Here is a 104,083-nt window from a genome sequence, read left to right on the forward strand (position 1 = left end):
GGTGATTCATGTTAATTATTATCACGTGGTGAGCATACGAAAATCACGCAACCAACGCGTGATAATTATTGATGTATTAGTCGTCTAGCGTTGACACGCGCGACAACTCAAGTGTGTGTGATTTATTTGGTCCGTACATTTTGCTAATCAGGGTTGTAGTCGTCATTGCCTTTCGGGTAATATCTGCTTCGCCTTTTCGATTTTTTGCAGATGAATTTATAGAAATAAAATTGCGTCATTTAATAAATTCATTTATTTTTGTGTATTTTCGCTTAGATTTCCCCACAAACCGGAAAAAATGGAGAAATGGTTAGAAGCAATCCGGATTCAATTATGTGACAATATCTGGGTACCATCAGCAGGAAACCGTATTTGCTCTAATAATTTTCACGCCAAACATATTTATTTAACTGCAAGCGGCCTCCGACGTGTAGACTGCAAAGCTTTGCCTGTTATTCCGGTAATTATTTGGTTTGATTTTTGTGTGAAAACTTGAGCAAGTTTATTATGGATTGATCAGGTTTTAATTGATAATGTCGTTGTTTTCTGGCTCATATCGGACAGTCGCTGTCCACCATGGCCACAGGTCCTGTGAAAAGAGATACCGTCATTGTTTCTTCTCGAACAGGACTGGTTCTCGATCCTGCTGAAACTTCTTTTGTAATCGACAAGCCGGTTGTTCCTCTACCAGAATTGCAACAACCGATTTGCGTGAATGCCGTAAATAATACGTAAAATCCTATTTAACGGGCGTAAATAAATTTATTTATCTATCAATATAAAGTTTTTTACATGACGTAATCAGATACTTAAAGAATATTTACATGCATAACTAAATCAAAATACAAATTACAAAGTTGTATACACTTTAAACTATGGAGTCGATAGATATATAATAGAAAGAGTAGGTACAGGTACGACAATAATATAAATATATATGAAAAATAAATGCATTTAGTTGGAGGACGTAGTTACAAAGGGGTTTTTATAAAATTATTGATTCTAATATTTTATTTTGTATTTGAATTGTTGTTATTGATTACGTGTAATTTGGTTTACAGATGTTTGCGATAGTGGGGCGCCCAATACTTGTTATCCATTTCTTTATTTCATGTTTGAATTTGATTATTGACTCTGTTTGTCTAATCGTGGCTGGTAGTGTATTGTTTAGATTACAAGCTGTGTATTTAAAATGTCTTTGCCCAAAGGTGGTTCTAGCAAAAGGAGTTTGGATAAGTTCTTTATTTTTGGCTCGGGTATTGTGTATCGTTTGAGTTGGTTTGTAGATTGTTTTGCTGTTTTGGTGTGAAGGTGATGTAAATAAATAAGTATGTATTGTAATCATGTAACCTCCACCTCCCCCCCTACCCCTCTCCCATACGCTCCCTGAAGCTCTGTCCTCATCATTGCTGCTTATTCATTTGCGAACCGGAACGCGAGCCGAACTACGAATTATGGGAAAAGAACGAAGACACATAATATTTCTTAATAAGTCGTGGTTCAGCTCGCTTGTGAACACGCAACATTATATGATTTATCTCTCTCTTTATGTTAATCTTACATTATGTTTAGTGTAAAGTCGTTTAGTACTTAGGTTAGTTTTCAATAATGCTATCTTGAAGAAGGTTGATAAACTAGTTGACACAATGTCTTAATTCTAACAAAGTGGTTGAAAACAAAATAACTTTTAATTCAATGATAGTAGTATAAGTATTTAATTATACGTAGTGTTGTTCTAGTCTCTATAATTTTTATGTTACTGTTAAATTTTTTACTAATATTATTTTATATTCATCAGCTTTAATTATTTTGTTTAATTTTCGATAGCTTACTAGATATATTCTGTTTTAAAATGCATGCAAAAGCCCGTCTGGGCATAAAACCAAAGAAAATAAAATGATGTCAAGTCACAAAGTGATTGCTTTCTTCAATAATTATATACAATTCTATATAAATACTATGGTAAATTAAAAAAAAAACTATGCATTATAATAAAAATATAAACGTTTTTGGTTTTATAGGACCTGTATAGAATTCAAAAACACAAATAAAATAAATTAAAATCATTTTGTGTGTTTTATTCTTTTCCTGATTCAGCCCTTATTCAGCACATAAAATTTGATGTGAGTGTTAGTTTCTTTTTTGCTTTATGTCCATATTACAACACCTCTGACAACAAATTCTCCGTGGTTTCGCTTACGAGTTTGAACGCTTGTACAAGGAGTTTAAACAGAGTTGGGTTGTTAAGTTCATCTCCATATTTGTGACGTACGCTACGTGGCGTTATTTTTAAAATGGATTTAACTAGACAGGGCTAATCTAGTATAATTAGGGGTACGTAAATTTCGTTTTTACGAAATAGATGCGATAAAAGCGAAATCTGAATTTTGTTTGCGATAAAAGCGAAATTTGAAAATTAAATACTTTCGCACCTTTTTACGTTACGTGCTTTCAAATGTTGATCAGACGCGCTAACAATTATTACAACTCTGCTCAAAACAGACAGAGACGGCACGAGGTGTTGCGTAGATGAGGAGCGAGCGTATTGCGGGATCGTGTTTTGGTAGGCGCGAGTCGTTAGCGCCTTTAAACTCGAGTTCAGACCAGCTGCATTGCTTACAAGTAGTGTATGTTGGCGTACGTCCATCTCTTGTCTTTCAATCAGTCAATCGCTCATGCGCGTATGGTATAGTTGTGTTACTAACGTCAATATGGGCTGCCCGAAAATAGATTTATCTGAACGAGTAAAAAGGTCAAATAGGATGGCTTGTATTTAAGCGATACTAACATTGTACCGTGCAAATACTGCAACGTGCATTTGGAAGGAGAGAAATGTGCCCTCTTCTTCTGTCAATTCAAATTCCATAGTCGAAAGCTTCGCAAAAATTCCACAAGAATGAATACCACAAGAAGAACTAATTGACGGGTACTCTCATTTTCACAGAAAATTACTTCGATTGGTCGGCCAAGAAGCTCCTGTGGATGTAATACAAGTTTTAGTTAATCTTGCTTCCCTGGATTTGCAAAAGCAGCTATTCAATTGCCCTGTCAATAGTGTTGATGCCGAGAGGTACTTTAGTATCTACAACATTGTTGTAACTCGTAACTGATCGCAGGCAAACAATGAAAGATGAAAATGTAGAAATTACAACAATGGTAGCCTTTAATTGAGTTTTTAACACTGTATTTTTTTTTTGCGAAATAAATGCGAAATTTTCTATTTTGAGTTTTTTTAAATGCGAAATCACGATTTTTTATTTGCGAAATTTACGTACCCCTAAGTATAATACATCAATGCAATGAAGCCCTTGCATATTTTGTACACTTTGTTGTATATGAATAGTTACAGTCAAAACATGAAAAAGGTTTTCTGCACTGTGAGTAAACATATGTTTCGTTAAATATCTCTTTGTTATACATGAATAGTTGCAGTCGGGTCACGAAAAAGGTCTTTCTTCGCTGTAAGTCAGAATATTTGCTTTCAAATCTCCATTTTGGAAACATGAATAGTTACAGTCAAAACATGAGAAAGGTTTTTTTCCACTGTGAGCCAGCATGTATCTCGTCCAATGTCCTTTTGTAATACAGGAAAATATGCAGTCGGGACACGAAAAAAGTTTTTCTCTACTGTGAATCCGCAAGTGTATCTTTAAAGATCCCCTTTGAGAACATGAATATACTTCTTAAGATTTTTCAATTGTTGCTAATTATTTGATCTGTTTGATTGCTAACTACGAAAACTTCGTACTATCGTTTTTGTTTTATTTTTTATAATAATTTTAATATTGTAATTTTTATATTCAACGCTTTAAATCCCGTTTATATTAGTTATAAGGAGAATATTTGTGATGAATTTGAACTGAACGGGTTAATAACACACACAGTTTTTGTAAGCTATTTACTTCAGTTTGAGAACTTTATCTGGGAGAGGTATGTAGACACCACTTGTCGCAGTAATATTGCTCAATGGTACACCTTAATTGTCTAATTGAGAATAACTTGCGTATAGGAAGGGAATTCCGTCACGAGGTGAACTAAGCTTACCTTTTTAAGCCGTCATACCCTAAAATTAAATATACCACTCCTGAGAATAGCATTCTACCAGTGGCGGTTTTCTCTAAAGTGCGTTTGTGCGGCGAACCCCCATTAAAAAGATGAGAAAATAAAACAAACTTGTTTTATAATAATATAAGCACATTATAGATAGCACGCTATTAAAATTTCGCCTTCAAAACCCGCGCCACCGAAAAATACGATACATATTCCAAATTTTGTGCGAGTTGAAATCCGCGCCAAACTCTTCATACAAAAGAATTTTAGCCGGTACAGATCCCTATGACGGTGACATATACAAAATTTGGTCTTTCTTTGCAAAAGTAAGACAAATTGTGTGCGCCGAACACGCGTTATGTTATCACGTGACCTCCGAACATTGACGAATGTAACCGAAGAAACCCGAGAACTTCGCGGTCGACGTTTGACCTTTAGGGAAGCAAGTGTTATTTTTTATGTTATATTATGGTATTTAACTTTGTAGTCATTTTTGTACATATTTTTGTTTTCTTGTTTCTGCATTTCTCCAACCGTTTGCTTATGGCATTTGCAAATCTACTACCTATTGAAGTAGACTTAGTAAATTTATTTCGTGCCACCTTTATTTGTTTTTTTTTTTAATGTTTTAAATATCTATTATATGTATATTCTACGAAATTATTCTTCTCGAAAAAACAATAATAATTAGCAACATACATTGAGTGCTATAAAAACATTAAACAATTTAATTCCTATAAAACTTTTCTCATTATCTAATATTTGTGTCTAGTGAAGTGATTTAAAAACAATAATATGTAGGTACCCCTCCCACTAACTTTATTTAAGTTGTGTGACTGCTGCCGTATTCGACTATTTGACGAAGGACAACAGTAAGTAAATTTTAATTAGATATGTTTATCTTCTCTTGAATTTCTGAACCCCCTGTTAAAAAGACCACGAACCGCCACTGCATTCTACCTATACATTCTACCTTTAGCTGTGATACATCCTAATCACACTTTACTTATTAGATTTACAACATTCGAAATTTAATTTATACCGAGGGACGAATCACATTTGGGAAAGTGAATTTTGATCAAATCCTTGTACTGTAGTACCACCCAACAAAAAATTGCTTTTCCTTTCCTGAACACTCTCATTAAAGAACATAAATATATACTATTAAAATAAATACCGGAAAGTCCAATGATGTCCTGTTCGTGCGAACCGTATCTAAATTTTACTATAAAGAATTTCAAAAATTTTAACAGCAGTTCATTTATAACATTTGTACATAGTTGACATTATTTGTCACATGACAACGGGTCGTTTGAGTCTTTGAGTGATTGAGTTCAACAGCTCGGCGGTGGAATGATTTTCCGGTGTCTGTGTTTCCTCCTTTCAACTTCATAGGTCACAAACAAAATGATGGCATAAGACGAAATTAACAGAATTTTCCACCACTTCTTATGCTGACTTTACATTGAATGGGTTTTGTGATTTAGCGTGTCTTAAAATCTTCCTTTCCAGAAGATTAAATAAATGCAGTCGCAGCATGAAAAAGCTTTTTCACCAATGTGATTGGGTGAGTTTTTCGTTAAATGTCCTTTTGTGATGCACGAAAAGATGCACCCGAGACATGAAAAAGATTTTTTCCACTGTGAGTCCGCATGTGTATCTTTAAATCTCTCTTTTGGGAACATGAATAGTTGCAGTCGGGACATAAAAAAGGTTTATCTCGACTGTGAATCAGCATGTGTCTCTTCAAACAACTCTTTGTTGAACATGAATAGTTGCAATCGGGACATAAAAAAGGTTTTTCTCGACTGTGAGTCAGTAAGTGACTTTTTAGATTTCCCTTTAAAATACATGAATAGTTGCAGTCGGAACAAGAAAAAGGTTTTTCTCCACTGTGAGTCAATAAGTGACTTTTAAGACATCCTTTTGTATTACATGAATAGTTGCACTCCGGACATGAAAAAGGTTTTTCCCCACTGTGAATCCGCATGTGTATCTTCAAATTACCCTTCGTTGTGTATGAAAAGTTGCAGTCGAAATATGAAAACGGTTTTTCTCCATTATGGGTGCGCAAGTGGACTTTTAAAATGGACTTGCCTGAACAGGATAAGTTACAATGAGGACAAGAGAATGGTTTTCCTCCCAGAAGTGACTTCAGATCAGTAAATAAGGCTGAAAAAGATAAGACTTTAATAAGTAAAATTAGGTTATTTTAAGATAAACGTACTAATATTGTGTTTTTATTTGTATTCGTGTTATAAACTGTCATAAACTGAGCCTGCTCTGAACACAGGAGTTCCAAGTTAGACAGGCAAAACCCTCCACCCTTGTAAAAAATAAATAAAGATGAAAAAAACGGGTTCTTAAAAAAATGAGATAAATAATTTAATGACGACAATTTTTCGAAAACCTTTTTCAAAAAATTTTGTATAGTGTTCACAAACATGAGTTAATCGTGTATTGGTAGTATAATTTGTAATATTAAAAAAGTATTTGTAATAAAGAAAAACATTTTAAATCGGGTAAAAAAAAAAAATAATAATAAATAATTATATAACGGATAACGAAAGATTTTTTAAATATTTATGTTGAGGGATCAGTAGGATTTATAGGCCCTGTTAGGAGTTCTACCGAGCCGAACCGTCTGATATGAAAATATCTGGAGTCGGTGAATTATTTTCCCATTTGATCTCTGGTGAGTTGACGTGTTGTTCTTGTAATACAACATCGTGTCGGTAGTTATTAAAAATCAATCACAATGCACTGCCGCGTATGCCCCGAAGTTATTCTATCAGAGATATTTGTGTGTAAAGGCACATACCATCTAGCCTGTGGAGGAATAACGGAAAGCACCTACCGTCGACTCTCTCAAGAACGTCGAGAGCAACAGAAGTGGAAGCAGTACTGTCTTAAACTAGGCTGGGGCCCTTGGGCACACAAGAATTTGGGGCCCTTTTGGAAAGTAAAAAAGCAAATTATAATACCATTTTTTTACTAAGTATGACCATTTATTATAGATAATCAAATACAGTATGATATAATATGTCATTAATGAAATTAGAATGCTGCTGGTTTTTTGGTTACGATTACGATAACGGTTTCTTTCGGGATTTCTGCTGAGCAAAATCTTCTATTATATCCTCAAAGTCAATTTTTTGAAGGATATCACTTTCTATGCACATAATTGACAAATTACTCAGACGTTCTTGTAACATTGTTGTTCGCAATTCATTTTTTATTCTCTTAAGCTGCGAAAATGACCGCTCTCCACTACAATATTGGAAACCATTAGGCAAAGGAATATTCTTGTAGCAATTTCTACGTTTGGAAAAGTTTCTTCTAATTTATCTGATTTTATTAGGTTATGTAAGCCGCTGATTGCTTTGCTATGTTTTTTTAAATATTGGCTTAAATGAAAACATTCTGTTTTGAGCTCATCTCCATTAATGTCTTCATGATAAAATTCTGCAAATTCTTTGCATTTTTGCATGCTGCCGAACGTTTTTTTAAATGTATATTTAATGTGTCTATTATGGGAATGAAAGTATCTACACGAAACTTTTCCTTGCCTCTCAACTGTGCAGTCTCTGATGATCCTTCAAAAAAAGTGATGCGTGTGCTGCGAAATCTTGTTCTTTCAAATTTATCTTTGTAGTCAGCATATGGATTTTTTTCTTTAGCAGCCGTTTCGTACCGATCAAAATTATTGCCTGCGGTATTGACATAACTGATCAGAGATTCGTAAAGTTTCGTTACAACGTCCATGGTCATAGTGCTATTCTGTAAACTTAGACTTGTTTTATTCATAACTCCCAAAAGATCATTCCATATTTCCGTTAGAAGAGCAGCATCTCCTGGTTGATTGATGTCACTTGCGATTGAAGACAATGCTTCAGAAATATTTAAATGACCATTTTGCAAAGCATTAATAGCATTGGCGCGTGCAGACCATCTAGTTTCCGAAAGAGACTTCAAAACTCTATTTGCACCTAAATGCTCTGTCAAAATTTTCCATCGTTTTGTCGAAGCTGAGAAAAAATTTAACAATTTTTGTACAAATTGAAAGAATGTTACTGCTTCAGTAACACACTCAACAGCCTGAACACCCACTAAATTTAGCGAATTTGCCGCACATGGAACGTAAATCGCAAATTCGCAAACATCTTTTATTCTTGACTGAACACCAGAGTACTTTCCAGACATATTTGATGCATTGTCGTAGCTCTGCCCGCGACAATCTTTTATAGGAATATCAAGGCTTTCAAAAAAGTTTAAAATGGTATCTGCTATATATTGCGCATTATGTTCATCCATAGTCAAAAATTGCAAAAATCTCTCAATAGGCTGTCCGTCTTTTACGTATCTAACTATGAAAGTCAGTTAGTCAACATGGGACAGATCTGGCGTAGAATCTACGCTAATAGAGTAGTACTTATTTAAGTTCTTTGACAATGGTTTTCCAAACTTGCTGTCCCATTAAATTAATAAATTCATTACAAATATTTGCCGATAAATATGATGTACTTCCTTTTCCACGATTTCCGAAGATTTGTATGTGGTTAGCATGATCAAATTCACTAATCAGTTCTAAGCATCCCAAATAATTCCCATTATTTTAATGTCTCATTATCACCACGAAAAGCAAGACCTCTTGAAGCCAAACATTTCACTACTGCAACAATCCTCCTAAGCACATTCTTCCAATAGTTCATTTCTGTATTATATTGGGACAGCAACTCAGTATCAATTCGTCCAGTAGTTTTCATTCTTGCACAATAATTCATCATAAATTCCCTGTGCTGTAAACTGTTCTCATGCTCTATCAATAAGTTACTTATATGCTTCCAATCTTTATATCCATTGGGAGAACTTAAATTGTGTCCAGTACCAGTAGTGGTATTAAATAGACGGCAGCAATAACAGTATACAGATTTCTTTGCTGGTGAATAAAGGAGCCATTTTCTTTCTAAAGACTCACCATTCGTCAATTTACGAAAAAAATATTTTTAGTCAAGTATCTAGTTTTCGTTTTACCATTTGAATCTGGAAAACTTGTAGAAGTTTCGGAGAAGTCACTATTTTTATTTTGGAAAAACTCTTGCCCTTTTCGAATCCAAATATCACGGACTTGTTCCGGTAAAATGTCGTCACAGTAAGTACCAGGATCAGGAGACACAGATACATTCTCTAAGCTTGCAGTTATTAATTCACAGTAGCTCGAAGTCGATGGTTCAGCATCTAATGTGTGTTTGTCATTTTCGTCACACGTAACCTCTTTTTCCTGGTGACATTCAGAGGTAATTTTGTCTTGCGGTGATGAGAATGAATAATCCCTCTGCTTATTTGTTTCTTCAACCGTAAAAAACGAAGTGAGCTTTGGAAGTTTTTCCGTTATTTCTTTTTGAGCTATAACTTTTTTTCTTTTTTGTGAACCACTTAAATATGTTCTTTTCGACATAATTATAAACTGTTGATTTCCCTAATCTAAAATAAATAAATAATGAAATAATGTACGAACAAATCAAAACTTCTGTTTATCTTACTCAATTTTAAATAACAAACGAAACAAAATAACGCCACTCACTCCTATCAGACTGAAAGTTTAACCTGTCATGGGTCGGGCCTGATGGGGCCCCCCTCCCTTCCCTTTCCCTAACAAAGCACCACTTTGAATTTTAAATTGAATGTTTTGTGGATTAATTTTGAGCTATCATATATTTTATTGACCGAAATACATTCCTAAAACAATAAAATATGTACCAAAATAACAATAATTGCGTTAATTTGATAAATTGATAGGTTTTACGATGTTTTCGTCAAGTATCACGCATCAGATTTGCATCGCGGCAAATTTGACATTTCGATTCCAAAGATAAATTATTTAAAAATATTATGGTGTTGCCAGGTGAAAGAAACTACTGGCTATATCATCAATGATGTTGGCGCAAGCGATTCTGACCTTGTTCTTTACAAGTTTTGTACACAGAAGGGTCAAAATTGCATTCAAAATTTTTCCCGCCAGTATTATCGGGTTTCGCGAGAGAAATTGTCAGTCCTTCGGCGCCCCCTGAGAATGGGGGCCCTGGGCACGGGCCCCGTGTGCCCTTAAAGAGAGTACACACGCAAAGCTCACATCAAAAGTTAATGTACAGCGCATCATCTTTTCTACCGACACACGACGCTATCAAATATTTCTTCCTATGGTAGGAGAGGGGGTCAGTTGAATTCGAGAGCGGCCGAGAAACATAATTTCATCTGTCAAAGTGACAACTTTACTTACTGACAGCTTGAGCACGTTTTCGAAATGGATGATACTTGTCGCTTAGTGATCTTAACAAAAGAAAACATGTACTCGTATTATTTATTGATAATTTTAAGGCTTTTGATACGATTGATCATAGTAAATTACTTAAAACTCTAGAAACAATTGGAATTACAGGAAACCTACCTAAATTATTTGTTAAATACTTTCAAAATAGAAAGATTTGTGTAAAATTTTTTGATCATTTTAGCAAAAAATAAATTGTTTTCGCAGGCGTACCACAAGGGTCCATACTAGGCCCTACCTTGTATATAATATATGTTACTGCAATGAAATTTATTTTTTCTCATGTAAAACATTATGTTTATGCTGACGATACTGCATTAGTTATTTCACATGAGGATTTACTAATAGCGAGTACTTTACTGCAAATTGACTTTGTCACTCTTCAAAAATGGTCACATGATGTAGGTTTAATAATCAATGCTAAAAAAACCAAGCTTATGCACATCAGATCTCATCTTAATAACATCACCATAACTCCTAAAATTATTTCTCATGATTTTAATTGCATCCATAACTTTGTAATACAACCATGCTTATGTAAAAATATTGAACTAGTTTCAAAATACGTATATCTAGGCTTAACAATTTATTGTAATTTTAAATGGGATATACATATACAAAAAGTCTGCACACGGCTTAGAGCTATAGTGAGCAAACTTTATAGATTGAAGTTTTTTGTTCCACCAAATACCCTTAGAATAGTATACCTGTCATTGGCGGAATCCCTAATAAGATATGGAATAACTTCATGGGGACATTCAACAAAAACAAATCTTCTTTCAGTCCAAAATTTACAATATTCTTTGGTAAAATTATTATTAAACAAAACTAAATACGAACAAAGAAATGACGTACCAAAGTCATTACTATACAATTCTGTAAATTTATTATCTGTTCGTGCTTTATTGTGGCTTAAAATTGCGAGTCAGCATACATCTCAATCTGAACATAATAAAATAGTGACACATGTTCATAATACAAGACTAATTGCAAACGATGGACTTATAGTTCCCAGATACCTGAATAAATACGGTCAAAGAACTCTAGAATACCTCGTTCCAATAATTTACAACATGTTACCAAACTCATTAAAAAGCTGTGAATTGACTCACAGAAGGAAATGTATGTTAAAAAAATGGTTATGTGAAAGAATTTTTTTGTACTAATGTAATTATTTGTTTATTTTTGTACTTGTTAAAATTGTATATGTATTTAAAAAGTAATTGTTAAAAGAACCCGTTGACAAACTGATATCCATCAGTTTAACGGGACTTAATAGTAAAAAAATGTATTTTTGAAAGTTAATAAATGATAAAAATAAAAATAAAACTACACTTATTTTTCTATTTCATTTTTTTACTTCCATTTTTTCTTATTATTTTAATTTTACTATTTTTTACTAAACATTTGGTTTATATATAGTTGTTAACTACCAGCCTCAGAACAGACTATGTCTAGTGAGGAGGGTATTGAAAAAAAAAACATCTGTTCAGAACCAACCTTAAATAAACACCCGGGTTGCCGGCACTGAAACTGAAACTGAAAGATCGAACCCAAGTATCGATACAGTGTATTTTTATGATGATTTTTTTTTAAAACGACACTTTTTCCAGATTTCACAACTGTTATCGCTTGAAATCATTATCCTTATCACGATTCCAAAATTTCAGCACGATTGGCACCATATAGCCTAAAAAAATGACTCATAAATTTCGAACCCAATTCATAAAATAGTGTATTATTTTTTGATGATTTTTTCACAAATGCAACTTTTTCCAGATTTTATTACTTTCGTGATTTTCATCATGTTTCCAAAATTTCAGCACGATTGGCACCATACAGCCTGAAAAAATTGCTCTTAAGACCCGGCATTTTCAATTTCTACCGATTTATAAGCAGTTTCTCGCTAACTCCTTAAGTCTTGAAGTTCCAAAAAAAATAAATGTTATTTTTGAAGATTATATCTATACATTTGTTTTGCCGAAACGTTAACTATATGAAATTCCCTCGATAGAAAAAAATCTCAAAGTAAGCTCCGAAACTTATTAAAAACACGTTTTGTTCTGTTATTTAATATGTTAAAGGAATGAAAAAATTTTAGAGTGTATGTTTAAATGCAAATTAAACTACAACGAGAGATTTTTTATTTTTTAAATGTGTCGTGTTTTATTAAATATTTTCTCAGCAGTCGCTTACGTCTGTTCATTTCAATCGCGTTAAATATTAGCGCGCTCTCTCTAAAGCAGGGTACTCACCAAGAGTGTAGCACCGTGTAACGTGTAACGTAACTGATACTGTATCAATCTGCAAGTGGGTACGCCTTTAGTGCTCGCAGTGTGATCGCAGTGAATCCGCCGTCGGCGGCTCGCTGCGATCACACTGCGCTCCACCCGCGAGCGGCTCGCAGTAGGCTCGCGCCTACGTACTCACTATCAAGTGAGTACGTAGTAAATTGTATCAACAATATCAGTTACGTTACACGTTACACGGCTAGATGAGTACCCTGCTTAACATTCTGATTTACATAAGACCATTTCAAACATTCGTCAGTCCCGCGCAGTCGGCAGGCATAGTGGACGTGTGTCAGAATTTTTGGCATCTAAAATTACGTGATTTATTGTAAATAATATTTAATTTAAAATATTTTAATAGCTTATTTAACGTGAATATTGCATTTATCGGTTAAATAATATTGTTTTTCAAAAATGAAAAATAATTAACAAACATAAATGAAATGTCCCAAGGCCGCGGCTTGTGTACAAAAGTATACCGATTCGCCAAAAATTCGTTTGCCACAAGGCGGCGGAAGCTGATTGTTCTAAAACTGTGAGATTATTTCTTGAATGAATTCCGCAGTCGTTTTTTGCCACTCTGGAAATATTAGAGTAAAACACGTCAGGTGTTTAACAAATACTGGTTATTCAGACTTTGCCGAACATTTAATTAATACTAACCATACTTTTGATAAAAATACAAGAGTCAAAATTATACATAAAAATAAAATAGGAATACGCCTTAATAATTTAGAAGGATTAGAAATAGTAGTAGATCGAGATCTACCGAAACCGGTCGACGTACTGTATAGCAAAATGAAGTGGTTTAAAACAACAACAAAAAATATGTTGAATAACATATTTAATTCAAATGTATCTATCACGTATACTTTTATAAAATTTACAAATATCTTTATGAAATTCAATTTTTATTTAAAAAAGAAAAAAGTGAAGTAAAGCGAAAAATCGAGTATTAGAAATTATCCTCAAGGGACAACTCTGTATTACAAAACATATTCAACTATTTCAAGTTGTTTTTATAATTTTATACTTATTATATATTATTTTTTAGATTGCGTCCATTTAGACATATTTAATGCATTGATAACTGTAAAAACCGAGTAAGTTTGTTTTGTATTGGCCATTAAATGATGATGATGTTTTTGTTACGTAACTCCACACAGGATGCAGGTAATTCTGCGTGATTATACAAGTAAAAAATAAAATGTTAATTTTTCAAAATTCCAACACTTTAAGGTCGATTTCAGGTAAGTAAGTTAATAAACTAAAGGATAAATAAATATTTTTCTATGGAAAATATATTGTTCTATAGGAAAAAACACAATGGATTGGTAACCCTATACAAACTCTGTGACAAGTAAAAGTGGTGGGCGTCGCTCATCTACAATTCGAAATGCAGAATGCCGCGTCTTAAGAGGAAGCTACAAGCCAAAAATATGTATATTCTTTGTTTGCCTTATTTCGTGACGAATACACAGGTAATAGGCATTAAAATCGCTTGGAAAATGGAGTCAAGAAACACTCTATTTCATGCGCAAAAGTGGTTTTTATTTATTTTGTATAAAAATTTAGAAGTACGCAAAAAATTAATCAAAGGAAACTGTCACAGATAATCTTACCCATAATATTTTATTTTTTAAAAGTTGATTCATTTGTGCATTCATACATTTTTATTGAATAAATACATTTTTCGTAGCTTACATTTATATTTTATATGGAGTAAATAATTTTTTTCATTTGAATTCTCCTCAAGGGAAAAGATAAGAAAAGCATCAATTTATATGAAGCATTTTATTTGGTATTCATAATGTAAACAAATTCGTTATAAAGATTAATGGAAAATCACTATTTAGCATTAATTGAGCTTCGCCTTAAGTCCGAGTTCTGTTGATTTTATTTCCGAGTAGAGCCGATTTTCCGTCAGCACATATACGTCGTAATGGGGTAAAATATGGTAGATTGTAGTTCATAATGTTATAATGCAAACATATTAGATAACTATTTAAAATTATGTACTGTTTAAATGAATAAATAAATAATTACAAAAAGTCTTCTGTTTTACAAGTCCTTAGGAGGAACCTAGAGTTCAAACCCTGTTGGTATAAAAAAGCTTAAAACAATAAAAAATATTTTTAAAATATGTAATTATTTACTTATGTATATACTTTTATAAAAGTATATACATAAGTTAAATTTTAATTTAATATAAAAAAAAGATTAAATTAATTAAATCTGTAATATCCATAGTTTGAGAATTGTAGGCGTTTTAAGTCCCGCGCGCGTCCAGTTCAAGTAACTTCGCTAGTATTTGTCCACCGAAATAAAAGTTTATTTATCAAGTACCAAATACCTAACGATCGGCGGACTCCTGTCGACCCTTACTACGTGTTGCCGTTAAATGCACGGCAAATTTGGAGAGTATGTCCAACTTTTGGTAAAATTAATTTTAGTTCTCAATAATATCAACAGATGTAGCAAACGCAAGAAGTGAAATATCTAAAATTGCCATCTTAGCGACAATCAAAACCCTATGCGCAGTTGTGAAAACTAAAAAAGGTGGGCGTTACCAAATCGCAATGCCAAACAGCATATGCTGAGGCTTAAAGATCGAACCCAAGTATCGAAAGAGTATATTTTTGTGATGATTTTTTCAAAAGTGTAACTTTTTCCAGATTTAATAATTGATTTCGTTTGAAACCATTATTATTATAACGATTCCAAATTTTCAGCACGATTGGCACCATAGAGCCTGAAAAATGGGTTTTAAAGTTCGAACCCAAGTCACAAAATTGTATATTAGTGTTTGATGATTTTTTCACAAATGCAACTTTTTTTGCAACGAGGTTGAAGATGAATGAGATGGGGGAGAGGATGGATCCACCTTATCAGATGTAAGCAAACAAGGCTTATGTCATTTCAAGTAAGTTTCCAATTCAGAATGGTGGTATATCACCACAGTAATATTGAGAGTATCGTGACACTCTTGAAAGTGCCGCAAATGCTCTAGATATTAATTTTGTTAATGTTTTGTCGAATGACACAAATTTATAAACAAATACTATTTATTTTACAATGGTATTCGTTGACTTAACTACTGGTAACCTACTCGATCACGGGACCGTCTGATATTCATTTCAAAAGATAAATAAAAAACATATTTAATATCTCATTGTTAAGCGTATTGTTCAATTTCCTTATCAACTTCAATCCACGAACGGGGTACCCCAGGGGTCACGGCTAGGTCCAGTTTTATTTGTTTTTTTATACGAACGTCATTGACATTGATAAAACATGACCTCGGTTGATAAACGAACACATGGGCAGAAAAATAAGCACAGAAAATAAACTTCTCTGTTTCACTTGGTTCCAACAATATATATATAAATATATTTTTGTTACTTTACTCATATGATAAAATCTGAGTAATGGAACACAGGGAATTAGTGTAAATGTTAGTTGTTAGCGTGATGATTAAGATTAGGAAAGCACCGCTTAGATGCGAACAGGGAACATTTCGAAAAGGTAGTTTTCTTGGACGCACCGACACGCCCATGACCATGTTTTTTATCTTCACTGAAAAGTGTGGATACCCCACAATTGTCCTACCAATCTTGATAAGAAAAAATTACAAAATTTGACGACGTACAAATTAAATATTAATATTATAAAAACTCAGTGGTATTTTGTTTGCCGGACTCGTACTTTGTGATCGTGAGTTTTACAAGGATTAATTAAGTAATTAATAAGTTTTACAAAATTTATAAATACTTAATCATCACGCCGTTTCCCCGCATTTCTGTATTGAGACACATCCCTTGCTTACATCGTTACATATTTGTATAACTTTAATATTATCATTGAAAAAGAGGTTAATACTAATACATCAAAACGAAACATGAAACAGAACAAGACAGAGAAAATAAAATACGGTCTCAACCTGGAAGTCAGATTCAGGATCTCAGTATTAAAGGGACAACTTCTTTAACCCCTCGACCATTGGGAACTCATTATTGTAATTTATTTTTATCGATCTCATATTTAAGACAATTGAGACCGTTTACTTTTTATTTATCTGTGTCTTTTTCTGTTTCATGTTTATTTTTTATTAATTGTTGTTATATTAAAGGATAAAAAGTGAGATTACTATGTATAATGTTTGATAAAATGTGTGTGTTTTTTTTAAATATGTAAGGTCAGTCGTTTTTAAAACTTTTTTTATGTATTTTAAAATATAAACAGTTTATGTTTATTTCTAATAATTAAATTTGAAAGCGTATCTCCCCACTTTTTTCTCAACACAGTTTTTAGTTTTCGAATACGTTTGGACATATTTGATTTATTTGTGTGTTTAATCGCAAATCAAAAATAGAAACAATTTTTCCGACCGTCTGACAGCATCTTTAAGAATTACAACCGTCAATGAGCTAGAGGCCTGAGGGTTAAATTAATATTTCAATTATTCTAGAGGCAAACACGCGCCTGAGTAAAGCCGAATGTGATTCGTCTCATCATGAAAGCAGGTTTCGGCTAATTTTTGGCCAAATCCAAAGAAACCTCGATGAATTACTAGAGATAACATGTTATTTTAAATTGATCGCCTAATATTAATAATTATTGTGGTTGGTGATATAACATTGTTTAGTTACATAATAATAAATTTTATCTAATCTGTGATTCTGATCTGAGGATTAACTTTATCTTATGCCAAACGAAATGAACCTTAACTTATGGGAAAGGATCAAAGCAACTATCTTCGGCCTATATCAATATTATATGACTCAATTGACGCGTTATGTTAAGGCGAAGCTTAATGCTAAATCACCATTTTGATTAATCTTTATGACGAATTGGTGTACATTGTGAGTACCAAAAAAAATGCGTTAGATAAATTGAAGATTTTTCTATCGTTTCGCTTGTGTAGAATACAAATAAAATAATTAATTACTGAATAAAAAATATAAATGTAAACTACTAAAAAAAATTTTTTTTCAATAAAATTGTATGAACGCGTAAAGAAAACAACTTTAAAAAATACAATATTATAGCTAAGATTATCTGTGACAGTTTCACTTGATTAACTTTTTTTGCTTTCTTATAAAATTATTTACAAAATAAATAAAAACCAGTTTTGTGCTTGAAATCGAACGTTTCTAGACTCCGTTTGTCAATGCCTATTACCTACAATATAAGGTATATCAAGAATCTACACATTTTTGGCTTGTAGCTTCCTCTTAATACTAATTGAATATAAAATGTAGCCCTTTTTCTTGATTCAAAGCGAATAACGACGTGTGAATCGATAAAATAGCTAGATATAACAACTTGCCTAGAATGGAACGGAACGCATTAGAAAGGGATAGCCATGCAAAGAATATGTGTATAAGGGTGAAACAGCTATATTATTATGAACGCCTGACGTTTCTGTATGCGTGCATTTCAAAACGAAACAATACCCTAAAATTAAGCCAGAATCTTAACGACTTAAGTGAAGCAGCCGTGCACAAAATAATTCGACGCGCGGCTCTAGTGTATTGGACAGACCTACGGTTGAATTTGCCCTAGCTAATTAATCTATTAAAAAAGTAGTAATCTTAACGATACAAGTGAGGTAGTCATGTAAAAGCAATGGACGGAAATATGGTCGAAATTGATCTTTCCATGGGGTTTATTTAAATTATTCTGATGAACTTATTAATAAATTCTCAAATGTTTCTAGAGGGATCCCTCGGGAAGTAACTAATTCATCGTCTAGAAAAATAATATCTGGTACTTACCGTTAATTTTATAGTTGGAAAACGTTTTATAAAATTTCCAAACCGTTTTACATGAAATATTTTAATGATATGGTCCTGTGCGACTAAGGTGACATTATTTTAAACTATTTTGTGCTTCAGGCCAATAATTATTGCATTTAATAATTTGTTATCCTTTGTGCATAAAAACCTTGGTTGATCTTTAAAATAACAATAATTCAATGTTTCAGATATAGTTGAGTCATGCCATTCTCCAAAGCAGTGCTGGTGGCAGCCTTGCTGGCGGCCTGTTGGGGCTGCACCCTCTCATACAAGATCCTGGTGCTGGTGCCTGTATTCGCCAGGAGTCACCACAACCTCGGTAGGGGGGTGGCAGACACCCTGCACGAAAGGGGACACGAGGTACTATCTATATATATAACCTAACCCTAACACTAAAGCAGTGCTGGTGGCAGTCTTGCTGGCGGCCTGTTGGGGCTGCACCCTCTCATACAAGATCCTGGTGCTGGTGCCTGTATTCGCCAGGAGTCACCACAACCTCGGTAGGGGGGTGGCAGACACCCTGCACGAAAGGGGACACGAGGTACTATCTATATATATAACCTAACCCTAACACTAAAGCAGTGCTGGTGGCAGTCTTGCTGGCGGCCTGTTGGGGCTGCACCCTCTCATACAAGATCCTGGTGCTGGTGCCTGTATTCGCCAGGAGTCACCACAACCTCGGTAGGGGGGTGGCAGACACCCTGCACGAAAGGGGACACGAGGTACTATCTATATATATAACCTAACCCTAACACTAAAGCAGTGCTGGTGGCAGCCTTGCTGGCGGCCTGTTGGGGCTGCACCCTCTCATACAAGATCCTGGTGATGGTGCCTGTATTCGCCAGGAGTCACCACAACCTCGGTAGGGGGGTTGCAGACACCCTGCACGAAAGGGGACACGAGGTACTATCTATATATATAACCTAACACCTAACCCTAACACTAAAGCAGTGCTGGTGGCAGCCTTGCTGGCGGCCTGTTGGGGCTGCACCCTCTCATACAAGATCCTGGTGCTGGTGCCTGTATTCGCCAGGAGTCACCACAACCTCGGTAGGGGGGTAGCAGACACCCTGCACGAAAGGGGACACGAGGTACTATCTATATATATAGTTCTAACCCAAATCACCTTACCTATTCCAACATATCTTGTGTATGTTTTCACGAAGCTGTAAGTCAGACTACAGTTGTGGCTCGGTGTTTTCCTGACCTCATTAGCCAGCTGGCTATGAATCGTAAAACTATACAGTATTCAGTATACTACATGTTATCCCAATTTGGGAGGCGGGTATGGGTACCGCCGCCCCGGGGAACTAAGATCTCCAGTCCTTATTATTTCTATCCTGTTCCACGTAATCTAATCTACCTTTTCATAGGATTTCCTCTGGGTATATCCACTGGGTAACTCAGATTAGCATAATTTTTAATTTCATGACCAGAACATAGCAGTCTTTAACCCAAAAATCATACTTCTAACATTTATTTTCTTATTCCAGATCACGTTCGTGAGTTGTTTTCCCTCTGCCAAGTCCCCCCACAGAGAAATTGGACTTCCAGAACTCTTGGCCGTTAAAGGTTAAACATTGATTACATAAATAAACGATACCCACAACCAAACAACATTTCAAGTTGTTCACAATATATAGAAAGCTGCTTGACCGACAATGACGTTTGACGACGTTGCATCGACGATAAGCTAATTTTTTTATATTTTGCATTTAGAGGTTAGCTTCACATTTAAATTTAAGGCATTTCTACCTTATTTTATTTTAATTTTTTATTAACTTCCTATTGGGCTTATTACAAAATAAAAATATTTTTTTAAATTTCCTGAGTGGACAGGCTGTCCAAATTTTATTTGATTATTTTGTGTTATTTCACAAATTACTAATTTAAAACAATAAATGTGGAATTCCGTAGTACATTATTTTGATGTATCTCATAAGGTGCCAGCGTTAGCAATGTAAGCGCCCGTAAATATTTTTTTAACGACTTGATTACAAAACATCAACCTTTCTCTACTTTATTTAAATATAATATGAATGAATTATATATGTAGACTTTTCGTAATAAATTCTCTAAATGATAGTGAAAATCCTATCAAAATCCGTTGCGTAGTTTAGAAGAACTAAGCGCACAAACAGATAGACTCAGATAACGACATTGTTTTAAACTATTTAGAGATAACTAGTTATTTTATGCATATAAACAAGTGTTTGCAATATTTACATATATTTTTTTTATTTTACGAATATAAATTTCAAGGGTTCTTTAAAACTAGTAATTTAATATACTATAATTCAACAACAATTATTTTACAAGCAATAATTATTAGCCTGAAACACTCATCCACATTGAAAAATCTCCTGATAAAAGATACATGACGCCAACGAGACGTGATAATGTTTGCAGATGACAGCACGATTAACTTCGAGATGGACAGTGCATCCTTGTTCTCCAGGATCATGACGCTAAACAAGATGATCCCGAGCATGGTGGAGGCAGGACTAAAGAATAAGGACTTGCAGAAGCTGCTGAACGACCCAACAGAGAAGTTCGACTTGGTCATATGCGATCACTTCATGAACGAGGTGTTCCATGCGTAAGAATCAAATTGCGCTTATATGTATCATTTACAGTGGAATTATAATACTGAGCTAATTCGATCAGACCAACTTACTTCATGTTTTACTGTTTCGTTCTTCCTAGTTTTCCGTTCTTCCTTTCGTTCTTCCTAGTCTTCCTAGTTCTTCCTAGTCTTCCTAGTTCTTCCGTTCTTCCTAAATTATCTTCATTTTTCATTGGCTGCTATCTCTATGCATGATTGCAATATTCTACCCGAACTAAATGCAAGACACTTTCTAGATATATGGTCGTATTAGCTCGGTGGTTAGAGCACTCCCCCTGCGAGGAAGAGATCCCGGGTTCCATTGCTAGATGCGAATTAGTAATTTTATATACGATCATTTTGCTTACTATGTAATTAGAGTTACGTTCATTTGAGAGTTACGATCATTTGATTACGATTATTTGATTACGATCATTTGTTTACGATCTTTCGATGATGATCATTTGATTACAATCATTTGATTACAATCATTTGATAATGATCATATGATTACGATCATTGTATTACGATTATTTGATTACGATCATTTGATTACGATCATTTGATTATGATCATTTTATGACGATCATTTTATTACGATCATTTGCTTACGATCTTTCGATGAGGATCATTTGATAATGAACATTTGATTACGATCACTGGATTACGATCATTTGATTACGATTATTTGATTATGATCATTTGATTACGATCATTCGATTATGATAATTTGATTAAGATCATTTGATTACGATCATTTGATAACGATAATTTGATAAAGATCATTTGATTACAATCATTTGTTTACGATTATTTGATTACGATCATTTGTTTACGATCATTTTATAACGATCATTTGTAACGATAATTTGATTAAGATCATTTGATTACGCTCATTTGATTACGATCATTTGATTATGATCATTTGATTTAGATAATTTGATTATGATAATTTGATTACGATCATTCGATTATGATCATTTAATTACGATCATTCGATTATGATAATTTGATTAAGATCATTTGATTACGATCATTTGATTATGATCATTTGATGATCATTTGATTGCGATCATTTTGATTACAATCATTTGTTAGTTACGATTATTTAATTGCGATCTTTTTGCTTACGACCATTTTGCTTATGATCATTTGAGAGTTACTACCATTTTGGTGACAATCATTTAAGAGTTACGATCATTTGATAACGAATATTTAGATTACGATCATTTGAGAGTTAGGATCATTTGAGAGTTACGATCATTCGAAAATTACCAATTACGAGCATTTTGTTAACGATCATTTTACCTACATCACTTTCGACACGTTCCTTTGCAGTATCGCGGTGAGGTACAACTGCCCCTTGGTGCTGCTATCTCCCACCACGCTGATGCACGTCTTGGCACGGGACACGGGCAACCCAATTTGGCCCGCCACAATCCCCAATGTGCGTCTCAGCGCCACGGGCAAGATGACCCTCAAGGAGCGCGTGGTCAACACGGGCATGGCCGTGGTCACGGAACTCATTAACATGTAAGATCATCTATCAAACGATTTAAGGGTTACTTTCTTAACCTCATTCCTTGGGCTGACTGATGGGAGCCATCAAACTGTTGATACATAGGCGTATCCTCAAAATGCCCAGAACAGAAGAGTTAACCAATTTCACAGTTAAACCAATTAAACAAAATATATTATTCTAATTATTATTGAATGTCATGAATATCTGAAACAATTCCTTTGTGGTTTAAAACTTATACGTCCAAGAAAAGAAAAAAACATGCCGTTTTTAAATTTTAACGGTGTTCCACAGGGCTCGAATATGGGACCAGCGTTGTTTCTTGTTTAGTTAAACGATATTTGCATGGTTTTTATGGAGCCATGGTTTTATGGCAGATGGTCTTAAAAATAGAGTTACGCAGTTGCACCAACGATTTACAGCTAAAATACATGAATTACCTAATTGTACGGTTTAAAACCAGCTCAAAACAATTTATTATGAACTTTGTCAATCATGGGGAGGAGTAAATTCTTATAATAAAGATTATCCTCAAACTACCGATCACAGGCAGCTCGGATGAAATCTTTAGGAATATCTGTTTTATGGACATTAGGCAAATTTATGCCAAAAACATACTAGCATACCACTTCAAACACAAAACTGCTTTTGACAATGCCCAAACTTCTCGTGATACTAGAACCAAAGGACATAATCTCTTACTAATCACTTTCGCTAAGACAACTTTTGACCAGAGAAATTTTAGATATTTTGCAATAAGACTACACAATGCTCTCCCACTAGCCATTAGACTGGACACACTTTTTTTTAAAATATGAAACAGACACCCAGTCTTGGATCATCAGCCAAGACAGATCTAAGATCAAAAATTTTATAAAAACCCCTTTATAAGTATGTATTCCAACTATGCTGATTGACCTCTGTCATTTAATTTTATGAAATATTGTTATATATGTTTTCTTAAGTTTTACTGCTTATACATATTAACTTCCATTTATTATTTCATTATCTATTTTATCTTAACTTTTTCATATACATTTATAATATTGTTATCCCTGTAGGATAACCTACACTTTCTATATGTCTTCACAGTTTAAAATTATACGACTTTATAATTTATATTTTATTTATTTATTTATTTATTCATTTTCGGGAAATCGACAGTTTACATTTAATCAGTTTGTACATAAGTCTTATATAGTAAAATAAAACCAATTATGGATTTCCTCCTTGTGCCTTTAACTGAGACAGCATAATTTGGAATAAGTTATTTAAATTTGTGAGAAAGGAATATGAATTAAAAAAATTATACAAAACAAAGATTATATAAAACGAAAAATTTACAAAACAACACATTTATAGCCATGGAGAGAGGTTGTAGATATAAATCAAATCATAATAGAGATATAAACAATAGAAACATAAACATTATTCACAAACCATCAGAGAAATATTTTTTTATGGACCTCTTGTATTTGGTAAGTTCGCAACTGAAAATATCAACCTTGGATAATACGCTTTTGTAATTATTGCATAGTCTGTTCAGGCAAGAATTCTGCTTAGAGTTCGTTTTGCTTTGATCAACCCTGAACAGGACACAAGAGCGTGTTGAACGCGCAGGTACATTAAATGGAATCTTGTTTAGCAACTCTGGGCATTGAATATTATTGTTAACTACTTTATACAGGAAAAGTGCATCCTTATGATGCCTCCGTACACTCAGTGAATCAATTTTAAAGTATGAAGCTGCCTCTGCATAATTATTAAATATATATGATATAGTTATGCATGTATCAAATAATATGTAAATACTCATTAATGTATCCAATACGTCTGTCTCGCCACGCGAATATCCTGGTGAGACAGATATCGAAAAACACCTGTAAAACAACTTTATATTGATAATAAAAAATAAATAAAAACTATGTGGAGAAAGTTTCGAACTTTAAATCAGATTCACTATGTGTAGTAAGGCATCACATAGATGCAATATAATTGTCGTTATCTGGAATAAGTAAGATTAATTTATTTGGTTTATAGTTTCTTGTTCGCACCCACGCAAGGAGCTCTGTATAAGAAGTATTTCCCTGCTGAAGCCGCCAGGATACCGTTCTCTGAGTTGAGGACTCGTGTGTCCGCTGTCCTCATCAACACACACTCCTCCTTCGGGACACCTCGTCCCCTGCTGCCGAATGCCATCGAGGTCGGAGGCTATCATCTCGGACCCATCAAGCCACTACCTAAAGTGAGTTTATAAACTTAAGCCTTCAGGTTTTAAAATAATTTTACCAACAAGTCCCAAAGACATGGTGAAATTTAACTGAATTTCGGAATGTTCCCGAGGTATCTAAAATATGCTATATATATTGCTTATTTTTGAAGTTGTCGTTAAAAGAAATACCATTTTAGAAACTGGATAAAATTATCTTTTCAATGTTTGTATTTGATATAAACATTGAAAGTTTTACAGTTTTAAATCATATTTTTTTAATATCAAACATGAAAATGTTAAAAAAACCTACCGAGAATTTTGTCTTGGAACGTCCATAAATTTGTAAGAATTCAATATGTATAGAACACATTCCTTTTGTGTTTTTTGGGTTTTCCAATAAGAGGTGTTATTTTGATATTCAATCGTAAAAGATCAATGGTTTCGTTGCTTGTGTGGCACGTAGCGCCGTCTTGTTGAAAGTAAACGTTGTCCAGATCAATACCATCCAATTTCGGCCATAAATAATCATTAATCATCTCTCGATAGCGCAATCCATTCACTGTAACTGTTGCTCCCCTCATTTTCGAAAAAGTAAGATCCAATGACTCCGCCGGACCATAAACCTCACCAAACAGTCACACGTTGAAGAAAAAGAGGCTTTACAACAATAAGTCTTGAGTTTTCCGAGCCCCAGATGCGACAATTTTGCTTTTTGACGAAGCCACCAAGGTGGAAATGGGCCTCATCACTCAAGGTGATTTGCATTTGATTCACTCGAGTGAATTTTAATAATTTCAATACGTTGTTGAAGCGTGTATCGTTCCATTTTTATTAATGACGTAGTTTTTACTTGTCAAATGTTAAAAAATGACAACTTCAAAAGTAACATCTACCGAAATAGCGGGCTATTCAAAATAACACCTCTTATTGGAAAACCCTGTACAATAAAAAAATAATACTTTAACTTTCAACTATAAATGAAAAAATCCTGACGATTCGTAATCATGCACTTTGACATTTTTTATTTATTTTATGTATTTAATTCGGTATAAATATTTGATACAAACTGAAAAGAATGATTATTAATAACGAACAAATGACCTATCTACGCATTTTAGAAAAAAATATTGAAATACTTTAATAATGTATGTAAGTCCCTGTCAGGTCTGTCTTTCAGAGGCTCTAATGCAGAGGTTCCCAAAGTGGTCTATATGGACCCCCAGGGGTCGATATCGGCTTGCTGGGGCTCTATGTCAGCGAGAAAAAAATTTAGGGGTCCACAAGATTCAAATGGGGGTACATACGAGCGGACCCCCTTTCACCTCAAGTCAACATTTAGGAGTTCCGTAAATGACACAATACACCTAACACAAATATAATAGACTGAGAAATTACTTATTTCATATTTGTATTTTTATTTTTCGTAAAGTTGTTAATTGAGGTATATAAAAAGAGAAATATGTTCCTTTTCTCGTCAGAATTAATATATTCAAGCAAAACATTGCACATTGGAAGCCGCGAATTTTCCTAGTTTCCCAACTTGTTTTTGTAAAACGTCCAGGGTAATAATGACGTTCAACATTTAAATGTACTTCACACAGACTTCAAAACTAAGTTTGAGGATATTTTGACCATGGAAATGGAACGTTGAAGAATCGGATATCATTTGACAAGAAGAACTGACCGGAATAAGCACTGACAAAGAACTTAAGGTTAAACGCAACGCTCGTAATATTCTACGTGTTCTATTGATGGCGTAATTAATTAATTTGATCAAAATTCGCTTTTTGCAAGGTATTGCTTTACAGTATTAAGACAAATTATATGTTTGCGACCGCATATACGCAATATGAATATGAATAAATAGTTTTGTCCATATAAAAACTCAATTCTATCGAGAAAGGCATGCAAATACAATATTGGATTGAATAATCGGTACAATATTGTATTTGTATGCCTTTCTCGAAAGAATTGAGTTTTTAAACGAACAAAACTATTGATTCATATTCATATTGCGTATATACGGGCGCAAACAAATGATTTTTCTTAATATTGTAAAGAAATACTTTGCAAAAGCGTATTTTAATAAAATTATTTAATTAACGCCATCTATGAACACGTAGAATATAACAAGCGTTGCGTTTAACCTCAAGGGGCAGTTCTGTATGGCCAGCTACAGAAAGAAATTCCCGTTGCTTATCCTGCTTCATTTTCATTTGGTGTAATACCTCACAAGGGTGCCCCTGTCTGCACAGTGTAAATACAGAGCAACTATATCGCCACCCGGTTGTTGGACAGGCAAAGGAAGGGAATCTTTTTACGAAAAAAATAAATGATTATCACATGGGACGTTAATTGTTTTTGGAAAATTCAATATTCGGCAGGCAGAAGGTCTACGGAATTTTTTTGGCACTTTGCACTTAACCACTCTGTTCTAATGGAATATGATGTTTGTGGCTAGTAATGTTTATCTTATATGTCTGAAACACCAGTTTTTCAATGAATTTGTGAATTAAATTATATATTTTTCCACTCATAACTTTTCATATTATATATGCTCTCATTATTCTGTTTTCTCACCCACCAGGATCTTCAAGATATCCTAGACGACGCCAAGCACGGCGTTATCTTCTTCAGCATGGGAAGTAACCTCAAGAGTAAAAATCTTCCCGTGGACACCAGGGATGCAATCATCAGATCATTGTCCAAGGTGAAGCAGATCGTCCTTTGGAAGTTTGAGACAGATCTGCCCGGCAAGCCTGACAATGTCATCATCAGGGACTGGCTACCGCAAATGGACGTATTAGGTAAACTCCACATGTTACTAAAGTTCAATACATTGTGGTCTCTCCTCAATCCATCCCGTCCTTTCACGCAGTCAATCTTCTCTGCCTAGTAGTAATCTTGTTAAAAATGTACGAACCATTAGCAAAGTTCACCACCAGTTACTTTAGAGGCTCCTGCCTAGCACCTAGCGGTCAGAGGTAAAACTAGGGCTAACAGATAAAACAGATGTTTTGCCTTATCAATTGGCTTTCTTTGACAGTGTTTGTTTACAATTAGCTTCTCAATGTGTTTTACTTGGTTAGATTATAAAAATCCTCGCCGACTGGATTCCTTCTTCTTCTCTCCTATAAAATAGTAACAAGCAGTCATTATGGTCTACAGACCATTAGTAAAAGTGTTTTGTTCCAGGTCGGGAATAATTTAACTCTTTGTAACATTAAATAAAGTGAATTGCAGTTTTGTGCAGTAAAAACAAAAAGAACCATGCGTCTGTTATTGAAGACTTCATCAAGCCCAAACAAATCTTAACAAATCCATTACCGATTGTCTTGTATTCTTATATTCCAGCGCACAAGAACGTCCGCCTCTTCATCTCCCACGGAGGCCTGCTGAGCTGCATTGAGGCCGCCAGCACTGGAGTGCCTCTGCTGGCCATACCCATCTTCGGGGACCAGCATTATAACGCTAAGGCCACTCAGGAGAGAGGCCATGGCCTCGCGCTGCAGTACAGTAACCTCACAGAAGCTTCTTTGACCGCCACACTCAACGAAATGCTGACCAATGACAAGTAAGTAATATTGATACGGTCTGCATATCTCCGTAGGCCATAATATACTCATTGGACTGGCTTCCACATTTCACCTGATTCCCTTGACAGTAGCTAAGGGATTGCCCTGAAACAAAATTTGTTAGTTGCATATTAAAGTTAATATGTCAATCTATTAGTATGTTAGCCAATTCGGTATTTGGGAGGCGGGTATAGGTACCGCCGCCCCGGAAACCAACGCCTCTGCCATAAGTTACTGCAAATGGTTCAACCGGATCGAGAGAAACTGGTTGAGGGAGGCCTTTTGACCTCACCGGCCGGATGGTTTCTGATGCTGGTTTCACATAAAAAAATTAAAAATAAACTTATTACCAGCGCATGTTTATCCCTTATTTGTTACGTTATCACGACTATCAACACTGGAGGTTATCCACCGCTTACCCGCCCTGGTATAAGTAACAGATGGTTACTCCTTCAGGGCTCTCACAAGGACTCTAATTTTTTTTGTTTAACGACTCTACATTTATTTTAAAATGAATCTAGACCTCCAATGTCCCTGCATAGTGGTTAGGCTGCGGGATGCCTACAATATTACACAAAAACACAAATAACAATATTAAAATATGTACAGGTATAGTAAAATAAAATAGGCCTAAAAATAATACAGGACGAAATAACTGCTTAAAGCCTAGGCCATCTGTAGAGAAAGAAAAAAAAAAAAGAAAGGAAACACATATACATTCATGTTTATATTGTAGGAATCTACGTTTAAACATATATAAATATTACCGGAGAGTATTACACCCGTCCACTGGCAGTCCCATCGAGAATGTGCATGGCGATCGGTCTGTCCGTACACAAAGAACGACTACCGCGCCTCTCCGCCGGATTACCTGATTATGCCCTGAAGAAAAAGTATGTGGGAAGGTTGGGGGCGTGCCCGAAGACCCTAGGGACTAAGTGAGCGTCAGGCATTCGGAGGGTGGGCGGAAGGTTGTCGAGCTTGCTCGGCCATTCCTCAAGCCCGCCATGGCGATGGGGGAGGCGCAGTCGACTCTGTGTGAACACTTGTCCGGTGTAGGAGGCGTCTGATTAGGCAGGGACGAAGTCTATTTCACACCCAAAACGGGTTGAAGACGGTACAGGACGATTAAAGTTCAGTTCCGGCTTACTGCACACACTCCTAATGATATGTAAAGCAAAAGAAAGAAGAAAAAAAATGATAAAGGACAAGTTAATTAAAAACTCAAATTATATTAATTAAATTCATTGTGACGGATTGAGCGATGATGTCATCACTACCATCGCTCAAGGGGTCAGTCTCGGATGGAATCCTGCTTAAATAGAAACAATCATAACAAAGGAAATAATTAAAATAATAGCAGTTACTATGGAAAGAAGAGAAGCATTAACAGACAAAATTAAAAAGAAAACAGCAAAAAAAAAAAAAAAATCAAATATATAATGCAAAGGTGATTGCAAACCTTAATATAAAATGAAAATAAAAAAAGAAATATACAGACATCATAACGAAGGTAATATGAGAGCAGGAAAAGAATTAACCGAGGAAACCAGAAGCAGTCACACATGGCACCTGAAACTCTGAATGATTTTAATCTAATCAGCGACTCTAAGATCAGGCCATCTCTCTACCCAAACCTTTGTAAACTTCCTCAGGCACTCAAAGTTCACCTTATTCGAAACGAGATCGGCATTCCATACCGGTCTTGTGATGACGTTCAGACCTTCCAACATTTCCTCTCTTGCATCCGTCAAAATCTCACAATGCCACAGAATATGCTCGGCAGTCTGGTCAGTATTGCCACATGCGCAGTTTGGATGGGGGGACAGGGCGAGACTGTGAAGTCTCCCCCTGAATTCCCCATGCCCGGAGAGAAGTTGGGTCACATGGTGATCCAGGTTTAAATATGCCCCTTCCATTCTGAGTTTAACAGACGGGAAGAATGAGTAAGTCCATCTTCCCGAATTTGACCTGTCCCATCGCGCTTGCCATTCACTCAGCGTTATTTCATGCATCTCTCTAAGAAGAGCAGGGAGAGACACAGATCCGCCTGGTATTAAGTTAACACCTAGGTGAGTAGCAGGTCTTCCTCTGATAAGCTTCTTCTTTGTTAGCACCTCCCTAATTTCTAAATCAATTGGCAATATGCCGGCCAAAACTGGCAAAGCGTCCGAGGCAACTGTTCTATAGGCACCAGAGAGTGCCAACAGGGGGATTCGCTGGCCCCTCTTGAGTGCCGACTGGATCAGTACATTATTCAGGCGGTGCTCCCACACAGAGGCTGCATAGGTGACTTGCGACACATACACCCCTCTGTATAGAAGGCGAAGCGCTGGAGAACGCAATCCCCACTCGGCAGTTGAGATCCTTCTCAGTTTCAAGAAGAGGGCTTGGGCCCTGCTTGATACACTCTTGACATGTGCCAAGAAAGAGGACGATCGATCCAAGAGAACGCCTAAATACCTAGTGGTTTCCGCAAATTTGATGTTTGAATCTCCCATTTTGATGCAGGGATTTCTCCCTCTATTGAGGGAGCCCTTCATCAGGAGACCCATGGTCTTTTGGGGAGCGAAGGTCAAACGATTTCTCTTACCCCATTCTAAAATTGCACTTAAACCTTCTTCAGCTTTGCACTCTACTTCTTTTCTGCTGTTCCCCGAGACCAAAAACAATTTGTCATCAGCGTAATCGACCGAGATACATCCCTCAGGCAAGGGCAACCTGGAGGAGTCGTCAAACAAAATGTTCCAGTAATCTGAAGCAAGAACCGAACCCTGGGGACAACCCATATTTACCTCCCGTTCAATAGTGACATCCCCGTACGACAGAATTATAGAACGGTTGTTGAAATAATCTGCGGTTATCTTGAATAACCTTGGAGAGCAATTACGCGATTTTAGTTTAGAGAGTATCATCGGCCACCACGCATGATCGAAAGCACCAGTGATGTCTAAGAAGACCCCAATCACATACCTCTTAGGGCAAGCCTTCACCCATTCAAGCGCATATAAAATTGCGTGCTCCGTAGACATACCGGGGACGAAGCCAAATTGTCGATCGCTGGGTGGTGACAAAGTTTTCCGCAGTTGGCATCTAATCAGTTTTTCGAGTATTTTTCCAAATACAGGCAGCAAGGTGATGGGCCGGTACGCCTTGACATCTGTCCGGGGCTTATCATTCCCTTTTGGAATGACACGGAGCACGCCTTTCTTCCATACTGTGGGGAAAACTCCCCTTCTCATGCACGTGTCCAACACCTGGAAGAGCTCCTCCTTGGCGTAGATCCATACATTCTTCACTATTATGCCATTAAGTCTGTCGAAGCCTGGTGCCTTCTTTGGATCCAAACCCTTAATAATAGCGTCAACCTCAGCAACAGTTATATGTAACAAATTATCCTCCTGGGCGAGGTTCCTGGGCGGAAGCCGTGACAGATTTCTAATCTGTTTGTGATGGTCGCTTTCCCCTATTACAGAGTCTAAAGGGACTAACTTGCCCAGAAGTGTCCTGAGCGTAGAAGCCACGTCTACACTCTCAACATCCCATCACGACTATCAACAGCAAAAAATCGTCGTTATTTCCGCCTATCGACTTCACTGTGCTAAACCCTCTTATTCTGTTAACTAACTAACTAAACAACCGTCACGCCGTTTCCCCGCAGAGGACGGACCGCCAAACAACTCGGTCTTAGCACACACTCCTTGCCTCATTCACATTCATACATCGACTCATACATACTCTTCTATTGTTCTGACTCTTGACATGGCCCGACACAAGTATCTGATTAACTTGGACGCCACGTTTTTCTCGGGCGTCCCTGACTTCTGCTACCATTCTTATTTGCATCGTATATTCTCCTTACACTCATTCTACATGCCCAAACCATCTAACGGCCGCTGTTCCCAATCCTAATAATCAAATTCTAAGCGAATCACCACTGCACTACGTAATTCCAACACACAATAATTGCTTAAGCAAGCCGCCCAGTCCAAGCCAGCCGGACAGTTGGATTAGCCATAAGCAATATTTAAGGAAAACACTAGTTACAAAAAGTGTCGACAGAGTGAAAAAATACCGCGAATCAATGATCAAATGTCGTTCCTTTCAGTTTTTTGTGTTGCATTTGTCATTATCATTTTGTGTGAAGTTCTTCGCACGCTTTGCTTTGATCTCCATTTTAAGGTTTGTTTGGGTTTGTTTTGCTATCGCACGGAGAAAAAACTTACGTCGATCTGTCAAATCAAATGGGAAGTACCGATTGTGGCATCACGTTCAAGTTGTCACTTTATTTTTAATATATTATATACGTTAGTTTAAAAAATATGAAATACCAGTTTATGAATAACGGTATTTAAAAGAAGTAATGTGTATTAATAAGAGCTACAATAATTAACTCTTTAATATTAATTTAACATAGAAAGTTTTTAATTTGATGTAATTTTATTGTCTATGGTAATGTGCGGTAGTGTGTGGGGCTAATTAAGATTTTCAAAGATAAAATGATTGGGAACAACGCATATCGAACGTTCCCTACAAAATGCTTAAAAATCGCTTGGCTGAGCAAAAACAAAAATTTGAACTTAGATAACGATTAAAAAGTTGGGAACAGCGGCCGTAAGCGTCCCTCTCTTGATCTCTGTTAATGGTAGAAAACCATGGCATACCGATTCCGAATGCCCATTGAGGACTCGGAAAGTGAAATGAGAGTCTGGTAAATGTGCAACGATATAATTTTTGTATTTTAACTATTTCAGATATACCAGGAAAGCACAGGATATCTACCGCCTCTTCCACGATCGTCCAATCTCCCCTCGAGACCTTCTGATCTTCAACGTGGAGCACGTGATCCGTACTGGTGGAGCAGCACACCTGTCCCCACCTAAAGTCAGCCTGTGTTCCTTGTTACTGCTGGACGTTGCAGCAGTAGTCCTTCTGCCCCCGCTGCTGGTGCTCCTAGCCATCTGCTGCTACTGCAAGAAGCGACGCTGCTGCAAGGCCAAGAAACCAGAAGAGAAATCCACAAAAAAGCAGAAAAAGATCTGAAAATATTGATATATTTACAAATATCTAATAAATGTTTGATTTAAAAATAAAAATTGTATAAGACTTTTGTAATATATCTAATTTTGTATCAACTAACTGATATAAACTAGATGTACCTCTCCACGCATTGCTGTGGCCCACTCTGTATGTGCAGATAGAGAAACAATGGCGCGTTTTGCTTTTACGTCTAACAGATATCGCTGTTTTAAAGAAAAAACACAGGTGGCATCCATACAGGGTGTATCGGCACGTACCCGACAAACTTTAACCAGCTTTTCCTTAGCACATTTGGAGTAATAAATGTTATTGGCACTTTTCTGTCCAGTAACATTTTTTTTTAATAAAAAATTTACTATTCATATTTTCACCACATGTCACCACTGTTTTATCCTTTGTCAAAGTTTGAAAACCACCTGGCAATATTTTATTCGAGTTTCGTTGAATAATATACGTACGTACCTACATTAGCGCGCTTTTACGATCACAACGAAATGGCATGGCACCATTCGTCTCATTTTTAGCTATTATTATTTAGTGTGTATGAAAGAGCGAACACGCTTTTTGACACACTTGCTAATAACAGCTGTTGAACACGAGAAACAACGCCAATGACAGTGACGGAGTGTGGATTTTTTTTATCATTTTTTGTTTTTAATTGAAAAAAAATGTTACCGGACAGCAAAGTGCCCATAACATTTTTTACTCCAAATGTGCTAAGGAAAAGCTGGTTAAAGTTTGTCGGGTACGTGCCGATACACTCTGTATAATATAGATATATAAAAACACGCGTATTCGAATGCAACGTTGTGTCAAAATTTCAAAGCAATCGGTGAAGAAATTTCAGAGATTTAAGATTTTGAACAAACGATCATTTAGGACAAGTTGTTTCGGAGAATTTGAGCAATTCTTCAAATTTAAAAGTTAAAAGTTCTGTGAAAGATTTTTTTGCTAAGCAACTAGCCTATAATGATATTATAACAGAACTTGAATAGACTTTCACAGAACCCTAAATCTATTCTTTAATCCTGGGGCGGTTTAAAAATTTGTCAGCCACTAATACTGCGGTTATTACGACAGGTATAGGTACGCAGTACGATTATAAGTAACGTTTTCTACTAAGCTATTCTTATTCCTTTGTATTATCTATTATGAAGAAGACGGTCCATGTTTTATCACTTATATCTTTAAAAAATGACAATAAAATGTTTAAAAAAAAATAAAAAAAGACAAGTAGTTATTTAGTTTAAAAATTTATATTTTGCGTGTAAAAATCTTGTTACAAATTACTATACATTACACATTCCTACATCATGTGTTGACTTTACAACATTGTTAAGAGGGTAAATGACAAATTACACATATATGATAAATAATTAAAATTAAATTAAATAAATATTCATATTAAATCAAACAAATAAAATATCATCAAAGAAGATAATACTTATTTATATAAACGAAAAATGAGACAGAACAAGACACATAAAAAATAAAAAGTTATTTGTATCAATTGGGAATCAAACCCGTGATTAACGTCTTTATCCACGCGACCATTGGGACATAATTAATATACGTCATATTTGTCGATCTCATATTTCAAATTCAGAATTGACAATTTTATCTTCAAACTATTTTTTTCCATATTTTTGGCAGCTATCTTTTTTAAATGAACACAAAGATATAAAGAATTGGTTTGTAACCTAGATAGTGTCTCGGATAAAAATATAATATTTTTATTTATATGGGTTACCTATTGAATTTTTTTTTTGACATGGAATTTGAACAATTCATCAAATTTCAAAGTTGATTTTCAAGCTCTGTGAAGGTTATGTTATTATTTCAGTTTTATGAAGCAACTGGCCAATCATGATATAATAATAGAACTTGAATAGAACCCCCATAGAACTTGTAAATCTGCTTTGAAATTAGATGAATTATTCAAATTCTGTTGAAACAACCCCTCCTAAATGAATGAGTCTTTGATTTCCAGTCGAGACCGTTTTTTATATTTTCTGTCTCTTGTTCTGTTTCACGTTTAGTTTAGATTTGTTAGTTTTAACTTCTTCATCAATGATGTATTACATTTATGGGTATAACTTTAAAATTAAAGAAAAGTTGTTCCAATTAAAATTATAATTAAAAACATAATCACTAGGTAACAAATGGGTAGGTACTCCATTTCAAAGGGCATTTATAAATAAATTATATTAATTCTTGTGTTGTGTGGCTGATTGTGCAGTTAGCAACAATTCGATTCTTGAGGCACTGCAACGATGTTCATATTCGAATAGACAAAAGTGGTATTTCATTCCAAAGTTTTGATAAAGAATAACTGTAACTTCCTTCAAATACAGCAGTTTTATGTCTGGAGAGAACAATTAAATGGTATATTTGGCGTGTACTGTGTGTTTGTGAGTCACGGGTGCAGTCTACGTAGGTAAGCATTGTAACTCCGGCGTCAACAAACACTTCGGACATGATGAATAACTGTAACTACCTTCAAATACAGCAGTTTTATGTCTGGAGAGAACAATTAAATGGTCTATTTGGCGTGTACTGTGTGTTTGAGAGTCACGGGTGCAGTCTACGTAGGTAAGTGTTATAACTCCGGCGTCAACAAACACTTCGGACATGATGAAAAACTGTAACTACCTTCAAATACAGCAGTTTTATGTCTGGAGAGAACAATTAAATGGTCTATTTGGCGTGTACTGTGTGTTTGAGAGTCACGGGAACATTGCAGTCTACATGGGAAAGTGTTTGTAACTACGGCGTCAACAAACACTTTTGACATGAGGAATAACTGTAACTCCCTTCAAATACAGCAGTTTTATGTCTGGAGAGAACAATGAAATGGTCTATTTGGCGTGTACTGTGTTTGAGAGTCACGGGACCACTGCATTCTACATAGGTATGTGTTGTAACTCCGACGCCAACAAACACTTTGGACATAATGAATAACTGTAACTACCTTCAAATACAGCAGTTTTATGTCTGGAGAGAACAATTAAATGGTCTATTTGGCGTGTACTGTGTGTTTGAGAATCACGGGTGCAGTCTACGTAGGTAAGTGTATAACTCCGGCGTCAACAAACACTTCATATTACAATGAGCTCGTATGGCGTATTTAGCAGTCGGTATGAAAGATTCTGGTCCTCGATCATGGGTTTGCAATCGTGTTTATCCAAGTTTCGATTCCTGCATTACCGACAGCTATGTGCCATCTATGGGTAACCTCTTATCATTACGTATATCGTATATAGACTGCGAAACTTCTGCAGTGGCTAATGATGTACAATCGTAGTCTTCTGGATTAGAACTCATGACTACGACAGGTAAAACGTAGGTGATGCAAAGTGCGATGAATATTATCACGGATATGCAAACTGATCCACGACTTCTTGAATTCGACTTCTAAAAGAAAGTATCCTTGATGTGGGAATCTCTCGGACATGCGGAAGCAAACTCTTGAAGAAGTGGAGGTGCTCGTCATTGTCATTGTCTGTTGAATCATTCCGACTGGATTCTTCTTTTGACTGTTGAAATTTTTTATGCTGATTGTTCACATTCAACGGCGTTCGCCTTTTTCTACTCATGGGAGCATATGAGGAATGGGTACTAGAATGAGGCAACAACTTGTCGATATCAATAAAAGGATCAATTTCAAAACAATCCTTCTCTTCTTCTATTTTCAATGTAGCTTCTAGATCTAAAGAATCTCCTCTATCCGGAGAGTTAATACTGTCTGTTGGCTGTGTTCTGGAACATTTGGCTTCTTTGTTAAATTTTCCAGTTATATCTCTCGGTCTAACAACGACTTTTAGAAAAAGTAACGATTTGAAAAACGGCCATTTTGGAATATACTTGTTGTTTCCTGGTCGGGAAGATTGTGTTTTTCCAAGTTCCACAGCAAACTGGTCGCGCAAATATTTCCACTTCTTTCTCACTTTGATTTCTGAAAAAATATCATTAATATTAGTGTGGCAATTTAATGAATAACTAACTAACTAACTAACTAACCATCACGCCGTTTTTCAGCAGGGGTAGGCAGAGAGGACGGACCGCCAAACAACTCGGTCACACCACACACTTCTTGCCTCATTCACATTCATACATCGTCTCATACATACTCTTCTATTATTCTGACTCTTGACATGGCCCGACTCAAGTATCTGATTCACTTGGTCGTGCCATGTCTTCCTCGGGCGTCCCCGACTTCTGCTACCATTCGCATTTGCATCATATATCCTCCTTACACTCCTTTCTTCGCTCATTCGCTATACATGCCCAAACCATCTAAGCGTTCTTTTCTTGATCTTAATCATTATCATCATTTATCATTTCTCACACGATCATACACAGTTTTACCACACATACGCCTCAGGGATTTGAGGGATCAAATTTAATCAATAGAACATTGTAAAATAATAACAAATTATTATAAGCAATAATAATTCGCTTGAATTAATTTTCCATAAAAATTGAAAATATCTCCCGAGTAAAAATAAATACCGCCAACGGGAATTGAACACGCACCTTCTGATTGCCGGTCACTGAGCTACGTTACGGGTTCAATCCCCGTCGGCGGCATTTATTTTTACTCGGGAGATATTTTCAATTTTTATGGATATTTCAAGCGAATAACTATTGCTTATAATAATTTGTTATCCTTTGTGCTATGCATAAAAAACCTTATCTTATAAACATTAGTTAATCATTAAAAAAAATGCATTTAACACAATCGATTAGGTATATGTAGAAATATTGAAAACAAAACTTCAATTAAATAACTTGGCCCTCACTATTAACCAATGCCTAAAATGGTCACCAAGTATATAACCATTCGCAAAAACAGAGTACGAAAATTGACCTGTATCTTTAGCTGTTTAAGGCGAAACTTGATGCCAAATCACTATTTTGATTAATCTTTATAACGAATTGGTGTACATTATGAATACCAAAAAATATGCTTTAGATAAATTGAAGGTTTTCCTATCGTTTTGCCTCAGTAGAATACAAATAAAATAATAAATTACTTAATAAAAAATATAAATGTAAACAACTAAAAAAAAAAAAAAAAAAAAAAAATGTATGAACGCGTAAAGGAAACAACTTTAAAAAAATTATAAATTAAAATATAAACAGTATTATAGCTAAGATTATCTGTGACAGTTTCACTTGATTAACTTTTTTGCTTTCTTATAAAATTATTTACAAAATAAATAAAAACCAGTTTTGTCCTGGAAATCGAACGTTTCTAGACTCCGTTTGTCAAGCGATTTTAATGCCTATTACCTACAATATAAGGCATACCATGAATACATACATTTTTGGCTTATAGCTTCCTCTTAAGGAATTGTCACATCTCAAGATGAATTATTTGTTTGCGCCCGTATATACGTAATATGAATATGAATAAATAGTTTTTTCGGTATAAAAACTCAATTCTATCAAGAAAGGTATACAAATATAATATTGGATTGAATCACAGATACAATATTGTATTTGTGTGCCTTTGTTGAAAGAATTAAGTTTTATACGGACAAAAGAATTAATTCAAATAATTCATATTTTAAAGCACAACTTGCAACAAATGTTTTTCCCAAAATAATTACATTACATCCTTCATATATGACATTAACATTGTGGAAGTTGATCGACGCGATGTTTGATAGGTAAGTACTGGGTACTACCATCAAATACCCTATAATATTAATAATAAAACATCCAACTCCGTTACTGTTGCCGTCAGAATGTATGGGAAATGTCAGAAGTTGGAGGTATTGTTAATATTGTAGAGTATTTGCTGCAATTTGCATGCTCCCCTGAAAAGAATTCACTTGTGATATTTGAGGTTATTGCAAAATATTCGAAGTTCTAACCGTCTTCTTTCATTTCTGCGCTGATTTCTTTCCAGCACTTGTCGACAACACCTCTGTTGGTATGTAAAATACTTCTTTTGTCCCACACAGGCGGTTTGTTCAAAACAGCGGTAATCAACTGGTCACACATTTTAACACTAACTTCCTGTTCTTGTTCTACAAAACTAGAGTCACTAAACGGCGTCGCTAGCGAGTAGAAATTAAGTATTAAAAATTGTTTCCGGTAAAACTTGTCGGCGCCATTACGCGAAGCAGAAATCTGAACCTGCCTTCAGTATGTACCGCGGTGATGCCATATCCCAATAATAATTTTAAAAACAAGTTTCAGGGGTAAAAAGAACATGATTTAGGGGGAAAAAAGTGGGTTAATATATCCCTAACCGCTGCACTTAATAGGCAACAAAATAGGCATAGATTCGGGAAATTACACTTCTTTTCAACTTAATTGCTACGAGAAACAACTATTTACATTAGGAGAGATGGGAATGTATGCATTATAATTTCGTTTTAATTCAATTTTTATTTGCCCTTTGCCGCCATTTTCAACTTTATTTAGTACGGAGTGACACTTGCGAATGTTTCGTTTTAATCAAAATACGAATGAATTATTACATTTATCCAAACTATGAACCTAATGACCTATTTTGTGCGTGTAAATAATTGTTTTTTTAAGTAATTGTTGATAAAAAGTGTAATTTCAGTAAATAATTACCCAACCATGTTTTGAAGAATAAAAAAAAAAGAGTTTTTTGTAAGCTTTTTATTAAAAATTTAAACAAGAAAACAATACCTCCTTTTATAATTTTCCATTGGGAAAAAAAATGTCTTTCAAAAAACTTGTTAAATATAAGTTTCATTTGTAGAACTCAATATTAAATTAAATTATAATACATACTAAAACATATAAATAAATAAAATAATCTTTTTCAGATCCATTGAGAAGAAATTCTCAAACAATTCAAATAATATATTTTTTATACATTCTACAGTAGTTAGTGTAGGTACCTTATTAAAATTACTTGATATATTCGTTTTATTTTATTCATGTATTCATATAATTTATTAACAAAGATAATAATTAGATTTTTAAAAAGACATTGTGAACCCGTACAGAAGTTCAAGGTCTACATTACTGTATCCTGTATCTCCCCCACGCGTCTCATGCTAAAAATAGTATGTCACTTAAAAGTACATATTTTTATATTATGACGTGGTTTAAAAAAAAACATGGAAGTGTAAACGACTCATCTGGCAATACTGAAGCCCGGTATCCGCCTGTCTGCGTTTGCAAGCCGCCAACGCGCCGACTAATCAGAAAGCCAAAACTCACTAGGTACCTCGTGTGATTGGTTTATTTATGCTCATGTCCTAGGTGTTCGTTTGAGTGGTTTATTTATGGCGTTCGTTATGTCCTGCCAGCATAACGAAATATTGTAACACTAATCATAAAAATATCAATACCCTGTGTAAAGTTATAAGTTTCAAAAATATTCCATACATATTCTGAGACAACGTAACGCTGGTTAGTTATAAAGCTAGGTGTGTAAATACGTCGTCGACCACGTGATTTCCTCTGACAGCAATGTCATGCCATAATAAAATGAATTTTGGAACACTTATTTTGCTAAAAAAATCAAATTTTATCAGCGCTTTTAACAGCAAAAACGATTCTTGATAATATGAAATGTTGTTAACATTTTGCCGTACGTAATAAAGCAGATAGAGTTGTATGTAAATGATTCTTGTTTCGCGAATATATTCCCAACTGGATTTCTGGTGGCGAAAAATAGAATCTTAAAAATAATCCACACATATTGTAAGAAACCACAATGGTTTGTATGTAATGCTAGTTAGTTATAGAACTATCCGCTAGGCGTAATTTTTACTTAAAATGCGTCGTTTCGCAAGATGGACCACAAGGTTTTACCTAAAGCAGCAATGTCATGCGATAATATGTTTTACAGTATGTTACTTTAAAGCTTATTTTCTCACAGCAATGTTTTTGTAGTTAAAACGTTGTTAGTACGAGCGATCGAGATATTGTTATTCTAGTTTGATTCCTTTCGCTTTCGTTACATTGCGCAAGCGCGCGGCTCAGTTCCTGTTTTCGTTTTGCGGCCAACTTCAGTTTCAATTCACTGCTGCGATCCAAAACAAACCGCGTTGCTCTGTTTTGTATGTACACAAATGCGTAGTACGGTTTTTCCAGTTAGAAATCGGCGATACAACTTGTTTGGGCTACCATCCGAATCGTCGCGATAGTGCTATTACACAATCTTGACCGTTTAAACTATAGTTTCATAAGACTTTTTGATAGAAAATGGACCTGGAAAGTTCCGACAACGTGGCGGATGGGATCATGGCCCCGCCGGCATTGATTCCTGAACGTTCCGCGGGTGACGGGCCCCGCCGGAGGGCCAAAAAGATCGTCAGGCAGGGCAGCAGGGACAACACCGTCGTAGCTGGTCCAATTCCTCAGCATCGAAGCTGGAAAAATAGCCGCAGGCCGCGAAATGGCCATGGGAGAGGTTTGCCGAAGAAAGGTAAGCAAGAAAACAAAATACAGAAACCCGCAACGTAACAAACAACACGTAAAAACGGAGCGATTCTAGCGGCGTGGATTAGAACTAAAAATAAACCTACCGCAACGTTTTCAACAATCTATGTGATTATTTGTTAGTTGTTATTCTCTCCGCTAGTTGGCGTTGATAACATGTTGGCTTGAACAATGTAGAGGATTATAATTTGCTTCCTTTATTATTGACGTTTTCGTCGGCTACGAAACAAAATACAGAAACATCTACCGGTACAAACAGCGTTAAATCGCCCACCGTTCCTTGCGGCTAGAATAAAAACTACGAAACGTCACGCTCAAACATTTTTAGAATCATTAATTTCATATTGTGATTTTCGTTCTTTAGATTTTGTCCCGCTAGATGGCTTTGATTTTTGTGTGGATTCGATACGGCGACCCTCTTGGAATAATAAGACATCCATCTGACACAGCAATGTTACGCGATAATGAACTCTAAATTATCTTTCTATAGCGCCTATGATCGTATGATAGTATTTAGAATTAACCTTCACTTTCTTTATTGACGTTTTCGTGTTATTATTATTGTACGTATTGTTATTTCTGTCTTGGTAATCCTATTATTGTCGGAAAATGACAGCCGCTTTGGAGTCGATTAACCTATGAAGCGGCTCTACGGTTATGGAGGCGTTGTTTTGTAACAGAATACGCGCTGCCGTCGAAGATAATATGTTTATTTTTAATGTTTCAAAGATAGTGTGTGTTTGTGTGTACCTCCCAATACGCACGTATACAAAACATGTAGTTCACGCAATGAAAACAGATAGGGCTGCCAAACACGCAGCCGGTAAACGGTAACACCGGTACAAACGTTTGTTTTTATTACTATATAAGCCCCCTCATTCCGAATGATAAACTTGTCGAATTCCGCTGTAAAAATACGGTTTCAACTTAATTACTACAAGATATAACTATTTATGAGGTGGGAGGTGTATTTATGAGGTAAAAGATGCACTAAAGTTCAATTTTTTCTCAATCAGAAGGTTATTATTATTTTAAGGTTATAAAATACGTTGTTTCTAAATAGCAAAGTCATTTATGGGAATTCGACAAGTTTAATGATTATAATGATTAAAATTGGTTCTTTGTGGGAACTTTTCTGGAGATGATCGAATTAACAGGCATAACTCCATTATACATGTATATATGTCCGTCACTGTCAGAAGTTTGAGATTTTTTTTAAATTGGTCTACATGAATCAGAGTTTATAATTTTCAGTAAGCACCTCTTTTGGATGATAAAAACATCTTTGGCGTTTACAACTGAGTTTCCCCAAAAAACTATTCCTTATTTTATCATTGAGTATACGTATCCATAGTATGCGGTGATTACTGACTCGATGTTTATGATATTTAAGGGTGCCTAAAACAAAAGAAAAGCTACTGATTTTTGCTACTTAGATACATGTTCTTTCCAGTTTATATTTGCATCTAGTTGTATTCCATGATATCTTTCATGATTCCTTTCTAACATACAAAACTAACTAACTAACTAACCATCACGCCGTTTCCCCGCAGGGGTAGGCAGAGAGGACGGACCGCCAAACAACTCGGTCTTGGCACACACTCCTTGCCTCATTCACATTCATACATCGTCTCATACATACTCTTCTATTATTCTGACTCTTTACATGGCCCGACTCGAGTATCTGATTCACTTGATCGTGCCATGTCTTCCTCGGGCGTCCCCGACTTCTGCTACCATTCACATTTGCATCATATATCCTCCTTACACTCCTATCTTCGCTCATTCGCTCTACATGCCCAAACCATCTAAGCGTCCCTTTCTTAATCTTACTCATTACGCTTACATCAGCCTTGCACTCTTTGCGGATCTCCACATTCCTCACACGATCAAACATGGTTTTACCACACATACGCCTCAGGGATCTCATTTCAACAGCATTTAATCTACTTTCATCCTTTCTTTGCCAGTTCCATGCCTCACTTCCATACATCAAGGTAGGTACCAGCACTCCGTTGTGGACTGCTAACTTCGCTTCTTTGGACAATTTTTTGTTAGCGCCTACGGCGTTTAGTCCTCCATTAACGGAATTACCTGCATTTACCCTTCTTTCGATATCTCTGTCAGCCTTCCCATCTCTCGTAAACATACTTCCTAAATACACAAACTCATCCACCTGCTCCAAGTATTCCCCATTCACAATTATATTGCACACTGTTTTCGTACTCTCTCTTTCAAACACCATTACTTTAGACTTACTTACATTCATCATTAACTCATTCTTCATGCATACTTCGTTCATCCTAGACACGAGAGACTGTAGATCATCTATACTAACTAACTTATTAAATTTGTTAGCGTGACATATCTCAAAAATACTTTCACTTCATTTAACAAAACTTATGTGTATAACAGTCAATTACAATTCGTGAGCACATTATAATTATTGATTTCAATCTATTTTTTTTCTTCCTTTTATAAATAACTATTAACTACTCATCTGAGTAGTCTGAAAGTATGTTGCCTGTTGTATGCTGATGATGCGGTGCTGATTGCTAATAGTATGGATGATCTGCAGTCTCTCGTGTCTAGGATGAACCAAGTATGTATGAAGAATGAGTTAACGATGAATGTAAGTAAGTCTAAAGTAATGGTGTTTGAAAGAGAGAGAGTACGAAAACAGTGTGCAATATTGTTGTGAATGAGTAATACTTGGAGCAGGTGGATGAGTTTGTGTATTTAGGAAGTATGTTCTAGAGAGATGGGAAGGCTGACAGAGATATTGAAACAATGGGAAATGGATGTAACTCCATTCATGGAGGACTGAACGCAGTTGGCGCTAGCATAATATGCTGCAGTCCACGATGGAGTGCTAGTACCTACCTTGATGTATGGAAGTGAGGCATGGAACTGGCAAAGAAAGGATGAAAGTAGATTGAATGCTGTTGAAATGAGATCCCTGAGGCGTATGTGTGGTAAAACCATGTATGATCGTGCGAGGAATGTGGAGATCCGCAAAGAGTGCAAGGCTGATGTAAGTGTAATGAGTAAGATTAAGAAAGGGACGCTTAGATGGTTTGGGCATGTAGAGCGAATGAGCGAAGAAAGGAGTATATGTATATGATGCAAATGTGAATGGTAGCAGAAGTCGAGGACGCCCGAGGAAGACATGGCACGACCAAGTGTATCAGATACTCGAGTCGGGCCATGTCAAGAGTCAGAATAATAAAAGAGTATGTATGAATGTGAATGAGGCAAGAAGTGTGTGCTGTGACCGAGCTGTTTAGCGGTCCGTCCTCTCTGCCTACCCCTGCGGAGAAACGGCGTGATGGTTATTTAGTTAGTTACCTACTCATACATTAATTTAAATTCATTCATTTTAACTTAAAATCATTATTTAAGTTTCCAGAACAATCTCAGTGGAAATTACGTAATGCTATTTTATGGACATACGTAATAGGTACTACATACAACTATGTAATAATAACGAAATATATTCTTAACTGTATCTTATTGTACTGTGTGAGTCTTAATAAATAAATAAATTAATTAAATGGTTCAAATAATAATTGTGACGAATCCTGCGGCAACCCTGTTTGATTGCATAGTTGAGTCTTTATTTGTGTTGGTTTTATTTACCTCGTTAAAACACGGCGATAAAATACATTGTAATAATAATGGACACCTTGCCAGACAACAACGTGGCGTTAGCTTTATCTGTGTTATGCGTTATGTAATCGTTAAATAATAATAAACGTGCTTCTATGTCAACAGTAGGTGAAAGCGTGCCCGGCTTTGTCCGAGCCACAACTGTTTTTCTCGTTCGTTGAACTTTTTTTTATTTTCCGACTTTATGTCCGGATTAAATCTTTCCCATATGAAAAACTAAACCCTTCCACACACTTTTACACAAATGATCGTCTAGTCAATCCACATTATGCAAGTGCATTTATATAAGCAAAATAAATACAAAACAATACAAGAACAACACGTCAACTCACCAGAGATCAAATGGGAAAATAATTCACCGACTCCAGATATTTTCATATCAGAGGGTTCGGCTCGGTAGAACTTCTAACAGAGCCTATAAATCCTACTGATCCCTCAACATAAATATTTAAAAAATCTTTCGTAATCCTACATGTATTTAAAATGACTGATTTTTGCATTTTTTGATAGATCTAATACGCCTAAATATTGAATGAGAGAGCTAGGTATAATGCCAGTAGCCGAAATAACAAATGGTAATATTTTTATAGTCTGAGAATGCCAAATTATTTTTATCTCATTTCCTAAATCTGTGTAGGTATTTTCTTATTTCCAATTCCCCAATTAGGTTATGCTGTGAGGGTGAAGATAGTGGGGAGGGGAAGTAACTGGTTATTCAGACCTGGTCACTAAACACGGCCAGAGCCGTTTCAATTCGTAGTTTGTGAAATAACACAAATCAATCAATGTTTCTTGCGCGCTCCGGGATTTGAACCCGGGACCTTCAGCTCGCCAGTCGAGAGCCTCACCCCTCGACTGCAGATAATGATATCCTCTCTGGGATCTCCCGTGCTGAGGATTTCGTAATGCAATAATTCACAGAAACTAGTCCTTTTTGTGGGCTTACAGGAATCTTTAAATAGAATAAAACAAGTCGCTATCCGCGTCTGTCTGTTTGTGCGCTTAGTTCTTCTAAACTACGCTACGGATTTTGATAGGGTCTTCACTATCATTTAGAGAATTTCTCCCGGAAGGTTTATATATATAATACATGCATGTTATATTTATAGAAAGTAGAGAAAATTCGATGTTTTGTAATCAAGTCGTAAAAAATAATATTTTCGGGCGCTTACATTCCTAACGCTGGCTAAACCTTATGAGATACATCAAAATAATGTACTACGGAATTGTATATCTTTAAAAGACCTACAGAAAATTCTCAAATGGTATATGTCTATCTCTTAAGGTTAACCCACAGCAACTCGATAAAGCCGAAAAAGACATTAGCAGACAGAGAAAAAAGCAAGTATTTGATCAGAATTGCAAATGTACAATTTACGAATGTACCCACAAACTTTGTGTCCGTTTATGATCGGTATTTTAGCATTGTTTTTTTATCAATATTGTTTCGCATTTGTTATCTAGTGTCGGCCGGTTTCGCCGAGTTTGTTGTTTGTTTATGTTTTGTTGTGGCCGGCCCAAGGTCATTGACTTCGACACACACACAGACACTGCCAACTAATGATGTAGAGAGTCTGCAATAGTAAATAACTCCGTTGCGTAATCGATCGCCCTGCATAAATTCGATATTATTTTTTATAATCATTTATAAATCTATCTAACTAACCATCACGCCGTTTCTCCGCAGGGGTAGGCAGAGAGGACGGACCTCATTCACATTCATATATAGTATCGTAACTGCATTTCCCCTTGTTTCAATATCTCTGTCAGCCTTCCCATCTCTCTAGAACATACTTCCTAAATACACAAACTCATCCACCTGCTCCAAGTATTCCTCAGCAACAACTTAATTTTAAGCAGATATTATGTGCTTTATTTCAAATAAATCCATTTCAAATGGAAATGCAAAATGCGAAATGGGTATTTTCCATTTTGCATTTTAAATGCTTTTCTAAAAACCATTTTGTATTTTGCATTTTAAATGTTTTTCTCAAAGCATTTTCCATTTTAAATGCTTTTTTGCAACATTCTTCCTACTATCTCCATTCATCTTTTTTCATAAGCCCCAAATATCAGTCGGTCCTCAACCTCGCTATGAGAGATAATTTACATTTGTCAAGTTGCTCCCTGGTAGGAGCCCTGGCAATTGAGTGATACCATTACAAAAAATACTGATTCAAATACTGAACATGGGGCCATGACTCAATATTAAATGTTAGATAGCAGTTTCTATGTTTTTACGTTGGCAACATTAATCCCGCGCAAATTTTGGGGTTTCATAATCTGTAGTCGTGGTGTTTTTGGATTTACCATCATGTAATATGTTTGTTCTACATTGATGTCCATTATTAAATGACAAAATTGTTTAAAAATTCTATAATTATTTTGATTGTTTGACGTGAGAAACCATTTTGCATTTTCAATGCATTTTGAAAATAGGTATTTTGCATTTTGCATTTGAAATGCTTTTCTAAAAACCATTTTGCATTTTCAAATGGAAAAGTTTTGACCCATTTCCATTTTGCATTTCAAATGGTTTTGGGTACCCATTTTGCACATCTCTGATTTTAAGTACTACTTTTTTTTAGTACTTATTTAAGTACTTAGATAGAAAAAAATATTATGTTAAATTTTATTTTTTATATTCCAAAAGGCTATTTTATGCTTATGAGAGATAAGGATCCAAAGTCACTTTTTATTTCATGTTAAAAATGGTTATTTTTGTTCCTAATACTTGATCTTCATTGTTGTTATTATTTAAATTTACGAATCTGTATAGTACGATTACTGTATAATAATGACTAGCCATTTAATAAATAAAGATTCGAAATTTTAAAACTGGAAATTCATATGTCATACGGCATATATTCTGGTCTAGTAATGTGTAATTTCTATCACCTAAGAAATTCTAAAAATATAGTACTATAGGATTCATGTCTTATACTGATTTATAAATGTGGAAATTCTAACTATGCAATTGTAAATGTTCTACAAAATGCCCTGGAAAGAATCTCAGACTTGTGATGTCCCGAAAGAAACCATTCATCTGTTCTGAATGCAATTACTAATGTTATACAAATTGACCCTGGTAATAAATTACATCTTTGCGATTCTTTCAAGGATAAAGAAACCATCCTGTCACTTCGAATGCAATCAACAATGTTCCCAAAATTTGTTTTGCATCGCCATTCCATTGTAAGAATATTATGTACTAAATACACAATTTGGCTGTCCTGAAACGGGAATCCTTCCCAGTTGGACAGACAAAGGTTCATTTTGTTTTGTATTGTTTTTAATTTACATATTTAAAATAAATAAATAAACTATATTGCACACTGTTTTCGTACTCTCTCTTTCAAACACCATTACTTTAGACTTACTTACATTCATCATTAACTCATTCTTCATACATACTTGGTTCATCCTAGACACTAAAACACATGAGAGACTACAAAATCTATAAATGTGTTTTAAATCGGTATATTTTAATCGGGCGCGCAATTAGAGTTGACTTAAACAACACACGTTGAATAATTATTAATTTTGTGTATTGGTGCATATTTATTATACAATTTCGGCAGCGCATTTTAACTAACTAACCATCACGCCGTTTCTCTGCAAGGGTAGGCAGAGAGGGTGGACCGCCAAACAACTCGATCTTGGCAAACACTTCTTGCCTCATTCACATTCATACATCGTCTCATACATACTCTTCTATTATTCTGACTCTTGACATGGTCCGGCTCGAGTGTCTGATTCACTTGATCGTGCCATGTCTTCCTCGGGGGTCACCGTCTTTTGCCAACGTTTGCATTCGCATCATATGTATTCTTTATTGCATTCCTTTCTTTGATCATTCGTTCTACATGCCCAAACCATCTAAGCGTCCCTTTCTTAATCTTACTCATTACGCTTACATCAGTCTTGCACTCTCTATTTTCTGATCTCCACATTTCATTCTGTGGTGTCCCAAAATAACAACCAAAAACAATGATGCCACAGAAAATAACTCCGTCAAAAATCGCAAATTTGCTCAATCAATTATTGATTGTGTGTATCGGTGCATATATTTATAAATTTCCCACAGTGATGTCCTTGCGAAACGTCACTGAGAAACAGTTTTTGTTTTGAAAATCTTTTGTCTGTGTAATACAAAACCTTGACTTTCTGCAGAAATAAAAATCCTGTTTTATTTGAATATTTCAATAACAATACAGCTTTAGAAAGAGTCACGGAAATGAGAGATCTCGGAATTATTTTGGATGGAAAACTAAGTTTCGCCAATCATATCCATCAAATTGTAAACAAAGACATGAAAACACTAGGCTTCGTATTAAGAACAACTAAAAACTTTAACTCCATACAAGCCATTAAACTGTTATACATATCTCTAGTTAGAAGCATAATTGAATACAACTCAGTAGTTTGGTCTCCCTCTTACAAAATTTACATTAATAACATTGAGCGAAGACAAAAAAATTTTCTACGTTTTATAAATTTTAAATTAAATATCCCACTAGAAGACTTACAATATCATTTCTTATTAAATACTCTAAAAATACACACATTGGAAGACGGGCGTAAAATAAACGACTTAACTTTTTTATTCTAAACTCTAAATTCGACTGTTTCGAACTTCTGCAACTCATAAATTTAAGAATACCTACAATAACATCACGACAAAATACAATATTCCACTGCAGCACACATAAGCGCAATTACATTGCGAACTCCCCAATACAACGGTTTCACACAATGGGAAACCAATACTTAGGTGATATTTAATATTAACTTTGCGAATTTTGTGGATTACGTAAAAGATTTATGTTAACACTATTCCTAAATGGAAGTTGTATTTTTGTAAACCAGTCAAATCGCTGTATTTTTGAATGCTTACTATTTTGTTGTCCGGGTTAAATCTTCCCCATAGGAAAAACTAAACCCTTCCACACACTTTTCCACAAATGATTATCTAGTCAATCAACATTATGCAAGTGCATTATATAAGTAAAATAAATACAAAACAATACAAGAACAACAACACGTCAACTCACCAGAGATCAAATGGGAAAAAATAATTCACCGACTCCAGATATTTTCATATCAGAGGGTTCGGCTCGGTAGATCTTCTAACAGGGCCTATAAATCCTACTGATCCCTCAACATAAATATTTTAAAAGTCTTTCGTTATCCTACATGTATTCAAAATGACCGACTTTTGCGTCTTTATATATAAATTTTTTGATAGATCTAATATGCCTAAATTTTGAATGAGAGAGCTAGGTATAATGCCAGTAGCCGAAATAATGAGCGGTAATATTTTTATAGTCTGAGAATGCCAAATTCTTTTAATCTCATTTCCTAAATCTGTGTAAATAAATCTAACCTCATTTTTATTAAGATATGTTTTTTATTGTTTGGTTTGACTCTGTTAAACCTTTGATTAGATTAAACCTCTCTCCCGGGGACTGGAGACAACAACGCTTAACACCTAAGCTAAATTCTAATTAGATCAAAAACAAATTCACGAAACAGTGATTTTTGAGTTATTTCGGCAGCTTACCCACAAAATTAGAAAATCAGCGCGTCAGCAGAATGCCGCCCGCTCATTAACTAATAATAGTGATTGTGTTTGTTGGTGTCAGGTGGTGCCGGAGGGAAGGGAGTGTGGGGCAAGCTGGGATCCGAACTCCTCGAGGAGTACGAGGACTTCAACGACCCCAACTATGACTCGGAGAACATGAACAGCGGAGACGTAGAACTCAAGATCGTCATCCCCGAGATGGCCAAGGAGGAGGTCCAGGTAACCTAACCTAACATCACCTCACCCCACTGTCGACCTGCCACTCTCTTTGGGCATGCTGCGCAGAGGGTCTCCCATAACATCTAACCTAACCGGATCTTCCAGAATGCGACTTTTACATATTGCTCAATAAAATGTAGCCTTCAGGCCCGTTCCCACAGTTCGTATTTTCAAAGTTAGCGTAGTTTCCCACATTTGCACATTCGACCCTACAATAAAACAATTCATTGGCCTGGTATTTTTATAAAAATATTGTCTTGTTTGTATATCATTTATGATTTAAGAATTCGTGACATTTTATGATCACCCTAGTTAAACCATTATGCCTAAAAATATTTGCCAATACCTTTCCCACCCCTGTCCCATAGTAATAAAAACCCCAAATAAAGTTTCATCTCCCTTAAAATAATATTTGTATTGTTTAAGTCACGTTTGTATTATTTAGGATTGTTAAGTGCATTATCTTTTATGTTTAAGAATGTTGTTTGCCGACGAGCGGGTGGAACAACTTTATTTTTTTTAATATGTCCTTCAGAATTTAGTTTAAATACAGATACCTCCCAGAAAAAGAGCAGTATTGATATAACTGGTAGGTACAGGCGTACCTAGGCAGGAGGAGTATTGAAATAATTGGTAGGTACATGCGTACCTATGCAGTCAGTCGTGAGATAATTACTAGGTTTATGTAAACCTAGAGAAAACTGAAGAATAAAGGAAACTAGACCTTTATTTCTTTCAGTTTAAGTTTTAGCAGAGGAAAATAAGATCCTCTGCAATTATATTGTGAATTAATAAATTTATATGTCAAGAAGAAGAAGTGTTTTCCTACATTCCATCTGACGGCGTGTTCTCGTACCACGATAGCAGAAACACTAACTGTTAATTGCTGTCTTTTGGGATTCTGTGTGGAGCATACATACAGAAGAAATCTAGAAATGCCTTCCATATAGATTTGAATGGAAACCAATGTTGTCACCGACTTGTATGTCAGTGTGAGATGTAGTTCTGCTTATGAAATTTAATAGGAGGTTCAACTGATTTTGATTCTCAAAATATTTCTTGTTGTGTTCTTTATTCTGTCTTGCTGACAGTCTCTTGGAGATGCTGTGCGGAGGGTTTCTTTCCATCCCATATCCGAGATGCAATCAACGTGATATAGTTGCAAAATTCCGCTGCACGCTTAACCTCTCAGACAAAGACTTCTACTACTATGTGTTCCTTTGAGAACTGTCAAAACGTGATAATTTTTGTGTTATTTACAAGTTTTGCTAAAAGCTTCATAACTCACGTTTTGGGAAACGTAGCCTCATTCTAAAAAATGTTTTGGAAAGATTATGAAATCCACTATAGCATTGTGTTGTTATACGTAAATATTTGCGTTTCTAAATATACATTTTATGAAAACGTCAAAAATATGTAAAAATCGCTTACAATTATTTCAAAGCCTTGAAAAATGTACTTTTTTCTGAGTATCATAAAGAAATAACACTTTATATATTGAAGAAATATAATTAAAAACTATTAGTCACCTCAAAATATTAACCGTGCAAACTAAAATATTTTTAATAAATTATTTAGAAACGCAATAAATTATGAACGAACAAGATGACAGATTCAATCGGCTTAGATAATGCAACTCTACGTTCCATAGATATTCTTGAATACAGACGCGTAGCGTTATTCATTATCGATACTCTGTTTTTTAAATCATGGCAATCCGTATACTAGTGATGGAAATAAATCGATTTTTGTAAAATCTCGCGCGTTTACGTGAAAAGACGTTTTAATGTCTTGACCGCTATTATCATATTTACGTCTTTTGACGTTCTAATGTTCTGAGTGGTTAATTTGCAAAAAAATTAAAAGGAACGCTTGGTTTCAATTTGACTACAACTCGAAATAATTATTTATTTATATGCAAAAACAAGCACAAAATAGGTTGATTGGTTTGGGTTATTCAAATAATTTATGCAAATTTTCTAACCTTCAAGCTTAACTCAGATCGTATAAATAAGAAAAAGCATAACCGTCAAACTTTGGAAACACGTGACATTTTGAACATTGACAAAAAACTAACTGCGATGGCATCCTTTAACTATATCCTCCGACATACAAAGTTGTCTCTCTTAGCAGTAAGTAGTAATGAAGCTGAAACATGGACATATGAATATTAGTAGACCTGCCCTAAGTGATTAAAAGCGTATTATCCCCACTCCCCATACCGGTTCCATTGGAGCCGGCTGGGCTCGCGTATGGCCTCAAGTGAAATTTGAAAACGTGACGTCATCATTCTTGTGCGAACTATGGTCGAGGCATCATCGGTTCATTTTACGAAATAAAACGGCAAAATGTTGACTTGTGATATGAAAACTTGTAAAAATAGATGTGAAAAAGAGAATAAACCCAATTGTCGTATTACATTCCATTAGTAAGCATTATTTTACTTTATTTTAAGCTTATTCACACCGTATTATATGGATCAGTTTTAGAAACATATACTATCACATCACAATGTAGCGATTCTCAAGTGTGCTCATCGTTGTTTACTGGGGTAAGTAAATTATGAGACATTTGTAAAAGTGTCTTAACTAAATACTCTGAAACTAACTACGACTCTGAAAATAGAAGCTGCCTTACTTTGCCGAATTTGGACTTCGCAAATTAGTTCATAACGTGGCGAGTAATTTGCGCTATCATGTAAAAATGTCTATTCATTCAAAGGCAGATTTTACTTTTAAGAAGTAAATGGTGATATTATAATGCGAGATGCCTATTTACTGTCAGATTGATTTATTGACGAATCACAGTCAGCTCCACTCCCTTCGTTCTTCAACAGTTGATTTTACCCCTCGCCATTATCTTCTCGTCTACTAATTCCTATGTCTGTGAGCTGAAACCAATTTTTTTTTCTTCTTAACCTTTCCCTTAATGTGCCAAAAAAATCCACGCGTTCCGGTGCTGATTTAATATCGGAAAAATATGAATATTCATAGCTAATCGCTTATATTTATTATATTTCATATCAAAAGTGATAATAATTGTAATTTAATTGCTGAAAACATAAAAAAACCATCGGGTCCACATCTAACGACGGTCCGCGACCGACTGGCTTGCGGCTAGCAGTGCTAGCACACACACAGCTATGCGGTCGTAGGTATCGATGGTCTAAATAAAAATACAACTGCGGACGTGTAGATTTATCATGTTCCCGCATAGCGAACTAAAGCGGGACATTAATAGCGTGTCATTTCCTCGCACACTCTTTGCGTAGCATTGTCACACGGTTGATTGTATTGGTGTATTTGTTTCCGATTTTTAACAAAAATCTCTGATTTTTAATTGAATTTGAAAACTATGTAAAATATTATTTTTTAATTCAGTGCATAAATGTATAATAGAGTAATACCTAAAATCTGAACCTAGAATTTATTATATTTATAGAGTTATTAAAGTTATTAGAAGCAATAAGTAGTAAATACACACCACAGATAAGGAAAGGTTAATTGCGTTTTATGCGTGCAGTGAAATTCGGCAAATTCGGCCATCAATGTTACCCAAATTGTCATGAGGTTAACACCTTCACAATAAGCTCACCACCGCCTGTATCGGACATATCATCATCATATAGCATCACCTGAAGTCTCATTGTTGGAAGCACTCTTTGTAATATCTGATGTTGTTGTATATTGTTTTAGAAAAAGGCCGAGCCCATAATCCTGGAGTACTTTGAGAACGGGGACACCAACGAAGCCCTAGACAGCTTCCTGGAGTTCATCCCTTCCAGTCAGCGCCACACGGTGAGCCCCCGTTCATTCTCACCCCATCATTACCAAGCATCATTACCAAGCAAGACCTTTCTTATTCTAGCCTACTCAATTCCCAGATCATTTAAACGCTGGCCCAGTCATTACGAGAATCTTTCTTATTCTAACCTACTCAATTCCCAGATCATTCATATGCTGGCCCAGTCATTACGAGAACTTTTCTTATTCAAGATCATTCATACGCTGGCCCAGTCATTACGAGAACTTTTCTTATTCAAGATCATTCATACGCAGGCCCAATCATTACGAAAATCTTTCTTATTCTAACCTACTCAATTCCCCGATCATACGCTGGTCCAGTCATTATGAGAATCTTTCTTATTCTAACCTACTCAATTCCCCGATCATACGCTGGTCCAGTCATTATGAGAATCTTTCTTATTCTAACCTACTCAATTCCCAGATCATTCATACGCTGACCCAGTCATTACGAGAATCTTTCTTATTCTAACCTACTCAATTCCCAGATCATACGCTGGTCCAGTCATTATGAAAATCTTTCTTATTCTAACCTACTCAATTCCCAGATCATACGCTGGTCCAGTCATTATGAAAATCTTTCTTATTCTAACCTACTCAATTCCCAGATCATACGCTGGTCCAGTCATTATGAAAATCTTTCTTATTCTAACCTACTCAATTCCCAGATCATACGCTGGTCCAGTCATTATGAAAATCTTTCTTATTCTAACCTACTCAATTCCCAGATCATACGCTGGTCCAGTCATTATGAAAATCTTTCTTATTCTAACCTACTCAATTCCCAGATCATACGCTGGTCCAGTCATTATGAAAATCTTTCTTATTCTAACCTACTCAATTCCCAGATCATACGCTGGTCCAGTCATTATGAGAATCTTTCTTATTCTAACCTACTCAATTCCCAGATCATACGCTGGTCCAGTCATTATGAGAATCTTTCTTATTCTAACCTACTCAATTCCCAGATCATACGCTGGTCCAGTCATTATGAAAATCTTTCTTATTCTAACCTACTCAATTCCCAGATCATACGCTGGTCCAGTCATTATGAAAATCTTTCTTATTCTAACCTACTCAATTCCCAGATCATACGCTGGTCCAGTCATTATGAGAATCTTTCTTATTCTAACCTACTCAATTCCCCGATCATACGCTGGTCCAGTCATTATGAGAATCTTTCTTATTCTAACCTACTCAATTCCCAGATCATACGCTGGTCCAGTCATTATGAAAATCTTTCTTATTCTAACCTACTCAATTCCCAGATCATTCATACGCTGACCCAGTCATTACGAAAATCTTTCTTATTCTAACCTACTCAATTCCCAGATCATACGCTGGTCCAGTCATTATGAAAATCTTTCTTATTCTAACCTACTCAATTCCCCGATCATACGCTGGTCCAGTCATTATGAGAATCTTTCTTATTCTAACCTACTCAATTCCCAGATCATTCATACGCTGACCCAGTCATTACGAGAATCTTTCTTATTCTAACCTACTCAATTCCCAGATCATTCATACGCTGACCCAGTCATTACGAGAATCTTTCTTATTCTAACCTACTCAATTCCCAGATCATACGCTGGCCCAGTCATTACGAAAATCTTTCTTATTCTAACCTACTCAATTCCCAGATCATACGCTGGTCCAGTCATTATGAAAATCTTTCTTATTCTAACCTACTCAATTCCCAGATCATTCATACGCTGGCCCAGTCATTACGATAACCTTTCTTATTCTAGATCATTCATACGCTGGCCAAGTTATTACGAGAATCTTTGATTTCCCGGATCATTCTTACAGCAGTCTGGTCATTATGATAATTGTATGGTAACAATAACCTGAACATGTTATCACTGTATTGTTAAAGTACGTCTTGACTACAATAGTTGGTTTGCTTGTACAGATATGCCAGATCATAGTGGAGATGGGACTGGACCACAAGCCATCCCACAGGGAGATGTGTTCTATACTCATCTCCGACCTTTACGGACACCTGCTGTCTGAGAGGGACATCGCCCAAGGTTTGCGCTCATTCTATCTGTTCACTTCTTCGAGCTACTTTTCAAAACAGTATTATCTGAAATGAATGCGTACTTTGTAACACAACTCCATAAGCTGAGTTTAAAGTCAGTGCCTGGGTCTTGTTATAGGAGGGAAAAAACACAGAAGTCGGTAATCATTTCACAGCCGAGCTTTGAACACGAGAACGAGTCGTAGAAATAGACAAATGTTCGGCATATTCCCCGAAGGGATCAACGATTCTATTTCCTCGGATAATTGTCTGTTGAAATATGGGTAGAGTCTGACGTCTGTGCTCTAAATGATAATGTTAGTGATATTGTCTTTACCATTTATATATTCTCATACAGTTTTAATGCATAGGAAACCTATTCTATTGGCTTGTAGAAAAGCACATTAAAAATGATTATATTTATCCAAAATACTATCTAGATTGCATTTAGTTTGACATGAATCTTGCGACCATACGTAAAAATAGCAACCAATAAAAATATGAATTAAGATAATGTTGGTAGTTCTTGTTCCATGTATGATTCAGTTAAATATGTCTGAAGGAAATACGGTCGGGTTAGATCAGTGGTAGTGATCAATTGTAAAAGGTTTGAACTGATGTTAGAACCTTGTAAAATAAAATATGGAAGCTTTAATCAGTCGATGTTAGAACTTCGTCATACGAGTATCTATGAAAATAATGTTGGTTATAGAAATAAGCAAAAAGCAACTAAGGTGAGGATTTATTCTTGGTTCTGAGAGTGTGTGTTGTTGCAGCGTTTGAGAACCTGCTGGGCAACCTCGAGGATCTGACCCTTGACCAGCCGTGCGCCGCCGAGCTGCTGGGCTGCTTCGTGGCGCGCTGCGTCGGGGACGACTGCCTGCCTCCGCGCTTCATCACCTCTCAGCTGCAGGCCTCTGACCTTTCCGCGCTCGCCAGGTAATGAGATACCCGCCCAACCGTATTGTAGATTAATTACTTAACTCAAAAACTGTCGTATCACGTCTCTAAAGGAACTGTGCAAAGTTTGAAGACAGAAACTACCAAGCACGTATCACGTCTCTAAAGGAACTGTACAAAGTTTGAAGACAGAAACTACCAAGCACGTATCTCGTCTCTAAAGGAACTGTACAAAGTTTGAAGACAGAAACTACCAAGCACATTATTTGATGTCTTTCCCAGAATTTAAATTTTTAATTCAATTTTCCCTCAGAATGCCAAATCGTTCCTCATTCTCATGTGCCTAATATCAACATCAGTTGGGATGGTTATGAAAACATTGCGAGCACAAAATATAATCCTAACTAAGTTCAATCTCTCTCTGAATTTAAGTTACGAAATCGGCACTGAGTTTTAGAAAGCACATGGAAAAGGGGATGGAATGGTCAAGCTTACATGGTTCTTCCATCGGTGAGCGGAATTTGTGGGTGGCCATCGGCCACATGAGCGCAGGTTACGACACGTGAATACATGTTAGTTTGGCTGTGAAGTTCGGCCAGGAGTTTATACTGTGTCGCCTTGTTGAAAGGCAAGGATTTTAGTGTGATTATCCAGATGTTAGTCCGGATATTCCTTTGTATCCGGATTGATCTTCCGGGGCGCAGAACCGCGACCCAGGAGTAGCGCGCTGAGCCCGCGAGTGGGGGCCCACGACGTGGCGGCTAAGATCCGTTTTTGGCTTAGTAGCCGGCAGGTGTTGCCGGTAAATCAGGACTAAGAATAAGAAATAAATCAGGACTGTCTATAATACCATTGACATTAACTCTAAACTAGTCTTCTATCTGACGGTTTTAATAATTTTATTATTTTCTGTGAGTGATTTTAATTTATGGTTTCTATAAATAGACCGAGTTTATAGTTAATGTCTTAGAATTTATGCTTTAATTTATAAATATTACTAGGTGACTTGTACCCGGTGTTGCTGGGGGTTATCCTTAAGACATAGTCATATACCGTCGCTGGCTTTTCTGTATACCTTTGTAAGATATACAATTCGGTAGTACATTATTTTGATGTATCTCATGAGGTTTAGCCAGCATTAGCAATGTAACCGCCATAAAATATTTAGTTTTTTTTTACCACTTGATTACGAAACATCGACTTTTCTCTACTTTATATAAATATAACTTTTTTTATTTATTTTTTTTATTATATTTATTCAATAAAAAAATTTACAATGTGTGATATACATATATATATTTCACTGGTAATAAGATAAAAGATATTATGATATGATTAATATTTATTCTTTTTCAATGTTCTCCCATAATAAGCAATTGCTTGTGTGTATGGGATGAGGTATTATTTGTTTAGTTTCTTAGATTTTTATTTTATTTTTTAAGTTTTTGTTTTTCTTTTATTTATTTACGTTTTTTTAGTTAGTTTAGGTTTTCAGTATATATTTTTAATTGTGTTTTGAATTCTTTGAAACTATCATTTAGTGATCTTATATTTCCGGCAATTTATTGAAGAAATTTGTTCCTAATTATTTGTAGTTTTGCTGACCCAAAGTTTTTTTACAAATCGGAATTGGTAACATGTATTTTTGCCTGAGATTTGCTGTGTTTTTGAATGGTACGGTTTTGTTTAGGATATCATCTTTGTAAGGTTGCGTGATACAGGAAAAGAGTATTTAATTTTCTGACTTTAAATTCTTTGAAAATGAGTTCAGATGAATATAAAAATGATTTCTTTAATATTATTTTAATTATTAGTTTTTTCGCAACGTAAAGAGGTTGTGTGTGAGTTTTATAGGCGCCCCCTCATCCTATTATACCATATTGGATTATGGATTGACAGAATGCGAAGTACGTCATTCTCAGTAGTTCTTTATTTAGAATATGTCTCAAGCAGCTAAAAATAGAGGTTAATTTTCGTACTCTTTTTTTGAGTATGGTTATATGTGGTATCCATTTTAGGCATTGGTCAATAGTTAGTGATCCCTAGATATTTGGTTGGAAGTTTTAATTTCAATATTAGTACACAGTAAGTTACAGTGGTGTTGTTGAGTGTTTGGTGCAGAGTGAATTCGAATGTTTATTTCATGCGGCGTATTTGGTTTGTTTATGAAAAATGGTACGTAGTGTATTTATTAGTGTTTAACGTTAGTAGGTTATTGTCAAACCATGTTTTCAATTCATTGATGTCTGAATTAGCCTTTTTGTTCAGTTCTAACCATGTGTTTGCTTTTAGAAGAAGCACTGTGTCATCTGCATATGAGACAATTTCCCCGTATTTAGCAACTTCAAATATATCATTTACATATAATATGAACAATAGTGGTCCTAAAACTGTGCCTTGTGGTTTCGAGAAATTATTACTTTCGGAATCACTTAATTCATTTAATCATTTTACTTGCTGTGGTCTATTTTCCAAAAAGCTTATAATCCAGGATAGTACCGTTCCATTTAATCCAATTAATTATTTTTTTTTATTAAGTTAGTGTGTGAAATACTATCAAATGCTTTTTTAAGGTCAATAAATATTCCAATGCATTTTTCATTTGAGTCTAGGGCGGTATATAGGTATATAATTTGTTATTTTTGCAATAGCATCGTGGGTGCTGGTGTTTTTTTTTGAAACCATACTGTTTAGAATTTATAATTTTATGTTGTTCTAGGAAGGACCAGATTTGATTTTTTACGATTTTTTCGAATATTATTGATAATCTTTTAATTGGATATATTTGATAAAAGGGATATAGGGCGGTGGTAGTTTTGTGGGTCGTTTGGGCAGAATTTTTAAATTTCAGCAGTTTTTTTTTTTTTTTAACATATATATGTATAAACCTTTTGGAAGAAATTCTCTAAGTGATAATGAAAATCCCATTAAAATTGCGTGCATAGATCAGATGAACTAAGCGCACAAACAGACAGATGCGGAAAGCGACTTTATTTTATACTATTTAGAGATTGTGTTTAAGCGAGTACCGCACAATATTCCCAACTGCCCGCAGCCATTTAAAATATGCCTAATAATATACATTGTATTGTTTGTTTCAGACAAGCTCTGACGAAGGCTAACACTCTCCTGTCTATGAAGCATGGACTGGTCCGACTGGACAGCATCTGGGGAGTGGGCGGCAGTTTAAGGTAACCTAAACTAAACTACAACACTTGTTCATTTATGTTCCCGATCTCACACCTTTCAAATCTTGCACACAACTGTTAGAAATCAGTTTTGCATCATCGGCTTACAACAGGCAACACGCTTTCAGATTGTTCGTTTTTTGCACCCAATCCCGCACCTTTCAATCACACATACAAATGCTACATACGATAGACTGTAGATCTTCCCTACTGTTAGAAATCAACACCCTTCATTTTGCACCCAAGTCCACACCCTTCAAATGTTGTATACAAATCAGATACTGTAGATCTACTGAAGATGTCGTCTCCCAGCCGGCATGCCGCTTGAAGTCCCGAAAGCCCTTCTGGGCGGAAGGAGAGAGGCTCCTCCGATTACCTCTCACCCCAGAAGACAGGTGGAAACTTGAGTGGCAAACGGCCAACTTGGGAAATGCCCATCTCATACAGGACCCCACCAAGAGACAGCCTGGGTTCTCAACCTGATCCGCAATCAATAGGTTAAGGTGCTCCCGTAACCGCTGTGCCCACATGATGCACAGATGCCTTAAAGAGTCGGCGATGTGTGAATGTGGTGCGGTGCAGACCACCGAACATGTGGTCAATGAATGCCCGCTCCATTCATTCCCTGGCGGGATTGATGAGGTCCACATGGCGACACCTGAGGCCCTAGACTGGCTCACAGGCCTAGATGTCCCCCTCTGACCCCCCCACCATACGAAAGAAGAAGACTATAGATCTTCCATACTTCCAAATTGGTCATTTTTGTACCCAAGCCCACACCTTTCAATTCTTACATACAAATCCCAGGCATTAGAGACTGTAGATCTTCCATACTGTTAGAAGTCAGCCCCATACAACAGGCAGCATACTTGCAGATTGTTCATTTTTGCACCCAATCCCATTTTTCAACTGTTTGTTTTTTTAAAGGCCGGTTAAGTCGCTGGTGCGCCAGATGAACTTGCTGCTGAAGGAGTACCTGAGCTCGGGAGACACGACGGAGGCGCAGCGCTGCCTGCGCGAGCTGGAGGTCCCGCACTTCCATCACGAGCTGGTGTACGAGACGGTGGTGATGGCGCTGGAGGCTGTCAGCTGCCACGTGGAGCAGCAGCTGGTCACGCTGCTGGCCGCCTTCAGCGACAGCTGCCTCATCACCCTCGACATGATGGAGAGGGTCAGTATAGTCCATAGTCACTTCTTTAACTTCCTCTCCTCGCACTTCCGTCTTTGTCACTACCTACCAATCAAAAGCGCAACTTTCATTGCATAGGCGCTTTAGCGTAATTTGGTCTTGTGATAGCGATTGTTGGCTTGCAAACATGCCATATCTTCCATTGTTTCTATTATCAATAGCTTTACTGGTAATTAAGGTTCAGCTAGCTAGGTTTTCTGTCATTGCACAAGCAAAATTAGAGTTTATCATTATCATTATATCATTGGTAGTAGGAGGAACAGTTATCTTGGTGTCATTTTACAGCCTATTGTGGATGCCTGATTATATTCACTAGTTCAATCCATTTTTCTTAATTTACGGGGTAACACAGGGATCGACATTGGGTCCTGCATTATTTTTATCGCAGATAATAGAAACAAGGAAGATAGACCGTATCACATGTATTGTTCACCTCGCCTTTTTTTTTAATTATCTACACACCAAACGTGCAACTTTCATTAGCATTCATTGCCGCTTTGATATTCCTTGCAGTTTGGTTGTACAACAAAGACAATTCGCATATGTCCCATTGTTTCTATTATCTATAGCTTTACTTCAGTTTCTCTGCTAGCTAAATCCTCCGTCGTTGCACAAGCAATATTAGAACTTACAGTGGACAGTTTGTCTTTGTGTCACTTTACAATAACGATGTAAACAATGTATTTGTGTTGTCCGTCAGGGCTTCCTGCGCGTGTTTGACGACATGGCGGACATAGTGCTGGACGTGCCGCTGGCGTACATCACGCTGAACCGCTTCATGGAGCGCTGCCACGGTCGCAGCATCCTCACGGACCGGGTGCACAGCAAGATGCCCACCAGGTAAGCAACGTTGCAAACAATATCAATAATCCATTTACAGTTCCTGCAAGATTGCTTATTTTAACAGTCTTCACCTTTTGGAAGATAGGTATACTAAAAAGTTTTTTTTAACTCACGTCTTGATTTTATGGTATTTTGGACCATAAGGCGATGCCATACGTAGTAATGCAAAATCATGTGTTTTTGGTTTGAAAATTTGGTCTCCTAGAAATGTTTCGGATGCTTTAATTAAATACTGCGGTAAAATACATCTTGGCCTTTGAAATAATCGAGTATTTTTTACATAAATCTTTTTATAAGCCCAGAAGAAAATAATGTATAAGGCCTATGAAAACTGCTTTAAAGTTCAAAATCTCCTACTTACGAACCCATTTTCCTTAATGATTTTATTGTATAATGTGGCAAATTAAGTTATTTATAAAATGATCGAAAAAAAAATTAATATTTATGCCTGAACATCCACAAAATAAAATAAATGGCACTTTTTGGCCGTGTTTTTTTCTTGCATAAATCAAAACAGGCGGATGGTGTTAAAGGAAATTTAAACCTTATCGCCATCTACGTAAGGGTTGTTATTGATGGCGGCTCAATTTAAAATATTACACGACGTAGTGCATCGCCTTAATAAATCCCATCCTAGTCACATCATAGCCTCGTACGATTTATTTTCATTGTGAAGAATGTTTATTTAGCTGAAAAGTATAATAAAACTCTAGAATATTGTATGAATTATATTTTTTGATGACTTCAGAGAGAGAAAAGACATTTTTCTGAATCTGGTTTAGTACTAAACCCAGAGCAAGAAGTCCAAAAATGGATATCTTTAAGGCCCCGTAGTAAGCGTTCAAAGATGGTTTGAAATGGAGATATGTAAATACGAATGTTAGAAGGAGCGCGCCAATATTAAAAAACGATAATCATTGAGCGATGAATGGTGAAAATATTTAGTAAAACATGACTCGTTTGAAATACAGCAAAAATCTCTCCACAGATGCTTCAGTCGCATTTAAAGATACACTGTGAATTTTTTCATGCCTATAACATATTAAATAACAGAACAAAACGTGTTTTAAATAATTTTCCGAGCTTACTTTGTGGTTTTTTTTATTGAAGGAATTTCATATAGTTAACGTTTCGGCATTACAAACTAACTAACTAACCATCACGCCGTTTCCCGGACAGAGAGGACGGACCGACAAACAAGTCAGTCTTGGCACACACTCCTTGCCTCATTCACATTCTTACATCGTCTCATACATATTCTTCTATTATTCTGATTCTTGACACGGCCCGGCTCAAGTATCTGATTCACTCGGTCATGCCATGTCTTCCTCGGGCATCCCCGACTTCTGCTACCATTCGCATTTGCATCATATATCCTCCTCACACTCATTTCTTCGCTCATTCGCTCTACATGCCCAAACCACCTAAGCGTCCCTTTCTTGATCTTACCCATTACGCTTACATCAGCCTTGCACTCTTTGCGGATCTCCACATTTCTCACACGATCATACATGGTTTTACCACTGGTATGCCTCAGGGATCTCATTCTTACAGCATTCAATCTACTTTCATCCTTTCTCTGCCAGCTCCATGCCTCACTTCCATACATCAGGGTAGGTATCAGCACTCCATTGTGGACTGCTAACGTTTCGGCATAAAAAATATATCGATATTATCTTCAAAAATAACTTCCTTTTTTTTGTAACTTAAAAACATACATTATCTTGTAAATAGGTACAATTTACAAAAATTTCATTTTGCCAACAACAAATAAGTGATTATGGAAATAGTGTCAGTCAGCGCATTTCGGGCCGCTCCCCAATTTAGCGGCACACTAACTGGCTCCGATCAGTCAAGTGATTTGTTCAGTAACATTCGATTTGCCTGTTTCCAAACACCTTTACCATTGATTATCTTAAGTGGACTCGCCCACTTTAACAGACAATGATATCAAAGTAAAAACTTTCAATGTTAAATTAATATTGACCAAATGATTATTGTATTTACAACAAATTATTATAAGCATCAATTACTCGCTTAAAATATACATACAAATTGAAAATAAATGCCGCCGAACCCGGGAATTGAACCCGCATCGTCCTCTTATTTCCAACACGTCAAATAATTCAATATGTACAAGTTCTTCAATCGACAATTACTGCTTAAAATATTTTTTTTTTTCACCTGTTAACAACCAAATTTATACAAACTTGGGAGATATTTTCAATTTGTATGGATATTTCATGGGAGTAATTAATGCTTATAATAATTTGTTATCCTTTGTGCTATGCACAAAAAACTTTGTCTTATATACATTAGTTCATCATTAAAAAATAAACAATATTGTATTTATTATTAATGCATACGTATTTTTTAAAATAAATTTATGTACATAATATGTTAAAAATAACGTGTTAGCTTGACTTTAATGCCACCATATCTTGGCGTTGCAAATACTTTTCACTCTGTAGACACTTTTTATAAGTAGTCATTTACTGAGGCAAGCTTAATCCAGTAGTTTGGCTTCCTTAAATTGATTGATCGCTCGGTCATCACCTTTCCGTTGGAAATAGCGTAGTTGTGTTTGAGCCAGTGTTGAGCCAAAATTTCGGCTCAACAGTTGATCAGCAGGATTGGGAACAACGGCCGTAAGAGTTAGTATTAATTTAATTCAAAAGCTCCGTTCCTCTTGTCCTGCTAGGCTGTGCTAGAACAGCTGTTCTGTCTTGTGACTCGTAATCGTGAGTTTTCAAAAGATTTTGCCGATATATATCTAATAATGTTTGTTTTCTTGTCCAGGGGTCGCAAGCGCTTCGTTTCCGAGGGCGACGGTGGAGCCCTGAAGGACCACTCTCTGGTGCTCCGTGACTAGGTCCCCGTCGGGCCCCCACCAATCTCAGGCAGCGGGCAAATACCACATCAGAACACACCCCTCGGTCATCATCTCCAGTTCCCTGGAGTATTATACTGAAACATGACGATACATCTAACTAACTAAGAAAAGAAAAACTAATTTAATTCATTGGTAAATTTCACACTAGTATTGTATGAATATATATCTAGCCTTTGGGAATAAGCGCTAGATGCTATTAGCTGCGTTCAGACTCCGAGACGCGTGCAACGCATGCCCTAGACAGGTGCGAACAAGTATCAAGCAATAGTTGCTGCAACGCTAAAAAAAAAATATTACGATTAAGTTTTGCATTATTATGCCGTGTGCGCTTCCTACTCCTTATGGCAACGATTCGGACATTGTTACAGTGCCCATCATCGCGGTACATCATCGGTAAATCATCAGTTAAATTAATGTGGTTTTCGGCGTTTAATTTAGCCGCAGCCTTCGAGCCCCCCCCGCACACGATAACCGAAGAAATAGTGAGTGAAACGAATGTGGATTTTTGCGTTTAGTTTTGGTGCAGCCGTCGAGTATCGGATGCCGGACATAATAAACTGAAACATAATCACGACTGTTTAAACTTTGCGAACGATATATTGTTTTGTTCGTCATTTTTTCACGATTTACAGACGGTAATATGAAGCTGCGTACAAACGTTAGCAGCACAATGCAGCATTTAACAAATTACCGTTTATTATTCAAGCCCGTTCGGTGTCTCGGTTGCTTTGCTAATGTCCGTACGCGGCTTTGTACATTCAAGTATGACTTGGTCCATGCTTTTGACGCGCGTAAACAGCCGTAATGTGGAACGCAGCCGACTTTACACCGATTACAGCCATCAATATTTTTTTTAAACGAACCAAAAAAACGGCATTCCAACACTTATTTTTGCTGTGAAATACTTAAAATTTGACATAACCTCACTTTTGTTGTAAAATGATTTGCAACGGTTTTTTTTTGGTTATACAGGGTGTATCGGCACTAACCCGACAAACTTTAACCAGCTATTCCTTAGCACATTTGGAGTAAAAAATGTTATGGGCACTTTGCTGTCCGGTAGCATTTTTTTTTCAATTAAAAACAAAAAAATTTAAAATTTCCACACTACATCACTGTCATTGGCATTGCGTTTCGTGTTAAACAGCTGTTATAAGCAAGTGTGTCAAAAAGCGTCTTCGCTCTTTCGCACACACTAAATAATAATAGTTAAAAATGAGACGAATGGTGCCGTGCTATTTCGTTGTGACTGTAAACGTGCGCCAATATAGGTACACACGTGCATTATTCAACGGAATTCGAATAAAATATTTGCCAGATGGGTTTTCAAACTTTATCAAAGGATAAAGCAGTGGTGACATGTGGTGAAAATATGAATAATAAATTTTTTATTAAAAAAAAACGTTACCGGACAGCAAAGTGCACATAAGATTTTTTACTCCAAATATGCTAAGGAATAGCTGGTTAAAGTTTGTCGGGTACGTGCCGATACACCCTGTATATCCCTTCTTACTGGACGTAATTTTTGTGGATTTTCCTATCTGATGTTTGGCGTCGCGAATCGAGCGACTACCGCTGGCGTAGTCCCAACGTTGGGATTCCCCTATGTCCAACTTGTGTGCAATGTGCGTGCGTGATTGCCCACAAAAGTTGATAGGATGCATTGTCATCGACAACTAGTCGATTTGAGCTTGATTGGATGCCGGTAAATGTACAAGATTTACGAAAACCAAATCAAAATTCAATCACATGTTTATAAAATTAAATTGTTTTTTTTTTTATTTTCTTGGGTTATTATGCCCTGTAGCGCTTTCTTCTTCTCTAGCCAACGTTTCGGACCTTGTTACAGTGTACATCATCAATATTGCGCGCTTTAATTCTCTTAGTGCCGGTATTTCAGCATGTTAAATTAATGTGGTTTTTGGCGTTTAGTTTTGGTGTAGAGCTGTCAATCCAACATGGATACATTTTTCTATCAATCATAATTTTTTTATTATTTATATTCGCTAAATGCCTTGTGATGAACATTATATAATGCAAAGGAAAAATCACGGGGTATTATAATTTGTGAGATTTATAAAAAAAAAATCCATTATAAAAATACAAGACACGTTACATTCATAAAAATTGAACAAAAAATATAGCGCCGTTTACGAAAAGGAACTAGTTCAAGGAAACCACGCGCATTGTTTCATCCGAGCATCTGTCGAACATTTAAACAAAAGAAATACTACATGTATGATTTGAGATTTTCACGGCCAAAAGTATTATAGTGATTTGTTTTTGGGGGATTACACATCTGCCCCGACGATGGACACTGCAACGCTGTCTGAAAGGTTGGCTAAAGAAGGAGGTAGCGTAACACGCCATAATAGCATGTCCATAAATGTATTTCATTTAAAAGAATTAGGTCAGTAATATGGTGGGCTGTCACTTATCATTTCATTTCAACGCCGGCCAATTCAATTATTTTTAATTCACTTTGCATTTCGTTGGGACCAAACGTTGAGTTATTTTTATTAGCTATAGCAACCGGGATGCAGTCCAGCACAGTACTCGACAGATGAATTGCTTGTATACAGCATATTTAGAAACAAATAAAAATTAAAAAAAACGCTACCATTTTTTTAGGATATTCATATTCGATGATTGTTAAACACTCGGTTTGTAGGTGTGCACCGATACACACAATGTTCGCCTCAACTCTAATTGCACGAATTTTTCTCTAAAATTGACATTTTTAAAGCATTGTTCATTTTTTTTTTTTTTTTTTTTTTACTATCTCCTCTGGCCTCTGGCATATTGACCGTTACCCTTTTCAAGGATGCCGTCTGAAAATCCAAAAATTAAAAACTGTTTTTGAAGTGTTTAAATTTTGAAATCAAACATAAAAAAGTTTTAAAAATGGCTGACAAATATGATGAAAAATACATATTAGTTAGATAAATTTATTATAAATTGATAAAAGTTTCATAAATTTTTCTCTAATTGCGTTCGGAACCTTTGCTTTCGTAGATGTGTAAATTTTGTGGTTAACTTCTATATTTGTATATAAAGCGTGGTGTTTTCTCTTTCCAACACCTTTTAGTTCATATTCCTCTCTGTGGACAACAGTAAGAGAAATACAAGGATTTCTATGAGCTGTTCGTAGCTGTGTTTGTTGGCAAAATATAACTGTTGTTGTCTGCGACAAAACTTAACTAATCGTACCTCTGTTAAATTATGCATAGAAGGTTTAAGCATTGTTAAAGAAAATAATCCTATTGTAATTCATAGTATATTGTAACAAACTCACGCCGCTTTTAAATTGTATTTTTGTAATGAGATTTTAGAATTGTCTCCTCCGATTATAGGACGAATGTTTCTGTTGTAAAAGTGACTTAATTGTTTAAATAAAATTTTGATATGTTTATCCGAGACAATATCTAGATTGCAAACTAATTTTATTAGAAACTTTGTTTCTGTTTGAAAAGGTAGATGCCAAAAATTAGTTGCACGATGATATTGTTAATTCTGAATTTGAAACATGATATCGACAAATATGACGCTTATTAAATAGGTCTCGATGGTCGAGTGGTTTAAGATGCCTGTCCCGGTAACACGAGAGATCCTAGGTTCGATTTTTAGTTGTGACCGTTATCTTTTTATTTTTCTTTGTCTTGTTCTGTTTCATGTTTCTTTTGGATTTATTAGTATTATCTTCTTCTTCAGTTTTAATGGCATATTTAAAGAATTTATTCAATTTACTGAATTAATTATTTTTAATTCTTCAGTTTTGCTGATATAATTAAAATAATTCTGCAGTATTCTGACATAATTAAAGAATTTCTTTAACGTTACTGACATAATTAAAGAATTTCTTTAACGTTACTGACATAATTAAAGAATTACTTTAACGTTACTGACATAATTAAAGAATTTCTTTAACGTTACTGACATAATTAAAGAATTTCTTTAACATTACTGCATAATTAAAGAATTTCTTTAACGTTACTGACATAATTAAAGAATTTCTTTAACGTTACTGACATAATTAAAGAATTTCTTTCATTGTCATAATAATTATCCTCTAAGTTCTTCAACTCTTGACGCAATCGAAGGATTAGTTGTTTTATTTCTACAGAATATGTAATAATAAAAGGAATTCTTCAGTTTCACATATTTTTTTATATCTTCAGTTTTGTTGTTAAAATACTGTCATAATTGAAGTAATTCTTCAGTTTCACTGCTAAACTGTCATAATCAATGAATTTCTTTTGTTTAACCTTTGAAATTCTGTTATAACTGAAGGAATCCTTCAGTTTCACTTTTAAAATTGTGTCAAACTGTCATAATTGAAGGAATTCATCAGTCACACTGTTAACATTCTTTCAAACTGTCTTAATTGAAGAATTTCCCCAGTTACACTATTAAAATTCTGTCAAACTGTTATAATTGAAAGAATTCTTCAGTTACACTTAAAATTGCGTCAAACTGTCATAATTGAAGAATTTCTTCAGTTACGCTGTAAAAATTCTGTCAAACTGTCATAATTGGAGGAATTCTTCAGTTCCACTGTTAAAAATCTTACAAACTGTCTTAATTGAAGAATTTCTTCAGTTAATCTGTTAAAATTCTGTCAAACTATCGTAATTGGAGGAATTCTTCAGTTAATCTGTTAAAATTCTGACAAACTGTCATAATTGGAGGAATTCTTCACTTCCACTATTAAAATTCTTTCAAACTGTCTTAATTGAAGAATTTCTTCAGTTAATTTGTTAAAATTCTGTCAAACTGTCATAATTGTAGGAATTCTTCATTTCCACTGTTAAAATTCTTTCAAACTGTCTTAATTGAAGAATTTCTTCAGTTAATCTGTTAAAATTCTGTCAAACTGTCATAATTGAAGAACTGGCAGACTCAATAGAATATGCAGAAGAATGTGTGTTGAATGTGACATCATTTTTAGTATATCTTTGGAGTGTTATTTAAACAGCTTTGATTGTGTTTAGAGTCGAAAACACATTAAGTACAACAATTTATACAACGCTCCGTACATAATAACAAAAAGGCCTAAAATTTTGCATCTTATAATGTTTCGACACATTGTCTGATTTATCATCATCATCATCAACTGGTGATGTTACCGAATGAATGGCTGATTTAAATTATTTAAAAATATTTATACATTTTTAATTTTAAAGCCAACATTTCAAAAATAGGCTTTTGCGCTTTGTCCATCTTGTGATCCGAGTCTCGCAAAGATAATAATAAAAGTTACATTGATATAAATTAAATATAATCCGGGTCGCTTTTGAGTCTAGTTGTGATATTGTCTATGTTAAGTTTAATAAGGCTCGCAAAAAATACTTTTCAGCCGTCGTAAGGAACTTCCCATGTACCAATACTTTTAGTATCGCCCCGGTTAAAGACGGCAATTCAGAATCGAAACAATCTCGGATCTGGATAGCCAGGCAAGTTACGTCCTTCTTCTTCCCCATCTCCTTCCCTTGAGGCATACCATAGTCCCGTTGGCTCCGACCAGATTAGACTTGTACACCATTGCCGAAAAAAAATGGCTATCCACTTACATGAAAGTCAAAAAGTAATAGAATATATCTACCTTCATGTAATAGCACCATCCCTTTTGTCGTGGTGTGCTGTGCTAGAACATCTGTTCTGTCATGTGGCATCTTGAACAACAGCTCCCTGCATCCTGCTTACAACCTGCTTCCCGTTTCCAAATATATTTTATTAGGCTCAATATTATTCCCCATATTGGGGGTAGGGTAGACCCGGTCCTTTTCTTTTCTTTTGACAATCGCAAATGTTTAAGCATTTTATAATTGTTACAATTTCGTTTGACTGATAGAATGAATGCATGAAACTTGAACCTGCAACTTATGTGGCCGTATTCCGAAAAGCGGCCGGGGTGACTTAGATCCCTGGTTCTGTGGGTGTCTGGATATTGCCCGCTGTTTAATAAGAGTGTTGTCGCCGTGCCGGATTGTGTGGGAATTTTGACAATTATTTTTTCTGTACCATATTTTGTAAGTTTTAGCATTAATTGATTTGATTTGAGAATTAAATTGAAAAAAGTTATTGAAAATGTTTGTTTTATTTTATTGTACACCTCTTGAAAATACCATTCGACTCCTAGGCCTCAGATAGGATGGATATTTACCCAACTGTCGCATTTTTAATAAACACGGATTATTAGAAATTACACTTTCGCTTCGACTTGATTACTACAAGAAACTGTGTCACGCAGGGGACAAGCACAAAATAGGTTATTGGATTCTTAGTTTGGTTGTTTAAATAATTTGTGCGTATTTAGATCTAAACGAAACCTTTCGCAAACGTCACTCTATAATAAAATAAATACAAAATGGTGGCAAAAGTTTTATTAAAAAAATGACTTGATTAGTATTTTATTTTGTTCAGTTTTACATTAATTCCACTCAGGTCAGACTGTCATCATTGGAGATGCTGTGAGGAGGGTCTTTTTGATGAAAGGAAGGAGTTAACCTGGGTCTTTAAGAGATGCATATTGCGGGAGGGAGGAAACACGAAGGCTGGTGAACTTGAGAATGAGTCATAAAACTGAACCGTTCTCGTGTGACAAATTTTTCAGTGACAATAGTTCCTCAGAGCATCTTCCATTGAAATACCGGTAGAATAAGGACAGCATTCTACCGGACGTGTGCTCCAAAGATTTCAACCTGTTAAAATGGAATAATCTATCGAAAGATGTGCCTGTTTCTGCACATAGTCAAGAGTTTTTTTTTTTCATGCATTTGGTGCTCCAGACCAGAGGTGGTTACCGAATTCAACAGTGGGGCGCACTTGGGATTTGAACAGGTTCAGCAGTCGTGTACCGGTTCCATGAATCCTCAAAATGACAATTCAACAAACCCCAAAAAGTGATATAAAGTCATGAAAAGTGATGAAACAAAAACTAGGTTAAATAGTTACATATGTATCCTATATAACCTTGTTTTTGTGTCATCACTTTTCATAACTTTATGGCACTTTTTACAGGTGTGTTAATTGTCATTTTGACGGTTGTCCGGTCACCCAAAGGAAGGCGTGTTGGGAAGATTGCTTCCGTTGAAGGAGACTAGAGCTATAATACATTTTTTTATTAAGGCGATGCACTACGTCGTGTAATATTTTAAATTGAGCTGCTATCAATAACAACCCTTACGTAGATGGCGATAGGGTTTAAATTCCCGCTTAACACTATCCGCCTGTTTTGATTTAGGTATGCACGAAAAAAACATGGCCAAAAAGTGCCTTTTATTTTATTTTGTGGATGTTCAGGCATAAATATTTAATTTTTTTTCGATCATTTTATAGATGACTTAATTTGCCACATTATACAATAAAATCATAACCGAAAATGGGTTCGTAAGTAGAAGATTTTGAACTTTAAAGCAGTTTTCATAGGCCTTATACATTATTTTTTTCTGGGCTTATAAAAAGACTAATCTAAAAAATACTCGAATATTTCAAAGGCCAAGATGTATTCTACTCGCACTATTTAATTAAAGCATCTGAAACATTTCTAGGCGACCAAATTTTCAAACCAAAAACACATGATTTTGCATTACTACATATGGCATCGCCTTATAGATGTATTTTGTTTGGTTTGATCGAGGGTTGTGTCTTCCTCTCCACATGGACTGACCAAATTGAGTGAGTAATTAGATCATGCCGAGATTTATCTCGTATATTAACTGCTGTAAATTTCATAGAAATGCGTGAGTGCCACCAAAAGTTGAAAGAATGCCTCAGCTTGATCGGATGTTGTGAAGTGGGTTAATTTGCACTTCCAAGATTTCATTTCATCAATTCATTTATTTATTTAAGAAAACAGTATCTAAATTCAAATAGAACTATTTAAAAATAAAGAAACACGAAGGAAAATCATTTTTTTTACCTTTATCATTCTATTACATTAAATACCTAATTATTTTTTAACCTTTATCATTCTATTACATTAAATACCTAATCATTCTTCAACCTTTATCATTCTATTACATCAAATACCTAATCATTCTTCAACCTTTATCATTCTATTACATCAAATACCTAATTATTTTTTAACCTTTATCATTATATTACATTAAACACTTAATTATTTTTTAACCTTTATCATTCTATTACATTACATACCTTATTATTTTTTAACCTTCATCATTCTTTTACATTAAATACCTGATCATTCATTAACCTTTATCATTCTATTACATTAAATACCTAATCATTCTTTAACATTTATCATACTATTACAAATACATGATCATTCATTAACCTTTATCATTCTATAACATTAAATACCTAATCATTTTTTAACCTATATCATTCTATTACATTAAATACCTAATCATTTTTTAACCTTTATCATTCTATAACATTAAATACCTAATAATTTTTTTAACCTTTATCATTCTATTACATTAAATACCTAATCATTTTTTTAACCTTTATCATTCTATTACATTAAATACCTAATCACTTTTTAACCTTTATCATTCTATTACATTAAATACCTAATCATTTTTTAACCTTTATCATTCTATTACATTAAATACCTAATTATTTTTTAACCTTTATCATTCAATTACATTAAATACCTAATAATTTTTTAACGTTTATCATTATATTACACTAAATACCTAATTTATTTTTTAACATTTATCATTCTATTACATTAAATACTTAATATTTTTTTAACCTTTATCATTCTATTACATTAAATACCTAATATTTTTTTAAACTTTTATCATCATTCTATTACATTAAATACCTAATCATTTCAAATCAAGAATCAGGGTATCTAGCACGTTAGCAGGTTACTTCTTGTCATCGTTCCCGACCACGACTGCAGATCGCTAACATACAAGAATTCACGTCGAATAAACTAAGAACACTTAGTAGTTGTTAAATGTTGTTTATACGTTATCGATCTGCAGTCATGAATCGAGTACGATGACAAGTTACCGAAATTATCGATCGATTGTGTTTGATACGCTGGCCTATAAAGAATGCTTTGGAGTGCAAAATCTCCTACTTATGAACCCCTTTTTGGATACGGTCTTACTTTATAATGTGGCAAATAAGTTCATTAAAATTAAAATCTAAAAAAATGTGTTTTTGTACCAGAACTTTACGGAATAAAAAAAAAACATTTTGCAGAAAGATTTCTTTATTTTGCCTTTTTGCGAATGTTACACGTCGATGTGGATCGCCTTAATAGCTTATTATAAGCTCTACCTAATGTTGCTTGTGCAGTGATGTAGGACTTAGCAGGCAAAAGATTAAACCTACATAGCCGCAGTAGGAACCAACAGCTTAGAAACACTCATCCACTAAGGTCGCTCGCAATAATTTTCCGTCAAGTTTTCCTTCGAGAATAAATCTGCGCTTGCGCCGTTACACCAAAGCATTTTCAGACGGAAAATACTTCAGTCGATACTAGAGTCCACACGGATAGTCCTGTGTATACGCGGACTTGATCATCCTACCCAAAAACACCCCTAAAAACACCCAAAAATCATTTAAAAACGCACATAAAACAATCAATTTACTCGCCCGGTGAAAAAATGAGTTGAATTCAACAATATTCACACGTTTTTGACGTATTTGACGAACGCCCCTATTAAAATTAACGTTCCTACACAATGTACAATAGTCGATAAAAATAATACTTCATATATTTGTATGTAAAGTTCTAGTTAAGTGTTTTTCCATGAGTTTTGTTTAAGTGTATCGCATTTGGCTGCAAACATAACGCCCTCAAGGTATGTATGTTGTATGTTTGTTCTGTTAATTTTAGCAGCCATGTTTATAAAATCGATTTCATTAAATTGCATTCAGTTTTGCAGCTCTGCTTTGGTTATAAGTAGTAAATTATACGACGTGAAAACACACGACCTCGTATTTTGTGACAGCTGTATATTTTACAATGAAAGATTTATGACTCAGATTTGAAGCTTTATAACATACTTTAAATATTAAGTTTAATACTCTGCCATCTGTGCTTCAGCTGGAAAGCTATGTCTATTCCACAGGTATTTCAATATTTTTTTCACATATATTATTATCATTTAAAACTGGTAGTTTTGTGAACAGTGGAACTCGCGTCCAAAATATTACTTTCAAATTTTCTCATTTCTTCTCTACGTCGCGTCTGTCTGTTTGTGCGCTTAGTTCTTCTAAACTACGCAACGGATTTTAATAGGGTTTACACTATCATTTAGAGAATTTCTTCCTGAAGGTTTACATATATAATACATGCATATTTTATTTATAGAAAGTAGAGAAAAGTCACCGGGTAGCCGTCACACGTATTTAATAAATAAAAACCAAAATTTCCTCTGAAATCATAAGATTTATAAGCAGCTACTCAAACACCTATCTACTTAATTATAAATCACACAATATTTTATGTACTAGCAATCCGGAGGTCGCGGTTTTAAATCCCAGAGTGCGCAAGTATATTTTATTTGATTATATTGTGTTATTTCACATTTTTTTTATTTTTAGTACATTTGCGGGACGTTCAAAAATGGAAAATACTCTCAGTATCGCCCTGGTGTAAGATCATAATTTAAAATGGAAACGTTGCTTGAAATGACTTTAGCCGTGTTTAGTGACCAGATTTAATAGCCAGGTACTTCCCCACCTTCCTCTTCCCATCCCCCTATGTCAGTGGATGCAGAAGAACTTAAAAGCAAATTTACAGAGAGAAGAAATGCCAAACGGTCGAGTTAATACAGGACTTGGGTCAGTCAATTATATTACCAAACTTTAACGGTAGATACAGCGATACTTCATGTGAAAAGCTATGTTTGTTCTACTTGTATTCCAATGTAATGTGCTTTCTCTTCGATACCAAACCGGAAAAGGGGTTATGTAGATTCTCGTATTATAATAATCCTTTTTTAGCAATCGCATACTGACTGTATACTTTAAGTAGATATATATCTTGACCGTAGATACCACCGTACGTCGGGCAAAACCTTGTGTCTATTCTACCAGTATTAATGCATCATGAGTATTTTTGGTCACTAGTGCAACTTTAAGTCTTTTTGTTTTTTGTGAATATTTGAGCATTTTTGGTCTTCATTGAATATTTTAGACTTTTATGTTTAGTGCATATTTTAGCATTTTTTGGTTACTTGGGCATATTTGAGCATTTTTGGTAATTAGTGAATCTTTTAGACTTGTATCGTTAGTGCATATTTTAGCATTTTTTGGTTACTTGGGCATATTTGAGCATTTCTGGTCATTAGTGAATCTTTATACTTTTATCGTTAGTGCATATTTTAGCATTTTTTGATCACTTGGGCATATTTGAGCATTTTTGGTCTTTATTGAATATTTTATACTTTTATGGTTAGTGCATATTTTAAGCATTTTTTTAGTTATCTGTGCACATCTAAGCCATTTTGGTTGTTATTGGATATTTGAGCCTCTTTGATCGGTAGCACAATTTTTTGATCAATACTGCATACTTGTTCATATGCTCATATGGTTCGTAATACACATTTATGCCTATAGTCCGTAATGCACATTTATGCCCCCATGGTTCGTAATACACATTTATGCCCCTATGGTATGTAATGCACATTTATGCTCCTATGGTCCGTAATGCAAACTTATGCCCCTATGGTCCGTAATGCACACTTATGCCCGTATGGCCCGTAATGCACACTTATGCCCCTATGGTCCGTAATGCACATTTATTCCCCTATGGTCCGTAATGCACACTTATGCCCTTATGGTCCGTAATGCACACTTATGCTCCTATGGTTCGTAATGCATACGTATGCCCCTATGTTCCTTAATACACACTTTTGCCCGTTTGGTTCGTAAAGCACATTTATGCCCCTATAGTAATAATAATAATAATAATAATAAAAATAATAACAACAACAATAATAATAATAACTTGTAAAGCGCCATTTTTGTGCAAAATCACCTCAAGGGCGCCAAGGGTCCGTAATGCACATTTATTCCCCTATGGTCCGTAATGCACACTTATGCTCCTATTGTCCGTAATGCTCACGTATGCCCCTATGTTCCGTAATGCACACTTTTGCCCGTATGGTTCGTAAAGCACACTTATGCCTTTATGGTCCGTAATGCACATTTATTCCCCTATGTTCCGTAATGCACACTTATGCTCCTTTTGTCCGTAATGCTCACGTATGCCCCTATGTTCCGTAATGCACACTTTTGCCCGTATGGTCCGTAATGCACATTTATTCCCCTATGGTCCGTAATGCACACTTATGCTCCTATTGACCGTAATGATCACGTATGCCCCTATGTTCCGTAATGCACACTTTTGCCCGTATGGTCCGTAATGCACACTTATGCCTCTATGGTCCGTAATGCACATTTATTCCCCTATGGTCCGTAGTCACACTTATGCCCCTACGGTTCGTAATGCACATTTTATTCTTCATAGCTGTTCAAGAATTGAACTGGTCGAAATTTTTGTATTTTCGGAGGACAGGGGTTATTTCGAAAAATTAGATTTGTAATAAAGAATTACAGAAAAATTCCCAAAACACTCCAAGATTCCGGGAAGGAAAAAGGTATGAGGGGTGGGTAGGAATCTATAGATCAGTGTGTCCAGAAGTGACTGACGTATGAATGTACCTATACCCCCCGCTGGGGCGAAAGGAGTTGGATTAAAAGAGAACAGTTGGAGAGGTCAAAAGGGTCTCCCCAATGCAGCCTCTCCTGATCTGGCACGCCAAGCAGCTTGTGGACAGCACACCATAACCCCTGCTATATCACCAAACGTAGCAAACCATTTGGGGTGACCCAATAAATGGTTACCGGTGTATAATGGTTAATGTGTGACTATTATTAAATTTTAATTTCTATCAAATGTAATGGCGATATACGATGTCAGGCAGTGTAAGACGGACATAGCGCGTGCTAAATGAGCTAGAACCAAAGGGTAATAAGTCAGTGGCGACATTGGCTTTCATTCAAATCTACGTGGAAGGTAATTCAAGTACGGATAATCTATTATTCACACGATAGTATTAAATCCTTTAGTATATTGCTCCATCGATTCCGTTTACACAAAACGTCTATTTTAAAATTTGTTTACGAAAGATCTGCGCTGATTCAGAGCTAAAGCGAGAGAAGTATCTCGTGGGCGTGTCAGAGTGCCACAATAAATTATATTAATATATTATTTTATTTTAGTAAGTCTGCATTTTTAAAGTTTTTTTTAAGAAAGGCAAACATTCCCGGATTACGAATAACCTGACAATATTTGAAAATCTCCTACTACCACCACAGTAAGCGGTAAATGTTGATTGTGTCGTGATGGAGGACTTAGCTAGCCGATGAATTGAACTCACGACGCCTGGGTGAACCCAACATCGATGCCACACTTATTTAATTAAAAAATAAAAATAAAAACAGTTAATTTACAAACAACTTCTGATGTGTGATTATTGTTACGCGTAACAGTTGTTTCGCCGTCTGAGGGCATTATCTCTGAAGATTTTGAAATATTTTGACATTATTCGTAATCCGAGAATGTTTATCTACATATCTTTTAAAATATAGTATACACGGTGTCCCGGAACTCGTAGTATAACCTGGAAACTGGCGAATCTACGTGATATTTTATACCATTTTGCTGCAACGAGTTCGAAATTGGAAATTTTTAGGTCAAATTTTGAAAAATACCATCACTATACATGTGATATATGATTTACGTGATATGCACTCCATTTCTCTCCAGCAGCACGGTAACAGACGAGACAGAGCGTGTATCAAGTGAACTCGTCGCTACGTATAACAGTGTGATCAGTGGTGACGTATGATAGAAAAATATTTTTTTGTTTTTAATTTTAAAATAATTTTCGAGGCCTATATCATCTTTGGGAATGCTGTGTGGAGGGTCCTTTTGAGGAGTGGAAGGGTCTTGAATAGCCGAGTTGTTGAACTCAAGAACGAGTAGTAGAAGCGAAGGTATCAATGACGCTAGTTCATCGAAGCATCTTCCATTGTAATACCTTTAGAAAAAGTACAGAATACCTACCTGACGCCTGTGCTCTAAGGATTGAGTTCTCTATGAGAAGTAGATTCATCAGTTTCCCGCTTGTACTACTAGTATCCGGACACCGTGTAAACCTATACGTATATATTTTGATGTATTTTTATTTTTATAACGCAGTTGGCGCTAACAAAAAATTGTCCAAAGAAGCGAAGTTAGCAGTCCACAATGGAGTGCTGGTACCTACCCTGTTGTATGGAAGTGAGGCATGGAACTGGCAAAGAAAGGATTAAAGTAGATTGAATGCTATTGAAATGAGATCCCTGAGGCGTATGTGTGGTATAACCATGTATGATCGTGTGAGGAATGTGGAGATCCGCAAAGAGTGCAAGGCTGATGTAAGCGTAATGAGTAAGATCAAGAAAGGGACGCTTAGATGGTTTGGGCATGTAGAGCAAATGAGCGAAGAAAAGAGTGTAAGGAGAATATACGATGCAAATGTGAATGGTAGCAGGAGTCGGGGACGCCCGAGGAAGACATGGCACGATCAAGTGAATCAGATACTTGAGTCGGGCCATGTCAAGAGTCAGAATAATAGAAGAGTATGTATGAGACGATGTATGAATGTGAATGAGGCAAGGAGTGTGTGCCAAGACCGAGTTGTTTGGCGGTCCGTCCTCTCTGCCTACCCCTAAGGGGAAACGGCGTAATGGTTAGTTATAGTTTTTTTATCTATGTGTTTGTTGTTTGTATTAGATAAAAATCCGTCCCCCTTTTTATCAAATTATTCTGGCTATCACCCTTCCAGGGATTTTTAGGCCATTATATCAAACGAGCTGACGTGTACCCGGCGTTACTGGGGTTTATTCTTAGGAGATAGACATATACCTTAAAAGACTTTTCTGTAGGCCTGTTCAAGATATACAATTCCGTAGTACATTATTTTGATGTATCTCAAAAGGTTTAGCCAGCGTTAGCAATGTAAGCGCCATAAAAACATATTTTTACGACTTGATTACAAAACTTCGACTTTTCTCTACTTTCTATAGGTATAAAATATATGTTTTATATATATAAACCTTCCGGAATAAATTCTCTGAATGATTGTGAATATCTTATCTAGTAGAACTAAGCGCACAAACAGACAGACGCGGAAAGCGATTTTATTTTATACTGTTTCAAAATTATTTTGAAGATTTGAGTCAAATTCAGACTTAGAAAAGATGAGATGTTGAAAGGAGAGGAAGTAATTTTAGGTAAGGCTTAATAGAAGAGAGGATGTTTGTTTAGAGAGAGACACCGCATTTTATTTATTATGCTAAAATTATCTTTACCAGGTCGTAGAGTTCATATATCAATAACAAAACGTTTTCAGAGGATATTGAATCACTTATCAGATATAGCCAAGTGATTATATCATTTACTGTCTACCTTTTTTGTAACAAATATGTTACAAAAAAGGTAGACAGTAAAACATTTATTATTTTATTACATCAATAAAATTAATAGTAGTTTGTTTAGTAATTCTGTGAATGTGTTTTTGAACCAGTGACTGCATCACAGTGTAAACGCATTACCTTCTTTCAACTTAAGGCGATGCCATACGTAGTAATACAAAATCATGTGTTTTTGGTTTGAAAATTTGGTCGTCTAGAAATGTTTCAGATGCTTTAATTAAATACTGCGAGTAGAATACATCTTGGCCTTTGAAATAATCGAGTATTTTTTAGATAAGTCTTTTTATAAGCCCAGAAAAAAATAATGTAAAGGCCTATGAAAACTGCTTTAAAGTTCAAAATCTCCTACTTACGAACCCATTTTCGGTTATGATTTTATTGTATAATGTGGAAAATTAAATTATTTATAAAATAATCCAAAAAAAATAAAATATTTATGGCTGAATATCCACAAAATAAAATAAAAGGCACTTTTGGCCATGTTTTTTTCATTCATAAGGGGGCCGACAGACGTAGCTATAAAAGATCAAAAGTTATTTGGCTTGGCGTATTTCGGCATATCGCTCGCCATACATTTCAATTGGAAATGTACGGCGAGCGATATGCCGAAATACGCCAAGCCAAATATCTTTTGATCTTTTATAGCTACGTCTGTCGGCACCATAAATCAAAACAGGCGGATGGTGCAAATCGGGAATTTAAACCTTATCGCCATCTACGTAAGGGTTGTAATTGATAGCGGCTCAATTTAAAATATTACACGACGTAATGCATCGCGTTAACCAACATAATCTGAATCTATTTTCGCATAAAGCAACATGTATTTTCTCATTATTTTCATGATAAACTAATGTTTAAGGCGAAGCTTAATGCTAAATCACTATTTTGATTAATTTTTATAACGAATTGGTCTACATTATGAATACCAAAAAATATGCTTCAGATAAATTGAAAGTTTTCCTATCGTTTCGCTTCAGTAGAATACAAATAAAAAAATAAATTACTCAGTAAAAAATATAAATGCAAACTACTACAAAAAATATTTTATCAATAGATATGTATGAACGCGTAAAGGAAACAACTTTTTAAAAATATGTTATTATAGCTATGATTATCTGTGACAGTTTTACTTTTTTACTTTCTTATAAAATTATTTACAAAATAAATAAAAACCAGGTTTTTGCTTGAAATTGAACGTTTCTAGACTCTTTTTGCCAAGCGATTTTAATGCCTATTATCTACAATATAAGGTATACCAAGAATATACACATTTTTGGCTTGTAGCTTCCTCTTAATGGAGTGACAGATTACGCTATAAGTCAAAAGCGTTTTATCTCTCCATATTGCTCGCCATACAATCCCACACAGACCTGTCTCACCTAAAAATATGATAATGTTATAAATGTGGGCGTGGCGACGATATGCGCCGTGATCTGCTAACCAGGCTGTATTTGAAAATTATGCGACCCCATCAGAACAATTTAATTACGCGACTGTCATCTGTCAAAGTGACAGATCCCATACAAAGAAATGATATTCCGCGGCAGTCCCCTAATTTATCTGACACCCTCTCCTGAGGAAGATTATAGTGTAGTGTGTCACCCAAACATATAATACGTATATGCCACGCCCAAATTATGCGCCCATAATATAGTGCAATGTGTCTGAGGCTTTATAAACAAATTGTTAATAATCAAAAATGATTAGCCACTACGTAGTGTAATATTTTAAATCGAGCCGCTATCAATAACACACCTTACGTAGATGGCGATATAAATTCCCGATTAACACCATCCGCCTGTTTTGATTTATGCAAGAAAAAAACATGGCCAAAAAGTGCCTTTTATTTTATTTTGTGGATGTTCAGGCATAAATATTTTTTTTTCCGATAATTTTATAAATAACTTAATTTTCCACTTTATACAATAAAATAATAACCGAAAATGGGTTCGTAAGTAGGAGATTTTAAACTTTAAAGCAGTTTTCGTAGGCCTTATACATTATTTTTTCTGGGCTTATAAAAAGACTTATCTAAAAAATACTCTTATTATTTTTAAGACCAAGATGTATTCTACTCGCAGTATTTAATTAAAGCATCTGAAACATTTCTAGGTGACCAAATTTTCAAACCAAAAACACATGATTTTGAATTGCTACGTAGTACATCGCCTTAAACACTTTGTTACAAATTTTTACAAATTGAAATAAATGTTACAAGCAATAATTGTTGAGTGAAAATTACTAGTACGTATTGAATTATTTAGCGTGTTTTTAATAAGTTGACGTAGCTTAATGGTTAGAATAGCTGACCGTCAATCAGAAGGCTGCGGGTTCAATTCCCGTCGGCGACATTTATTTTTGCTCGAGTGTTTTTTTTATTTGTATGGGTATTTCACGCTAGTAATAATAGCTTATATTAATGTGTTTTCTCTTTTCTCCGTATTATTGTATGACAGTGTAAATATATTACCTTCTTTCCACATATTATACCATCGTAATCTGAAACTATTTCCGCTTAAAGCAACATGTGTTTTCTCCTTTCTACATTATATGCATTTTCTTGTTTCCACATATTATTATTATCACTTTGGCTAGTGTGTTGTGCGTGTATACTTACCTTATAACTGCCAATAAATGTGTATAGTGTAGGTTATGATAGAGTGAAACAGATGTAGTTGATAATTTAAGTTTATTGCAAACACGTTACACTATTACACGATTAGAATATCAGAAGGATTTAGTAGGAATCAAGAAATGTCGACCGCCAGGTCAGATCAGAGAAACAGGAATGCTCGTCGGTAATGGATTGGCAGCGAGCTCTGTTTCACGTCGGGTTGCCATCCGTGAAACAGTGTTTCCGTATTAAAATATTATTTTAGGCTGGCAGACAGTTCTTGCCCCCACATACCTTCCCCCCAGTGTCAACGATACATAAAAGAAAAAATTAGGGGTTCTAGAAAAAATATATACATATCACAAAATTTGCATGACGTCGGTTACATAATATAAACAAATTCGGTGTGTGACGTCATCGCAAAATAACATAAGCCTATGCGTTCAGAAAGATATCTCTTAAATGGTGAAGTTACTTTATGAACAATACATTTATATGTTTGTGAACGCATAGTCATGAACAAATTCCTAATAATAACATTATTTGAAAGTTAAATCCTTTTTTTTTAAAATGTGTTGATATAATTACATGTTCGGAGCATGTACTGCATCTACGAACTGTATGTTTTTCTTGGAGCATTTACTGCATCGACAAAATTTTACATTTATAATTGGAGCATTTACTGCATCGACAAAATTTTATATTTATAATTGGAGCATTTACTGCATCGACAAAATTTTATATTTATAATTGGAGCATTTACTGCATCGACAATTGTATGTTTTGTATTTATTTTCAAAACCAAAAGTTGCAAACAGAGTGCATTTAATACTTTAATGTTTGAAAACAATAAATGGTATTACAACATTTGACACAAGTGGTTATTATTTAACTTATCTAAACCTTTTTATATGGTAATGCATCTACGAACAGTGTTGTCGGAGCATATTATGAAATTAAGCATAAGTTAATTATAAAATAAAAAGTAGGAATCTATTTCCATTTGTATATATTTTTAATAATGCGTCTACAAACAGTGTTCGGAGCATGAGTTGTCAATTATTGAGTTATTTTAAAGTTGATTATTCTAAATATTATTTATTACATATTTAAATAACTACAAATTTGTCTTATAATATAGGAACATGATATCAATGTATAAAGTATGAACATAAGTGTTTCTTCAATCTTTGAACAAAAGGAAACGACGATTAATGTCACTATATTATAAAATTATTTATATCCGTGTTATGGAAAAAAGGTGTAAAAAAGGAAAAAAAAAAAAATACATATTTAAATGTTTTTGTAAAAGTACATTTAGCAATAGCATGGCTGTGAGTACATAACTCTAAATGTTTATCTTTGAGATTACAAGGTAACTAAAAATATAACAAAAAACAACTGTCATATGTTCGTAGAATGTGTTTGTATTGATAATATTATCAAATGGCTATGTTTTCTTACGAACAAATGACAATGGTTCAATTCTGTAAAAAAATTAATAATAATACATATATGTCTCAACGACATGTTACATCAGATGCATAATTGGGAATATTTGATGTAGCATGGTTAAAAGTATTTATATTTATAACATAGTCATCACATATAGTGGTAAGTTATTTCTAAACAAGATTTATACAAAAGTTGTCGCATATAGCGAAATGGATAATTATCCAAGAAAATATATGTATATGAGTTTGCACTATAATATGGTAAGTGAAAAGTTAGCTAGGTAACTTTGTGCGATTACATGGTATTACTTCATGGTTTTAAAGGATGAAAGTATTCACCGTAATAAGGTTTTTTATAAAATGATAAAAAACGTAGTAATTTGCAAAGTAATTATAATATAAAGGTCAGGTTTTCATCAAGAACTTGAACGCTTAAATATTATCTATGTAACAGTAATTTAAAGAAAAATAAATGTAGGTATATGAAATTCAATCTTTAAATCGATAGCAAGAGTAGATTCTTAATCAATGTTTCTATCATGAGTTACAGAAAATTTATGTGTGATGCCAATTTGGCGATGTGTGAGAAAATTATGTCTTTTTTATGCATTAGTATGTACCGTATCTTTTTGGAAAATGGACTTGTCGGCCTGATCTTGTTGTTGTTTTTGCTTCAGGTGAGTCTGGAATAGATACATGATCTGGAACATTTTCCTCGGTGGGAACGAAGGCTGGTTTCAGGCGGTCTATCGAAACGCGCTTAGGTTTACCTTTAATGGTGATGACATAGGTCTTGTCATTTCGTTCCTCGACCTTATAAGGTCCCTCGTATGGGTTTTGTAACGGTTTTTTAACACTGTCTGTCCGCAGAAATACGTGCGTAGAAACGGGAAGTTCCGAGTGTACAAAAAATTTTCTTGAGCTGTGATTAGAGGTAGGGGTTGATTTAATTAATTCAAATTTCCTCTGTAAACGTCCGATATAAGTATCGGGTTCTTCTCGTGGAGTACTTGTGAAGAAGTCGCAGGGAAGTTTAAGAGTTCTTCCATAAGTAAGTTCGGCTGGCGAACATTTCAATTCTTCACGAACAGTAGATCTCAGGCCAAGTAATATAAGTGGAAGGGTTTCCATCCAGTTTTGCTCACCACTTGCCATGAGAGATGCTTTTAAAGTACGATGCCAACGTTCTATAATTCCATTCGCTTGGGGATGGTACGCTGTGGTTCTTAAGTGTTTAATTCCGAATTTCTGAGTAAGCTTTTTAAATAAATGGCTTTCGAATTGACGACCCTGGTCCGAAGTTAGGGTTATCGGTACTCCATGTCGTGCGATCCAGTGGTTCGTCAGTGCTGAAGCTACTGTCTCGGCTGTAATGTCCTTTAAAGGAATTGCCTCGGGCCAGCGGGTAAATCTGTCTATTATAGTTAATAGGTACTGGTACTCGTTGCAAGCTGGCAATGGGCCTACGATGTCAATATGTATGTTGCTGAAGCGATCTTCTGGTAATAAATACGTTGCCGGGGGGGCAACCGTATGTTTGGAGATTTTTGCTTTCTGACAAGCGATGCAGTGCTTCACGAAGTATCTTATGTCAGCTTTCATGTTTGGCCATACAAATCGTTGTTTGATCGTATTAGTTGTTCCTGCGACGCCTGGATGACATACGTCATGTATGCTCTGTATGACAGTTTTTCGCATGTCGAGTGGTACAAAAGGTCTGACATGACCTGTCGAGATGTCGCACCATACTGATGTGTCTGTGTCAGGGATCACCATTAGTCGTAAGGATAGGGAGGAGTCATCTTTTGCCTTAATTAATTCGTCGTCTTGACTCTGCGCTTGTCCCATTTCCTTGTAATCAATAGTAGGACTATTAATCTCTTCAACCCGAGATAGAGTGTCAGCTACTGTGTTTTGGTGTCCCGAAATATGCCTTATATCTGTAGAAAACTGCGCAATAAAATCCAGTTGTCTCTCCTGGCGTGGAGAACTAGACGCTCGTTTTTTATTGAAGGCAAAGGTGATAGGTTTATGGTCAGTATAGATAGTGAATGTGCGACCTTCTATGTTGTTTCGGAAATATTTTACAGCTTCGTAGACACCTGTTAGTTCACGGTCGAATGTGCTATATTTACGCTGCGGTGTTGTAAATTTCTTAGAAAAAAATCCGAGAGGTTCCCAAGTGTTATTTTTAAATTGTTGTAAAGAAGCTCCAATTGCCATGTCAGAGGCATCTACCATGATGGCAATTCTTGAGTTGGGATCTGGATGTACTAGGAGGGCTGCATTCGCGAGTTGGTTTTTACAATCATTGAATGCTGCTGTCAGCTCCTCGTTCCAAATGAGTGAACGCTTGTCGTTTTTCTTGTATCCTTTTATACAGTTAAATAGTTTTTCTTGAGTGTTGATGGAATTTGGGAGGAACTTGCGATAATAGTTCAACATTCCTAGGAAGCGTCTTAATCCGTTGGCAGTTTTTGGCAGCGGAAAGTCGTTAATAGCCTTGACTTTCTCTTTGATCGGTGTCATTCCCTCTGAAGTGATTGTGTGACCTAGAAAGTTAACAGTTGTCACACCAAAATTACACTTTGAAACGTTTATAACGAGGCCATTATCGGCGAGTCGCTTAAATAGAGTATCCAAATGTTTCCTGTGTTCTTCTTCGTCTTCTGAGGCTATCAGGATATCGTCCAGGTAGACAAAACAAAAATCAAGGTCTCTGGTAACTGCGTGCATAAATCGTTGAAAGGTCTGTGCAGCATTTGAGAGGCCGAATTGCATAGATGTGAACTCATATAGGCCGAATGGTGTGATTATGGCTGTTTTAGGGATATCCTCTGGTTCAACTGGTATCTGGTGGTACGCTCGAGTGAGATCTATAGTGCTGAAGATTCGTGCTTTCAATAGTTTGTGCGAAAAGTCGTGAAGTTGCGAAATAGGATATTTGTCCGCCACAGTTTTTGCATTTAATCGCCTGTAATCACCGCATGGTCTCCACTCTCCATTAGGTTTCCTCACCATATGTAATGGGCTTGCCCAATTACTTTTAGATGGTCTACAAATTCCTTGTTCCATTAAGAATTTAAATTCTTTCTTAGCAGCTTCCAAAAGGGCTGGTGCCAGTCTGCGGGCACGTTCTGTAACGGGGGGTCCTTTGGTCTCGATACAATGTGTGACCGAATGTTTTCTAATTTCCGGGATTTTCATATTTGGTCGAGTTAAACATGGGTATTTATTCAGGATATCGCCGTACTTTTGTGATGATGCTATTGTAGAGATGCCAGAAGTAGGTCCTTTGAAAGTGGTGCCTTTGATGTGTAGTCCTGTCGATTGATCCAATAACATTGCTTTCCTTAAATTCACCATCAGGTTGTAGTGATGGAGGAAATCAGCTCCGAGTATAGCTCTCGATACATCCGCTACGATGAAGCGCCACTTCATTGCTCGGCGTAGACCGAAATTGAGTTCTGTAATTTGTGTGCCGTATGTTTTAATAGGTTTACCATTTGCGCCATATAATGTTGTTGGAAAATTGTCAGAAGTTATACATTTCGTACGGTGGTCCTTATTTCTAGGAATAACGGAAACATCTGCCCCCGTATCTACTAGAAATTTCTGTCTGGTTTCCAAATCGTAAATGAAGAGACGACAACTGTTGTATGGAAGTTCACACGTCCCTACTGTGGGCTTCCGTTGGCGTTTCCCGCGTTCGTGCTAGCATATGTGCATGGCTTGTAGCACCGGTAAGCCTTGTCGCCGTACCTTGCATGCGGTTGGCAATATCCGAGATTCTTTATAGGAGATTTGCCGCGAGACCTGGACCTGGGTCTCCAAGCGGTAGTTTGCCGAGAAGAACTTGTTGGTTGGGAGTAATCTCTTCGACGTGGGCTTTGGTACCTGCGGCCACGGAAGTTGTGAGACTGGTCGTCGTTCTGATTGCTTTTCGACAATTTAAGTTGTTTCACTTCTTGGGTTAAAGAAACAATCTGGTCTTGTAGATTTTGTAGAATGGTGTTTAATGCTGATTCGGGATGCGACGGGCCTGGTTTGTGGTTTTCCTCCACCGCGCTGCATTCAGGTTTCTGATAGACCTCTAAAATTTTATCAGCGGCCGAAGCTAGCTGATCTATATCGTTGTCGGGAAGTGCTGATAGAATTGCTTGGGCGTGTTGAGGCAAGCGCTGCAGCCAAAGAGTCTTCACTATCGCACTTTTGTTAAGCATTGGTCCCGCCAATTCTACCATATGTCGTAGAAGTCCAGTGGGTTTTCTGTCTTCTAATTGGATTCCGGTGAGTAGACGGGTCAGGCGTTTTTCTTCCGAATCCTGCAGGCGCTCAATCAATGCAGTTTTTATTCGTACATATTTATCTTTAGGCGGTGGTTCGATTACTATATCACTAACCAATTGTAGTGTTTCGGAGTCCAATGCCGCGACGATTGTATTGTATTTGGTAAAGTCTTCCTTAATTCTGGAATTCGAAAATTGTGCTTCTGCCTGGGCAAACCACAAGGCTATGTTGGTTTTCCAGCAAGCTGGTAGGCGTACAGATACATGATGCACGTTTGCTTCCGAATGTCCTGCGCGTTGGTCTTCCATTGTGTTCAACTTATCTTGAGAAATTGTTACAGGTTCTTGAAACGATGAAGGTATGTTTGTTTCTTCCGATGAGGTCATTTCCAATAATATGTTACGTAATACGTTATGCAAGACATAAAAAATCCAAAAAAAAAACTAGAGAATACTGTGTAAGAATCTATTCCATCTACCGGATATCTTAGCAAGTTATTAGCGAGTTCGCGTTTGTATTGTATTTTAGTGAAGACGCAAACCGCGTCACGTAAGTTATTGTGAAATACCGATATGCAAATATGGCGCTATTATTATATAGTGCAATAATAATTTAAATTTGTTATTACAAAATAGTATGATGTTAAATTACCTCAAAGTAAGGTTTGGCAATTATTGAACAATAACCTTAATATCACTACAATAATGTACATCTAAAACATGATTATGTAGGTATGCTGAACAATTCATTGTTTTGCGAAATGGCAATAAGAAATCGTGATATAGGTTACTTGATTGAGATATGTGGGTAGGTTGGCTTGTTCAACTGCAGGTTGTCCACGTGGATTGTTGCGTCATCTTCCTTGTCCGGGGAGTAGATGCTGCCGTTGTAGGTTGTAGTGGGTAGGTTGTAATTCATCGCAAGATTATGATGCCATGGTTAGCCACGTTGTTGACAGCCTGATTTCAGGATCGTTCTCACTGAAATTAATTTTAACACGCACTTAATTTTCATAAAAATAGTAAAACATTTCAAGCTAGGGATTGATTGACAAAATAGGGTATTGATGGGAACTATACCACGTGTATATTTCCTTAAATTACCGGGACATTTACTAGCATTTATATTAAAAAATTGATTTGTAAGAGATATATGAATTGGATTTTACTTACTGATCTTGCCCGGGATTGCTGTTTCTCTTTTCTGATCCTTGGCGGTGACGGAATGTTGCAAAATGATTTTAAAATACTAAAGTCGGTATATTGTTCTGAGTCGATGGGTCACCAATTTGGCTAGTGTGTTGTGCGTGTATACTTACCTTATAACTGCCAATAAATGTGTATAGTGTAGGTTATGATAGAGTGAAACAGATGTAGTTGATAATTTAAGTTTATTGCAAACACGTTACACTATTACACGATTAGAATATCAGAAGGATTTAGTAGGAATCAAGAAATGTCGACCGCCAGGTCAGATCAGAGAAACAGGAATGCTCGTCGGTAATGGATTGGCAGCGAGCTCTGTTTCACGTCGGGTTGCCATCCGTGAAACAGTGTTTCCGTATTAAAATATTATTTTAGGCTGGCAGACAGTTCTTGCCCCCACATCACGATGTCAACGCAGTACCTTCTCTCAACATAATCTGAAACTATTTCCGTATAAAGCAACATGTGTTTTCTCCTTTCCACATATCTCCTAATCTACAAGGTCTCATCTTCTTTCCACTTATTATAGCAACATAATCTGAAATTAATTCCGCATAAGGCAACATGTATTTTATCCTTTCCGCATAGCTCTTATTCTACAAGAAGTGTTTTCTCCATTCCACATATTATAGCAACATAATCCCCTTCCTTCCACCTTTAGCAACATTGTGTTTTTTCTTTCTTTTCGCATACGGCAACATAATGTGATTGATTATTTCCTCGTTACAGGTAGAATGCGCCAGTATGCCTCCACACATCCTCGTGGTGGGATTCCTCATGCCGATCTGCTGTCTCGTCTTCGCCTCAGCCATACCATCAGGTAATGCTCTCATTATACCTACCAGCCTAGTCAGTTCTATATTTTTTCTTCTTTCTCCTCTCTTATTCCTCCTCCCGTCTTCTCTCTCCTCCCTCCTCCCTTGAACTCCTGGAGTTGCTTTGGGCAGCTTGCTGGATATCTTCTCTTTGGAATCGCACTTTTTTTTATCAGTGAAATTTAACTTTCTGACATTCTTAATAAGTGACCAAGGCATCTTCGTATAAAGAGCAGCAGAGGTTCAATGTTAAAGTCATCTCGTCTTTTTGTAACTCATCTCAAAAAACTCTTTTCGGCAGCTTGGATCCTGCAATGTGAGGTTATTTATTTGTTTGTTTGTTCTGTATTGCAGCCGGCGCAATAGACTGTTTCAAGTGCGTGTCAATGAACGGCACGAACGCGGCGTGTGACGACCCTTTCCACAACAACCACTCGCTGGACATACTGGAGAGTCCCTGCATGGGCGGACGCAAGGGCCGCGACGGGCTCTTCCCCGCCACCTCCTGCATCAAGATAGCCGGCATCTACGGTGAGTTGCTAAACCAACAACCTCACCTAACCTAGCCAACATTACTGCCGGCGTCAGTCCATTCACTGAGGTAGTACTCGGACACTGGTTTGGACCGAGATTCGAACATTCGAGAATGGTCTGATGCTCTACAGGGAAGCCGCTTGCACAGCGTGGGTGTAAACAGTTACGGAGTTCAATACTTCGTCTGTGTGAAAGCACTATGAAACCTTAGAACTATCGGAGTTTGTAAAAACATACGACAGATCAATACAACCGAACTGACGTAGTAATATGGAGAATAGTAAAGGGCCAAGGTCAGATCCCTGTGTAACACCTGTGTTTGTAGTAGTATGGGGAAGAAATATTCCAAACCAACCCAACTTTACGACCCACAAATACGACACCCGGTTCTTCCACTAACATAGTAATAGAATAGTAAAAGGTACAGGTTCGAACCCTGTGGAACACCTGTCTTTGTGGGAATACAGGCTCTTTGGTGTTTTTCTCCTATTCTTCTTCGTGATAATGTTTGTTGATTGTGATGTGACCAAATCAACCCAACACAACTACCCAACAACACAGCAGCCAGTTCACTCAATTAAAAATTGGATAATTTGTATAACAATTTTTGTGAAAAATACCTCAAGGGCGTTGCGATGAGAGGCAGTAATAGCCAGAACACTAAAGTACCGAGGTTCGAACCTTGAGGAACACCTGAGCTTGTAACTTGAAAAACATCTGTCCCGTATTGTGGATGTGCACCCTCTTCTTCTTAAGATAGTTAGTGGAGGGAAAAGGGCGATTCTAGGTTATTCAGCCTGTCTGGAATTCTCTTGATACATGACAGATGTACCTCCGGGAAACTGGTGAAGGGAACAATCTTCTGCAATTGTTTTTAGCACGCATTTGTCCACATTCACACAATTCCTTTATATCATATTCGCACTGCGATTTTAACTCCGCCGGATGCAATAGGTTAGTGAAGTTTACAACTTTTAAGGAAGAGAGAACTCTGGAAGTTTAATGGTTGGGTTCACAATAGGTGCTAGGTAATCTTCACGTCTGAGGTCTATCAACGAGTCTTCAAGAGATTCTCGTGCCTGATTCAAACTTTCATCTTCAGTTCAAGAAGGTTCTTTGGATATGAGGGCCACGATCTAGTATTTATATGCTTGTTTGATCTCTCCCTTGTAAGGCTGTATGTTGCTAATTTAAGGCTGTGTGTTTTAAATAACACTACAATGGGCATTTGGAGCTCAAGTTCCATACCCTTCCTGTGTTGTGTCTGCTCCCATGTGATGTGTGTTGCTTGTTGTATTGCAGACGACACAGGTGAACGCATCACGGTGCGCGGCTGTGCGCTGGACTCGGGCACTCTGACCACTGACACAGAGATCATTCGCATGTCCCACTGCGGCCGCTTCTATTATGATGATAGGTAAGATAAAAATTTTAAATAACAGTTTACAAATCATCTAATTCATGATAAAATCATCATACAGCTATAGAAGTGCTTAAAATATGGTACTGGAGAAAAATGCTCACAATTCTACTAATATATCCATTCTGGAAAAGCTACGCATCTACAATAGACTATCAACTGTCTTCCTTCAGGGTATCCTAAGATAAACTGAGATATCATGGTTACTGGCAAAGTATTTGGCAGGAAAAGCAGGCAAAGATCACCGCGTTGGAGTGACCAAGTATCACCTATGTCTGGAATGTCAGTGTCCTTGGATCTACGTGCAGCGCAGAACCGCTAAGAAAAGAAGCAGCCTTTTTCATCAGGGTAATTGGAGTGGGGTCATTAATGCTCAGCAATGAGGCAACAACTGAAGTAGAACAACTATTCATTAATTATTATATTTTCCAGGTACGTCCACGGCTGTCTGCAGAGCTGCGGCGACGCTGATGCTTGTAACTCCGGGCACTCCATCACCGGAAACCATCGTCACTTCCACTGGATCCGAGGTTTCTTCACCTCCGCCAACTTGGCAGCTTTCCTCAGCCTGCTCTACGGCCTTCTGGCGGACATCGGGGACAACTGCTGCCTCTTAAGAAGAAAGGTCACAAGAAGACGAAGAGTGCGTGAAGGAGGAATTAATGGGCATAGGAAAGGTGGAGTCAATAATACGGCAAGGGGAGATAGATTTGATGGTGTAAAAGAACTTGCAAATGAGGTAAAAAGGAGAAGAAGTATTAAAAAAAATGTTACGAATGGGAATGTTGAAGAAAGCGAACGCTTGGCAGTAGATGGTGGAAGAAGAAATTGCGGTACTAGAGATGAAGCAGGGAAGGAAAAGGATAGAATAAGGCTAGAAAAAGATGAAACAAATAGGAAAGGCGAAGAAAGCGTGGTAATAGAGAGTAGAAAAGATGGTGTTTCGAAAAAGATGGCAAATAAAGTAGAAAAGATTAATACAGAAGAAAATGCTGTGGATATGGAGAGAAGAAGAATTATAAAGGGAAGAAATGGAGTAAATGAAAATAGTATCAAGGATGTAAAGGAATATGGTTTTAGGGAAAGGATGTCAGAAAAGGATAGGAAGACAGGATTTGCGATAATAGATGGATGTGTAAATAAGAAGGATGTTGATAAAGCAGATGTCAGCAGAAAGGAAAATAATACAATTAGTATGAGTGGAAAGGTTTATTATGTAAATAATTGCAATAGAAATGTAAATAACGAAGTCACTGGGAATGTACAGAAAATAGACAAAAGAAAATATAATGTTTTGAGAGAGAAAGGTACAAGAAAAGAGACCAATGGAAGACACGAGAAGGGGGGGAGTGTAAATAAAGAAAAAGCAGGAGAGATGTTGGAGGGAGACAGCAATGAAGCGGTGGGTGTTGAAGAAGAAAATGTTAGTTCTGAAAGAAAGAGACGTGGGACCATTAGCGCTATAGAAACGAGCCACTCAAACGAAGAAGAGATGGGTGATTCTTGTATTTTTGAGAGTTGTACTGATGTCAATATTAAATTTTGCAATGTTTTGGAAGTCAGGGATAATTGCAATAATATTTGTAAAGGTTTAACCAATTTTACTGATTTTCACGTCATTTCCTGTAAAGTTTCAACCAATTCTCCAGGCATTAACAACGATTCATGTAAAGTTCCAACCAATTGTCCAGAAATTCACAACGATTCCTGTAAAGTTCCGACCAATTGTCCAGGCATTAACAACGATTCATGTAAAGTTCCGACCAATTGTCCAGGCATTAACAACGATTCATGTAAAGTTCCAACCAATTGTCCAGACATTCACAACGATTCCTGTAAAGTTCCAACCAATTGTCCAGACATTCACAACGATTCCTGTAAAGTTCCGACCAATTGTCCAGGCATTAACAACGATTCATGTAAAGTTCCAACCAATTGTCCAGGCGTTAACAACGATTCATGTAAAATTCCAAGCAATTGTCCAGACATTCACAACAATTCCTGTAAAGTTCCGACCAATTGTGCGGTTTTCGAGGACTATCACATCAAGAAGAACTGTCCACAATCGCGGTTAAATCCTGCCTCATTGAGCTAGCGACAACTCTGACGTTGTCTAGGAAATCGGGCTATTTCTGTCTATCTGTCACGATATGATCTAAACATTTTTTCACAAATCTTCCCAAACATGTTTCATACGGCGACTGGATATTGGCATGCTACCATAACAAAAATCGATTTTTCTATCTATTTTCATTTTTTAATTTATAATCGCTATATACCTTATAATCTGCATCTCATTAGAATGAATAAATCAGGTCAGAGTCCTGATGGAGAGGTCAAAAGGTCTCCATCAATCAGTCTCTCCAAATCCGGCCCGCCACACAGTAGCTGGGCTGACGCATCTGTCGCCAAGACATAGGCAATCCTCACCCCCATGAACCCCTGCTAAGTCACCAAACCACTTGGGGTAACCTATAGCAGAGGTGTTGGTTATCCAATTAATGGTTTCCGGGGCGGCGGTACCCACACCCGCCTCCCAAATTGAAAAAATCATGAAAAATCGAATTCTTTCGGCCTATATTTTATAATTTGAAACACAAATAATAATATTTTCTAAATCTTTTCATTTCTAAAACATGAATTTAAGAATGTTTTATCCTTTTGCCTTGATAATATATCAATGACCATACATTTTTTTTTCATTAAAAAGTGTTACGTAATCATGATAATGTACTCGTAATTTACTAAAAGTTTATCAGGAAACCTGTTAATTCATTCGTAAGGCTGCAATCCTGTTTTTAACAGGAATTCCCAATAAATTGAAGGGACTATTAATACATTTTTCTCTGTGTGAAGAAATTGATAAAATGAAGAAGATATGAAAAAGTATAGTTACTTAAATATGGTCAATTAAAACGGCTAAAGCAATTTGAAGCACAAATAATTAGTAAATATTGTCTTCAATATTTAAATATTACAATTTGAGGTTTTACTCAATAAAAAATATTCCGAAAAATAATAACAAATAATTAGTGTTTAGCGTGCCAATTACCAGTCGCCATGTATAATATCACGCTGTCAGCAAACGCCTAATTAGATGTATTATTTTCATTAAAAAAAAATCACAAAATCATTTAAAATTGCTGTCACAAAAGCTGCTAAAATATAATGTATTTATATAAGGACGTGTTGCACAAAAACGTAGCCGCTGAAAAAACTCACTGTTACTGACCTAATAATGTTACAATAATATCAACCTGTTTATTTTAAAATTCAAAATGCTAATCTCAACCTTATCGGTTACATAAAGGTGCTAAAAAAATATCTAACTTATAGCTGACCAATTTGCTTTTCAATTTTCTTGTTTTTAAAAAATATCAGTTTACCTAAAGACCATATCTGGACAAAATGATAACAACCTTTGTGTTGACCTAATAGCTTTTATTGGCTTCTCTAGAGGATATCGATCTTATTGCTTACCTGTGTGACATTAATCGCTAGCCAAAATAATGTTATGTTTGACCTCAACGCTAATTGATTGCTTGTCAAAATAATATCAACCTAATTGTTGACCTAACAGCTTTCACAGGCTTCTCTAGAGGATATCGATCTTATTGCTTACCTAGGTGACATTAATCGCTAGCCAAAATAACGTTATGTTTGACCTAAACGCTAATTGATTGGTTGTCAAAATAACATTAACCTTAAGGTTGACCTGACGGCTTTTCTAGAGGATATCTTATTGCTTACCTGGGTGACATTAATCGCTAGCCAAAATAACGTTTTGTTTGACCTTAACGCTAATTGATTGCTTGTCAAAATAATATCAACCTAATTGTTGACCTAACAGCTTTCACAGGCTTCTCTAGAGGATATCGATCTTATTGCTTACCTAGGTGACATTAATCGCTAGCCAAAATAACGTTATGTTTGACCTAAACGCTAATTGATTGCTTGTCAAAATAACATCAACCTAATTGTTGACCTAACAGCTTTTACTGGCTTCTCTAGAGGATATCTTATTGCTTACCTGAGTGACATTAATCGCTAGCCAAAATAACGTTGTTTGACCTCAACGCTAATTAATTACTTATCAAAATAACATCAACCTTAGTGTTGACCTGACGGCTTTCACTGGCTTCTCTAGAGGATATCGATCTTATTGCTTACCTGGGTGACATTAATGGCTAGCCAAAATAACGTTATGTTTGACCTAAACGCTAATTGATTGCTTGTCAAAATAACATCAACCTAATTGTTGACCTAACAGCTTTTACTGGCTTCTCTAGAGGATATCTTATTGCTTACCTGAGTGACATTAATCGCTAGCCAAAATAACGTTATGTTTGACCTCAGCACTAATTGATTGCTTGTCAAAATAATTAATGTTGACCTAACAGCTTTTACTGGCTTCTCTAAAGGATATCGATCTTATTGCTTACCTGGGTGACATTTATCGCTAGTCAAAATAACGATGTTTGAACGAAACGCTATCGATATATATATATATATATATATATATAAAACTGGACAAAACAATGTACAGATTTTTTACCTCAGCGTCGATTGTCAAAATTAAATCATCCTTTGTTGACTTATATGCAATTTGCTCGTAAAAATCATCGATTGCTTGTCAATAACATTTTTTAACATTAATTTTGACCTATTTACATTTATTTTTAAAGCTGGTGTAGCTAATATATCGATGTTAAAAATACGTCACAATAACATAAACCTTATTTAATTCTTTGGTTTTTTCCCAATTCCTGTTACTTAAAGTTAAATGTCACACTCGTTGTATTCTACGTATTCATAAATGGTGTTAAATAATTTATTTTATTAATACACCCTTTGCAAGGTATTGCTTTACAGCAGAGGTTCCCAAACCTTTTTTTCCCCCGTAGACCACTTGCCAAATATTTTTTTTCCGTAGACCGAATATTGAATTTTCCTAAAACTATTAACGTCCCATGTGACAATCATTTATTTTTTTAGTAAAAAGATTCCCTTCCCTTGCCTGCCCAACAAACGGGTGGCGATATAGTTGCTGTCTTTACATTGTGCAGACAGGGGCACCCTTGTGAGGTATTACACCAAATGAAAATGAAGCAGGATAAGCAAATGGAATTTTTTTCTGTAGCTGGCCCTACAGAACTGCTCCTTAAGTTCTTTGTCAGTGCTTATTCCGGTCAGTTATTCTTGTCACATGATGTCCGATTCTTCAACGTTCCATTTCCATGGTCAAAATGTCCTCAAACTTAGTTTTGAAGTCTGTGTGAAGTGCATTTAAATGTTGAACGTCATTATTACCCTGGAAGTTTTTCAAAAACAAGTTGGGGAACTAGGAAAATTCGCGGCTTCCAATGTGCAATGTTTTGCTTGAATATATTAATTCTGACGAGAAATGGAACGTAGACTCTATTTATATACCTCAATTAACAACTTTACGAAATCAGTCTATTATATTTGTGTTAGGTGTATTGTGTCATTTACGGAACTCCTAAATGTTGACTTGAGGTAAATGGGGGTCCGCTCGTATGTACCCCCAAATTTTTTTCTCGCTGACATAGACCCCAGGAAGTCGATATCGACCCCTGGGGGTCTATATAGACCACTTTGGGAACCTCTGCTTTACAATATTATGATGAATTATTTGTTTGCGCCCGTACATACAAAATATAAATATACTTTAACAGTTTTGTCCGTAAAAAAATCTCAATTCTTTTGGTGTATAGATAGAAACAAAGGCGAGGTGCCGCTGTATACAGATGAACTATACGCGCGACACTACCAGTACCATACAAATGCTCATGGCTCATCTACCTAGTTTCTATTATCTGTTATCGAGATCGAAAACTGTTTTGGTGGCGCAATCTTGCTAAGCACAATTCTTGAGCGTTTCGCATTGAAATATCGGTAGAAGAGACACACGTAATATCTCACACATGTTTTTTTATTCAAATCAAATCCCAAATCAAAAGTTTTGGTATGTTTGCGGCTGAATTTAATGGGGAGGAGAAAAAGGAATTGGGGAATAGTCAACAAACATGTCTAAAACCATTCCAAACAACAACTCTTCAATACTGAAAATATCTCAACTCTGGAACGTACCGCAAATATTGTTAAATATATTATTTTAAATTGATAAATTATTATAAAATAACATAAATTAATCAAATTAAATTCATTTTATTTGAACTCGCGACTTCTGAGGCTTTATGAAACAGAAATACAAACATTGGTTCCATGATATTTCATCAAAATGAAAATTCAACACACCGAGGAAGCTACAAGCTAAAAATATGTATATTCTTGGTATACCTTATATTGTAGGTAATAGGCATTATAATCGCTTGACAAACGGAGTCTAGAAACGTTCGATTTCAAGCACAAAACTGGTTTTTATTTATTTTGTAAATAATTTCGTAAGAAAGCAAAAAAGTTAATCAAGTGAAACTGTCACAGATAATCTTAGCTATAATACTGTATTTTTTAAAGTTGTTTCCTTTACGCGTTCATACATTTCTATTGAAGAAATATTTATTTAGTATTTTACATTTATATTTTTTACTGAGTAATTTTTTTATTTTATTTGTATTCTACTCAAGCGAAGCGATAGGAAAACCTTCAATTTATCTAAAGCATATTTTTTGGTATTCATAATGTACACCAATTCGTTATAAAGATTAATCAAAATAGTGATTTAGCATTAAGCTTCGCCTTAAAACGTTATATAGAGTCATTAAAAGTGATGAAACAAAAACTAGGTTTAATAGTCACCCATGTAACCTATTTAACCTAGTTTTTGTTTCATCACTTTTCATGACTTTATATTGCTTTTTTTAGGTGTGTTGAATTGTCATTTTGATGTTATACCCGGTCACCGTTTTTTTTACTAAAATAATGAAGTTAACTACAAAAAAGTTAGTGACCGGGTATCTTATCAAAATGACAGTTGAACACACCAATAAAAAGTGATAAAAAGTCATGAAAAGTGATGAAACAAAAACTAGGTATGATTTGAGATTTTCACCGCCAAAAGTATTTTAGTGATTTGTTTTTGGGTTATTATGCCGTGTTGCGTTACCACCTTCTTTATCCAACGTTTCGGTAATCACAGATTAACGTCCGAAACGTTGGCTAAGGAAGGAGACAGCGCAACATGGCATAATACCCCAAAAACAAAAACACTATAAAAGAAAAAATAAGTTACATAGGTAACTATTTAACCTAGTTTTTGTTTCATCGCTTTTAATGACTCTTTATCACTTTTTAAAGATGTGTTTAGTTGTCATTTTGATGAATTATCATAGAATAATTTTCTTTTAAAATATTATATTATAGGTTAGTTTTCACGCAATCAGTTTCCAATTTAGAAAATGACACTTCGAATAACAAAACAAATCAGTGAATCAGAGTTACTACAGACAGACACACAATCTAAATTAGTATTTTTGATTATAGAGAAGATATAAGAAGAAGATAATCATAATAAATCTAAACAAAACACAGAAAAATAAAAAGATAACGAGCTCAACTGGGAATCGAACCCAGCATCTCTGTATTACCGGGATAATGTATTTAACCACTTGACCATTGGCAACTAAGTAATTTTTGTCAAGCTCGTAATAAAAATCTGATATATTTATCCGAGATACTATCTACGTTACAAAACAATTCTAGGAAAAATTAGTTGCAAGATAATATTGTCAATTCTGAATTTGAGAGCGACAAAAATGATGTGTAATAATTATATCGCAATGGTCAAGTGGTTAAAAACGTTGTCCCGGTAAGACAGAGAATCTGGGTTCAATTCAAAGTTGAGACCGTTTTCTTTTTAATTTTCTGTGTCTTATTCTGTTTCATGTTTCGGTTAGATATTATAATTATTAGTATCACCTTCTTCAATAATATTGAAATTCTTTCATAATTCGAAAAGATACGAAATATACAGGGTGTATCGGCACGTACCCGACAAACTTTAACCAGCTATTCCTTAGCACATTTGGAGTGAAAAATGTTATGGGCACTTTGCTGTCCGGTAACATTTTTTTTTTCAATTAAAAACAAAAAATTATTAAAAAATCCACACTCCGTCACTGTCATTGGCGTTGTTTCTCGTGTTCAACAGCTGTTATTAGCAAGTGTGTCAAAAAGCTTCGTCGCTCTTTCGCACACACTAAATAATAATAGTTAAAAATGAGACGAATGGTGCCGTGCCATTTCGTTTTGATTGTAAAAGCGCGCCAACGTAGGTACGTACGTATATTATTCAACGAAACTCAAATAAAATATTGCCAGATGGGTTTTCAAACTTTGACAAAGGATAAAACAGTGGTGACATGTGGTGAAAATATGAATGATAAATTTTTTATTAAACTCCAAATGTGCTAAGGAATAGCTGGTTAAAGTTTGTCGGGTACGTGCCGATACATCCTGTATATTCAGTGGTTATAAATGACATAGTACGTAGGTAATAATAATTTTAAGTAGGTACTCCTAATGATGTAGTGTGATCCCTGAGGCGCATGTGTGGTGTAATCAATTACAATTTGAGAGGTATGGGTACTGTCGTCCAGGGTACAACTTATTGGATTACCAATACCTCTGTCATACGTCATCTCAAGTCAAACTTAGCAGGGTTTCCGATGTTCATGGTGATGAGGTTTGTCAGGATCTTCGTTGCGGATACATCCATCAGAATCTTCCTTTCTTAAAAAAAACCCTCATAGCTTCCCCAAATATGACATAGAATTGCGAATTATGAGTTCCGAAAAATATGCAAGACCGATGTAAGAGGAGTGCATAAGGTTAAGAAAGAGACGCTTAGAAAGTTTGGAAATGCGAAACGGATAAATGGTGCGTAAGGAGAATAAATGATGCCGAAACGAAGAGTATAAGAAGTCATAACAGAAGATGTATGTATGAAATATGTTACAGTTGGTAACATATATGTTAGCTAAATGTATAACTTAGAGATAACAACAAAAACACAAATTAACCGTCTTCCAAGATTGCAATTTTAAAGCGCCACGAATATGATCAATTTCGACATTATTATTTTTAATGATAAACTAATGTTTATAAGACAAGGTTTCATTATCCACAAATGATCATCTAGTCAATCAACATTATGCAAGTGCATTATATAAGCATAATAAATACAAGAACAGCACGTCAACTCACCAGAGATCAAATGGGAAAATAATTCACCGACTCCAGATATTTTCATATCAGAGGGTTCGGTTCGGTAGAACTTCTAACAGGGCCTATAAATCCTACTGATCCCTCAATATAAATATTTTAAAAATCTTTCGTTATCCTACGTGTATTTAAAATGACCGACTTTTGCATCTTTATATATAAATTTTTTGATAGATCTAATACGCCTAAATTTTGAATGAGAGAGCTAGGTATAATGCCAATAGCCGAAATAACAAATGGTAATATTTTTATAGTCTGAGAATGCCAAATTCTTTTTATTTCATTTCCTAAATCTGTGTATTTTCTTATTTTTTCATTAACAGATTTTTTAATATTACAGGAATTTGGAATAGCGACATCAATAATATCAGTTATTTTTTTAATTTTGTCATGTAAAACTATATCGGGTCTATTATGACTAATCGCTCGGTCTGTTAGTATAGTTTTATCATAATATATTTTATAAAATTCGTTTTCTAAAAATGAATTTGGTTCGTATTCATAATATGGTACTATATTACGGCAGTCAATCAAGTTATGTTTAATTACCAAATTTTGGTGAATTATTTTTAAAACTTGATTGTGCCTAAATGTATACTCGGACGGTGCTAATATAGAACATCCCGATATAATATGTTCTATAGTTTCCGGAAAAGCCAAACATTTTCTACACAAATCATCAATTTGATTTGTATCTTTGATTATATGCTTTCTATAATTTTTAGTATTAATGACTCTATCCTGAATGGCAAGCATAAATCCTTCTATTGATATATATTATGTTTATAATTATATTGCTTATAATTATTTGTTATCCTTTACGCTATGCATAAAACCTTGTCTTATAAACATTAGTTTATCATTAAAAAATAATAATATTTGACAAGTCAAAAAAAATATTTCACCAA

At 35.7% G+C, this 104,083-nt stretch overlaps 4 protein-coding genes across 4 annotated transcripts; 3 read left to right on the forward strand and 1 right to left on the reverse strand.

Annotated features, from left to right (window-relative positions):
- Nucleotides 1-19,048: 19,048 nt before the first annotated feature.
- On the forward strand, nucleotides 19,049-33,421 carry LOC149414034 (UDP-glycosyltransferase UGT5-like). The gene is made up of 8 exons (XM_089644096.1): nucleotides 19,049-19,189; nucleotides 19,961-20,039; nucleotides 20,877-21,066; nucleotides 22,411-22,605; nucleotides 24,632-24,836; nucleotides 27,391-27,610; nucleotides 28,158-28,377; nucleotides 33,133-33,421. Exons 3-8 carry the CDS (start codon nucleotides 20,900-20,902, stop codon nucleotides 33,419-33,421), a joined length of 1,296 nt encoding a protein of 431 aa, XP_089500222.1. The 5' UTR covers nucleotides 19,049-19,189; nucleotides 19,961-20,039; nucleotides 20,877-20,899.
- A 3,158-nt stretch (nucleotides 33,422-36,579) lies between these two features.
- LOC149414035 (uncharacterized) lies at nucleotides 36,580-39,530 on the reverse strand. The gene is made up of 2 exons (XM_089644087.1): nucleotides 39,301-39,530; nucleotides 36,580-37,373 (listed from the first exon to the last, which is right to left on the reverse strand). Exons 1-2 carry the CDS (start codon nucleotides 39,428-39,430, stop codon nucleotides 36,790-36,792), a joined length of 714 nt encoding a protein of 237 aa, XP_089500213.1. The 5' UTR covers nucleotides 39,431-39,530; the 3' UTR covers nucleotides 36,580-36,789.
- Nucleotides 39,531-41,390: 1,860 nt separating this feature from the next.
- On the forward strand, nucleotides 41,391-67,128 carry Pdcd4 (Programmed cell death 4). Its single transcript, XM_089644084.1, has 9 exons — nucleotides 41,391-41,843; nucleotides 51,172-51,329; nucleotides 55,025-55,126; nucleotides 57,045-57,162; nucleotides 57,929-58,091; nucleotides 61,154-61,243; nucleotides 62,168-62,411; nucleotides 63,130-63,269; nucleotides 66,072-67,128. The coding sequence occupies exons 1-9, from the start codon at nucleotides 41,621-41,623 to the stop codon at nucleotides 66,142-66,144; spliced, it is 1,311 nt and encodes a 436-aa protein (XP_089500210.1). The 5' UTR covers nucleotides 41,391-41,620; the 3' UTR covers nucleotides 66,145-67,128.
- An 8,699-nt stretch (nucleotides 67,129-75,827) lies between these two features.
- LOC149414037 (uncharacterized) lies at nucleotides 75,828-99,798 on the forward strand. The gene is made up of 6 exons (XM_089644097.1): nucleotides 75,828-75,950; nucleotides 91,932-92,022; nucleotides 92,372-92,548; nucleotides 93,854-93,968; nucleotides 94,404-95,806; nucleotides 99,707-99,798. The coding sequence occupies exons 2-6, from the start codon at nucleotides 91,947-91,949 to the stop codon at nucleotides 99,796-99,798; spliced, it is 1,863 nt and encodes a 620-aa protein (XP_089500223.1). The 5' UTR covers nucleotides 75,828-75,950; nucleotides 91,932-91,946.
- The last annotated feature ends 4,285 nt before the right edge of the window (nucleotides 99,799-104,083 follow it).

The sequence above is a fragment of the Hesperophylax consimilis genome, chromosome 20 (assembly GCF_061612785.1).
Source record: "Hesperophylax consimilis isolate HC1 chromosome 20, BYU_Hcon_1.0, whole genome shotgun sequence".
Classification (NCBI taxonomy): Eukaryota; Metazoa; Arthropoda; class Insecta; order Trichoptera; family Limnephilidae; genus Hesperophylax; species Hesperophylax consimilis.

Excerpts from the sequence above, each read along its gene's own strand:
- Pdcd4 (XM_089644084.1), top strand. The coding sequence starts at position 41,621 with ATGGACCTGGAAAGTTCCGACAACGTGGCGGATGGGATCATGGCCCCG. Across the intron at positions 55,127-57,044 it reads CTTCCAGTCAGCGCCACACG|ATATGCCAGATCATAGTGGA; the intron begins GTGAGCCCCCGT and ends TTGCTTGTACAG. Across the intron at positions 62,412-63,129 it reads CCCTCGACATGATGGAGAGG|GGCTTCCTGCGCGTGTTTGA; the intron begins GTCAGTATAGTC and ends GTTGTCCGTCAG.
- LOC149414034 (XM_089644096.1), top strand. The coding sequence starts at position 20,900 with ATGGACAGTGCATCCTTGTTCTCCAGGATCATGACGCTAAACAAGATG. Across the intron at positions 22,606-24,631 it reads GTCACGGAACTCATTAACAT|TTTCTTGTTCGCACCCACGC; the intron begins GTAAGATCATCT and ends TTTGGTTTATAG. Across the intron at positions 24,837-27,390 it reads CCATCAAGCCACTACCTAAA|GATCTTCAAGATATCCTAGA; the intron begins GTGAGTTTATAA and ends CTCACCCACCAG.
- LOC149414035 (XM_089644087.1), bottom strand. The coding sequence starts at position 39,430 with ATGTGTGACCAGTTGATTACCGCTGTTTTGAACAAACCGCCTGTGTGG. Across the intron at positions 37,374-39,300 it reads CGCAGAAATGAAAGAAGACG|AAATCAAAGTGAGAAAGAAG; the intron begins GTTAGAACTTCG and ends ATATTTTTTCAG.
- LOC149414037 (XM_089644097.1), top strand. The coding sequence starts at position 91,947 with ATGCCTCCACACATCCTCGTGGTGGGATTCCTCATGCCGATCTGCTGT. Across the intron at positions 93,969-94,403 it reads CGCTTCTATTATGATGATAG|GTACGTCCACGGCTGTCTGC; the intron begins GTAAGATAAAAA and ends TATATTTTCCAG. Across the intron at positions 95,807-99,706 it reads AGACATTCACAACGATTCCT|ATAGAAACAAAGGCGAGGTG; the intron begins GTAAAGTTCCAA and ends TTTGGTGTATAG.